This window comes from Pectinophora gossypiella, chromosome 20 (genome assembly GCF_024362695.1).
Source record: "Pectinophora gossypiella chromosome 20, ilPecGoss1.1, whole genome shotgun sequence".
Classification (NCBI taxonomy): domain Eukaryota; kingdom Metazoa; phylum Arthropoda; class Insecta; order Lepidoptera; family Gelechiidae; genus Pectinophora; species Pectinophora gossypiella.
Window position 1 is genome coordinate 9,760,080 of NC_065423.1, and position 144,179 is coordinate 9,904,258.

At 39.9% G+C, this 144,179-nt stretch overlaps 7 protein-coding genes and 1 non-coding gene across 20 annotated transcripts in view; 3 read left to right on the forward strand and 5 right to left on the reverse strand.

Annotated features, from left to right (window-relative positions):
- Positions 1–1,922: 1,922 nt before the first annotated feature.
- On the reverse strand, positions 1,923–38,589 carry LOC126376206 (two pore channel protein 1-like). 6 transcript variants are annotated; one of them, XM_050023452.1, is made up of 18 exons: positions 38,455–38,589; positions 22,387–22,428; positions 20,964–21,100; positions 19,862–20,026; positions 18,842–18,967; positions 18,043–18,223; positions 17,539–17,671; positions 11,354–11,453; positions 10,393–10,573; positions 9,722–9,934; positions 9,286–9,405; positions 8,118–8,286; positions 7,414–7,584; positions 6,093–6,288; positions 5,110–5,215; positions 3,846–3,952; positions 3,284–3,392; positions 1,923–2,952 (listed from the first exon to the last, which is right to left on the reverse strand). In XM_050023452.1, exons 1-18 carry the CDS (start codon positions 38,555–38,557, stop codon positions 2,843–2,845), a joined length of 2,469 nt encoding a protein of 822 aa, XP_049879409.1. In that variant the 5' UTR covers positions 38,558–38,589; the 3' UTR covers positions 1,923–2,842. The 6 variants fall into 6 exon arrangements, with proteins under 6 accessions (XP_049879409.1, XP_049879414.1, XP_049879411.1 ...); XM_050023457.1 differs by having other exon boundaries at positions 38,157–38,586; XM_050023454.1 differs by lacking the exon at positions 38,455–38,589 and adding an exon at positions 36,633–36,855.
- Positions 38,590–38,959: 370 nt separating this feature from the next.
- Positions 38,960–43,278, forward strand: LOC126376298 (60S ribosomal protein L6). Of its 2 annotated transcripts, none has more exons than XM_050023623.1 (6): positions 38,960–39,022; positions 39,390–39,543; positions 39,841–39,992; positions 41,226–41,397; positions 42,547–42,732; positions 43,080–43,278. In XM_050023623.1, the coding sequence occupies exons 2-6, from the start codon at positions 39,397–39,399 to the stop codon at positions 43,239–43,241; spliced, it is 819 nt and encodes a 272-aa protein (XP_049879580.1). In that variant the 5' UTR covers positions 38,960–39,022; positions 39,390–39,396; the 3' UTR covers positions 43,242–43,278. The 2 variants fall into 2 exon arrangements, with proteins under 2 accessions (XP_049879580.1, XP_049879579.1); XM_050023622.1 differs by lacking the exon at positions 38,960–39,022 and adding an exon at positions 39,058–39,076.
- A 246-nt stretch (positions 43,279–43,524) lies between these two features.
- On the reverse strand, positions 43,525–61,545 carry LOC126376205 (SANT and BTB domain regulator of class switch recombination). The gene is made up of 17 exons (XM_050023451.1): positions 61,087–61,545; positions 60,913–61,004; positions 60,657–60,801; positions 60,471–60,564; positions 60,012–60,171; positions 59,622–59,735; positions 58,977–59,083; positions 57,190–57,354; positions 56,106–56,207; positions 55,124–55,265; positions 54,495–54,626; positions 53,830–53,977; positions 52,985–53,116; positions 51,732–51,910; positions 47,106–47,260; positions 45,774–45,940; positions 43,525–43,646 (listed from the first exon to the last, which is right to left on the reverse strand). Exons 1-17 carry the CDS (start codon positions 61,502–61,504, stop codon positions 43,543–43,545), a joined length of 2,556 nt encoding a protein of 851 aa, XP_049879408.1. The 5' UTR covers positions 61,505–61,545; the 3' UTR covers positions 43,525–43,542.
- Trnae-cuc (transfer RNA glutamic acid (anticodon CUC)) lies at positions 60,205–60,276 on the reverse strand. The gene has a single exon. It is a non-coding gene; the product is annotated as a tRNA-Glu (tRNA).
- Positions 61,546–61,957: 412 nt separating the features above from the next.
- On the forward strand, positions 61,958–72,176 carry LOC126376253 (TBC1 domain family member 22B). The gene is made up of 4 exons (XM_050023552.1): positions 61,958–62,601; positions 64,472–64,684; positions 67,700–67,966; positions 70,606–72,176. Exons 1-4 carry the CDS (start codon positions 62,041–62,043, stop codon positions 71,011–71,013), a joined length of 1,449 nt encoding a protein of 482 aa, XP_049879509.1. The 5' UTR covers positions 61,958–62,040; the 3' UTR covers positions 71,014–72,176.
- A 20,002-nt stretch (positions 72,177–92,178) lies between these two features.
- Positions 92,179–98,797, forward strand: LOC126376308 (uncharacterized). The gene is made up of 2 exons (XM_050023637.1): positions 92,179–92,354; positions 97,668–98,797. Exons 1-2 carry the CDS (start codon positions 92,347–92,349, stop codon positions 98,338–98,340), a joined length of 681 nt encoding a protein of 226 aa, XP_049879594.1. The 5' UTR covers positions 92,179–92,346; the 3' UTR covers positions 98,341–98,797.
- Positions 98,798–103,373: 4,576 nt separating this feature from the next.
- Positions 103,374–116,609, reverse strand: LOC126376224 (uncharacterized). 3 transcript variants are annotated; one of them, XR_007567695.1, is made up of 14 exons: positions 116,304–116,607; positions 114,594–114,730; positions 113,775–113,865; positions 113,070–113,227; positions 111,467–111,839; positions 110,031–110,197; positions 109,386–109,529; positions 108,340–108,440; positions 106,994–107,152; positions 106,688–106,734; positions 106,109–106,217; positions 105,594–105,737; positions 104,397–104,495; positions 103,374–103,498 (listed from the first exon to the last, which is right to left on the reverse strand). XR_007567695.1 is itself a non-coding variant. In XM_050023487.1 (13 exons), the coding sequence occupies exons 1-13, from the start codon at positions 116,336–116,338 to the stop codon at positions 104,454–104,456; spliced, it is 1,689 nt and encodes a 562-aa protein (XP_049879444.1). In that variant the 5' UTR covers positions 116,339–116,609; the 3' UTR covers positions 103,374–104,453. The 3 variants fall into 3 exon arrangements, 2 of the variants coding, with proteins under 2 accessions (XP_049879444.1, XP_049879443.1); XM_050023487.1 differs by having other exon boundaries at positions 103,374–104,495; positions 106,994–107,134; positions 116,304–116,609; XM_050023486.1 differs by having other exon boundaries at positions 103,374–104,495.
- Positions 116,610–117,388: 779 nt separating this feature from the next.
- LOC126376262 (arginine/serine-rich coiled-coil protein 2) overlaps positions 117,389–144,179 on the reverse strand; it is a 30,335-nt gene continuing 3,544 nt past the window's right edge. For 2 of the 5 annotated variants that reach the window (XM_050023561.1, XM_050023565.1), the window contains exons 4-13: positions 143,228–143,354; positions 142,151–142,247; positions 141,135–141,223; positions 140,561–140,674; positions 139,391–139,471; positions 131,859–131,956; positions 131,004–131,143; positions 128,900–129,044; positions 128,066–128,095; positions 117,389–120,062 (exon numbers count right to left, since the gene is read on the reverse strand). In XM_050023561.1, coding sequence (XP_049879518.1) covers positions 119,908–120,062; positions 128,066–128,095; positions 128,900–129,044; positions 131,004–131,143; positions 131,859–131,956; positions 139,391–139,471; positions 140,561–140,674; positions 141,135–141,223; positions 142,151–142,247; positions 143,228–143,354 — 1,076 coding nt within the window. In that variant the 3' untranslated portion in view covers positions 117,389–119,907. The remainder of the gene's footprint in view (positions 120,063–128,065; positions 128,096–128,899; positions 129,045–131,003; positions 131,144–131,858; positions 131,957–139,390; positions 139,472–140,560; positions 140,675–141,134; positions 141,224–142,150; positions 142,248–143,227; positions 143,355–144,179) is intronic. The other 3 variants (XM_050023563.1, XM_050023562.1, XM_050023564.1) reach the window with 3 other exon arrangements.

Here is a 144,179-nt window from a genome sequence, read left to right on the forward strand (position 1 = left end):
TTGGAATATACCTAAACCCTATTTAACGTATAATCACGTAACGTATTCATGATTGAACTGGCATATCCCTCGTCTCTTTCGTACTAAGGTGATTTAGTGTAACAGACATCTTTCGTCTCTTTCGCACATGACGATTTACTATATCTCTGTCCTGTTGTCATTCTAATCATAGTTAAATAAGGTGTAACATGTGATTTCATTCAGTAAAAAACGGTCTCATTTTATACTAGCTTTTGCCCGCGACTTCGTCCGCGTGGCGTGTTATAAAAGAAAGTTCTTTGTGTGTGTGGGAGTGCATGCCAAATTTTAAGCGTCTAACTTAAGTGGTTTAGATTTTTCATACAAAAGGATTTTCCCGCTAATTCCCGTTCTCGTGGGAATTTCGGGAATTCCTTTCTTAGTGCATCTCTACGGTACCTAAGCTACGTCCCTTCCAAATTTCAAGTGCCTACGTTTAGCCGTTTAGGCTGTGCGTTGATATGTCAGTCAGTGAGTCAGTCAGTTTCTCCTTTTATATATTTAGATTTAGGTAAGTAAGTAGCCTTATTAACCACAGATTCAAATCTCATTACATTTTTCAAATAGTTTTGTGTCTTTCACCTACTTACACATGATACAATTTTTACAGATCAGTACCGTATAAGCAAAAGCACCATTGAATAAATTTGACTACTTATTGTTAATTATTTCATGTCGATTTTATACTCAAGACAAGTTTGAAAGGAATGGCGCGGTATGGTTTACAAATTACACTTTTATATCTGGCAACATTGATTTAAGATATCTTCTACAAGATGTCAAACACGATAAATGCTATGTTTTTCCCTTTGCATGATGTGTCTGACAAGTTTCGCTTCTGCCTACCCCAAATAGTTTCAGCGAGATGCTCTCAAAAATATCAATTCTACCAATGTTGCCATTTAACATATAAATAAATTCAACATTTATCAAAATCATAATTAAAATGTAAAAACGATGTAGATTAATAGAATGATACTAAAAGATTTTTAAAACAATTTTCATAAATAAAATTAATTCGAAAGTTAATACTGAGCTGCAATATAAAATCACAAAATATTTGGTTGGTTAATACAATTAAAAATTACATAAGTAACTCTTTTAAACTTGATGGTCCATTATTATGCTTATCACATTAAAATGACTATACTATACATCCTAAAATTCATTTTTACAGCTTATTTTAGAATTGGTCTCGTTCATTCTTTTTAATTTCATACATTTTACGTGCTAACGGTGACACTTTCAACATCAATCAAACAGGTTACCAAAAACTGGCAACACAGACTATTTTATAAGAGATGCCTACTCGAAAAATATAATCAGTGTTGCCACTGTAATGGTTACCGGTTCTGTAAAATTGCGTACTTTTGCCCACGACGCAATATAGTTATATAGAGACCAAAGGTTTACTTATAACTACAAAGGCAATTCTTTATCTACTCTACTCAAGTATTTAGAACACGATCCTTCACATTAAGAATCAGCCATTAATATCATATTTCCATAAGTGTCGCATAGTTAACCGACGCTATTAAATTACTTTGCATTATTTTTGGCAATAATGTTTCGCATTCTTTTAATTTATTCTTTCAAACTTGCTATACACAGAATCAGAAAAGCGGAAGAAACTAGCCAGGGACCTGGATTTAGCGCTGGCAAAATCCCGTGCCCTAGCTCGCATGGTTTGTTTATTCATTAGGGCTGCCATAAGAAAAAATATATAAAAAAAAATGAAAAAAGCTGAGAATTAAAAGCACAAGAGAATGACGAAATGGAACGTTAGGAGTAAATTATACATGTTTTTAAGTCATTCATACCGATTCTTGCAGTCACTATATCGCTATCTCTTTCTTGTCCTTATCATGAAGGACAGCATTATTTATAAATGACATCATTCAAGATTCTTACTCTTTACAATTTAATATTTCTTTAAGTTATCGTCACTTTGTAAAATTCGTTTTCAATGCTAGCTGCTAAAACAACTAACCTTAGGTACGCATTAAAACTAAATATAAAACTCAAATATATTACTTACTTATTAAATTAATGATTTAAATAATACAACCAAAGTATAATCTCGTATTTGAGACATTACAATGAATTTGACTAAATTATATTAAAACTGAACGTAGTGTGTCGAAGCTGAGAAGAAATATAAAACATAAAAAGATACTAGAGTATTTAGTTAGAATGTTGGCCTAATAAATATATTATTAAAAAAAAACTAGGGTAGCTTATGTTTTAAAATATAAAATTCTCAACACACCACGCCTTTGTTTAAAATACGACTTACGACTTGTACTTATTATTTTAATTTCATATTAATATGATTCCTTTAAATAAAAATTATAATAAAACAATTTTAAAAATAAATAAATATTCGAAGATTTTTCTTGTAACACTATCACAGTTTCTAATTAAAATACTTCAGTTACAATATTAGTGTAAATAAATGGGATAGTTCGGCAATACATCCAAAAAAAGTTAAATCGATATTAGCAAGTTATCAGAGACTATTACACCAACTTAATATCAAAAATAAAATTGTATAAGTAGTTACTATTTCTGATAGTAATTTCACTTTATTTTAAACTTGTACTTTCATAACTTCTTACTTTAAAACAACTTGCAATAAAAATCCTTGTTTAAAATAATTATTGGAAAAAACAGGGTACCTTAATATGGTAACACTTACTGTCACATGTCACTTACCAAATATTTTAGGTTATACGCCTAAAATCCCGCGCAAAGTTCATCATAACCAGGTGACCGCGTCCCATACCGCGGTCAGCCTATCATGTAGTGCTGTGTAGATTAAATTCTACAACTCGTATGCAGGTCTAAGCTGAGTGTTATCTCCATCGGGCTGTTGAATCAGCGGTGGTGATAGCGGGTCTTCGCTGGAAGTCAGTGTGGCTGAGGGAGGGAGGCCTGTAGACGATCAATGCAGAGTCAATCTCATGCGTCAATAAATGTATCAGGCTGTATAACTAAACAACCTCATACAGTATATAAATTGGAGGCAGAAATTATAACCGCCATTGTGCAAAATGGCTGACCCAAAGAGAATATAATCACTACGACATGAGTTCATGAAAAAATATATGTGTCTATGTCTATGGCAGACCAAAAAGTATGTCTATTTCTAAATTTAGTTTCATGAGTTCATGAAAAATATTTTTTTTTTATATGTCTATTTTGGTCAGCCATCTTGCATAATGGCGCCTATATTTTCCCCATTTTATATTGACTGTTGATTTACCTTCATTCTCATCCTCCTCGGCTAGCCACTTCTGTATTTCAGTCTGGTACATGCGTCGCTGGAGCACCTCCTTCGTGCGCGGCCGGGACCCGATGAACGTCACGTCAGCCTGAAATGCACATTTAAAAAATCCAACTTTACTACCCGTGGTAATGAAAACGGTATTTTATATCGTTTTAAAAATCCATAGACTTGCCCTTATGTAACCATAGATTAAAGAATAATACTACGTATAGAAGGGTAACTCTCCGCCTCGCACCAACTCGTATCGGACGCCGACCTCAAATAAAAAGACCGACACCTATTTTTATAAGAAATGGGAAAATTTATACTTTTTAACATCATTTGTGTGACACACTTTTCATATTCAAGTAGCGAGCAAGTGGACGCGTGAACGAGGCACACACGAGGAACCTTAACTCATCTGTCAGATTTGACAACTCGCGCTTTGACATTTACTCGTTCTATTCGCGCCGTTAGCGTGGTAGGGCTGCTAGGGCTGCAAGAGTGTCTGAGGTGTGATTTAACGCAACAAATGACGGAGGTTTAATGTTGTACTCACCCCTGGAGGCAAGTAAGGCCTCAGCTGGTCAGCGAGGTCCCCAACGGCTCCTAACCTCTGAGCTTCCTCCCAGTTCGTGTGCACTTCCTCGTGCAATAACTTCTCCTCTGAAAATATAGATTGCATTTCAATAAGCCTCGTCAAGTGTTAAAACTACTTATTTTCTTTGTTGACAACAGACATCACAACACTAAACACAGCTGAAACATAGCTGGCGAGGATTGGGTGTACGTACAGACATGAGCAATATAATGTGCCCATTTTAGGACTCTGTCGCACTAACATATTTGGCATTTAGTGAGACTTACAGTTCAATTTGTCAAAAAAGTTAATGTGACATGGTACCAAAGTGTATACATATTAATGCTCGTGACCGTATGTATATACTATACACCTCTGCCTACCGCCCAATGGGGTACAGGCGTGATGCTATGTTATGTTTCATAAAGAAAACAAATCGCGCGTCAAGTATATCAAATTATACGTTTATGTATAATTTAATTTTATGTCATCATCATCCTAGCATTATCCCGTTTTTCACAGGGTCCGCTTACCTGAAGATTTGTTAGGTCCGGTTTTTTAAAGCTACTGCCTGTCTGACCTTCCAACACGCGAAGGGAAAACCAGCCCAAAACAAGTTAGGTCACATACCTCCGAAAATGCATTTCTCGGCAATGTGGGTTTCCTCACGATGTTTTCCTTCACCGCTGAGCATGTGATAACCATTTATGATCCGAACAAGAATTCGACATGATTTCGCAAGGTAATATAGGCAAATAAGTAATCGACGATGGCGCCATCTATCTTTATTTTAGGGAACGTAGCCTGGAAAATCCTTCATTATTCTTTTTAATGACCTACCGTCTGGCTTTTTGGCGGGAACGGGAACGGGACAGTTACTTTCTTCATTGAATAATCTATTTAAAGTGGTGTTTTGTGGTTAATGATCGCATTAAGTTAGTCGGAAAACATTCGCGACAGTGTTATTTTATCTGAATATTCAATAAACAAATTGTATCTACTTATTTTCGCTTCGTGCCAACAAGCCGCTTCATAACTCGAAAGTTTATGCGGACTTTTGAATTAATTCGTTTGGGGTTCGGAGTAGGAGTCTGCTCCGATGGTGGGGGCTTAGGTTTCATCATCATCACCTTTCATCATTTCATTAATCATCAAGAAAAAAATACGTAAGACATGGCTGTATGGGCATAGTTCCCTTTGCCTTACCCTTCGGGGAAAACCAAAACAAAAAAAAATGACCTACCGTCTCTTTTAGTAGTACTGCGCTTGTACTGTATCCTGAACCTGAAGGCTTCGAGCACGCTGGCCACCACGATTGTCAGCACCACCATCGTGAACAGGTAGAATACCTGAAAACATTTCAAAACGAATTAAAATCGGTCAAATGCGAAAGTTACGTTTCATTCCTTGAAATTATTCAAACTTTGTAGGATGATCCGTGTTTTTTTACCTTTAATGAGTTTGCTCTTGGCCCCTGACTTGCCCGAAGGCATTGATGAGGCCTAAGAAGGAGCGAGCTCGCCCAGAAGGTTCCTGTTCACTCTGGCCTTGAAAGCACCCGGGTTATATGCATTCGGAAATACAGAAGACGGCAGAGAATTCCATTCCTTAGCAGTGCGCATAATGAAGGACGAAGTAAAGCGCTTTGTGCGAATAGTTGGGATATCCACCAAATAGGGATGGAACCCGGCCGTGCGTCTGGAAGTCCGAAGATGAAAGGGGGATGGTGGAATGAGCTCGTGTAGATCGCGGGCACACTCCCCGAAGTGCAGTCTGTAGAATACAGACATACTTACTGGGGACTTTTCGACGATGTGCTAAGGAGTGTAGCTTAGCCTTTTAGCTGGTAGCCACGTGTCTCTGATCATCCTCTTGGCTTGTTTTGCAAGCCGTTGGTCCCGGTTACTACTTACTGATGTTAATAACAGAGTAACATACATACATAAACCCACGCCTATTTCCCACCGGGGTAAGCAGAGACTATAGAATTCCACTTGCTTCGATCCTGACATACTTCTCTTGCTTACTCCACAGTCATCAATCGCTTTATACACAACATGGTTTGGTAACAGAGTGACAGTTATACGAAACATTGCAAGCGTCTCGCTGATCATCCTCTTGGCTTGTTTCAAGACACGTTAAGCCGTTGGCGTTGGTCCCGGTTACTACTTACTGATGTTAGTAACAGAGTGACAGTTATATGAAACATTATAAAGAACCTCTTACCATGAAGTAGACTCTGCTAAACTGACCAGCGACAGTGGCATACGCGTTCATTAGGATGAACCAGTTGTTGACGACGGTCAGTTCGAACAGGGTGACGCCGCTGGTGAGAATATTCTCGAAGTTGTTCAAGTAGTAGTAGCCCAGCGGCGTGGACGCGTTCTCCGACCACTTGTAGAAATCTTCTACTGTTGTATTTCTGGAATTAAATTGTAATGAGGGACTATCCTTCGCGCCTCAAAATCAAAGATAAAAAATGCACTATAATGTCTGTTATCCATGAAATTAGGAGTTTAGGTTACCCAGGTTTTCCGGCCAAGTAGTTAATGCCATCTGCGGCAAATCTAATAAGTCACGTCAAAAAAAAGTAACCCAGGGAAAATCTTTCCAGCGCCCTCTGTATTATTTTTGGAGAAATAATTAATCCACCCAAAAAAATAAAAATATCACCAAATCACCATTAATCACCATTTCGTTGTATATACCTACGTAATTTTAGATCACAATCTTAGATCTTATTTATAAATATTTTTATTCCGTTTTTTGTTTTATTTTTTGGAGTCATTTATTTATTGTAGGTTTGCCGCAAATGGCAATAACTACTTGGCCTGAGAATCTTTATTTAATGGGTAACAAAGTTACTTACTGGGTAAAGCTTTGAATAGTATTTTTTTATTACTGTCGAAGTCAGATAAATTGGGTAGTTTCCTAAGTCGAAGATAAATTATGAAATTCTGATTACTAAATACGTACGTTTGGAAAATTCCAAAAGATATCAACACAGAATCATGGCCTGAATCATCCCTCAAAGTTATCGTTACGATGTCACTCTCTCTCTTGGATCGATCCCTCATATCTGAGGATCGTGGCCAGCATCAGGGTTGCATCTGGAGCGGATGATCTGTCTCCACCGGTTTCTTTCTTATGACTGTGTAGAGCTTGGATGATGACGAGTCTTTCGCTTGATCGGTCCATCCAGTTGGTGAACCACGCGATCTTTTGCCTTCAGTGTTCCCAAGCACAATCAGTTTTTCTAAACCGTCATCGCCTCTGCGCATCGTGTGGCCGAAATAAAAAAGGATGCGTTGTTGTCACTAACACCCTGTATTATTTTTTTTAATTTGAATTTATGAGTTGTTACGTGTGTTGGCACGTTAAGCCGTTGGTCCCGGCTGCATTAGCAGTCGTTAATAACCATCAATCCGCACTGGGCCCACGTGATGGTTTAAGGCCCGATCTCCCTATCCATCCATAGGAAAGGCCCGTGCCCCAGCAGTGGGGACGTTAATGGGCTGATGATGATGAGTTGTTTGGAGTTACTTACACACAGCAGTTCCTGAGGTCGTAGGCGGCGAACAGCTCCATGCCGACGATGGCGAAGAAGTAATACATGACGAGCATCACGCAGCCGGCTGAGGACATGAGCGGCGACAGCAGCACCAGCGTGCCGAACACGTCGCGGTACCGCTTCTTTAACTTGTACAGCCTCATCAGTCTGGATAGAAAAAAAAAAAGAAAAAAACGTTTTTTTTTAATTCATTACTCTATGGCACACAAACACAACATAAAGGACAATAGGCTAATTTCCAAGTAGTCAAATCAGTTACTTTTTACTAAACGTGTTTTTTTGACGTGACTTATTGTAGATTTGCCGCAGATGGCATTAACTTCTTGGCCCACACTTGGCCGGACAAATGGGGAGCGGAATATTTGAAAGAATTAATCGACCCTAGCGGGTCGATAGCGATAAGTGCTGATTGAGGGAAGTTGTCGACCACGCCGGCGGCGGGGTCATTATCGGAGTTCTGAAGTGTTTGGTGTCGCGAGCTGATTGGCTGCATCTATGGCTAGAGTAATCGGGTCGTCGGGATCGTATATTACATCCTTCGGAAGCCGATACTTTTCATTACCGTCCCTAAGTGGGCTGTAAAAAATGCAAGGAATATTTATTTCATAGTTTCTTTTTTTCGTAACTTAAAGATTACGTGTAGACTTGCCGCATATGACATGAATTATTGAAGAACTAACCTAAGTGGTCGGAAGATGACCACGATGAACAGTTTGGGCGCGATGCTGAGCAGCACAGCGCCCATAAGGGCCAGTAAGGTCACGCTGAGGTCGAACACGTTCCAGCCGCTCTCCAGATACGCGTGCAGGCCCGACGCCATCATACGGAGACCAGCTTCTAGCAGGAACACTGGGGCACAATACAGGATGTTAAATATTATACCTAGTGTCACCCGGGCATAGTATAAATTATTAATTCTTGATAATTCTTGATTGTATTCCTAATTTTGATTTTCATTTCTCATATCTAATTTACTTATTTATTGAATAAACAGGTCACAATTTTATCATAATAATACAATTTGTCGCATAATCAGAAACATACGTACTTAACTAATTTAATTATATTATTTATTATATTATTAATTATTTTTATTTATTTTATACATAATTTAATATTAATTTTGTGTTTTTTTTTGATTATGATTTTCATTTTAATTTTATTTTTGATTGTGATGTTAATTTTAATCTTGATTTTTAATTTTAATTTCTAGTTTATAATTTTTATGTATTTGCACTTTTTATTTTTTAACAATTTTTGTTCTATTTATTGTTTATTATTTTTTATTGTTTTTTCTATGGACGTTATTATGGTCTGAAAATAAATTAATTATTTGAATAAAGAATAATACTACGTATGGAACGGTAACTCTCCGCCCCGCACTAATTCGTATCGGGCGCCGACCTCACCCCCTCTGGGTCTTACTGTAGTCTACATAGCCGTAAGTCGTTAAGGAGTAAAGAAGCGCGCGCAGCCTGTTTGTCCCGTTGGCACTCTCGCGGACTCGTCACACGTATAGTGCCCAGGGTGTGACCCCGAGGTAGCTTTCTTCCACCTCTGATACTGATGTGGCGGACCCAACTAGTTGGCCAACTAGTTCCGCCCACAAACAACAGATGGCGCCACATTCAATAATGCAGTCTTGAAGCAGTCGTGAAACGCGATATCGAAGTTTACACAGCAAGACGCATATATACAACTTCTAACATAACACCGTTGGATCGTCGATACCTAATCACTCTACCAACTTGTGACTAGCGGAATACTGTGCTCTGTTCGGTACTCCGGAAACATCCTTTGGCGGCAGCACATCCTCGCCACCAAACTTATAAAAAGTGCAATACTCACAAATCAGGAATAACCAGGTGTCCCAGGATGCACACAGCAACCTGGCGCTGTCCTGCAGGTCCCCCGCGGCCTCGCACACTCGCAGCACCATGGATATCCCGTTACCGATGATCAGCGCATCTGAAATAGGGTATTTGACCAGGTCAAAGATAAATCATAAAATCTAACATACAGGGTGTTAGCGAAATCGTAACGAAAACTTTGAGAGAACACATTTCTCAGGTAGGTATATGGGTTTCTTCACTGTTTTCCTTCACCTTCACGTGATAACCATATAAGATTCAAACAGGAATTCGAAAATCATTGGTATAGGCCATTATTGGGCTTCGAACCTGCGACTGCGACCTTACAGTGAGAGTCAAGGTCTTCCAACTGGGCGTCCACGTCTATCCATCAAAATAAGACTACCAATGAAGAATGTTCACATTAAACTCACATATCAGATACTCGAAGTAAGGCCAGCGCACGGCGGCGGCGGCGGCGCGGCCCACGGGCTCCAGCACCGACTCGGAATACCAGGGCGCGCGGGACTGCTGCGGAGCCCAGCGCAGTGCGAATACCTCGTACAGGTTGGCGAACTCTGGCCGAGACAGCCCGCCAGAGCCGGACTGGTTGAGCTGCTTGAACATCAGGTACACGTCCAGACCGCCTGTCCAAGACATTCAAGGTTTTATTTAAGGGTTTATTTAGGTTTTGGTTTTTTGGTTGTACTTATGGATATAGCGTACCCTTAGCGTGACCTTCTGACACAGGTGTTTCCCACTTACTAGGAGGTCGCAACTGCAAATATTATTATGTACCATCTCTGTTAAAGAAATATATTTTTTTTTTATTTAAACCGAAGCATATACCGAATACAACAATGCCCAACTGGGCACGCTCAGGCCTGTTGTCTTAAACGTTGTACCGGGTGAGAGCCTTCAGCGCTCCCCATTTGTCCGGCCAAATCTAAAATAAGTCACGTCAAAAAAAAGGAGTTATACCGCGAAGCCCTGTCCGGAAGCTGTACCATGTGTATAGTGAATAAATTCGTTTCTCCTTGGACTCAGTGAGTTTCCTTCCAATCCCGAAACCCACTTCCGTAACATTTGGGGTCACTGTACTTACTGTAATGCGGTGCGTAATGCCTCATGAGTCCGGCGAAGTGCCGCAGGCGCACCGCCAGCGGGGCCCGGCGCGACACGAGCAGCCTGAACGCGTGTCGCGTCGCGCGCCGCCGGTGTAGCAGCAACGCGCGACATTTCTCGCGCTCGATGCGTGTGAACGTCTCGTATACTACAGCTAACATCTGAGGGAGAAAACGACTATTCTCAATACAATAACAGGTGCCTACTACGTAATTTAAATAATTTAGAAAGAAAGTTATTTATTATTAACACGTTCCCTGTGTATGAACTATGAACCTCTTATGGGGCAATACATTTAAAACTCATACATGCATGGCCCATATGTGGGGCACAATTTTTCTTGCCATGTACATAAATTGTGTCAATGTACATAAATTCCAATGTGTTTATCGAGAAATAACATTGCACGTCGCCCAACTGGGCAGCCTCAGGCCTGTTGTCTTAAAATTTGTAGCGGGTGAGAGCCTTCAGCGCTCCCCATTTGTCCGGACAAGTTGTTAATACAATAAGTCACGTCAAAAAAAAAACATTGCACATGACGAGTTGATATCTAATTTTCAGTTACACAGTGAACGTGTTAAGAGGACGCCACAGTAACAAAACAAAAACGTCAACAAAAAGAAACTTAATGACTTTGATTTTAAAAAAGAACCCTAATCGCTGACTTTTTAAAGACTTGTAGCTATTAGTCCCGTCTGGATATCACGTTCGTTTAAGAATTAGAAAACATCTGTGCGTCTAGATATTATTTAAGTAACAATGAATACGACGTTTGACAGCTTCTATTGATGACGTTACAGGACATTATTTCCATACGAACTCTAAAGATAACTTTCGTTTTCACGTTTCAAAAAAAGAATCTCATTTGACTAGGTTGTCAAGTAGTCTATTATAAATATGTACCTATTAATTGTTAGGGAAACAATGCAGTAAAAACTTACCAAATTCATAAGAACGTAGAGAACAGTGATGATGTACAGTATGAAGAACAGCGCGTACCACTTGGACTTAGCGTACGAAGGCATCATCACATCTGGGAAACTGAAACATACGATATGCAAAAAAGCCTCGTATCAACTAGGCAACAATGAACGCGTAACATGTAACGCTCAACATGTACGGCAACGTTACACAACAGCGCGCGACGTTGCCAGCTGAAGCGCAACATCTAACGCTCAACATGTACGGCAACGTTGCACAACAGCGCGCGACGTTGCCAGCTGAAGCGCAACATCTAACGCTCAACATGTACGGCAACGTTGCACAACAGCGCGCGACGTTGCCAGCTGAAGCGCAACATCTAACGCTCAACATGTACGGCAACGTTGCACAACAGCGCGCGACGTTGCCAGCTGAAGCGCAACATCTAACGCTCAACATGTACGGCAAACGTATAAATAATCAATTATAAATAATCAATAAACGTATAAATAAGCAATTGTATAAATAATCACTAACTTTATAATAACCTTTTTTGTAAAGTTTTTGTTTAACTACTGTCTTAAAACAGTTGAAAGTTGTAAATACGAAATGGCAACGCGGGGTTGGATGACGTCAGCTGGGCTAACCTTGAAATTGCTAGCTGTCAGTTTTGAGCATAGCTGCGGGCTTAGCACCGTAAGCGCGCGACTCTTTCTCGCCGCGACAGAGATCATCTGTCTTTCTCTGTGCAGTACTGTGAGAGAGTGACAAGTGACGTATGTTGAGGCGAAAAATAGTCGCACGCTTACGGTGCTCAGCCCGCTGGTCTTCTTATACCATGCTCTAAACAAACAACAAGCCGCGTGACATGTTGCGCTTCAGCTGGCAACGTCGCGCGCTGTTGTGCAACGTATGCATGGGATTAACTGTCTGAGAACTGATATTGCACTGTGGGACGCCGGAGTTGTGGAATTAAATAAGAGACGTGTGTCTTCTAAGACGGTCGTTTATTGTCTGTCTGTTGGATCTGATATATAACACAGATATGTATATAACATAGGTGTGGAGGTACACACTACACCTCCCTCCTTTTAGAGAAAAAAAAAATACAAGTTAATTTTTTTTTTTACACATTCATACTTATGTAATGGCAAATGTTACTATGACTTACAAATTTAAGTTCAGTACAATATACTTATATTTTTTTATAATTTACCTTTTTTCTTTTTCTTTTATTTATAACCTCATTTGTATTATTGTCACCTAAATTTCATTTAACAAATCACAATATTATGCAGTATTACCTGTATATTATGAAAGTGTATTTTTATTCGTACATAATCAATTCTAATTCATTTTATAAAAATAATCCTTAGTAACGAAAACAATGATATATCGTTGATAAGATACATTTTTAAAAATTACACATACAAAGCAATTACTTAAAGCAATTTTAATAACTGAAAGGATAACTGTTTCTTATATAAATTGTATTATTATATATATTTCCATACGATACATTATACCTATACAGACTTTATCTATCATTAAGACCTGAATTCGTTTAAAGTAAAATTAACTGGTCTATCGGAAAAATAATGGAAATGTTACCGCCTTAAAATCTTAACACTATCATAATTATCTTAACATTTGATTACAATAATATTCTTACAATATAATAATAACAACAATGCATAGATATTTCCTTTTATTTTTATTTATTTTATTTCTAATGGAGTTTTTTATTTATTTATTTAATTACTATATTTTTATTCATATTTATAATATTGTTTTCATTTTAATGAATATATACTTATTAAGATTATAGTATTAGGATTACAAAAGACGTAGGTACGTACCGTTCATGATGTATTAATTTATTTTGTCAAATCTCAAATCAGATTGTACGCTTTTTCATTTTAAACAATTCTCTTATTCTGTCCTTTGCTGCTTATTCAACTTTTTTTTCTTTCATTTTTAATATTCATTATTTACTTAATACTTCTTTATCGCTACTTTATGCATTATCGCAACTTGCACAGCCTCTCCTTCTAATGCAGTATCCTACAACCAACTCACACAACAACCAACACACACAACTAACAAAAACAACTTCCAAATCCCTTTTAATGATTCCTATCAAAACATTTTGATGCAATATCTCCTCCTACCAAATTCTTTAATGCCATATCTATTCCTATCAAATACTTTAATGCAATATCTCCTCCTACCAAATCCTTTAATGCAATATCGTTACTTACAATACCTCTTTTGATGCAATATCGGTACACTTAATACCATCCCTTTGGTATTTTATTTTGAGTAGCCGGCTACTTACTCGTATTATATTTATTCATTCATTTATATTAATATATTTATATGAGGTACTCTTCTTTCATTTAATATAATTATTCATTCATTTATTGGCAACATAGTGCTCAATATGGATTGTGCGCACATCCTTATTTACAATTGTGGTCATTTTTAAGTCTCATTTGGACACCAACTTATCTCACGGAGAATACTCGATTACACCATGATCGAATGGAAGGATCTGACCCACAATGTATTATCTATAGGGTCAGAATTAAGACAACTACATAAAGGTCTCCAACAGTATTCTCAGAGGAAGCTCGTTCACACTGTGACAAACAGAAGGACCTGAACCCTATGTACCTCATACGTGTACCGCATATTGAATATTACTTACTTACTTTCTTTTTCGTTTTACTCTCATTCCTATTTTGAGCTTTCAATTTCATATCATAACTTTTTTCAATACATTCATTCCATTAATTTTAAATAACGCTTTGGCTAACAAAACATTCGTGTTGCACTTGGGTGATCAGTCCAGTTGCTTACGTAAGCTTATCTACCAAAGTGTTAATAACATTTTTAAGTCATTTCGCGAAGCTAACTAAAGCATTTTTTTTTATAATTCCACTTACTACATACATTTTCTTTTTCGCATGAAAATGATTATTTTGTTTAAAAACATCAACATTCCTAAATTGGAAACGCGTCTCTACTAATCGAAAGGACGAACGGTACCTACTAAATAAACACAATAAACATGAAAATCCAAAAAATATTTAAATATATATATTATCTACTGATCACGAATACACATCATGATTACGTTCCCAGTTACTTGAGCTGGAGCGAAGTAGAAATATTTGAGATCGTCAGCTAAAATCGCGACGTTACTAAGCTCTATCCTTTATACAGGTGAGTAATTGTACATATACAATACACACTAAACTGATATATTCTTACTTGTAGACCTTCTTGTCCTGACTTATGAATTTGATAATGCTGCTCAGTTCGAAGTGAGTACCATTTTTTACAGAATATTAATGGATAACTAAATCAACTAGTTAATTGAAATAATTCTTTGAGTGTAAACATTTAACTAGAAAAGTAACTGTTCTCAAAATGAATAGCTGAAAGATAAACGACACTGATCAAATATAATAATTATTGACTGTGAACAGGAATCGAACCTGTAACGTGTAGTCATTTGCAGGGCTATTTTAATCAACCAGCTATTCGAGCTTCTATGCAACTATCTTGCATACAACTGCAACGTAAGCGAATTGTTCTATTGCAATAACAAGTATCCAGTGACGCTTTAAGCAGAATGATAAACGATGATATATTTTTGTATCATTGTACCTAATTATCATGTTTTATTTCTAATTTTACGACTTTTACCTGCTTAATAGTTTTATTGTTTCCTAAAGTTCTTCATGTGTTTTATTGCTATACGTGTTTAATTAATAGATCAAGTTATCTACGTATGGTTTTCTGTAGTAAAAATAATAATGAATGAATAAGTTAATACCCAATAATCACGAACTAACGTTTATATTTATTGAATGTAATACCTATTTCAGTTATGTGAAATTGATTTTATCTATTCGTCATGTTTAAGTTTACTTAATAGATTTGTTTATATCTACAATGTTAACTGTGAATCAGAAAATGCTGGATAGCTCCCAATAGTAGTAGTTGTATGGAAAATTAAGAATGTTTTTGTATTGTTTCTATTAATATTCGTTACTAAAATAATAATCATTAAACATTGTATGAAATAACAACATTCAGTGGTATAAAAAATGTAATTGCATACTTATTGAAATTATTTACTTCATTACGAATTGAATGAAATCTATGTGTGCTAAAAAGTTATTTAGTCACATAAAATAGAATATGTTAATATATTTTGGATAACTTTTAATAATCGTCACGTTTTTTTAAACAAACATGCTAATTCTAAACAAAATGATGAGCTGCTGAATATCTACTGTTTACCTTACCTTTTCAGGAAATACTGTTAGCCTGTAACTTAAAACACAAGATTACACAAGCGATCAAATCAATGTGCCTAGACTGATAAAGCTCTTTCTTATATTACTTATTCCACTGCTAATTGGTACTTAATTGGTATTACTTCGTAAATTAACGAAATTGAGAGAGAGAGAGAGAGAAAAATAATACAGTCATAATTATGTTAAAATGTTCAATTCTGTAGTTTACGTTTTGAAAGTAATTCCGTACTACGTGTATATATTTATTAACGTTTAACGATTGTTAATTCTATATAAAATTTTCTTTATAACCGCCTACAAAAGCAAACAAATCCTCAAATCGTAAAGTATATATTCGAATTGAGTTTCCAATTTCTGAAAATAAAATGAGTTAAGACAAGAATAATACTTTTTCACTGAAAATACATATAAGTAAGTACAATTATTAACGAAATATAGTTTTATATTTAGATAGTAATAGCATAAAATTTTAATAACGTTATGAATTAAAACTATGCATTGTTATTATAAACGCTAAGCACGGAGGCTTATAGTACGTATTAGACTTATATTTAAAATAAGAAATTATATATGAATATATGCAAAATAGTCTCCAAATGCCTTTAATAGGGTCAGGTGCGCACCTTTTTAGATTAATTTGATAAATGCTTAAAAATAATTTGATTAACTTGATTCATAAACTAACGTTACATTATGTATGTATGTAAGTGAACTAAAGTAATGTTAGATGAGAGTCACTTTCATATCATATATTTTTAAAATACATCGTAAATAGTTAAATACCTCTTCTTCATTCTTGATAAAATTTAAAATAATGTGGTAGCCGCATCTGAACCGAATTTATAAAATGTTGTTAACCACCTTTCCGTAATGACAAACTCTCAAGCCGATGATTTCGCACAACTCCCGGCTGCCTCCTCATCAGACACCATCTACACCATCACCCGGCTGCCTGCATCTTATCTCCTCATAGGTACATCCGTCTCGAACAATACTCCGCTGGATGGCTCTCTGATCTTCCTTAATTCCATCTTCCATCACCATAAGTTGATTACCGCACCACATTTTTACTTATTTTATTTATTTAATTTTCGCCAGATGTCCAAATCTTCTTGTATTTATTTGGTATTTTAACGCTGATCATTATATTTATTTTCTTGATTAGTAGCTATGTTATTTTATTTTACGTAATTTAAAGTATTAATATCCTATATTATCTTACGTATTAAAACTTAATTTTATGTGCACTTTATATTTTAATTGTTCTTTGTGGGTCCCATATTTGTGTTTTTTTGTTTAATATTTAGTATTTACTATTTATGTTTTTTTTTTAAGTCCTTTTTACTTGCACAAATCACTTTTTTTCTAACTCGTGCGCAGCGCCGCCGTAAGGCAGCACTGGCAGGGTCGCCATGCACTGTGGGACGCCGGAGTTGTGGAATTAAATAAGAGACGTGTGTCTTCTAAGACGGTCGTTTATTGTCTGTCTGTTGGATCTGATATATAACACAGATATGTATATAACATAGGTGTGGAGGTACACACTACAATATTAGGCAGCTAAATTACTCAATTGTACTTATACCAACATTTTATGTTTATTTTTATTTTTTTAAAGAACGTTATGGGGCCTGTGCCGAGGTTTTTCTTGCAGCTTCTTTTCCCCTGCTATACAGGTTGTGAGAAGCTGCAGTAGTTTTAGGCGGATGAGACGTTCGTTATGTAAAATTGACGATTCAAAGTGTAACTATGTTACCTACTGAATAAAGATATTTTTGAATTAATAAAGATAAATTTGAATTGAACTGTTAGGTTAGATGATTGTTAGGTGGATTGCCAACCCCATCAACCCTTGCTACTAGAAGATGACTTACTTGGCAGTGGTAAGCAAGACGAACATGCTGACAAAGGAATCGCTGATAGTTTGGAAGTGTCCGTTGTCCACGTGTTCAGAGAATAAATAATATCCCAGCAACGAATACGTTACTACGAAGAACATTAGCAAACCTGAAACAAAGTAATATACAAATATGAAAAATAAACACACAAATAAAAAAAAAGAAAAACGTCCGACATTTCAGCTCGTTTTTCTATGACGTCACAGTGGGCTTCTTCATTCAAAATCCATAAAAAAAAATAAGAAAAAAAAAAACAAATAAAGAAATATTGGGTATATATTGTAACAGAGTACAAACTCTGCACATAATGGCATTTGTCTGGCCAAGTGTTAAAGTTACGTCAAAAAATAAATATATTCGCTATGACTACTCATCCTACTCTCTTGCTACTACTCTGCCTGCACGTCGGGACTCCATCGCCACCCATCGTGCCGCAATACCATGGACACAGCCACTGTCTCTCTCACAAATGATTCTTACCCAGCATATCAACGATAGGCGGCAATGACTGCAGTATCTGTCTTATGAACCGCCTGACGCCGCCGCAGTGCCTCGTGTCCACCAGGAAGATGGGGCGGAGCGCCCGGGTTACGCGGAAGTGAGATGACTGTCTGCACAGCACCACCACTGCCTCCAGCACCATTATGAGCAGGGTTATACCCTGGAAGAGAAAGCCAGGTTAGTAGCTTGTTGAATAAGAGATCTGTGTATGTCCATAGATGTGGATACAGAATTTCTGCCAACATAGAAATGTGGTGTTGCTGTACTTGTTTGTTGTAATTGTGTAGGGCGGTAAAGCCGCAGGGAGGGAGCGTTAGAATGGAAACGTTACTTCACATGATTACATAGATTTATTTTGATTGTAAAAACAATAGAAAATTAATGTGCCATGTCGAGTGCAGTAGACAAGAGAGAGAGAGGAAGGTCATTGGACGTTGACATTACTTGTCAGTGTTGCATAACGTAAAAATATGACATTGTTGACTGGAATTCTATTTTGTTGTGTCCGGTTGATTGGTTAAGGCATCTTTTGATAAATCAACTTTCTCGTTGTCCGAGACTTTTACTAGTATAAACCAAAGTTGGAACCGAAGTGGAATAGAATCGGTTCCTATTACGTCTCGCAGTGGTCCCATGAAGAAGTCGTTTGCATTCGTGATGATTTGATGTTGAACTGTAGCGATCCCTAGTCACACTACTAACTTGTGGCTAGCGGGGTACTATGCTCAGTTCGGTACCCCGAAAACATCCTTTAGGCGGCAGCAAAGAACCTCCATACCTTGATCATGGTCCTCTTATGCTTGAGGATGGTGCCCCAGCCGATCCATTTGAGCTTCAGATGCAGCTCTACACCGATCACCGTCAGAGCCATCAGCTCTATAGTACCGTGCGCCCATACTGGCAACTGCAATGGGATACAATTTCGTTCTATAAGCGATAGAAATAAAACGCGGGAATAATTTTGAAAAAGAAGCGAGGTCGGAGAGCCGCGGGTATACCGCTCTATACAGGGTGTTAGTGACATCGTAACGAAAACTTTGAGGGATGATTCAGGCCATGATTCTGAGTTGATATCAAATGGAATATTCCCTCGCAAAAGTATGGAACGGAAAATAAATTAAAAATACAAAAAAAAAACATTAATTTTGCGACGGAAAATTCTACGTGATATTAACTCAGAATCATGGTCTGAATCATCTCCCTAAGTATTCGTTACGATGTCTCTAACACCATGTATATCGAATGCGACAGTAACTGTGAGCCTTGCAAATGACGGTCAAATTAAGGATCGCAGACAGTTTATGAGCAACTCGTAAAATAAACCCTTAGTGTTTCTTTTAATCTCTGACAACCCAAATTATGCACTGCAGGCTAATCACCTGATTGTCCAGAAGTAAGATGATCCGTGCACAAAAAAAAATATGTTTTCATCTCGAGCTCCTCCGTGCTATCTCCTCCATTAACAGTCGTTAATAACCATCAATCCGCACTGGGCCCGCGTGATGGTTTAAGGCCCGATCTCCCTACCCATCCATAGGGAAGGCCCGTGCCCCAGCAGTGGGGACGTTAATGGGCTGATGATGAAGATGATCCGTGCTTCGGAAGGCACGTTAAGCCGTTGGTCCCGGTTACTACTTACTGATACGTACGTAGTCGTAACTTGAGTCACGTCAGGGGCCTTTGGCGGCTCAATAATAACCCTAGCTTGATGAGGTTGGTCATCCACCTCACAACCCACACGATAGAAGAACACAAATTATGAATATCGCTGGAAATCATGAATATTTATGCAACTGACCTCGAAAGCTGGTACAGCAGGGTCCTCGGTAAAGGCCAGGAGTATCAACACCAGTGACGCGAGCAGATCCAGCCCGTGGTACCAGGGGTTGTGCACGCGCAAGTATGCAGGCAGCTCCTCAGGACTCGACGGATGCGAGTCGAACTTCTCGTTGTTAAGGCCTTCCTGGGAGCAAGGGATGTTTGAAGTTGGAGATGGCGAAGGACAAGAGATAGGGGAATCTGTTTTACCAGTCGCCACTGGGGATACACGCCAATCAGAAGTAGACAATTCACAGTTATTCTTCTAAGACGGGTATGATGAATCTTATGTTGGCAATAAAGAGTTTGGTATTGCATTGTGATCAGGGGGGTTAAAAAGGCCTTCATCTAAAAAAGCAATATTGCAGTTTGACATTTGCGCGTATAAAAGTAAGTGCGCAATGAAAACAAAATGTCAAATTGCAATATTGGCCGCCTCTAGGTATGGCTAGGCTAGAGTAATCGGGTCGTCAGGATCGTATATACAGGCTCGTATATACAGGGTGTTAGTGACATCGTAACGAAAACTTTGAGGAATGATTCAGACCTTGATTCTGCGAAGATATCAAGTCGAATTTATTTGAAAATAATTAAAATAAAACACTAAAATTTTAATAAATTTTCCGACAGGAAATTCCACTTGAATCATCCCCCTCAGTATTCGTTACGGTGTCACTAACACTCATACGTACTTGTATACCTACCTGTATCTGTACGTACTTGTACATTCCACTTGATATTAACTCAGAATCATCCCCCTCAGTATTCGTTACGGTGTCACTAACACTCATACGTACTTTTATGGCATACCTATATCTGTACGTACTTGTAAATTCCACTTCATATTAACTCAGAATCATGGTCTGAATCATCCCCCTCAGTATTCGTTACGGTGTCACTAACACTCATACGTACTTTTATGGCTACCTATATCTGTACCTATACCGTCAATTTAGTAGCGATCGCCATCGACTCGCAAAGAAGAAGGTGGTCTGAATAACCCCCCATCAGCATTCGTTACGAAGCCACTAACACCATGTATAGGCTGTTTATATCATACACGATTATGCGAGACAAGTTACCTCCAAGTAGATGGCGGCTTCATGGTAGTTCATCTCCCAGTGCTCGTCCTCGGACATGTTGAGCCCCGTGTGGAGGGAGGAGCGGCTGCCCATGTCCAGCGTGCCGTCTCCAGCGCTATCTGTGCCGGTTCGAGTGTCTAGCGAGAAGGAAAAGAAGTTAAATACATAAGTATAGTACTGCGACTGTTTCTCGCCTCGACATTAGGGTTGAAAATCACAAGTAAAATACATGTAAGTAGGTTTCAATCGGACTTTGTATTTTTCTATAAATAAAATACAGAAACTCAATGACTTCTTACGATGTATCTTTCGGAAGATTCCGTTTTTTACATGTATTTTACATATGTATATTTAACATTGTATTTTAGGACTAATAATAATAAAATAACTTTATGGTGAAATCAGCATCCTACTTTACATAATCAAAAATAATTGAATTATTAATAACAAAGAATGTCGTGTTTTATATTTTTCGGCAATTCCATTTTCTTGATTTCAAGATTCAAAGTTGCGAAAAAAACAAATGAGTATCTTTCGCCATTTTCATCCCTACTCAACATACGTCACCCGTCACTCTCTTACAGTACTGCACAGAAAGAGACAGATGGTCTCTCTCGCGGCGAGAAAGAGTCGCGCGCTTACGGTGCTAAGCCCGCTGGTCGGGTAACATCGTTGCAACGGCGGGAGAATGAGGGACTTTCCAATCGACGTTCTACAAACACACGATAGATGGCGTTGTTCACTTTTAACGTGATAATTACCTATTTTTTCATTGCTGGGGTACATAATTATTGAAAAATGTAATGTAATGGCAGAAGCATATATAAAACTAACTGTTGCTTGATATGTGGATCACATTGCGCGTATGTTTATGTCCTTTATATATGTTGTTGTGCAATAAAGTATTATTGATTGTGCGATAAGGCCGCCATTTGCCATGTACTTAGTTAAGAGACTTTTTGTAATTATTTCTTTTTATTTTGGTGCAATAAAGTGTATTTGTATTGTATTGTATTGTGTATAGAATGATGTTGCTACTTATACATATTGCTTCTCTTTATTTTGATCAGAATAATAATAGGTGAAAGTTGTAATTGTACCTTGGTGTAATAAAAAAAGCCATCATTTATACCTAAAAATAAAGATAAAAGATGCATATTATGTCAATAATCCATGAAATTAGAAGTTTAAAAAACGAAGAAAAAACTTAACAACGCCATCTATCGTGTTTTTGTGGAATGCCGATTGGAAATTCATTCATTGAAAAATAATGGTCGAAAATGGAACTACGTACTGCTACTTTAGATGCTAGTATAAGTGAAAAGGCGCTATGGTTTTATATGCTGTTTCATTCGAAATCCCATATCCCGGCTCCCCGGCTCTATGTGTGGCTAGCTTAACGAGTCCACTACTGACAACTTACTTGGTAGCACAGTCGTGTCATCCGACCAGTCGGCATTGTTATCTAAAATCGTCAAAAAACATTACCTTTCATAGAAATAACTGCTTTATCCATTGCACAATTAAAAACATAGCAATTCACACAAAATGCACAAAACACTACAAGTGGAGTGAACTGAATGGTAAGGTACGAAATGATTTACAATGCTTCAGTGACTACACACATCCGGTCATTCACACAGGGCCGAAGTTGTAGGTTACGGACCTACACTACGGACCCGCGCTGTGGTCATTACTTTACAGTTCGCTCGGGTGCAATGGTGGGGAAAAAGTTAAATTATTTACGACATCACATTAAAAACCTCAAAAATAACAGTATTTCTCCACTATTTAATGGATGTTATTATACATATAAACCTTCCTCTTGAATCACTATCTATTAAAAAAACCGCATCAAAATCCGTTGCGTAGTTTTAAAGATATAAGCGTACATATGGATATAGGAACACAAAAGCGACTTTGTTTTATACTATGTAGTGATGCACACTTCATACAAACAACCTCGTTTTACACAGACACTACACATTGACGTTATCGTACACGCGTATCTGTGTGACGCCAAAATAAAATTTCCTTGTAAAAATTGTCATTTACAAGAATGTGTTTATCAAAACTACACATGTAAATTACAAGCGTCAATATTTATGTTACAAGTACATTTTACAATCCTTTACATTTTACTTTTCTTGATCAACGTAATTTACACGTATTACTTGTGAGTAACTTGTAGCTTGTGTGAAAGTGAAGACTTGTAAGTTTTGATAAACACGGTATTGTGCCTAAAAAAATGTAGAGAGATTGTAAAATATACTTGTGAAATAAATATTGACACTTGTAACGTGTAATTTACATGTGTAGTTAAATTGTTGTAGTGTTGTTTGTTGTTAAATGTTGTTGTTGTTGTGACAACTTGTTATTTGGCTTGTAAGTTTTGATAAACAGGGCACCTGTCAATAACTTTACTAAATAAGGGAAAAGTGGCAAAAAATACATAACAGAAGGTCTCAAATCTAAGAAAGAGAGACGTAGTTACGTAGTGCATCCCTAGTGGTAGCGACCTCGTTAAATAGGAAATCTTAAGCTTCCATTATTTAACTGTTTGTACCGACCGAGTTTGCGAATCACCTTATTCATGCATAATTATAATTAGTAATTAGATAATAGCCTGATAACACGTTTCCGTTTTATGTTATGCGATGCGATTTTCTATGGAAACTATGCCGAGGTTCGCACCCCGACGGCTTGGTCGACGATTTCCTTCATTCAGCGTTTATCGCTATCGACCGATTAAATCTTTCAAATATTTTCCTCTCAGACGACGTTTGAGTCAAGGTTCGCGCCCAACTGGGCGCAACTGACTCAGGGCGTCTGTTGGGTAACCGGGACCAACGGCTTAAAGTGCCTTCCGAAGCACGGATCCTCTATATTATACCTCTGCCTACCGCTTCGGGGACACAGGCGTGATGCTATGAAAGGGCATAGAAAAATAATAGATAAGATAAGTTAACTTACCGTCTTCCATCGTGTGGTTTGTGAGGTGGATTATCAACCTCCGATCCATGCTTCGGAAGGCATGTTAAGCCGTTGGTCCCGGTTAATACCTACTGATGAAGGTAATTAGTAGTTACATGAGTTACATCAGTTAAATTATAAGACAGTTGTTCACTCACCTTAGATTTTTTTTTTGACGTGACTTATTGTACATTTGCCGCAGATGGCATTAAATACTTGGCCGGACAAATGGGGAGCGCTGAAGGCTCTCACCTGGTACAACGTTTAAGACAACAGGCCTGAGGGTGCCCAGTTGGGCGCGAACCTCGGCTCAGGGCGTCGTCTGAGAGGAAAAATATTTGAAAGAATTAATCGACCCTAGGGGGTCGATAGCGATAAGCGCTGATTGAGGGAAATCGTCGACCAAACCAGCGGAGTCGGTATCGGGGTCCTGTGTTTGGTGTCGCGAGCTGATTGACTGCCTCTATGGCTAGAATAATCGGGTCGTCGGGATCGTATATTAGGTCCTTCGGACGCCGATAATGTTCACTCACCGATAACAATAAAATCCTTGAAGGTGGAGTAAAGTTTAACAGGCGCGCTCTTCACTTGATCCAAAAGTTTACTGAACTTTAAACTCATGATTATCTAAGTATTATTGTTTAGTTACTTATTGCACTGTACAATCTTAATATAATTATATATTAAATAATTATTTATTAAATTACATTCACTAAAATGGTTACTAACGATTATTATTATGTATGATTACTTATTCGTACTTATTTAACATAATATTTACTCAATGCGTATTAAATTGATCCTGACTGAATAATAAAAGTAATAATTAATAAAATACTTAATAAAGAGACAAGTTAATTGCTACCGGGGAAACGCTAAGACTTAATAAAGTGTGGACAAAAAAATTAGGACAAGATAACAGAAGATCGTCCGGTGGTAGAGACAGAAAAACAGGAGCCAAGGGGGTTTAAAATGGCCACATCGAAGCAATTGATCTAAGAAAGCAGTATTGCAATTTGACATTCGCGCATATAAAAGTAAGTGCGCAATGCAAACAAATGTCAAATAGCAATATTGCTTTCTTAGATGAATTGCTTCGATGTGGCCATTTTAACCCCCAAGTACTTTATTTATCCAAGAAAGGGCATACCCCGGACACTTCATACAACACCTCGTTTTACACAGACACTACACATTGACGTTATCGTACACGCGCATCTGTATGTGTGACGTCTGACGCCATGCGATTGAAGACTAAAGTAAGACCGAGGGGGGGGGGGGGGGGTATATATTTTTGTCTGATTACTAATAATCTAAAACTACGTCAAAAGAAGACATTAGTGCCTATTCGGACGCATACAAACGTAACCTATATAGTATTCTATGCCTACAGGCTAGTTTCCCGCCAGTCAAATCAGTTACTTTTTCCTAATGTCAAAACACGAAATTACTGTAGAATTCATTATGAAAAAGCAAGCACACTATGACGTCATAGAAAAATGTGGTTTTCGGACTTATTATTACGTTTTCCTTGATTAAAATTCATAAATAAGTTAAATAGAAAAAGAAAATGTTTTTCAATAGTTTTAGATCTGTCTTTATTTAGTACTTAATCAGAATTTAATATTTTTATATTAATGTATGTGTCTAAGTTACCGCCTTGGGCATATAGGCGTATGGTAACTTATAGTTGTAATTATTAGATAAATAAATAAATTTCATAATTTGTCTTGTAGGGTGAATCTCAAAATTTCAAGTTTGGTGGCGAAATTTCCCGAAAAGAGATGCAGCTAGATTTAGTCGTGTAAAACGAAGTTGTAGTTGTCCGAATCTTCTATTTTCGTTGCTACCCCTACATATTGCGCTATCATATCGCTATCATAGTAAACATTTACATTAATAGTTGTTTTACTTTTTACTGAAACGCCATGGTTAGTCTGAACTGAATAAAGAAAACAATGACGCAAATACTGCATACGTTACACAGCCAAGTAACTAGGTAAAAATCTTTTTTATTCTTTTTTGAGTAGGTTTTTTGGCCTTCTCTCACTGAGGTCCCAGATTCGAATTCTACACGAGCTTAAACTAATGATTTTAGAAATTGATTTCGAATTCACGTTTGGACCGTAAATGATTATCACGTGCTCAGCGACAAGGGAAAACATCGTGAGGAAACTCACATCCCCGAACGTTTCGAAAGTATTATGCTGGTTTTCCCATCGCGAGTTGGAAGGTCAGACAGCAGTCGCTTCTTTAAGAAAACCGGACCTGTAAAACCTTCTGGTTATATAAGGGACCTTGTGAAAAACGGGACAACGTTAGAGTGTGAGTAGAGAGGATAATAACCTGACGATACGCTTCACACATAAAATACCACCGAAGTTTCATCAAAGATTACGCTAGAGAGAGAAACTGAACAACGCCATCTATGGGATTTTCAAAGAATTTAATCTGAAAAGTATCTCATTACAATACAAAGCTCATTTTATCGACACCTGATAACCCCACTAACACAGTTGGCTCGACCATTATACGTTAGATGGCGATACGGCTCACCATCTATCGCGTTGGTCTAACAGAAAGTTCTTCTTATCGTGTCGATGGCAAACTAAATTGTATCGGCCCAACACTTGGCAACAAGTATGGCGCTATCTGCAGCGCTCATCAGATCCTCCTGCGTGCAGGTGTTCGGGCACGCAGGACACGATGTAAGATGTTCCATCGTTTGGGGAACAGTGCCGCACTTGCACTTTAAGCTTCCACGGCTAACAGAACGTTGATCACTTAATTGTCCGAAAGTAAAATGATCCGTGCTTCGGAAGGTACGTTAAGCCGTTAATCCTCGTTACTACTTACTGATGTAGGTAAGTAGTGACATGAGCCATGTCAGGGGCCTTTGGCGGCTCAATAGTAACACTGACACCAGGTTGGAAGAGAACAGAAAGTTCAGTGAGGTGTGGGTACTTAGTTCATCTTGCAATGGACCTTTGACTACCCCAATTGGGATATAGTTGTGAGCTTATGACAACCACAATCTAAGTTCCTTCTGTCTTCAGCTTACCAAAAGTGACGTCATCAATTACATCATAATTCAATCAGTGTCTGTCTGTAGGAGATTGCATTGTCTTATTCAATCGAGGCGGAATTTGTGCGGTATCTTGAATATAATTTGGTTACAACTGCCTTCCAATCTAACGAAAACCTAGGTATTTCTATTCTTCTTCTCCCGTGTGGGTTGTAATGAAGGGATCCTAAGAAGTTGAGGTTGTGATGAAGGGATCCTAAGCATAAAAAGCCGTTGGTCCCGGTTACTACTTACTGATGTAAGTAAGTAGTCGTTACGTGAGCCATGTCAGTGGCCTTTGGCGGCTCAATAGTAACCCTGGCACCAGGGTTGATGAGATTGGTATTGGTACATTCCACTTGATATTAACTCAGAATCATGGTCTGAATCATCCCCCTTAGTATTAGTTACGATGTCACTAACACCCTGTATATAAGGGCGTACGAACGTTAGCATTTGACAGGCACTTGATGAATTGAATGCAACCGAAAACCTTCCCTAGAAAACGCCTAGTCACTCTAGCCTTGACCAAGTCTATTGTCGAATATGTTGCCTGTTATTTTCAGCATATCAGCGCACCAACCATAGCGTAAAGAATTACAATAGAGATCAATGGAATATGAATGCTTTTCGTACACAGAACCTAAAAAGTACCTACGCTAAATTTTACGTGCGCTTTCATATAAAATCTCTCGCATCGATATGCTAAGACGCAAGATTGTATCTATCTACTACTTATAGAACGGTAAGGGTGGTATTTGCTAAAGTATGTGGTTTAATTAATTTCACCACTCGTAAACTGTAGTACACTGTGTACCGGAACCTGATAGAGGGCATCAGTAACTGTCGGTACTATTCAGAGGCGGAGGACAGGAGTCCTAGTATGGCTTTGTAATAGGCTACTCTGGGCGCCATCCCACTTGCGTCAGACAGAGTACCTACTGCGGGGCGAAAGGCAAGAGGGAAACCACTGCCCTATTTTTCCCTAAAAAAGTAGCATGGAGAGTTAGGAGAATGCTACACCGACAAGAGCGTGGCTCTTAGAGATGATGAAACTGTAGTAAAGAATCGCTGATTGTTTTGCCACTTCGCATATAATTCACTTTAAGTAATTACAAAGGTTACAAACACGTTCGACATTAAGAAATAGATCGATGAATATGAAATTAATTGAAAAGTAAAGAATTAATATTTTTTATAACCTTTTTTTAAAAGGTATTTTTATGTTGCAATTGTCAACAGAATTAATAAACTAATCTGTGGCGTTAAAATGGCCACATCGAAGCAATTCATCTAAGAAAGCAATATTGCAATTTGACATTTGCGCATATAAAAGTAAGTGCGCAATGCAAACAAATGTCAAATAGCTATATTGATTTCTTAGATAAATTGCTTCGATGTGGCTATTTTAACCCCCATGCAGTGTGTCAAAACGAGGTTTTTTGTTTGAAGTGTTCAGGGTGTGCTCAAACCTAACAACCATTGGCGATTCAACCACAACCGCCACACTTATAACTTAATGAGAGACCTAACAATAACCGGTCATTGACAATTACGCGTGGGAAAGACCTATTGTTAAAAAGACAAATTAATGTACCGTAGCCGTAGTTAATTGAAGTACTGAATGAAAACGACAACGCCTGACAACAAAAAAATTCAAAATTAGTGTTAATATTATTTAATGTTGCATTAAATAACTTTCAGGCGCTTTTCATCGTGTTGTTTTGGTGTTGTCAGTTTCCTTCGGGAATATACGCGTGATACTACGTTGTTATTAAGTTATTTGATACATTACACGTAATAAACCTATACAGATTTCGAACTTAGACGCACATCTAGGATAAAACGAAAGGATTTTAAAGTTTTTGAGGAACTAGGTACCTATAGAACTTCAGCAATAGCAAATTACATTTTATATTTAGATGCTAATTTCAGACAAAATTTCGGCCCAACGGCCTGCGTGGTCCAGTGGTTGAGCGTTGTGCTTACGATCCGGAGGTCCCGGGTTCAAATCCCGGTGGGGACATATCACAAAAATCACTTTGTGATCCCTAGTTTGGTTAGGACATTACAGGCTGATCACCTGATTGTCCGAAAGTAAGATGATCCGTGCTTCGGAATGCACGTTAAGCCGTTGGTCCCGGTTACTACTTACTGATGTAAGTAAGTAGTCGTTACATGAGCCATGTCAGGGGCCTTTGGCGGCTCAATAGTAACCCTGACACCAGGGTTGATGGGGTTGGCACTCCATCTCACAACCCACACGATAGAAGAAGACTGTGGGTTGGTTAGGTTAAGTAGGTCGGTCCAACGCATCGGCTTAACGCACCTTTTGAAGCACATTCGTCTTACTTTTTCGGAAATTTAGGTGATTCAGGGGGGTAAAATATGAATGGAGAAAATATACCTACAACTGAAGTTGTGAAATAGAGCAAGAGTTTTAGAATGACGATCGCGGCGACCTTGCTTCACGCGATTTTCTTTTGAAATGCACAATTTGCCACGCTCGCAATACGACTTACACAATTGAAACGAGAGCCGCATATTAATTACCTGCATGTTGATATGCCAATTAGAATTATTCCTTTTTAAGCAGAGTACTGCCCAGCCTGGGCCTGTGCCCAGCAGTGGGACGTATAAAGGCTGTTTATGTATGTAAGTAGAGTTTTTTGTAAATCAAATTATTGTAAATAATACTGATTGTGTTGGAAGAGCGAGGCATTCCCATCACAAGTGTCATGCGACTACTTTTAGGGAAGCCCCTGTAACTTGTTTGTTATAGATTTATAGAAATAAAACTCTTTTCATTATTTTTTTTATTTTTAGAGTACTTAGGCATAGGCACTTAAGCATGGGCAGAAGGCAAGAGGGAAACCACTGCTTCATTTTCCCTAAAAGTAGCATGGAGGATGCTACACGAACAAGAGCGTGGCTCTTAAATTAGTGATGACTTAGGCATAGCATAAATAATACTATACCTACTAAATTATGTATAGAACACTGACTCTTCGCCCCGCACCAATTAGTATAGGGCGCCGACCCTTTTGGGTTTTACTTTATTCCTAATTCTATGTTTTACTCGAAATTTAAATGGCCGTAAAACGCTAAAAAGTAATGGACGACCTCCATTATTACACTTCCCTTTCTCTTAATTTGCGTCTAATTCGGCATGTTATCGACAGCACTATGGTCCGAACCAGTTGTAAACGAGAACCTACCTATTATTAATATGTTCATAGGAAACAAACTTATTTATTTTATAAATATTAATATTTTGTAGGGTATTTGGAAATTTAAAATTATTATTGTACCCTTACTTTTAGTATGAGGGACTTGTCTTTGTTCCGTGTGAAGGAAATCTAGCTCTGGCTAAAAATTGTATATTAAAATTGTGTGACGAAGTAAAAGACGATATATAGTGAAAAGTGCTCATTTTATTAAAGTTCCGATGCGACCACTAGACGTGCGCAAAGATCCCTGTGCCTAAATTACATATTGTGTGGTCCTTCAAAATCGCCGGATCGTACGACTAGTGGAGGTTACGTAACGGAATTTTAACGGAAAAAAAAATGAGTACGGTGAAGACGAGAAGGCAGCGGCGTGTGGCCGATATGGATGCGAGACGATCTTTGGATGCGACTGTTGCCACTGATGGTGAAGAGCGTGTACTAGCGTCGTCCCCAGGGTATGTTGACCCGACAGAAGGAAGATGTAGCACCCCGGTGATGCCGGAGGATGATCACGTGGATCATAGCTACTGTGAGCCGCTGCGGGACCATGCAGGAGGAGATGCGAGTCGTGTCACGCCCAATACAGTGAGGAGGAAAGCGCAAAGCGTCAGGAGTAACGCATCCAGCCGAGAGTCACAACGGCGCTTAAAACAATGTGAAGCCGAGGTACAGTTAGCAGAGCTAGACGCGACAATTCAGCGAGCACAGGCTAAGAAGGTAGTATTAAAGAAAAAATTGGCTCATGACATGGCACGTATGGCGGCTGATGATGAAGGAGGTGATGAATCATCCACGAGGTCAAGGTTAGTGCAGATGGATAGAACCGAGGAATGGGTACGGCGCGGGGGTGGCACTGATGCGCTCCTTGCGCGTCCTCGGCCTCTAAATTCGCATGCACCTACCCACAAAAATAAAAATGAGAAGCCGCTCCTTCGAAATCAGCCGGAGTCAGGGACGTTGACAGGCTACCGCAATCTACCATCAAGACCGCCTACGTCTGAGGAATATATCGTACATATGAATCGACTCGTTGAGGCCGTAACTACGGGACGTTCTTCTAGACCAAGGCCAAAGCAAACGTATGAGCTACCGACCTTTACTGGTAACCCTGCAGACTGGTTGGCGTTTAGACGCACCTATTATAATTCGACGAAAATGTACAACTTTGAGGCATTTGAGAATATTGCGAGATTGCAGGCAGCGTTACAAGGGGTAGCTAAAATGGCGGTAGAAGATTTACTTAGAGCATGCGACGAGCCTGAAGAAATCATGAAGGTGCTGGAAGAGGAGTTTGGGCATCCTACCTTGCTGCTGGAGTGCGCGATGAACAAAGTTCGTGAACTGCCGCGTGTTACAGACAGTGGACGTGAGTTGCGCGGCTTCACCGCGGTCGTAAAGAACTGTGTGTCGTTGCTGAGGGCGGTGCGCGCGGACGGTTACTTAAATAACCCTCAGGTTGTATCGGACATTTTAAATAAATTGACTCCGTACCAGCGCGCTCAATATGGTGAGTTTATTATGAAAAAAGACATTTCCAGTGATGTGGACTTACGAGTGTCACCGAGTCTTGAACTTGTGGTGGAGTTTCTTGGACAGTTGTCTCGAGCTTCAGTGTACTATGCACCAGCAAACCCTTTTACTCTGCCGGTCCAGAACGTACCTGTGAGAGCAAGCCGAGAGCAGAAGAGGAGCGTGCGACCTGTACAGCACAAGGTGATGACGCAGGCTGAAGCGACTTCGTCTGTAGACCGCAAAGACAATGGCTCGAGTGCCCGTGCAGAGACCGTAGTGAAAGACTGTAAGTGTGTCTTGTGTAACTTACCTCATCAATTGCCACAGTGTGAACAGTTCCGAAAGATGACGACAAGAGACAGATGGAAGTTGGTAAAAGATCGTAAACTGTGCTTTAAGTGCCTTCTTGGGTCTCATTCCAGAAAATACTGTAAAGCCAAGCGATGTAGCAGGTGTCGATGGCCGCACCACACGCTGCTGCACGAGGACAGGCCGGCTGCGGGGAGCAGCGCGTCGGCCAACCCCGAGAGGACTGAAGAAGCAGTAACGACCATGGGCGGCGAGAGAACGCGCGCCCTGCTGAAGGTGCTGCCAGTCACCATCATCGACGACGACGGGCGTGAGACGCCCACTTACGCACTCCTTGATGACGGAGCCACCATATCCGTGGTTGACGAGTCGTGCGTTGAGGGTATTGGCGGGCCTGTTGCCCCGCTGCGCCTGGTGATCGCGGGCGGCAATATTGTTGAGGACAATCAGTCACGAAGAGTGAAGATCAAACTTCGGGGTACCAACGGAGAGTGCCATGTGGTAAGCGTACGAACGATGCACAACGCTGAACTGCCGGTGCACACTTTGCCGGCATGCGTGCTGGAAGCGAACCCCCACCTACGCGCCTTGGACTGCGTGGCGATGGAGGGCGTGCGACCCATGTTGCTCTTGGGCCAAGATAATTGGGAATTAATTGTGGGTACCGAAGTTAGAAAAGGTAAATCCGGTAAGCCAGTTGCCTCATTGACACAGTTAGGATGGGTGGTTCATGGTCCCGTGGGTACCGTTTCGGGTCCGATCGAGATGGTAAATTGCGTACAGGTGTCAGACGCATCCCTCCATAGCCTAGTGAAGGCGCAATTTGAGTTGGAGGCGATCGGGGTAAGTAAGGTCCCACGACGGAATGCCGAAAACGATCAAGCAATGAGGATTTTGGAGTCAACGGCGAGGCGAGTGGAAGGCGGATGGGAGGTAGGTCTTCTCTGGAATCGCGCAGCAGTGGAAATGCCGGATAACCACGCGTACGCGCGCCGACGACTGCTGGGTATCGAGCGAAAAATGGATGCCGATGCGGAGTATGCGTCCGCCTATTGTGCTCAGATTGACAGGTTGGTAAAGGAGGGCTATGCCCATAAAGTGACTGACGGCGTGAAGAACTCTCCCGTGTGGTATTTACCTCATTTTGGGGTAAAGAACCCAAATAAGCCGGGGAAGTTGCGACTGGTGTACGACGCAGCGGCGGAGTACCAGGGTACCAGTCTGAATGACAGGTTGTTTAGTGGACCTGATTTGCTCAACTCCCTCTTGGGAATTCTTTTTAGGTTTCGGTCGGGGCCGATCGCCTTCACCGGAGACATAATGGATATGTTTCTCCGAGTGAAGATCCGTGAAGCCGATAGGGGAGCGCAGTTGTTTTTGTGGCGAGGCATGGAGCGCAGTCGTGAGCCCGACGTCTACGTGATGACGTCGATGATCTTTGGCGCCACGTCCTCACCCTGCTCGGCAAACTACGTGCTACGACGAAACGCGGACGAGTTCAGGGATACTTATCCTGAGGGGGTAAGTGCCGTCCATGATAAACATTACATGGACGACTATCTGGACAGTGTATCAACGGTCGCGGAGGCACGGAAGTTGATCGAGGAAGTCAGCACGATCCATCGAGAAGGAGGCCTCAACATACGGGGGTGGGTATCTAACTCATCTGAACTGCGAAAACAGCTGCCAGAGGTTACGGCGGAACCGACGAGAATAGAAGAGGGGAAATTGAGCAGCGAGCAAGAGAGGACTCTGGGAATGATGTGGTCACCCGAGTCAGACACATTCTCTTTTGACCTGTCATTCAAGAGGCTGCCACCTGAGATAGTGGAGGGACATGTGACACCGACGAAGCGTCAGTTTCTAAGCTTTGTCATGAGTATTTTTGACCCACTCGGTTTGGCTAGTCCTTGTACCATACAGTCGCGAATCCTTATGCAAAGGATTTGGCGATCAGGCATTGGATGGGACGAGCAGTTAAAGGAATTAGAGAAAGAGCTGTGGGAAAAATGGCTGAAAGACCTGCAACTGCTGCGAGAGGTAAGCATCGCGCGATGGTATAGGATCACGGGAGATGAAGTGGAGCTCCATGTGTTCGCAGATGCGAGCGAGTTGGCCTACGCTGCTGTGGCGTACATCGTGGGCGCGGGAGAAGATGGACAGCGAACTGTCGCTATGGTGGCTGGTAAGGCAAGAGTTGCTCCCTTAAAGATAGTGTCCATTCCGCGGATGGAGCTGCAGGCAGCGGTGTTGGCGTGTCGACTAGCAAATACCGTGGTAAATGAGATAGGTAAGTCTATCAGTAGTACTACCTTATGGTCGGATTCGAGGACGGTGCTGGCGTGGATTGCGAACGACAATCGCGATTACCCGAAATTTGTTGCCCACCGGTTGGCTGAGATAGATCAATGTGTGTCTCGAGGCAATTGGCGCTGGGTTCCTTCCCAAAACAATCCAGCAGACGAAGCCACCAAGTTGGTTTGGCCGGGGGGTAAGAGTAACTGGGTTGCGGGTCCGCCTTTTCTACGTTGTCCACAGGAGCAGTGGCCGGGCGTGGGAACTGAAGGCATGCAGCCGGTGGAGGAGGACGAGGGCACGATCGCATTCGTAAATGTGGTTGATGAACCAAAATCACCCCTCATCGATGCGGCACGTCATTCATCGTGGAGTCGCGCGCTGCGAGTCGTAGCGCGGGTCATCTGCTTCACCAGAACCTGCCAAGGCCGACGGTGCGCCGGCATAACCGCTGAGGATCTCCGCGAGGCCGAGCTGCGGTTGTTGGTGCAATCGCAGGCGGCTTCATTTTCTAAGGAGCTTAGCGCGTTGCGAGCTGGCCGCGCGCTTCCGGCTGACAGTCGACTGCGCGCCCTGGACCCCATGATTTTTGACGACGGTCTGCTGCGTGTGCGGGGGCGCCTAAGCGCCGCGCCGGACCTCAGCTTCGACGAGAGACACCCAGTCATTCTGGACGGCCGTGATCATCTCACGCGGCTCCTGGTGCGCTCTTATCACGTGCGTGCGCTGCACAGTAACCATGAGGCTGTGCTCAACCAAATGAGGGAACGCTTCTGGATACTGCGAGGAAGAACTACCGTGCGTGCAGTGGTTGCGCGATGCCAGCTGTGTCGAATACGTCACGCCAAGCCTACTCAGCCAAAGATGGGAGATTTACCGGCCATTAGAACACTCAACACTCGCCGAGCCTTCGTTCATTGTGGCGTAGATTACTACGGTCCTATGCAGGTGGCCATTGGACGACGCCGAGAGAAAAGGTGGGGTGTATTATTCACTTGCATGGTTACTCGCGCCGTCCACCTGGACCTCGCAGCAACCCTGGATGCGAGCTCGGCGATAATGGCCTTGCGACGTCTGATAGCCCGTCGGGGGCAACCGGCGCGAATGTACAGCGACCGAGGAACCAACTTCGTGGGAGCGAACCGCGAACTTCGAGCAGCGCTGCAAACCCTGGACCATGACCGTGTGCGAGAGACAGCCGAGAATCGGGGAATCCAGTGGACCTTCAACCCTCCCGCGGCGCCACATATGGGTGGCTGCTGGGAGCGCCTGGTACGCTCGGTTAAGGAAGCGCTAAAGGTGACCCTAAGAGAGAGAGCACCACGAGAGGAGGTGTTACAAACACTGCTAGCGGAGGCGGAGTTGGTCGTCAATAGCCGTCCGCTAGCCTATGTAGCTGACGACCCGGACGAGCCAGTCGTGATCACCCCTAATCACCTGCTGCTGGGGACGGCAGCGGGAGATACTGGACTATGTGCCGCTGATCCCGCAGACCTCAACGCGCGCGCACAGTGGAAGCGCGCGAATGTGCTGGCAGACATGTTTTGGCGGCGGTGGCTGCGGCAATATTTGCCGACTTTGCAGAGACGTCAGAAATGGACAATGGACTCTCCGCCAGTGCGTATAGGTGATGTGGTAGTGATTAGTGATGGCAATTTGCCTCGCAATATGTGGCCTAAAGGCATTGTGAAAAAAGTGTACCCGGGTTCAGACGGTCATATAAGAGTGGTAGACGTAAGAACGTCAACGGGGGTGCTGCGTCGCCCCGTGGTTAAGATCATAGTGCTGCCTACCGATGGTATGTTGTTAGGCTGAAACCTCCAACAGGGGGTGCTATGTTATCGACAGCACTATGGTCCGAACCAGTTGTAAACGAGAACCTACCTATTATTAATATGTTCATAGGAAACAAACTTATTTATTTTATAAATATTAATATTTTGTAGGGTATTTGGAAATTTAAAATTATTATTGTACCCTTACTTTTAGTATGAGGGACTTGTCTTTGTTCCGTGTGAAGGAAATCTAGCTCTGGCTAAAAATTGTATATTAAAATTGTGTGACGAAGTAAAAGACGATATATAGTGAAAAGTGCTCATTTTATTAAAGTTCCGATGCGACCACTAGACGTGCGCAAAGATCCCTGTGCCTAAATTACACGGCACAAACAGTAAAGTCTCGTTAGATTGGATCCAAAAAAAGGAAACAAAAAGCGACATTCAGCTAGGTATTCTTGGTAAATGAAATAAAAAGTAGATATATCAAAATATAATAAATTAAACTCACATGATTTTAATCTATACCACTGATCCTTGAGGGAATACCTAATCATGTCCAAAGTAGTCATTCCTTTGGACATTTTGAAAATACAACACTAATACAACACAAAAAAGTACAAAAATGTCTTCTTTCTCACATTTTCTAGTTGTACTAAATGCGTCATCCTTCAGTCAGCCATAACCAGATGAAACAGGGGTTTAAAACCTTTCTTCTACACCATACTTATAAACATACCTACATAATCATCATTACATCAGCATGGTGGAGTATACTCCCTGTGGCCTCTGCCCAGCAGGGGGACGCACGTATATAGGCTATTTATGTATGTTATGTTATAATTAATTCTAAGAAAGTTTCAGCACAAAATTTCAGATTTAAAAGGAAATAAATGTTCAGCACTTCTGTTTGATAAGATAGTATATTCTATTTCTGAGATATTGATAACTAATGTATGAGGCATTGAAATTATTATCTCTAAGTCATATCATTCATAAGCAGATAAGAAATTTTACTTTTGTCTGGTGACAAAACAGTGCATGTCACCCACATATCACATAATTATATGGTACTTATACACTCTCAAGTTAGTTGAGTTACTGGTAATTTAAATTATTTCAAGACACACTGGACAACCAGCAACCTAGTCAAATGAGATACTATTTACAAAACATGTAAACAAATGTATTCTTTGGTGTTTAAGAGTAAAAGCGGTCAAACGTCATACACATTGTTACCTAATTCATAATTTAAATTCAAAAAACAAGTTGAAAAGTAAAAATGAGATTAATTTTTGGTCAACTTAGACTGGCTTCTATTTCTAGATTAGCATTTTATAATTTATCTTTGACTCAGTCAAATGTTTTGCCTAAACAGTAAAAACAAGAAAGGGTACAGTATCTACTAATATGTTTCATGAAATAAATAAAATAATAACAAGTATTACAACAGTCTATTGGCCACAGGCCTTATAAATTAAGTAAGAATCTCATCCAGCATTGAAAAGATATTTTAATAATTTTGTGTACCTATTATGAACCTTTTTTTTAAACAAAGTTCTAATATATTTTTGTATTCTCAAGAAACATTCTCTTGAGTCTTCAAAAAAAGATAAACTACACTCTCAATTCTTAATATAAGCCACGGGTTGTAGGATTGATGTGCAGTGGTGCAAATTGGTTTAAACTAGTTTATCTGTATCCTGACTGAACCAGATTAGTGTAATCACTTGAAGCATAGGGGATCTCTCTATTTAGGGCATTAGGAGTCACTTAAGTGAGATATATAGTCTTATGTTTATATGTGACAATTGTAGCCTAACCCTGGATGATATAATAAAAGAAAAAACTAAGTGAAATGGCTTGAATAACCATTTGATTTGAATTAAGGATAGCAATTATGACACAAAACATAAATGTTAATGCAGAAAATTCATTATTATATGGATGTTTTATGTAAATCTTAGTAACATGCATACAAAGCAGCTTCAGTTCTACTACTAGTCTAAGGCCATGCAGATATCAGGATACTTACAAGCCTGGCATTTGAATGGAATTAGGTCGAGCGTATGGCTATTGTTTATACACATAGGTTAGTGCTTTGCTTAGGCCTTCTATGACTCATCCTTTACGTCACAATGCATTTACGACATCATAAAATTATAGTTAATCGATCTCATGAGCACAGACATGAAATGAGAAATATCGTCAGAGCGTAACTAGTAGGTGAGAAGAATTAAAACAATTATTTTAAAATGCATAAAATGTACTGTTACAACAAAAGCGTGATTCTTGCGGCTACAGTGCATATAAAATCATATCTTCTGGTTTACTTGTAACATTTGAGCCGTAATTGTTGATGCTGGTGTTTGCGAAATCGTCACTGAACCTTTTGTAACCGTCAGATGGCGAAGACGGGCTTCGCAACGAAGCCATTTTTCGACACTAAAATTTTTTGACGAATTTATTTTTTGATTTTGACGTTTAGGTCAAATAGTTTTTTGTAAAGTTCAATCTAGCAAGGGATTTGGCCATACAGCCTCTGTTGTCAATTTTGAGTTTTTGGTTTAAAAATGTAAATATTTTATAAAGAAATAAATATTTGAATAACTATTTAAATCATTTTTCAACGTTTGAGTAGGAGTGCAATCAGTGCAATTAATTTTAATTTATTAATATGTAACGCTAAGTATAACGTTGTAATACAAAATATAATACGTTTTTAAAGCAACCCTTGAAATGAAACGTTATCGTCGCGTTCAAGATTATTTATTGCAGCCATAGACAAATGTCTTCTATATCGTAAAAACCGGTAAATAGATTTTATAGGCACATCACTAAGCAACCATAGGCTAAAAGTTTTGTCTATGACAATTTCTTTTTCTTGATCCCGGTTGGAATGTGAGTTGATGTTGTATTTATCGAAAAGAAATCCATTTAAATTCGTTTGAAATAGTAAGATTTATATTATTTAATGTGTAATGTTCTAAGTTCCTCCCATGAGCAAGTGATATTGTGTTATATTTTTGGAAATCCTGCCCTAAAAATATAAGTTTTGCGGGATAAAAGTTTGACATTTCTCTGTGATGGTGCATTTGCAGTGATAATTCGAGTTTATAAGTGCAATTACGGGTTGAAAGCCTTTTCGGTTTGGTCTGCTAGTTATATTGTGTCACTTGGTTGTGGGAAATAAGTTTCAAACAATTCTAACCTAAGTTGTGGAGGTCAGGTGGCAAGTTTGTTTTGAGGTTGTATTTGGTTTGTGCAGATCATAAATGGCTCCACCACAGCCCAAGGCGGCGGCCAAGCCCGCTGCAGCCCCCGCGGGCGGAGTCAAGAAGGCCAAAGTTGGCAAACCGAGGAATTATGACCTGGGTAATGGAGTTGTTCGTTTCTCCCAGTCGAAGATGTTCCACAAGAAGGTAAGCGTGATTCTTGAATCCTCCAGCTATAATTATTCTATTATCGCAGAAGTTGTTCCATTTATATCAACAACACAGGTAGTTCAATAATAGTGTTTGACTACCAATGCCATGTGTACCTACCTAAGTAGGTATATCTATCATGATAATATGGTTGTAAAGTACTACTTATTTATTACTATACAAAAACTGTATTTAGATCTCTTCTGTATAATATTCTAAATGAAATAACAATTAATCTCACATGCTATCTCTAGAAATCGCTACTGTATTAAACATGTTGTATAATTTTTTCAGGCTAAGTACAAGTTTGTGGGCAAAAAGAACCCGAAGGCTGAGAAACCCAAGAAGCCCACCACAGTGGTGAAGCAGATTGGTGGTGAGAAGAATGGAGGCACCCGTACCGTCCTTCTCCGTCGCAGAAGGTCTTTCTACCCTACCCAAGACAAGTGAGTGTTAATTATTTTGATTTTGAAAGATCATTACGGAACTCTTTATAATTATCACAATAGTTAGTTGTACATATACCTATCAAGTACAATCCTTTTTTGAGGATCTTTCTAAATAAATGCAGTACCTACAGATACTAGAAAAGAATGAATGAGTATAATAGCTGTAATTTAGATAAAATATATTTTTAACATTATACCTATAATAGAGATTTAGGGTGGTATTAATAAACTAATCTCAGCTGAGACTGCCCTCAAGATCATGCTCAAGTCCCTGTATCTAGAAGTGTCACATTGACATGATCTTGAGGGCAGTCTCAGCTGAGATTAGTTTATTAATACCACCCTTAGACCCCTGCTAAAAGTGAAATCTATGTATCCGTAAACTTGGACTGTCTATAGAATTTTAGTAGAATAAATTGTTCACAAACAGTAGAAATTATCTAATTTTTGCTTGCTTTAGTCATAGATATAAAGTTTTGGACATTTGATTATTAAGTAATTAATTTTGCATTTTCTGTAAATTTTGGTTATAGATATGATTTTTAATGAATTATAAAAGTAAAATACAAATAGGTAAATGATTGTACTTTATTTATCAGTCATTTTATGTCATAAATGTAAAATTGTACTGAGTAAACCTACAATGACTGCTTAGTTACAAAGCGGTACACAAATAAATGCTACAGAGATTACTGTGTTGGTTCTCTTTTAGACTACCAATAGAAATTATCTAAAACTTATAAATTGGTTATGGATAGTTTTTTAGGACATCTAATAGTTTAGGTTATGGAGCTCCATAACATCCACAAAATATAATAAATAAATATATGATGGGATCCTATCCCATATATTTATTATGCACACATTCCACAAATCTACGCATTCCATAAGCATTTCTCTTCTGATTGAACCAATTAAGGTCTTCATATTTTTTTTATATTTTCCTCTAATCAATCTTTCCACCAGCCCAATTTATTCCACACCCCAAAAACATGAAACTCACGATAATCCTCCACGATAGATGGTGATACGGCTCACCACCTATCACATGGTCTAATAGGTACTTAGATTATCTGTCTGTCTGTCTGAATAACCCGATTGGGATCTTGCGATGATGTACATTTGACTTGGGATATAGTTGTGAGCTTATTCTACTAACAATCTGAACTGACAGTTGTTCAAAATAAATTTATCTTGTTTATTTTATGAAACTCTTGTATCCGATTCCAGGATCCGCACCAGCTCGCACCACAAGACGTTCAGCAAGCACGTGCGCCGGACGAGGCCCCACCTGACCCCCGGCACAGTGTGCATCCTGCTGGCCGGCCGCCACGCCGGCAAGCGCGTTGTGCTCGTCGGAGTGCTGCCCAGCGGTCTACTGCTTGTCACCGGACCTTTTGCTGTGAGCCTTTTTACTTAATTTTACATAACTGACCATAACGCTCATATCATCTAGAATAAACTAATTTTATTCTATAAAAAAAATATATATGGTGTTACTGACATCGTGACGAAAACTAAGAGGGATGATGATTCAAACCATGATTCTAAGTTGTTATCAAGTGGAATTTACCGTCGCAAAAGAATAGAACCGAAAATTATTTAAATAAATACTAATATTTTCTTGACTTTTCCGACACGAAATTCCACTTGATATCAACTCAGAATCGTGGTTTGAATCATGCCTCTTAGTATTTGTTATGATGTCACTAACACCCTGTACATTGCCCAGGGAGAGATGAGCATGGAATATTGTCACAATGGTACTGATTCTTAATTTGAATGTAGTTCCAAAAGTAGCTCCATCTCTTTCTTGTACTTATTGCAAGTATAGGACAGCGCTATTCTTCAAACAGTCAAGCTAAATTAAGTTGATGTCTGCAGGAAACATCCCCATTATAAATCTGATGGGGTTTGATGAATCTTAACTAATACTACATATCATAAATACTGTTCAATGGCACATAAACAGAAATAGCATACACCTGACTGACAATACTTTGGGGCTTCCTTAGGGGCCTTTGGCGGCGCAATAGTAACCCTGACCACCACGGTTGATGGGGTTGGTAGTCCACCTCACAACCCACATGATAGAAGAAGAGAAGAACTGACAGTAATAGGCTTGCACTTGTGGTTTTTTGATTTGGATAGGTATTTTTAAGGTGTTATGGTCCTTTATGTATGTTTAGTATGTTTACAGTCCTTTTCAACAAAGAAAATTATGTCTAATCTTGCAATGTAATCTATATCTCATTGTTTTCTCCTGTGTACAATAATCTGTTAATAAACAAATAAGACAAACCCCATAAACCAAATAACTTATATTGGCTACCCTAGCACGCATAATGGGCCATCTTAGGGTGGTATTAATAAACTAATCTCAGCTTCGGGACTGCCCTCAAGATCATGTCAATGTGACAGTTCTCATATAAAAACAGAGACTTGAGCATGATCTTGAAGGCAGTCTCAGTTGAGTCGTTTATTCATACCACCCTTAAAGTATAAATGCGTAAAACAGAGCCCACTAACTATTGGCTACCCTACTTTCCAGTTCAACTCATGCCCCCTGCGCCGCGTGCCCCAGCGCTACGTCATCGGCACCTCCACCAAGGTGGACCTGGGCGACTTCAAGCTGCCCGCGCACCTCGACGACACTTACTTCAAGAAGAACAAGAAGAGTGTCAAGCGCAGCGTCAAACGCAAGCAGGGTGAAGACATCTTCGCCACCAAGAAAGAGGTCAGCAGACATTTTTTATTACATACTATCGGCGGTTTTATTACATAACTTCCTGCGTGGTCCAGTGGTTGAGCATTGTACTCACGATCCGGAGGTTCCGGGTTCGAATCCCGGTGGGGACAAATCACAAAAATCACTTTGTGATCCCTAGTTACATTACAGGATCACCTGATTGTCCAAAAAGTAAGATGCTCTGTGCTTCGGCACGTTACGCCGTTGGTCCCGGTAACTGCTTATTGGTGTAAATAAGTAGTCACTACATGAGCCATTTCAGGGGCTTTTGGCGGCTCAATAATAACCTTGACGCCAGGGTTGAGAGTTGATGAGACTTATCATTCTTTCCCCAGAAATACGTGCCAAGCGAGCAGCGCAAGGCAGACCAGAAGTCAGTGGACGAGGCGGTGATTAAGGCCATCGGCAAGCGCACGGACAAGAAGCTGCTGCGAGGCTACCTCAAGTCGGCCTTCGGACTGCGCTCGAGCCAGTACCCGCACCGCCTGCGGTTCTAGTTGTAAGACGACAATATAACATCTAAATACTACCAAAGTCTTTTATTTTTATGTCTGTCGTGTTAAAATTGATCACGTTGGCTGGCGTATATTAGAACGCGGTAACGAACGTCATTTGAGATTCTAAGAAGGATACGCTACGCTTTCTAGTACTATGACGATACGGAGTGTTTCTCACTTTATTGAACGCTCGCCTGACTATTAATGCTGATGGGAGCGCTAAATGAGGTGGAATACTTTAGGATATAAGGTAAATAAATAAAAGTGTTATATTTCGGCAGTACAGAGCAGTTTATTGCAGTCACTTGTACTTGGCGGGGTGTCGCGGCCGCGCCGACGACGCGTTGCGCGGCCGCTGGCCGTGGCGCTCGCGCCACTCCGCCTCCAGCCGCGCGTAGATACCGCCTGAAATGACAACGTAATTACTCGTAGGATGTACGGTCACAAGCATTAACCCAGTTACTCCTAAAACTATTTATGGTCTCCGGATTTCGTAATTTTTCAATAAGTGTTTTATTGTGGTGCCAAAGTCTTCGGAAAAATAGTGAATAAAATCTATCTCTTCTGGGAAAGCGGGAAAATCATGGCCGTTTAAACGCCCAGTAGGAATATCCACTACTAACATACACAAGGAAATATAGCTGTATTAAAATACAATTTAAGTTTTCTTGCGCACTTTTATTTGCAACATAAACATTTTAACTGTAATATGATAATATTTCTACTATTCGGCAGTGTGATATGTAAGAAAACATGCTTTGGGGAGCAGAGAAACAGTACATTTTTTACAAAAATAATTATTTTTTTTCTTGCATACAGCACACCTCAGCTGATTTTCTTTATATTCCACCAGATGCTCCATTCTGTCATAACGGGACGTTTCACGATAGCTTCTTGACGTTGGACGTGGACCACGCTTTTCCGTTTTTTGATACGTCTCCAGAGTTCTCCAGTAAGCTTCTTGCTACCGCCCTGCGATAAGTCAGATGATAATATTCGCCACTATCAGCCTTGTACAACTGCCAAGCATTGTGAACAGCCATGTCGAGGCAATGACACAGCAATGGAAAATACCATTTTCCCCCCTGATGCTGGTTAAAATATAGGTATTTTGGTCAGCTCAATCTCGATTTTTTGCCCCTCTGGGAATCTATGTGCATTGTGACGGTTCCTTCACTGATATTTTTGATTACGTGGCACTGTCACGGCTATAAGAGATGTATCACATTCGGTAGGTGCAGTGACATTTGATATAATCTGTTTCGGGGGATCCGCAGCTTCATCAATAGATACAATGCCTGTACATCTTCTTTAGGCTATCGTAGACAAAGGCAATTCATGTTCAATGTCAAAAAATTCGTCGTCTGAATAAATCAGGTCCGCTTGAGCTTTCAGCTGAGATCCTGAAAAACCCAACAATTTGAATCAATATATAAAAACTAATAAATAACTGTGTAATGGTAATAAATGTATTATGAACAAATGTATAACTATTTCGCTTACTAGCTTACCTAGAAGATTATGCCAAGTTACAACTTCTTCGCCTCCAGAATCCTCATCAGTTATATCAGCGTTCGCATTTTCAGGTGGTAAAATAGCTACGCCCTTGGCAATTGATCGTTATCGTCAATACACTCCAGATCTTCGATAATTTCAATCAATCTCAACGGTTTCATATAGCGCGGCCTGGAAAACATAACAGACGTTGATTCTCCTACTGGGCGTTTAAACGACCATAAACTTTCAAGATCAAAATTGATATAAAAAACTCTTGTAAGATACTTTATTTTCCATTTCTTGACTAATATGTACTTACGTCTCAATAAAGCTATAAGTAATAAACAATAATATCTCGAAAAACTAATAAAAACTTACCTCTTAGAAGCCATATTTCGACATATTTTATTAACTGTCACTTAAAACCGCAAAATTAATTGAAAATAGGCACACAAATAGCATAAACAAGTTACTGTCATGAAGTTTAATTAACACTAAGGAGAATAACGCAGAGATAACTAGTGTAGAAAACATTAATTCTACAAATAATCGAGGGTAGATTTGATAAGTATTGGCGGGCGTTTAAAAGGCCAGTAGGGGAATCTGGGTTAATATGTATACACTTTGATACCACGTCACATTAACTTTTTTGACAAATTGAACCGTAAGTCTCACTAAATGTCAAATATGTTAGTGCGACAGGGTTCTAAAGTGGGTACATGATATTGCTCATGACTGTACCCTGTGGGGTACTGTGGCCTAACGCCACGTCCCGGACATTATATAAAAAGCCTCGTTTTACACAGACACTACACTAAATATATGTATAGAAGACTAAATTAAGACTGAGGAGGGGTCTGGTTAACCGAGCTCATCCTCTCGTGGGAAGCAGAGAGCTGCTGTTCTATGCGTAGTATTATTCCTTATTATTATAGCACGCTTCGGTACACTAAAATTTTTAGGACAATCAGATGATCAGCCTTTGAAGTGCTAACCAAACTAGGGATCAGATATTGGTACAGTGTTAAGAGTCACCTGGTGGGGTCTTGATCTTGGTGGGCGGCAGGGCGGCGCGGCGGGCGAGCGCGGCCCGCATCTGCCGCGCGGCGCGCTCCTCGAAGCGCCTCTGGCCGTCCTGGTTGCTGCGGGCCGACAGCGACGCCACCCACTGGCGGCCCACCACGCGGGACCGCTTGCTGCTGCTGTGCAGAGAATACAATCCTTGTGGTAAAGGTTGCAGAGAAAGGTACCTAATCAGAGAACGCGTGCCGTACATGGTAGTACATACATACATAAACTCACGCCTATTTCCCACCGGAATAAGCAGACTATAGAATTTCTTTGCTTTGATCCTGACACACTTCTCTTGCTTCCTCCACATTCATCAATCGCTTCATACACGCACGCCGGTTCAGAGTAGATGGTACTAAACCTTTTCTAGGAACATCTCCAATTTGGTCAGTGTAAGTCCCACATGGTATATAGTCGTACATGATAGTACGGATTATTATCCTGGCTCAAGCTCCGAATTCGACTTTATGAGTTTGAATTCATCATAATTCATCATAGATAAATTGATACCGCGTGATTTCCAGGATTTGTCATAATCATTTACTCGCAATAAAAATGGTATTACAGTTTGCAGTTGGTCAGCATTTAAAATTTGGTTTACATTTTTAGTTATTTATTAGATTATAACATGCAAATAGTAAAACAAAATTGATAATTGATTTTTTGTGCCCGGTTAATGGCTATAAACTCGCCTCTAACACGTGGGACTTAAACATAATAGCTAACGAGGAGTGGGTGTAGTAGGAGTTAGTGACATCGTAACGAAAACTTTGAGGGATGATTCAAACCATGACTCTTGAATTGATATCAAGTGGAGTTATGTAATAATAGATTAAAATAACAGTGAATAGTCAGTAAATACTTAGTAGTAGGGGGTTGAGGAGCTCGGTGGCGCAGCGGTAAACGCGCTCTATCTGCGATTGTTGAAGTTACGCAACTTTCACAAAGGCCGGTCATAAGATGGGTGACCACAAAAAAAAAATTCATCTCGAGCTCCTCCGTGCTTCGGAAAGCACGTTAAGCCATTGGTCCCGGCTGCATTAGCAGTCGTTAATAACCATCAATCCGCACTGGGCCCGCGTGATGGTTTAAGGGCCGATCTCCCTATCCATACACAGGGAAGGCCCGTGCCCCAGCAGTGGGGACGTTAATGGCCTGATGATGATGATGAGTAGGGGGTTTAAGGATTGAGATATCGGCACCGCAGTGAAATAGTACGGCACCCGGTTCTTGGCAGTTTGTCACTGTTCACCGTTGGAGGCTTTCAAACATAACAAGCAGGTCGAGCAGACTTACTTATTCCGCGCATGCGGCGGCGGCGGGCGCGGAGCCCGTCGCGGCGGGGCGTCTTCATCGCTCCTGCCCGACCCGGCGCTCTGCTCACTCTCGTCAGAAGAGCTCTCCTGCTCGTCGCCGCAGTCGCCGGAGTCTCCGCCCCCGCACGCGCCTTTCTTTGTATACATAACGCGTGATCACTTTCGTACAAAAATCTCGACTAGGATGGATTTCCACCAAAGCGGAGAGGGGAGAAGCGGAGACTAATTAACGCCAGGGAAAACGACTGATTGTGATGTGCAAGAATCGACCAATCAACGCGGGGACAGAGCGTCTTCTCTCTCACTTCCGTTCCGCTTTGTTGACAATCTTTCTATATCTCCCTCGCATTGATAGGTCGATTGTTGCACATCTCCGCTGCACTCCTCTCCGCTTTGGCGGAAATCCTCCCCAATGTTTGCTGCACATAGAGCCGGGAAAGCGGGAGAAGCGTTTTTTTCTATTTTAGATAAAACTCACGCCCGTTGTCCTGACTGAGGCGGCCAGAGTTTTGTTTTGTTTGTTTGCCAAAGAGTGACGTCATTCAAGACGCCATGACAGTCTTGAGTGTTTTTGAGCGAAATTTACACTTCTCATCAAAAAAATCGAAACACTTCCGTTTTCATTGTTTCTGTCCGAATTTAACACAAAAAAGAATTCATACGATGAAAAAAAATACATAAATGTATAGCTGGCAGTTTGGTCATTACAGTAATAAGCGAAAATTCTAAATTCAAAATTAGAATTTCATTTGTTTATCTTATAAACGAAGTGAATCACTGTTTTGAGACAAATGTGTGTTTAGGGTTGGAGTACATTTAGCGTTTAAAAACTAAAAATTGGCGCCTATCCTTAAACTTTTTGTTTTTTATTTCAATACTGTGACTTTGGGACGTCTGAAAAAAGGTTTTTTTTCTAAAACGTATGGATACTTCGCCCACAGAAGCCGCCCAAGTTGTGGCATTGCTGGATTCTGGCCTTAGTCAGCGTGTTGTGGCTGCAAGACTGCATCTAAGCCTGTCATCTGTTCATAGAGTCTATAAACGTTATCGGGAGACTGGTTTGTTCACGCGCCGTTCAGGATCTGGCAGGAATCGGGTCACTTCTGAGCGAGATGATCGATTTATTGTAACAACTTCTTTAAGAAATCGACGCCTTAACGCTTTTCAACTGCAGCAGCGGCTTCGTGTTGTACGAAGGGTGGCTTTAAGTGACTCTACAATTAGAAGAAGGTTGAAGGATCGTGGACTGGTACCGCATAAGCCAGCAAATGGGCCGAAATTAACTGCAGACCATCGAAGAGCGCGCCTTAACTTTGCACGTGAGCACCTAAATTGGTCATACCTACAGTGGAGCAAAGTTCTCTTTTCTGATGAGTGTAAAATTATGCTGTATGGTAACGACGGAAGGAACAAGGTCTACAGAAGAGACGGAGAACGCTATGCACAATGCTGCATTGAAGAAAAGGTCAGCTATGGTGGCGGTTCTGTAGGTATGACCAATTTAGGTGCTCACGTGCAAAGTTAAGGCGCGCTCTTCGATGGTCTGCAGTTAATTTCGGCCCATTTGCTGGCTTATGCGGTACCAGTCCACGATCCTTCAACCTTCTTCTAATTGTAGAGTCACTTACAGCCACCCTTCGTACAACACGAAGCCGCTGCTGCAGTTGAAAAGCGTTAAGGCGTCGATTTCTTAAAGAAGTTGTTACAATAAATCGATCATCTCGCTCAGAAGTGACCCGATTCCTGCCAGATCCTGAACGGCGCGTGAACAAACCAGTCTCCCGATAACGTTTATAGACTCTATGAACAGATGACAGGCTTAGATGCAGTCTTGCAGCCACAACACGCTGACTAAGGCCAGAATCCAGCAATGCCACAACTTGGGCGGCTTCTGTGGGCGAAGTATCCATACGTTTTAGAAAAAAAACCTTTTTTCAGACGTCCCAAAGTCACAGTATTGAAATAAAAAACAAAAAGTTTAAGGATAGGCGCCAATTTTTAGTTTTTAAACGCTAAATGTACTCCAACCCTAAACACACATTTGTCTCAAAACAGTGATTCATTTCGTTTATAAGATAAACAAATGAAATTCTAATTTTGAATTTAGAATTTTCGCTTATTACTGTAATGGCCAAACTGCCAGCTATACATTTATGTATTTTTTTTCATCGTATGAATTCTTTTTTGTGTTAAATTCGGACAGAAACAATGAAAACGGAAGTGTTTCGATTTTTTTGATGAGAAGTGTATTATGAAATTCTTCTTGAAAATATAATTTATTTTGATAAATAATACGTTTTTGGGATACAATGCGTATTAAGGTATATTATTAACCAATATTTGAAATTTAGTCAACTAGCCTATTATAATGAGGTGTTTAAGTACACTTCTCATCAAAAAAATCGAAACACTTCCGTTTTCATTGTTTCTGTCCGAATTTAACACAAAAAAGAATTCATACGAAGAAAAAAAATACATAAATGTATAGCTGGCAGTTTGGCCATTACAGTAATAAGCGAAAATTCTAAATTCAAAATTAGAATTTCATTTGTTTATCTTATAAACGAAATGAATCACTGTTTTGAGACAAATGTGTGTTTAGGGTTGGAGTACATTTAGCGTTTAAAAACTAAAAATTGGCGCCTATCCTTAAACTTTTTGTTTTTTATTTCAATACTGTGACTTTGGGACGTCTGAAAAAAGGTTTTTTTTCTAAAACGTATGGATACTTCGCCCACAGAAGCCGCCCAAGTTGTGGCATTGCTGGATTCTGGCCTTAGTCAGCGTGTTGTGGCTGCAAGACTGCATCTAAGCCTGTCATCTGTTCATAGAGTCTATAAACGTTATCGGGAGACTGGTTTGTTCACGCGCCGTTCAGGATCTAGCAGGAATCGGGTCACTTCTGAGCGAGATGATCGATTTATTGTAACAACTTCTTTAAGAAATCGACGCCTTAACGCTTTTCAACTGCAGCAGCGGCTTCGTGTTGTACGAAGGGTGGCTGTAAGTGACTCTACAATTAGAAGAAGGTTGAAGGATCGTGGACTGGTACCGCATAAGCCAGCAAATGGGCCGAAATTAACTGCAGACCATCGAAGAGCGCGCCTTAACTTTGCACGTGAGCACCTAAATTGGTCATACCTACAGTGGAGCAAAGTTCTCTTTTCTGATGAGTGTAAAATTATGTTGTATGGTAACGACGGAAGGAACAAGGTCTACAGAAGAGACGGAGAACGCTATGCACAATGCTGCATTGAAGAAAAGGTCAGCTATGGTGGCGGTTCGTGGACGGTTTGGGGAGGAATCAGCGCCGACGGTAAGACAGAGCTTGCTTTCGTGTCTGGGCCACGTCTGCCTGCACTAAACTGTCATCGGTACGTCGAAGAGTGTCTCGAGCCTCATGTAATGCCCTATGCACATTTTATTGGCAACGGCTTCATATTCATGCACGACAATGCTAGGGCTCACACCGCGGGCGTCGTACGAGATTATCTTAACGAAGTCGATATCTCTATTATGGAATGGCCAGCAAGAAGCCCGGACATGAATCCCATTGAACATCTGTGGGATGAATTAAAGAGACGAATTCGAGCAAGAGATCCTGCCCCAGAAACACTTAGCCAGCTGCAAGATGCAATCCAAGAGGAATGGGACAATATACCACAGCATGTGATCGTGACTCTCATCCGATCGATGAAGAACCGTATGGAAGCAGTAATTAGAGCTCGGGGAGGGAATACAAGTTATTAAATAAACGTTTTTTAGCTTTTTTTTCATTTACGTGTGTTGTTTTATCCATTTCCTTTATACTCCATACGGAATAAAAATGACTCATTTAACAAAATACGAAACCTATGAAAAATTCATTTAAATTTAGAACATTAACATTAAGATTTGATAAGCTCATATTACTCACTATTAAACGACATTTAACATTTATTCCTAAATGTACACATTTTTCTGATAATCCTGACAAAACGTAAACTTGCAAGGTGTTTCGATTTTTTTGATGAGAAGTGTATATTTGCAGTTTATTTCTACAAAAAGTAGCACCTGTTCCATTGCCAGTAGGTAAGTAACGAACCGCACTAATTAGGCTGGTTACCTACTGGCTTGTATACAAGTAAAGATAGGCTGTCTTATAAGAACTTATTTGGTTAGCTACCCCCTTGCGATTTTATCTACGTGTGCTGTGCCGACAAAGTTGTTTTGTCCATTAGTCTACATATAAATATCATGGTTAAAGCAGTCAATTAATACATCATGTGTATAGAACATGTTTTTCCCAACTACCCACCTAAGTATACTATCTAAGACATCGATAAAAACTACTTACAAATCTACATGTCACACCAATATATCTACACGATAAAATATTACTTGCTAACATCGAATTACTGGAGTGCAAAACTCTACTTATTTACAATTTTATTTAATATAGGTCAGTACTAGTCTAATGAGTAAATGAATATGAAATAGCTTTGTTTTTTATTGTCTATGGTTTAACTGTAAGTAGTTATTAAAAATGGCGCGTCTGCTTAGACTAGACATTCAAATACCATTGCTCGAAGTGGCCGGCCACTGCGGTGTTGCTCCGAGTCCTTACCTTGGTTTTGGAGCCTTCAGGCCTGGGTGGGGACTTGAGACGTGGCTCCTTGATCGCACTGGGGTTGTTGACGTTTTCGGTCGGGGAGGTCGTGCTCGAACAGTTTCCAGCCAGTGAGTGGCACGAATGACACGACGCTCTCGCCACGGCCAGAGAGGGTGACTCGGGCCGCGCACATGCTAGCGATGCGGTTACGTTTTTAAGAAAAATAAAAGGGCGGGAAACCCTTTCGCAAATTCAACTGTCAAGCTACTTGTCAAAAAAGTTGGGTACCTATTGCGATTTCTTAGAAGTTGTTACTGATGTGTTGTTAACCATATTTAATATACCATTAGTTGAAAATAATTTGTTTGAAATAGGTAGGTAGGTATCAATTCAGTTTTGTAGGTTAGGTTCAAAATGTAAGGAGTAAGTATGTAGTAATGCAAATCTTTGGGTACTTACTTCAAAGTGTCTACCTACCGAAGTAAACTTATACATGTTAATACAAACGTCAGCATAAACTACTAAAAACTTGGAAATGCCACAGAAACATTGTGTATTTACATGATTTGCCAATTGCACAAACGAAATTTTGTTTTGAAGCGTCGGTAAACATGGCCGCTACATGTATTGCCAATCAGCGTATTTACAGCGGATCTCCGTCGTCAATACATAATATTTCGAGGGTGCGACGACGTACGGTTATTTAAAAAAAACGAAAATCTTAAAGGAACGTAGCACAAAAGTCGGTTAATTAATAGTTTCCTATTTTGAAATACCCGCATAAAAAAAATTAAATCCGTCTATAACTGACGAAAATATCATAAAAAACATACATACTAATTATACATACAGCCAAATTGAAAACCTCCTCCTTTTTTGAAGTCTGTTAATAAGCCATTAAATAGAATCAATACGAAGTAGATAGGTAAGTTCGTTTAAATCAAATGATGTGATAAAGTTTTGATAATGATTTTACTGTAGGTAAGTTTTACTTCCAAATGTTTAGCCGGGTGAGAGCCCACAGCGCTCCCCATTTGTCCGGCCAAGTGGTTAGTTATTTAGTTGGGCCAAATCTACAATAAAGTCACGTTAAAAAACATCCAAATATTTTACTAAAATTGGTTAGCTACGCCGCCTAAGCGCCATTTTAATCTAGGCGCATATTCGTGGGTTGCCTCAAATCTTTTTAAATACAGTTCGAATAAAGAACTCGTACGGCGTCGCACCAAAGTTTGTCCTACACACAATAAGCAAAGCGTGGGTCTCACGGTTGAACTTGTTATTGCTGGTGTACAGCTTGCCGAGTAGACCGAGGGAGGGTCTAGAGGGCACCAGTTGGATGCCCTCCCACCAGAAGACCTCCTTGCATTGCAGGCGGCCGTTGCTGTCCTCTCCCGGATCTGCGGGCACATTTGTAATCCCTAACGTTTCTAGGTGAATAAAGAGAAAGGATCAGGAATGAAAAACTAATAGAAAAGTAGGTACAAAACGTAACTATAAATACTTAATATACTTACGGGCAATCCACATCTGGTTTAAACCCGATGCTTGGATAAAAGTATAGAATAAGGAATAATGGTACTAATTCCTGTAGACACCATCTAATTTTAAGTTATACCTATCTGTCATTTTCTTATCCGCCGAAAAGGACGGGTAATCGTAAAGTAAGTATAAAATTTATGGAACACACGTCAATTTTAAGCATAAATCTAAAACAACTCTATAAGTAAACAATTTGTATTGGCTAATAACCCGACAGAATCAAATTGACAGCACACGTCAAACGGTTTGCAACCAGCGAGATACCGGTTCCACCAGAGAGACATTGGTTCGCCCGGGTTATTCATTCTTTACTCATTCTTCCTAAAATTAAGAGCTGTCAATCATCCGTCCCTTTCTTTTTCGGTGGATAAGAAAATGACAGGTACTTATAACTTAAAATAAAATTAGGAGGTGTCTGCGGGAATCGGGGCCAGTATGCGTACGCATGGGTAACTCTTTACCCCGCACCAATTAATATCTGGCGCCGATCTCATTCCCTCTGAGCCTTACTTTTGCCGCTAATGAGGAAGTGCGTGCTCCATGCATCTAGGTATGACTGTTTAGCACCAACCTCTAGCAACCAGTCGGGTGAGCCGGTCGGGGAACATGAGCTGCGGCGGGCGCATGGCGATGATATCGCGGAACTTGCCGTAGATCTCCATCACAGCCGCGTCTGACGCCAGTCGCTCGTCCGTCATGTGCTCGCGGAACTGGCAACCCTGTGGAGACATACCAAAATACATTTTCTGAACTGAAACGTGCGAGTCGTCTGTGACATTCTTGTTAGCGTTCGTGATTCTAATAAGACACCTCTTACTAATGAAGGCCTGTCTTTAAAATAAAGGATCAGAGTGGACCATACTCTAATACGTCACGTTGTTTCATTGCGAGTTGGTGACAGTCTGGACTACGCCAAGTTGGTTGCCAATAAGTTTTCAGATTCCCCGAACGAAGGCCCTGCAACATGCCAGAAATCAAACACCTGAACTCGCAGTGTTCCTGGTGATCATCTCGAAGCGATAGGCTAACCATCCACCACCCACTCCACCCACGCCTGCCTTTAGCCACTCTATCTGATGAGAGCGATATCGTGGCTTGAACTCAGTGTTCCTGGTGAAGGTCTCGAAGAAGTAGAGGTTACACGGCTGGCTGACAGCAGGCCTTCCGACACTCCCATCTGATGGATACAGCAGGGGAATAGCAGCACGAGCTGACGGAACCGTGTCTCGAACTCACAGTGTTCCTGGTAATGGTCTCGAAGCGGTAGGCACGCTCGCCGCAGCAGGGGTAGCGGCCGGCTGGCAGCGGGGAGCGGCCCTCCAAAGCAAACATGTGAGGCGGCTGCTCGTGGTGGCTGCACCACTCCATCTGATGGATATAGCAGGGACACAGATCAGCAAGGGTTTAACTTAGAGATAATATGTAACAATAGTGAAATTCCCACGACCTGTCAGCTAATGAGGAACGGTTGCTGGCTTGTATCAGCCTTCACATGGTTTAGTGAGACGTTATACAAGTTCTAAAGTCCAAAATATTTTAATTTGGGATGCTTAACGTCGACACTTGACACACAACCATAAACCAATAAAAGAAAAACCGGAATGGTAGGTAAACGAGTTTCTTTGCAAGAAATTGATTCGTCTTTTGTAGCTTATAGTTTTCTGAACAGTACCTAACAGACAAACTTTTCGTATCTTGATGTAGGTAAGTAAATATATTAATATTAAAGGGGGGCCTGTTCTCGGGAAATGGACTTATACAGGCAGATTATGCGCGTACGTTGTTATTTTCCTCGGACAGACTGCTTGACCTACTTCTACAGCTTCAAAACCTGACTGTGAGTTAACAAAAGACAAAGACATCACCTGATAAGCAGGGAAGAAGCTGTCGCAGAGCTGGCAGCGCAGGAAGTGGCAGTCGGCCCACAACCGCCAGTAGACGCGCCGCCACGACCGCAGCTCACCGTACAACCACGTTATATACTCGTTCAGGCTCCACGTTGGATCCCTACGAGGGAGAAAGAATATCACTGGCACGACAAGGGCCTTTGGTAGCTCAATTTTCTCCTATCGTGTGGGTTGTGAGGCTGATTACCACCCTCATGTCAACCCTAACGTCGTAGTAACGACTAACTTACATCAGTACCTAAGTAAGCTTGACCAACGGCTTAATGTGCCTTCCGAAGCACTGATAATTTTGCTTTCGGACTATTGGGTGATCAGCTTGTGAATATTATATACCCCACCGCCATATCACGAATCACAAACCGAGGACTTTTAACGTAAGACCACGGTGGCTAAATAATATATCCTGACAATACTAAAATCCAGGGTTTATGAGGTCGGTTATAACAAGAGAAGTATCTCAAAAGATACGAGAGAATTCGAAAGTGTGGTTAAACTAAGACCCTCCAGTTTAGGCCCCATTCTCATGAAATTTTATCATTATCAGCAGCAGCCTACGCTCGTCCACTGCTAGAGATACGCTTCTTCTATGGCACTAAGATCTATCCACGGGTTTTCTCCTCCAGCCGCTGACAACTTTTCGGATGTTGTCACTTCATTTAACCCAAGGGCGCACCGTTTTCCAAGACGCGGTCTCCTTTCGAGAATCTCCGAACACTGGTGGTCAATCTCATTAACTTTAACCCAAAAATATCCAGGAAACTGGTCTTTTTTCAAAGATCCAGTTAAAATTTACGCAAGTTGGCGACATACATAAGTTCCAACTGAATGTTTCCAAAAAGACCAAAGATTCTTGGATATTTTTGCGTGCACGGTAATTTTATTGGCTTCCGATGTTCAAAGAACTGCCCCCGTCTTCCCCAACAGTAGTCGGTTGACTGACTTTGTGTGTACGGAGATGACGTTTCCACGGCGGTCGACGCGCATACTGGCCGGCTGGCATGGCACCTGCTCCGCCACGTGTCGCCCCAGCAGCTTGTTGCATCTGTCAAAAAATAATTGGGTAGTGTCCAGGTCAAAGATAAATTATGAAATTCTCTCATCATCAGCCCATTAACGTCCCCACTGCTGGGGCACAGGCCTTCCCTATGGATGAATAGAGAGATCGGGCCTTAAACCATCATGCGGGCCCAGTGCGGATTGATGGTTATTAACGACTGCTAATGCAACCGGAACCAACGGCTTATCGTGCCTTCCGAAGCAAGGAGGAGCTCGAGATGATTTTTTTTTGTGGTCACCCATCCTATGACCGGCCTTTGCGAAAGTTGCTTAACTTCAACAATCGCAGACCGAGCGCGTTTACCGCTGCGCCACCGAGCTCCTCTGATTACGAAATAAAGACAGATCTAAAACTATCCAAAAAAAAAATATTTCATTTCAGTGATTAATTTGTCAATAATAACCCTGATGAGACCCAGGGCCGATGAAGTTGGTAATGCACCTCACAACCCACACGATAAGAAGAAGATTTAATAAATTAAGTACGAATTTATTCAAGAAAAACGTAATAATTCCGACATATTTTTATCACTTTGTTCTATGACGTCAGTGTGCTTTTTTATAGAAATTCTATAGCAATTTGGTGTTTTGACGTTAAACGTTACGAGCGGTAGATTACCTAAGTATAATATAAGATGTAAGTAAGTGACATTGTACCGAATGCTGAGGGGAATTTTGCAACGGAAAATTCCGCTTGATATTAACTCAGAATCATGGTCTGAATCACCCATCAAGGTTTTCGTTACGATGTCACTAACACCCTGTATATTTAACCCCCGATATATATTGTCTTTTGTATGTTTGTTTAACCCTTTCACGGACCATGGGCCATTGATGGTTCATAAATAGGTAATATGACACTTTGGAATCGGAACGTCATTAGGCGTTCTGTCCTTGAAAGTGTTAATTTGTATTCCTGTGTTATATTATGTTCCTTTTGTGCAATAAAGAATTGTGTTTTGTATTACTTGCTGCATTTGAACAGCGTGGCGAGGGTGGCATAGTGGCCGCGCAGTGTCTCCGGCACTGGTTCAGCTAGTGACAGGATCATCTTGCAATACAGCCGGGACTGGATTTTGTCCTTCCTGTCCCGGATCGCCTCCAGCTCTTCGTTCGTGTACATTGCTGCTAGTCTGTAGAACAAACGTGACATCCTAACTTAACTCTCTCTCTTTATTTACCTGAGAGCTGCGCTCTTGTCGGTGGAGTAATCGCCTTCAATACTCCATAGATAGGGTGTGTAGAACGGTGGTTGCCCCAACCGCCTTCCGTTCCGCAGTACACCGACCAATTTCTCAATCGGTGATGTTCTAGCTAGAGCCCAACCAGAATCCATTTCCTCGGCCTCCAACCAGTACTGATACCGCTGCTGCCCGGCATCAGGGGTGCGCTTTTGAAGTAGCGTCGCTACGTCATAAGATCGTCATAGAACCTAAGTAGCATTTTATAGGCCTAACTTAACTAGGCCTTTGCTCAGCAGTGGGATCATATAGGCTAATAATAATAATAATAACTTAACTAGGCGAGTATATTTTTAAACGTATTTAGGTACTTAATGCAACTTTGAAGTTTGTCACAGAAGGACCATCCATTTCACTTTATCATCAGCCGTAAGTTTTATCTATTCGTATAGTATTTGTGCGGTGTTAAATTGAGTGATAGAGTGAGAAACAGTGTGATAAGAGAGAGATGTGGTGTAAAAGACAATATAGTGATTAAGATTGAGAAGGTATTGTTAAGTTGGTTCGGACACGTAGAGCGGATGAAGGATAATAGGCTTACGAAAGCAGTCTATAAAGCGAAGGCTGGTGGTAGGGCTGGCAGAGGACCTAGAAGAACGTACACTGACCAAATCGGAGATGTCCTTAGGCTAACACGGACGGATTTGCAGCCATCATGCGAAAGCGGTGCGCTTCCATCCTGCGCCGCACGCGCGACAGTCCCAACACCATCCTGCGCGCGCTAGTTGACCGGTGGGACTCTCCGATGCTGGCTCGCTGGATTCGACTGCACGCAGTCGTATGATTGGCCGCCAGCGTCGGGGAGTCCATCCGGACTTGCCATTTTAATATATTTGTATGTTACTAACACTAGTTTTGTAAGCTTGCAATTTTACTAACAAATATGGATGTAATCAATGTGGATGAGTCCGAAATAAATGATTATTATTATTATATTATTATTAGAAAAGGTTTAGTACGATCTACTATGGCGTGCGTGTGTGAAGCGATTGATGAAGGTGGAGGAAACAAGTGGATTTCAGGATCGAAGCAAATGGAATTTCATAGTCACTGCCTACCCCGGTGGGAAATAGCCGTGAGTTTATGTACGTTGTATGTATGTTTTGTCTAACAAAAACTCGGTGAGGTGTGCGTACTTAGTTCATCTTGCGATGGATATGTACCTCTGACTACCCCATTGGATTATAGTCGCGAGCTTATGTTATGTTGTTATGAATGCAACTTATGCATAGCGTCGCTAATAGCCGTGGTAGCTCAGTTGGTAGAACGTTTGCCTCTCACTTTGAGGTCGCAGCGCAGACAAAATCTCTAGACACGCCAATTTGTTAAGTACTAATTTACATATAATTTACTAGTTACAAATAAAGCTGAAAAAAAATATCTATATAAAACGTTTTTTTTATTTTAAATCTCTATTTTCTATAGTTTAGAAAGATAAAATAAAAGTGTAGTATTTAGTTTGTCAGGCCAATGTAGGTAGGTATACAGATATGCAGATTTGTTGAGTAACCAACCTGTTTAGCAAGGCATCGCTGAGGCAAGCGAGGTTGGTCGATGTCTTGACGATCTCGTTCAAGTGCGCGTGGCAGTAGATGAAGCAGTCGTGGAGTAGTGGCTCCATCTGCACGGGAAAACTGGGTTCATACCCATACCCCATTCACTGCACTAAAGTAAAACCCAAAGGGGATTATCGGCTATACTTTACATAGCCCACGTAGTATTATTCCTTAATCTATGGTAGTAATACCACAGAATAAATAATAGTAAACTACTAGGTAAGAGCCTTCAGCGCTCCCCATTTGTCCGGCCAAGAAATTAATGCCATCTGCGGCAAATCTACAATAAGTCACGTCAGAAAAAAAATAGTACTACGTACATTGTTTTAAGTTTACGCGATTATTATCATAATTAAAACACATAATAACGGGTTCTTACTGCGTGGCACTTGCAACAGTGTCGAAATATCGGGAGTCTCATAACCCTGCTTTAAACGCAGTAAGAACGCGTTATTGTTTTAATTAGTACTACGTAGTATAAAACTCCTTTCACCACGAAATAGCAAATCAAATTATTACACGCAGAAGATCAACAAAGTGGCAGGCGCGACGCGGCAGTCGAAGCAAGCATGTTTGCCTACCATAAGTTTGCTGATTCGTTACCTGTAAGAAAGATGCGGAGACGAGTATAGGCACCACGTTGTGAGGGTCGAGCAGCGGCCAGTCTGCCACCAAAATCGTGTCTCTCTTAACCCATCGCATCAGCCAGTCAAAAATCTACAACACGCAAAAGCATTAAAAACTAGGTTTCCTCATCTACAAAACAGCTGTTTGTTTCGCTACGCTAGAGGTTCACAAAAATCCGAAAGTAAGATGACGGAACCTTCATCAAATATTTTACATTTTATTAAACGACATAATTATCAAATGATAACAAATAAACGTGTTATGCGTGTACAATAGACTAGTATTTTGTATTTGTGAAAATTAAAAATAAATCGGTAATGTCGCGATCTGGAGGTCGCGGGTCTCTAGTCTATTATAAAAATATACCTGTATATCACAATGCACCGATATATCCATGTCTTCCAATCTTTGACCGGCCGTCACGTCAGCAAAGTACCCCATTTTGGACACCAAAAGTTTCTGAGGACATCTGAAGTCTTTTTTCAGGCCTTTCACTTCGTCACACACATGAATCTCGACATCGCCTCTAAAAATATAATTATAAAAAGTCAAAAAGATATTCCGATACCGGGAATCGAACCCGAGCCTCCTGGGTGAGAGCCAGGTATCCTAGCCACTAGACCATATCGGATGTTGTTAATAGCAATGAAAATATTGTTTACGTCTTATTGAAAAGAGATTTGTTTTAAAATAATTTATAATTTCGTTTTCAATATAATTACAAAAATAATTATAATATTGAGTAAATTAAAATAATACCTAAGACCATAATACTATCCGATTAATTTTTAACAGCGCCATCTGACGAAAATTTAAAGGACTTACTCTTGTTTATGGCTGTTGACGCGTTGTTCTTGCGCGGCTATCACTGATTTTCGTCTTCCAAGACGATCTCTAGAATCTTTTTCGTTTACAAAACCTGAATAAAATAATATAAAAAAGCAATTTATGAAAACCAATGAAATAAATAAAATTTTTAAAAAAAATTCTGGCCTAGTTCTACTTACTTACCTCCAAAACTGGCAGGTTTTTTAACTTCCGTTGAAGTAGTAGAAGACTTTTTGATAATAGGCGCATAGGCACTTGTCGTCTTTGTGGGTTTTTTGTATCCTACAAGGTAAGGGAGAATGGAATCCAATATTCCTTCATTTATAACCTGAAATTCAGAATAGCGCCATCTATCGATTAAGTTTGGTAACAAACAATTTTAACTTGACAAGTATTTTTTTATTATTAATAGTCGAGTATAATCCAAGAAGTGTCTTACATCGTTAAGTTTACAGTTTAAATTGGCTTCAGTCCATACTCCCAACATTTCTACCTTAGCATCCGGTGGCAAAGACCTCCTCCTTACTTTATCTGCAAAGTTTATATTGTGGAAATAGTAACACGATAGGTTGTAAGGGGTTAAAAACTATCTACACATCTGAATTTGCCTTACCCTCTATTTCACTGCAGCTGTACCGCTTTCCTAATTGCTCTATTTCGTTGTTTTTTCTTGCGAGTGCAGTATCGCTTTTGCTTATAACTGGCTTTTGCTCCGTATATGCAGTTTGATACAGTAAATCCCGTTCCCCTTGTTCAATCACGTGGTTGATAACAGTTAGTTTCGTCAGCTCTTCCCAGTCAATCTTGGTTCCTTCGTCTCCTTCCCCTTCCAAATGCTCGTAAACTTGATAAGCAGTCTTCATAAAATCAAAGAAATCCTTTACGGTGATGATTTCGGGTGGAATATTAGTTTTTATAGCGGAATTTCTTCTAGAACTCATCTCTGATCGCGTAGGACTTTTGACTTTCCTACTATCTCCTTTTTGCATAAACATCGATGTTGTTTCCGCCTCAAGATTCGGACTAGCCATTTTTTCACCTTCAACTTATCCACCGAAAAGAAATTGAAAATTGTGTATCGATTTAACAAGCCTCCTAGAAACAAATCTTTCAACTCTAACTATAAAACGAAATGGTTTCAAACGATGTAAAAAAACATAATTTAATAAAACTAAAGTAATTTGGTTAATATATTGTTTAGAATCAGCTGTAAACAATTTTGAACAAAATCGTGGCATGTAACTCAAAAATACATTTTCATTTATTTACAAAATAAAGTGACGTACTGTAGCAACTGATAGAAATCTCTGACAAACATCAAATAAAACTGCAAAAGTTATATTTTATGGCTTTTCAGCGGATCTATACATATTTTTTTGGATTTTTCATTTTTATATTGTAAAAACAAGTTTACAAAATGTCAACTCTGTGCTCTTTGCCTGCCTACCGTGTTCGAAAAAAAAAATGTCTATGGTTAGGTGATATGTCATATCAACAAGATAGATTTTCTCTGTAGTATTTTGTTGTTCAACAAAGTTATTTATAATGTTTCTGGCTACATTTGATTATGGAAAGTCACCAAACCGAATATGACAAGGACGGTTTCTTGTCTGACACGTTCTGGAGGAGACCACAGCGCGCGATTCCGGGCAGACCTTGTCAGCGAGTCGGAGGCGGCGAGGTTATGTCTGGCTCATCGTACCAGCAGTTCCAGGCGTCGGTGAACGACGCTTGGGACCTCGGCGACGACGACATCATCTCGGGGATCGCCGACACCAAGATATCACGGGCCATATCGCAGACTGCCGCTTTAAACGTGATCAATTCTCATAGGAATAGTAGTAAGAACGTAAACAATAGTGACGTCAAAGTGGAGACTGAGAATGTGAAAAGTGAGAATTCTACGAGTGGTGTGAAGAAGAATGAGAGTAGGAGAAGTGTGGGGGCGGGGGCGAGCTCAGGGCCGATGCGGTACCCGGGGCGGCCGCGGCCGGTGCGGCTGTCAGCGCTGAGCTCGCGCGAGGAGAGCAGCGAGTCCAAGCTGGAGCGCTTCCAGCAGCTGCATGAGAACGCTGTGGTGGACCTGAACGAGCTGAAGCAGCTGAGCTGGTCTGGTATTCCTGTAAAGGTCAGTTAACTGCAAGTAGCACAGTGATGAGTCACTGACTTAATTACTTGTACAAACCACTGTTAATTGGTCACACTTGACTGAGTGTATGGGACTTGAGTGATGTACAACTTAGCTTGATTCACTGATTTTATAAAAGTGTATTTGATGCTTTGTAATGTGTAACCTTAAAGATTTAAGTAGTCATAGATACATAACCAGGAGGATCAAATTGCTGCATCCCATCATAGCATGATAACATGAAAATACCCAATCTGATAGAATCATACATTACTATATCCTTAGCTTAGCTTAGCTTAGTTACCAATATTTATAAGCTGAATTAGGATTATTATTTTAGTTTCATGTAACTTATGTTTGTAGAGGAACCAAAAGAAGTGTCAGGATCGAAGCAAATGGTATTCCATAGTCTCCGCTTACCCCAGTGGGAAATAGGCGTGAGTTTATGTATGTGTATGTTCATGTAATTTTTAATAGTACCTCTTAAAGCCATAGTTATGTTGACATGTTGTTTATTGTATGTTTTGTTGACTTTAATAAATTAATCTCAGCTTCGAGACTGCCCTCAAGATCATGTCAATGTGACAGTTCTCATATAATAAAAACAGGGACTTGAGCAAGATCTTGAGGGCAGTCTCAGCTGAGATTAGTTTATTAATACCACCCTAAAACCAAAATATGTTAACTTAACCTAGGTACTTTCTTGGTTTAGCTTCTGTACTTTATTGTTTCTTATCTTGACTATGTTTACATAGTTACATAAGAAACAGTGAGGGGTAAAGTTTGTTTGCAATGCCTAATTGGAACTTAGGTGTGCATGTCCTTGCTTATAATAAATCAATAAAATAAAAAGCATTTATATCAGGCCATAAAAAGTTACACAAATTACACACAGACTACACAATTACATTACACACAGAGAAATAGAAGCATATCACAAGAAAATTAATAAAAAATCATTATAAATTATACCATTTATTGTTAAATAAATAATAAAAGGTACGCATATTAAAAGGTTAGGTATGTGGAATTTCTCTTCCAACTTTATATTTCAAATCAAATCAAACACTTTATTGCACAGAACTTAATTTTAACAATCAGACATAACACACTGATGCAGTACAACTCGGTTGGCCTTATTGCTCTAGAGCAATTTCTTCCAGGCAACCACTACCAGGAAACAAACATTTGACTAGATTTGGATGCTTGTTTATAGGTATTTCCCGGTAAGTGAGTTAAGTTTAAGTTTATTTATTTCACACACATACATGTTCACAAGCTTTTTACTTAATGCTACATAGAATAATCATTCAGTGATGTAAACAGAATTGGTTTATGGTGTAAAATTAACAATTCAGCTTTAAGGTTATTACCCTGCCTCTTAAACTAGGATGAACCTGTATCTTAAGAGACAGTGTTATTCAGTCACCCAGCATAAAAATAGTGGACATGTTGTTTTTTTGTAATTTATAGCTTCATATAATGGGATGAATAGATTAAATAAAACTCCAATATTTATATATATATATAAATAACAAAAAAATATTATTGTTATTTTTCTTGGTTTAAAATACAATCAATCCACGTCTCGGACGGGACTTGAACCCGCGCCTCTTGTCAAACCGGGACGAGTGTGTTAACCAATACACCACCAGGTCCTCTTGTCCATGTCCTGTCCAGGGGCCTGTTTAATAAAACTTACAATGATAATTTGATGTACATTGCGGAGTGTGTGATCACGAATATTTTGCAGTTTCATATTAGCGACGTAATGTACATCAAATTGTCATTGTAATTTACAATTGTAAGTTTTATTAAACAGGCCCCTGGCCGTTTTATGTGTAGTATTATTCCTTATTCTGCGCACCAGGCTCGAGCTGTAACCTGGCGCTTGCTTGCCGGCTACCTGCCCGCCAACTCGGAGCGGCGTGCAGAGACGCTACAGCGCAAGCGCGCCGACTACCAGCACCTCGTGCGCCAGTACTATGACGCGGAGAGGGATGATGATACCTACAGGCAGATACATATCGATATACCGCGCATGAGCCCGCTTGTCGCGCTCTTTCAGCAGATCACTGTTCAGGTACATCCATCTATTAATGTACCCTTGTTAAGGGCAAATAAAGTATTTCTATTTCAGGTTTGTTACCATCTCATTTTATTTTAAGTTATATCTGTCATTTTCTTATCCGCCGAAAAGGAAAGGGACGGGTAATCGACAAGCATAAAATTTATGGAACACACATCAATTTTAAGCACAAATCTAAAACAACCGTCTAAAAATTTTACATTGGCCAATAACCCGACAATAATGTTGATAGCACACGTCAAAAGGTTTGCATACATTTTTAATTCGCCCAGGTTATTCATTCATTTACTCATTCTTCCTAAAATTAAGAGTTGACAATACAATACAAAACAAATACACTTTATTGCACTAAAATAAAAATAAATAATGTCAATCATCCATCCCTTTCCTTTTCGGTGGATAAGAAAATGACAGGTATAACTTAAAGTAAAATTAGGAGTTGTCCGCAGGAATCGGGGCCATTATTACCTATAAGCTAATTTAGGGCCTGCGCAAACGCCGGGCGGCGTCGTGTGCACCGGTGGCGGCCCTAGCAAAATACTTGTGATGCGGGACCTCACAGTGGCATCCTTCAACCCCTTAAAATACAATTTTTTTCGATTAATTTACGGCCGATAAATTTACTTACTTATTTAATTTTTTTTTAAATGTTTTGCAAGAGAAGTGTGTCAGGATCGAAGCAAATGGAATTCTATAGTATTCTCTTACCCTGGTGGGAAATAGGCGTGAGTTTATGTATGTATGTATGTTTAAAAATGTTGTTTATAACCATACTTAAAGAAGCATTTATTATTTTAGTAATGTAAGAGTAATCGTGATGTGACTCATGCCAGGGGCCTTAGGCGGATGTGTGCGTTACCCCAACAAGAAAGTATCTCCTAGAGTTATATGAGTAGAACGTATAGTTGGTGCCTTATCTGCTGTAAATGTGCCCCCACATAAAAAATGTGTGCCCCCTGTCGTTTCGAAAAAAAATCGAAAAAACGATTCTTGCTGGGGTAACGTTTTTCTAGCAGGAAAATTCTAAACGAATGATCGGAGAGAGAAAAACTGTGCATGGCCAGATAGCTTATATGTGTGCCAAAATGTGCCCCCAAAAATAAAATCTGTGCCCCTTAAGATTTTCGAGATATTGCATTTCCTGCTGGAGTAATGTTTTGATGAATAGTATATCTCTAAAACCATTGCATGTGCCCCTGTAGAATAAACATACGCGAGTAGCTCTTAATGTGTGCCCCTTTGTGCCCCAATTAGATTTTAGAAAATATTTATAGTTTTCAAGTTATCGCGGTTTTATGAAAACCCGAAAAAACATCGCAGCGCCTAAATGAGACAAGGCATAACTTCGCTGAAAACTGTATTCGGTCTTTCTTGACGCTAATAATAACCATACAAAGTTTCAAAAATGTTCATGCATGCGTTTTTGAATAATCTTGCTAAAAGTAAAAACGATGGTGTCATAACTTTGACGGCAAAATACAAGGAACTGGCACAATCCCAGATGTGTAGGTGTAAACCAAAATCTTGTGCCTTTAGTCAAAAATATATGGTGAAAATATTGAGCTTCAAATGTTACGCATTAAGTAAATATAAACAAAAAACCAAAATATGTAAACAACGGCTGGTTATCCGACCAAATCTGAATGACTACTAAAAAGCGACGGATTCATACATATCGATGACCTTCTTTACTTTACTCACTAACCGGTTCACACGTGTTGTGCTGAGTACACTGAAGTAGAAAAGTAATAACTAATAAAATAAAGTTGTTATTGGATTATATTTTAATAGCTGTTTCTATGACCTTACACATGATTAAGTACATTTATAAGAGCCATTTTCAAATAAAATGTACATGTGACTAACATGCTCAAAATCGTGACCAAACTGTTTTGTGACATACCTGTATTTTTATACTAATGTAAATAATAATTTCCACATCAACAAGCTGTTTCATTTATATAATCACAAGGTGCATTTAATATATTTTTTAATTAGCCCACAAAACTTTTGAACGCGACTGTAAGGACAACAGCTTAGGTATAATACGTCCAATAAAGAAGGTCCTCGTTAAGTATGAATCCGTCGCTTTTTAGTAGTCATTCAGATTTGGTCGGATAACCAGCCGTTGTTTACATATTTTGGTTTTTTGTTTATATTTACTTAATGCGTAACATTTGAAGCTCAATATTTTCACCATATATTTTTGACTAAAGGCACAAGATTTTGGTTTACACCTACACATCTGGGATTGTGCCAGTTCCTTGTATTTTGCCGTCAAAGTTATGACACCATCGTTTTTACTTTTAGCAAGATTATTCAAAAACGCATGCATGAACATTTTTGAAACTTTGTATGGTTATTATTAGCGTCAAGAAAGACCGAATACAGTTTTCAGCGAAGTTATGCCTTGTCTCATTTAGGCGCTGCGATGTTTTTTCGGGTTTTCATAAAACCGCGATAACTTGAAAACTATAAATATTTTCTAAAATCTAATTGGGGCACAAAGGGGCACACATTAAGAGCTACTCGCGTATGTTTATTCTACAGGGGCACATGCAATGGTTTTAGAGATATACTATTCATCAAAACGTTACTCCAGCAGGAAATGCAATATCTCGAAAATCTGAAGGGGCACAGATTTTATTTTTGGGGGCACATTTTGGCACACATATAAGCTATCTGGCCATGCACAGTTTTTCTCTCTCCGATCATTCGTTTAGAATTTTCCTGCTAGAAAAACGTTACCCCAGCAAGAATCGTTTTTTCGATTTTTTTTCGAAACGACAGGGGGCACACATTTTTTATGTGGGGGCACATTTACAGCAGATAAGGCACCAACTATACGTTCTACTCATATAACTCTAGGAGATACTTTCTTGTTGGGGTAACGCACACTAGGCGGATCATTAATAACCCCGAAGCCAGGGTTTATGAGGTTGGTAATCCACCTTACAACCCATACGATAGAAGTATTGTATGATGAACTAATCAGCGTTGCCTTCACAGGTGATGTTCGAAAGAATCTTGTACATCTGGGCAATCCGTCACCCCGCGTCAGGCTACGTCCAGGGCATCAACGACCTGGTCACACCCTTCTTCATGGTCTTCCTGCAAGAAGCCGCCCCGGGCGAAGAGCTGGACAACTTCCCCCTCGACAAACTCTCCGAGGAACAGAGGAATGTGATTGAGGCAGACTCCTTCTGGTGTTTGTCCAAGTTTCTCGACAGCATACAGGATAATTACATATTTGCGCAGCTTGGGATTCAGTATAAGGTGAGTATTTGTCTATTTTATTGGGGCCAGGCCAAGAGTGCTTTGAAACCAGGACCTGTCAAATCTGCAGCTTTGGTTAGCGGACCCTGTGAAAACTGGATAACGCTAGAGAAATGATGAGATCAAGAGTACTCCAAACTGCCGAGGATGCTTATCCATGCCTCTTCCACTCTTATCAAAGTCTTAAAGTATATTCATTAATTCCTTTTTTTTTCGTCGTGACTTATTGTAGATTTAGGCCCTCACTAAATGCAATCCCGACTCGAGATCCCGCGAGATTGGAAATATCAATCCCGCAAAATCCCCAAATTTTCGAGATCTCGTCTAGTTCATAAAAAAATGAAAAGTAAATGGCTGAAAACGATGAAAACTGTCTCTTTGTGATAGCGAGGTTAATTATAACAAAATATTTTTTTTAAAGAAAACAAAAACTTTTGTTCATAAATATTACTAATTAAATAATTAAGTTTTCTTTGGAAATAGCATAATCAAAACAAAAAGTATAACAAGGAGATTCGCCCAATCCCGTCATTCTCGAATGGGATCTCGTCATATTATGGTTCGGGATTGATCCCGGAGAATGACACGAGATCTCGCCCGGGGATTGCATTCTCTAGCTCTCACTCGGTACAAAATTTAAGACAACAGGCCTAACGGTGTCCAGTGGGCGCGAACCTCGGCTCAGGGCGTCGTCTGAGAGGATAATATTTGAAATAATTATTCGACCGTAGAGGGACGATAGCGATAAGCACTGAATGAGAGAAATAGATGGACTTGGACTGAAGTACAACATTAGAATTGATTTTTTTGTTTTATAGCACTCTACCGTGCTCACAAAACTCACAAAGAGAAAATTCGAAAAAAAATCTGCCTCGAACGGGCCTTGAACCCGCAGCTCTTGTCAAGCAGAGACGAGCGTGTTAACCATTACACCACCGGGTCTTCCTCCTGTCAATTCTTTCGATCTATGTATCGTCATTAAGCTGACGAATTTTATCGATTTAATTTTCTCTTTGCGAGTTTAAACAAAAATCATTGAAAAACCTATTATGTTCCCGTACAATAGTACTTATAATATTTACCGTTAAATTACGGTGTTAGTTAAAACAAATCTCATTAAATGCTAACCACAAATGGGAAATAACAACATTATAAGGTAAATATAGGCGTGACTTGCTTCTGTCCATTTGATTACAATATTTTGGTATTTTTTCCCTATTGCTTGAATGTACTTACACGAGGGTATAGGAATAACATTATCACTAATTTAAGAGCCATGCTCTTGTCGGTGTAGCATTCTCCATGCTACTTTTTTAGGGAAAAATAGGGCAGCGGTTTCCCTCTTGGCTTCCGCCCCGCAGTACTCTGTCTGACGCGATTTGGATGGCGCCTAGAGTAGTATATTCAGAGGTGCAGGACAGGAGTCCTAGTACGGCTTTGAAATAGACTACTCTAGGAATAACATAACAAACATAAATATTTGTTGCTTATGTATGTATTGCGTTTTTTTTTTTTGACGGTTTGTAGGTTTTCCTCAAATAGCATTAACTATTAAGGGAAGTATTCAAACTCATAAAGTCGATTCGAGTGTCCGTTCTATGTGTTCGTTATCTCAGAACGTCCACCACCACCTTAAGAACATTCTAATGAACATCCTCTATGGTTTTTGTAATTGTTTTGCAAAAAAATTAAGTAATGTTATTGTCTTGTTTTTGTGTGAGGCGTCCTTTTATAATTAAAAATTTCTATTCAATTTATCACATGTAGGTTTTTCTTTATTCTCTGTTAGGGGGCCAAAGCGAGCGATTTTGTGTGAAATCGCAAACAAACCCTCACTGTATTTCCGTAGGGGTAGGCAGAAGTGTATAGTATATACACCCAGTCCTCGCCAGCTGTTGCAGTCCCATATAAGATGGGGCGCGCCTGAATCATATTGGGTTTGGACTTCATCACATTACCAATAACACACCGGCTGGATTACAACTGGAATATAATCGCAGGTGGAAGGCAAAAGCATCTGAGGCGATTGAAATTGCCGCAATCGGGGCCCTAGGAATCTGAACATTTTATGATTTCATGTGTGTGGAGCTGTGGTAGTCCAGCTGGTAGAATGCTTGCCTCTCACTTTGAGGTCGCAGGTTCGAATCCAGCACAGGCCTAAACCAATAATAAAAGTTAATTTCGGACTTATAAAAACATCCATATTTGTTAGTAACATTACAAATTTATATCTAGTATTAGTAACAAAGAAGTAATCGAGGCCGGTTGGACCCCCCATGGCGACTGTCGAATTGGTTTTCGAATTCATGGTTGGATCATAAATGACTATCACGTGCTCGGCGAAGGAAACCATCGTGAGGAAACTTACATTCCCAGGAAAAGAAAAGCATTTTCGGAGGTGACATAACCTGTATTGGGCTGGTTATCCCTTCGCGGGTTGGAATGTCAGACAGGCAGTCGCTTCTGTAAAAAACTGGACCTGTTAAATCATCAGGTTAGGCAAGCGGACCCTGTGACGCGGGATAATGCTAGGGAGATGACGACGTGTGTGGTTGCCTAGAAGAAATAGCTGCATGATCTGATGTCCATTGTGCTCAATAAAATATCTATCGATCTGAAGCACTCATATTTCCTTACAGGTAAACCAATTGAAAGAGCTGATCCGCCGCATAGACCTGCCTCTCCACGAGCACCTGCAGAGCCACGGCGTCGACTACCTGCAGTTCTCCTTCCGATGGATGAACAACCTGCTGACGCGGGAGATCCCCCTGCCCTGCACCATCCGCCTCTGGGACACCTACCTCGCCGAATCGGACGGGTTCGCCATATTCCAACTGTACGTCTGCGCCGCCTTCCTCCTACACTGGAGGGAGAGGCTCATGCTGGAAAGAGACTTCCAAGGACTCATGATATTACTACAAAACGTCCCCACACAGAATTGGACAGACTCAAACATTAGCATGTTAGTCGCCGAAGCGTACAGGCTCAAATTCGCCTTCGCCGACGCCCCTAACCATCTGCACAACGCAGGCAAGTCGGACAGATGACATGGGTTGTCCCCCTGATATGGCTCCTTTACAAATCGTCACGACTGGATTTGGCAGGGTAATGTCTCCGCTACGCAAAGGATTCTGCTAACGAAGTGAAACGGCCTAATTTAAGTTATTGTTACGATGCCTTGAGAATGTTAAATGGAGTTTGTTATGATTATAGTGGAAAAAAAATGGCGGTAAACGAAGATGTTCGATTTTCAAAAATACGCCGGCAATTCTGCATTGTGTTCGGTTTTACGTTGTATCAGTTTTGGCTATCAGTGATTTGATCCATTATCTAACCCTATCTTAATTTAATTCAATAATCACTATAGCGTTGTCAATGTTAAGGCTTTATTATGTTGCCATCGTGTTAAAGATACTACAAATATACAATAATTGATAATACATATGATACATTAGCATAGGATATTCAAACAACTAATAGGTACAGTCATGAGCAATATCATGTACACACTTTAGAACCCTGTCGCACTATCATATTTGACATTTAATGAGGGAACGGTTTAAATTGTCAAAAAATTTAATGTGACATGGTTGCAAAGTGTATACATATTAGTACTCGTGACCGTATGTGATTGTCGCGTTCGCCCTTAAGCTGAGTGTCCACTTGAGCAGAATTGGAGGAACATATTTTTGGAGACTGTCCTAGAAGTCAGAGGAGAGATAATAGTTTACCATTAAAAAAAGATAAACAAATGACGGATTGGCTGATTTAGTGAACGATCTATACCGCTTAATTGGACTCACAGCTTTATACTTCAACCCTCACTAAAATAATACTACGAAGAAGGCAGCTACACGCGAAAATTCTAAATAATTACGTCCCATTATTTATCCACGTTTTGACTTCCGTTTATGTACTATTGAATTTTATTTCTATGTTATTTTACTTAATAATATATTATAGTTAAATTCTAGTTTATTTTTTTGTTTGTGGCGGAAAATGAAACCACTATTGTCAAATCTCCCATATCATAGGGCAGGGAAATTTATAGCATATTATACATTGCTAAAGGTATATTATTAGCTAGAGATAGGTACACAAAAATGAAATTTTAAACCGCACATGCCGATTGTACATAAAATGTAAAATTTGTGTGCTATATGGAAACTTTTGTATGTATGGTCATATATCACAATAAAAATATATCTTATATCTGTATTTTTATTCATGATTTCTACCATCACCCATCTCTATATTGAAATATTTAGACGAGCGTCTATTATTTTCGTCCCTAAACGCCTACAACTTAAAAATAGCAAGCGCAGCGTAACATCGCTGATGTGAGAAAATTCGTTGCTCTCCACAAAATATCTGGCGCTTTTACACAAAATTGGCCGGTGAGGCGGCGACTTTGACCCTGGACCTGCGCAGTAGACTCCGACGTGGCCTTGACCTAGTACCGGCAGTAGCCCTGTGACCTCCAGTCTGGAAGTAACCATTTTCATGGTCGAGGAAGAAGAAAATTGCCCTCTAAATATGAATCAAGTCTCATAGTTTGCTGATTATTACTGAAAAGAATCGAAAATACTAAATGTGCTGTGTGACGGGGAAGACAGCTTAACATGGAACTGTAAGGTTAGTGATAGAGGTTTAAGTAGTATCTGGTATCAAAACATTTGTAATTTGCGTAGGTAGACACACGCTTCAGGAACTTTATCAAATTAAACTTTCGATAACAGCCTTTTTCTTTACGTCGGCCTTTTTCAGAATTCCGCTGCACAAAGTGCTGTAGCTGTATTCAAAATGTTAAAATTGGCTCATTATATCGAAATTGAACAGTTTTATAAGAACAGTATTATAAAAAAATAGCAGCCTTAAGTGGACTTTGCTTTTTCATTGCTTTTCTTAACACAAACTTCCACACAATTGAACAGGATTTTATTAGATAATTATTTGGGGTTGGATGAAAGACTAGTTTTCGATAATACTGTGGTAGTGGTAGTTAATGGAATCTCAAGATATAACGAATTTTACCTATAGTAAATAAAAGACCAAAAAGATAACAAAGCTTTTCGTTTTCATGTAGGTACCTAAGTACCGCATAAGTACGTACATGCATGAGAGCTTTTATATAAAAAAAAACTTATTCTAACGTAGGGGAAGGTCTTATCGTTAAGAGCGATCTCATCCAGACAACCGGTAGATGAATTAGTACACAATACAACGACAGTGTAGCGCGCAAATGTAATTGAATTTGGGTACAGAAGCGACTGCCTGTCTGACCAAAGAGGTATCTGAGCAAGCCCAATACAGGTTAGCTCAGGATGTTTTTCTTCATCGCTGAGCACGTGATAATGTTTTGTTGGCCCGTGCTGGAATCGAACCTGCGATCTTACAATGAGAGTCAAGCGTTTTTCCAACTGGCCTACCACGGCGCCAATTTATTTTTTCTTATTCACTAAATTTTTTTTTTAACTTGCTGTTTTTCTTACTCAACGCCTGTTAATAATAGCGTGATTAAACGCGTAAATATGTTTATGAAAAAAGTACCTACCTTAAATATTTATTTCAGTTATTTAGAGTTACCTACTTAGTAGGACCACAAAATTCTTCGTAAGTAAACCGAAAAAATTAAAATGTGGTTTTCCTGATGTGATTGTAGGGAATTGTCTATAAATAAATAGTTGACCGTATTCAGGATACTTACATGATGTGTATTATGAAATACATATAGGAATATACCTACCTAACTATCTATATCTGAATTAAAACACATAATAACGGGTTCTTACCGCGTTTAAATAAGAGATATGAGACTCCCAATCCCGTTCCGTTCCGTTTTCCTGAAGAACCCGTTATTGTGTGTTTTAATTATGATAATAACCGCGTAAACCTAAAACAATGTATCTATATCTGATCTGCTTCATAGTGTTACAGGGAGTGCCACTCTATTAAGTAAGTAAATACTAAAACAAGTATAACTTTATTTACTTAACATGAGAAATTATGAACATTCTGTTGTGTGTCTATGCATAATACTTAGTTATTAGTACTTAAGTAATATTGAAGAATAAAGGTAATTGTTTTCTCTCAAAGTAAATTGTGGTAATTAACCTCACTATCATAAACAAGCAGTTTTCATCGTTTTCAACCATCCTAACTTTACATTTTTTTTATGAACTAGATGAGATTCCGAAATTTTCGGGACGATCTCGCGGGATTAATATTTCCAATCCCGTGGGATCTCGAATTTGCTATTTAGATTCTTCTATTGTGTGGGTTACCAACCCCATCAACTCTGGTGTCAGGGTTACTATTGAGCCGCCAAAGGCCCCTGACGTGGCTCATGTCACGACTACTAACTCACATCAGTAAGTAAGTAGTAACCGGGACCAACGGCTTAACGTGCCTTCCGAAGCACGGATCATTTTTCTTTCGGACAATCAGGTGATCAGCCTGTAATGTTAGCCTGTGATTTTAATTTATTATTACATACCATAAAGTACAGTCATTTGTAATATAATGTACCCACTTTAGGACTCTGTCGCACTAACATATTTGACATTTAGTGAGACTTACTTACAGTTCAATTTGTCAATAAAATTAATGTGATGGGTGAATTTCAACAAGTCTCATTTTTTTATCATTTCGGTGAGATTTTTTATTTTAATACTTTTCTTCACATATTTGACGACAAATAAAACTTTAACCTATTTTGAATTATGTGCGTGAGTGGGCATCAAATACGATCGAAACTTACTGAGATATTTAAAATTGAATTTTTATGAGTCCACTGAAATGATAAGTACCCACTGAAATGATATAAATATACACCGAAATGATATAAATGTACACTGAAATGATAATGAGTCCACTGAAATGAAAGTAACCCACGGAAATGATACAGTCAAGAAAAATTGTGCTGCTTAGCTAGGGTTCCGTACAAAGTGAAGTTCGATTTATACATAAATAGCCTATATACGTCCCACTGCTGGGCACAGGCCTACTCTCAATTAACCGGGGGAGAGGAGGGTATGGAGCATACTCCATCACGCTGCTCCACTGCGGGTTGGTGGAGATCGATTTATACATTCTTAGATAAATAGTTCAATACTTGCTAAATAAAAAATAGTTTAATACTATTTACTAATAGTAATAGATTGTTGTTCGTTTCTTTCATCGAGCAATAAAAAATGCATTTAGTTGTTGTCAATATGTGGAGCCGTGGTAGCTAATGGGTGGGTGGTAAGGTAATTCATGTTTAGATCAGAAATGATTGTCACATGCTCAGCGGTGAAGAAAAACATCGTGAGGAAACACCCACATTCCCGAAAATTCCATTTTCGGTATGTGACCTAATGTGTATTGGGTCACACACGATTCACAAGATCCTCTCTGAGAGCACTATCATCTCTGGTGCTTACGCGTGCATTGGACATGTATCTCTTTGTCACTGTGCTATCGTCTGCATGCCTAAAGATACCGGGCATAATCAGCAGATCATTGATAGGAAAAACGTGGCGGAGAGAACAGATCCCTGAGGGAGGCCGGCATTAATAGCATGTAGATCAGACAAGCACCCATCAACTACTACCCGAATCAATCTATCCCTATCTATCCAATTACATAGCCTAGAAGGGATCCTGAATATATCAAGGGACATAGCAAGATCCTCGCCTTGATTCTAGATTGCCTCACTCCATAAGCGTGTAGCATACACAAGAAGAACATCAGTTGACCTATCTCTAAGTAAATTGTTGGCTTCAAGGTACGCCAGGAGGCGGTTGTTCAGGATTAGCGGCGGTTGTACCGAGATGGGGCGGTAGTTAGCAGGGTTGGTACGAGTGCTTTTTTTGGGCATACACTGCACATTGGCAAGGTTCCATGGTTTCGGGAATTGTCCTGAACCCAGAGAGAGCAGGTAGAGGCGTGTCAGTAGGAGACTATTCAGGTGCACAGTTCCGCAGTACTATTGCTGGGATATCATCAGGACTACTGACCTTATTCACGTCTAGAGTGCGAAGCATTTTTATACGGCAGAAGTTTGCTTCGACCGATTTGACTAGCGGCTAAAAGGTTTTACTACCAGCTCAGTCAGTTTGGCATCAATTTGGCCAATATTGTCGAAACGTGCCCTGCGCATTGTCTTCTTGCAAGACTTTGCAGCGGTATTCAGGGAATTTTTCAGAGCCCGCATGTTAGGAGGCATATTAGAGCTTCTGCACTAGCATACTCCGCGATGTACCATGAGCGAGCCTTATCGTCAGATGATATGTCAGAAAATGGGATAGAGTATTCCATTGCCTGACAACTAATATGGCATCTCCGCAGCTCGTCGAGTCTTCTGAAGAAAAGCAAACCTCACGCCAAGGATAGGTTTGCGAAGAAGTGCCGCATCTCATCCCAATCTGCTAGCGTGTGTCACCATATTTGCCTCGATCCTCTGGGGCTAGAATCAGGTGGGGAATAGACAGACACATATCTCACCAGACAATGGTCGGATGTTCCCAAGGGGGAAGGCACTGATAGAGATTGATATTGGTCCGGATCAGTTATCAGCAAAAGGTCCAAGCAGTTGGCGCTATAGTTAGCAACGTCAGGTATCTTTGTAACGCAATTCACCAGATGTAAGAGATTTTGCCACACATGGCAAAAGCTTGCGCCTCTTTGCCAGCATGGTTGGTCTTCTGGAATGGGAACAACCACTCTTGCTGGTGGGCGTTGGAGTCCCGGAGAAGAACAAGTTGCGCTGAGAGATACCTCCGCCGTGCCAACTCCACTGTCCTACTGAGGTAGGTGAATAACCTACTTGTCTCAGAGTTACCGCTGTGCGATCGGTAGACACTGGTGTAAACTATTTTATCCAGGCCAGTGTCCACCAGGATCTAAAGAATGGATAAGTCTGGGTATTCAAGGTTACCGAGAAAAGCAGAAAGAGGAGTTTGATAGAAGGTTATATGACGTTTTCCAATCACCCAAAATGGTTTTGGAAAACCATGAGATCATCTCGAGGAAAAATAAAATAGCTCCACAGAACTGTTAAAAAGGCCCTTAAAACAATACCTAATTCGAAACTAAAATTTAACACACGGATCTCTAAAACTTAACGGTTTTATCATTTCAGTGTTACTTATCATTCCCATGGACTGTTATTGGCATTTCAGTCCACCGAATCCACCGGAATGATAACACCGAGATGATAAAAAACAGGTTATTTTTGTATAAACTGTGAATTTAAATAACTATCGAAAAATCGACACTTCTCAAACAAAACAGTACTTGCAGCCGATTTAACACATCAATATGAAATAAATTGAACTAATCTAACACGAGTTATAATGGCTACCGAAATGATTTTTTACTGATTTTTTTTTGTCCCCCTATCACCGAAATGATAAATTTCTTTTTTTGGCGGGAAACCATTACACGCTGTGACGGGTATGTTCACATCTAGCGGTCGAGCAGAACCAATGCGAGGTGTTGGCTGGTAAGGAGGCATCATAGACGCAATGTTGACGGAGTTATTCTACCAAAACTTACCGTCCTCTGAAATGATAACTTTTTTTCGGACAAAATTTAACTGCCTGTCAAATGTATGAGAAGGAAGGTAAACAGACAGAAATAGTTTTTGTTGTTAGATTATTTAATAATTTAACGAAATTCTATCAATTTAAATCCCAATAATAGAAAATAATTGTAGAGCAAGACATTTTATAAGCGATAATGGGTTACGGACAAGCTACCGAAATGATAAAATGACACTTTAAAAAAATTTTTCAGCGTGTTACAGTTGCTGAAACTGAATGATTTTTTTTGCCAAGGTAGAGGACTACTTACTTTACCCAGAAAAAATATTCAAAATCATTTAGCAGAACTTTGCACTACCGTTCTCAGCCAAGACAACTTTTTTTTTCGCTTTTGCAATTCACCCTGATATGGTACCAAAGTGTATACATATTAATGCTCGTGACGTGACCGCAAGATGAACTAAGTAGGTATCAACACCTCACCGAGCTTTCTGTTAGACCAACACCGTATCGCCGTCTGTTAAAGTTTATTTAACAACTAATCTAAATAAATGCGTCATAATAATGGCTGACGGGTGATGTAGAAAAGTCGCCATATCACACTCGGTCCATATTCTTCCTGCCTCGTTTCCTGCCATTTCGATAACGAATCAAATTTCGAACGGCTAGTGATGTCCATTTTGGTGAATTACGGGACAGTACCAGTTATTTCTGTAAGTACCCATCGATGCCGATATGCATTGAATGTAGGGACGAGATTGCAAATTGGAGATCCAGCAGGATTGGAAATATCAATCCGCGAGATTCCGAAATTTTCAGGATCAGGGGGGTTAAAATGGCCACATCGAAGCAATTCATCTAAGAAAGCAATGTTGCAATTTGACATTTGCGCATATAAAAGTAAGTGCGCACTGCAAACAAATGTCAAATATAGCAATATTGCTTTCTTAGATGAATTGCTTCGATGTGGCCATTTTAACCCCCCTGGTCTAAGTATTTCACAAAAAAATTTAAAGTTAGGATGGCTGAAAACGATGAAAAATGCTTGTTTGTGATAGTGAAGTTAATTAAAACAAAACATTTTTTGAAAAAAAAACGAAAACATCTATCCTTCAATATTACTAAAAATAAACTAGTAAGTACTTACTAAGTAATTAAGTTTTATTTGGAAATCAGCACAATCAAAACAAAAAGTATAACTCAAGGAGATTCGCCCGATCTTGTCAATCTAGGAATGAAATCTCGTCATGGTAAACAGTAAAGAATCATATCTTGTCTGAAACAATAATTTCGGTACCGAAACATAAACAATTAAATCCCGTTATTTGTCATCCCTACAATAGCCTCAAATGGACGTAACTCCGCAGTTTAACATATTATTGTTGGCAGTCTCTAATTAACTGTGGTTCGCGGCTTTCCTCATGATAACCCGGGTTTATAACACCAACCAGCGCTAGTTGGAGTATCATTCTAACTCGCTACTCCTCGTGGGCTCACGTGGTAAGTCGCATTTTAGTTTTAAAGCTGATTTGTTCGATTTTTACTGTGTATTCGTGACGTATTCATTGCTAGTTGGGGATTCTACTTTAAGTACTTAATTTGTAAGTAACTATAAGACGCTACCTACTTAGGTACACCGATGTGAGTTAGTAGTCGTTACATGAGCCACGTCAGGGGCCTTTAGAGGCTCAATAGTAACCCTGAGACCAGATTATTTCTGAATAATCATAAGAATAGTCAGGGTACAGCTTAAATAATAACTATAAGTACATCGATTAGACATTTGTTAGGCACCTAAACGTCAAAGAAAAGAAGCAAGAAGACTAGAAGAAAATAAGAAGAAAGAAGAAGATAACTCGAGTCAGTTGCGGCTCATCGTATGGCAGTTTGCTTGAGTGTATTGCCAGCTGCCTAGCGAAGGGCAACAAAAGACAGAGTTGTTCGACAGTAGAAGATTCTAGAAGGCAACAGAAGAACGCAGAAGATAATAAGAGTCATCGAAAGAGACAACCGCCTCATAGAAGGTATTTGTGAAGGAGGTACCCACATTTTCTTGGTAGGTAAGTAGATACGTCTCTTTCCCACTAAACCCGTTTTCTAATATGTTAACTCGACTCTTTCTCCACTCGACTCGTCCTCAGCTGAGCATTTTGGTATTTTAAGTTGCCTTCGAGTTGAGGACTTTACTCACTGGAGTGGAGAACATCATACTTCCAATATAATAATACTTAGTAACGAATGACATCATGACTCACTAGAGTAAACTCAAGTTAAGGTTGAGGCGCTGTATAAGAATACCGATTTTGAGCTGATTTCGAGGAAGACCTTGTGGTCGCGTCGCCGGAGGAGGCATTCGAGGCAGGTTGGAGTTAACATCTTAAAAAAATAAGGGTGTAAAAAAATGTACTTACTTAGATATCTTTCTGATTTTCTGTTCTACCACACGCAAAAGCTACAGATAATAAATCGTAACACCTTAGAATTCGGTTCTATTGAACTGGATTTTTTTACCAAAGGAGAGCTCTAATACCCTATTTGTCTGGTCAAATAATCATTGCCTGAGGAAAATCTACAATTACTTACTTAATTAGTCACAAAAAATGCCTCGTGTAGGTACAATATATGTATATCTACCTCTAGGTATAATTTTAACCGGGTGAGAGCCTTCAGTGCTGCCCATTGGTCTGGCCAAGTACTTAATGTCATTTGCTGCAAATATACAACAAGTCACGTCAAAAAAAAAAAAAAGAAAATAGGTATATGTAATTTGTAAGTGTCACCGTAAAATTGTAAATAACGTTAGATTATAATGTATCTCGCGAGATTGTGAACTGTCGAATAATTATGAATCGTATCATATTGCTTACAATTTAACGTATTATTTTTCGGTATATTATAATTTATCGAAGTGAAACCGACAAGCATTCCTTTGCTATTATAGGAAATTGCTGCAGTAAATCACCCCATAACAGTTGGGCCATAGAATAAGGAATAATACTACGTAGGCCCCAAGATTTCTCATAATTTCAAGCGATATTCTCTATTTTCTTATTGTAAACTGCTTATTTAATTATTTATAGCTCGGTTTAATGATTATTTATTTATTCGTAAAGGTCATCAGTGTTATGGGTGGAGATGCTATCAGAAAGAATTAAGGCGGACCTGCTAATTTTACTTTATTGCCCGGGGCGGTATTATGGTACCTCGGTAATCAGACACGTTTAAAAAAAACAATGGCCTATGTAGATCTCCCCTCATTGATTGGACAGGGTACGAAACGTTCTTCACCGCGCTGCTCCACTGCGGTGGATAAGAAAGGCCTGACTTGGGATCTAATCCGTAACTTTTCATGACAGCTTTTAACACTTTTCTTTATCCCCGGTACCGGACTTGCAACATAAACAGTCTATATACGTCCCACTGCTGGGCACAGGCCTCCCCTCGATCAATCGGAGGGGGTATGGAGCGTACTCCACCACGATGCTTCACTGTGAGTTGCAACAATGAGCTCGGTGTGGGGGTGTTCAGTTCACTTTGCGATGGATGAACCTCTGACTACTCCAATAGTCTTGAGTTTATAGTTATTCCCAGTAGTCCCCTCTAGCCCTGTCCCCCAGAGAGACAGTTGGGAATTGTCTTCCCAGTTGTCACCGGGGTGACAATTCGTGCCGACTGTTCCCTTTGAAAGCTGAATAGAATGGGAAAGGCAAATGGGAAAGGTAAAAAAAAATAATAAGAAATCATTTTGGAATTTCCCTCTGTTCGGTCACATTTCCCATACCGTTCGAACAGTAACGGTCTAGGAACGCGTTCTTAGAATAACAATAATGAACGGTCAATTTTATCCTTATTCACCCTTGAGGAAAACAAAATGATTAACCACTCATTTTGTCACTTTTAAACATCATTATGGCTTTTTATGTGACTTATGTAGCTTAGCCTTAGACGGCATTAAGTACTTGGCCGGACAAATGGGGAGCGTTGAGTTACCAGTTATTAACGCAGATCTTCTCTTCTTCTTTCGAGTGGGTTGTGAGGTTGATTACCAACCTCATCGACCCTGGTGTCAGGGTTGTTATTGAGCCGCCAAAGGCCCCTGACTTGACTCATGTAACAACTACTTACTTATATCAGTAAGTAGTAACCGGGACCAACGGCTTAACGTGCCTTCCGAAGGATCTCCTTACTTTTAGACAATCAGGTAATGTCGTAAGTAAATTAGGGTGATATGTCAACACCGGGATTCGAACCCGGGACCTCCGGATCGAAAGCCCAACGCCCAACCACTGGACCACAGAAGCCGTTAGTAGTAACACAGACGATATGATGTTGATAGTGATGTTTTATATACATTAAAGAAGCGATAATCAAGTATGAGCAAAATAATTAAAACAGATTCCACCTAGTTACATGTTCAGCAACAACAGTTTTTATCGTCAAAATCCTTGAGAACCTGTACCTGGCCCTGGGTTTTTATGACGCGCTGGTACTTATATGTTGAAGGATAATTTCTCTGGATCGCATTGAGGTGTAATTACTGTCGGAACTCGTCAGGTATCTGCCCTCGCAAGGACAGCGATTGATCGGGCGTTTTTCACTTGACCGTAATGTGTCGGAAATAGGTACTTAGTCGGAATACGTTTCGTACAAGGTTTTAAATTACTTAATTTTAAATTTGACCCACGCAATGGTTATTTATCTACTTACCTACTTTCATAGAATAAGATTTGTTTGTTGTAGACGGCAACTCTCCGCTCCCCACCAGCGTCTGAGCTATGTTTACCTCACCCCGGAACATAGTTTAGACATGAATCGTATAGCGTCAGACGTCACACACACACACACAGATGTGCGTGTACGATAGCGTCAATGTGTACTGTCTGTGTAAAACGAGGTTGTTTGTTTGAAGTGTCCGGGGTGTGCTACTTTTTAACTTATACTTTACGTTTTTATAATAGAGATTTGTATTCAGTATACTTTTCTACGCTTGAAGTTTTGGAGTGAGGAAGAAGAGGTTAAGTCGGCAATTTACTTAGATGGACAATCTATTCCAATATTTTTCGAGAAAATTCTCAAATCGGATATATACTGTCCAAAAGCCGTGGTAGAACGCTTGCCTCTCAATTGAGGTCGCAGGTTCACAGCACAGGCCTAAACCAATGATTGTCGAATTTGTTTTTGAATTCATGTTTAGATCATAAATAATTATCACGTGCTCAGCGGTGAAGGAAAACATTTTCGGAGGTATGTGACCTAACCTGTATTGGACTGGTTTTCCCTATGCGGGTTGGAATGTACAGGCAGTCGCTTCTGTAAAATGCCTGTCAAAATATTCATGTTAGGTAAGCGGACCCTTTGAAGAACGGGATGATGATGGTGTCCATATCTATATAGAGGGGCAGGAAGTGTAAATAAATGGGTGTTGAGGACTTCAGGCTCTCGTCCCCTTTTCTTTTGGGTGTGTGCAGGCGCTCTTCAATGAGTAGCTTTATTACGTTGTTAACAAAATTTATTTTCTTGTAACAAAGGTAGGTAAGTAAGTATATTTAAATAGATTTTTAATTTTGTTTTTTTTAATTTATTTGTTTTTTTTTTTGGTGAAGTATATTTGTATTGTATTGTAAGTCTACAATAAAACAAATGATGTGCGTATTAGATGACGTTAGATGACGAAAAAAGTATGAAACGAATATAGTGGCTGCTACAGGAACCGGAAGACCGTCGTCGCATAATAAGTCGATAGATGGCGCCACGCGATGTGGATGCGTTGGTTTGCGTTTCGTTTGTGCGTCAACAATGGGTAAAAATGGAAATTTACCCAAAATACTGGGTCGATTGTCTTGTAGTCGGCACCAATGGAAAAGCGCCGCGCGATATGTAGTGCAGTAGCACATTGGATGCCTCCCGCGATGAAGATGTCCATGACACTTGTCCGGTTCCTGGCTTCGACTGAACAATAGCCATAACCAGTAGGGCTGACATGCGCAACGTGATAAAATTTTGTCACGATCATTTTATCGATTCTGACGTGTTAGGATTGGGATGTAAAGTTCCTAGTGGCTGTGAGGGCTGGTTATATCTAAGGCTAAGGCTGAGATGAAAACGTCCAGAAGTTTGCAGAGACAAAAAGTTGTCACAGTAATGAAAATATAAAAATGTTGAGGTTGCCAACATACGATATAATTGTGTCGTTTTGTCGATTTATGATAATATGCGAACCCAAATAAGTCATGTCGTCGTTCTGTCAAAATACGAACAAAATCACGTAGCCCGCATGTTAGGAATAAACAAACTTATCGATTTCGACAAAATCTATTGAATCAATCGATTCCTTCGGAGGGCACGTTAAGCCGTTGGTCCCGGCTATTAGCCGTAAAAACACCTCCACCAACTCGCATTGGAGCAGCGTGGTGGAGTATGCTCCAAACCCCCTCCGGTTGATTGAGGGGAGGCCTCTGCCCAGCAGTAGGACGTATATAGGCTGTTTATGTTATGTATGTATTAAATTAATGTTGGGTCTAATTATAGAACAATTTAATTATGTAAGGCACCTACCCAGTTATTTATTCCTATTATTTTAAGTTAAGTAAGTACATTGACCTTTTACTTTATTAGTTTACACACCGGCAAAAAAAATATTATTTTAAAAATAGATACAATATCCTTACTTAGGTATAATATGATATTCTTTGATTTTTATTTCTATATTCTTATATCAAAAGATATCCCGTCAACCGAACCATCATTAATTATTAATATATTTATATGTACCTATTAATAATCATATTAAATATTTTATTCAATTCGATGACAGCCACCACAATATGAGCATATTATAATAGGCTCATAGCGTCAATAACCTGAGCTTATTTAATGTTCTGCCTGGCCATGTATGGACAAAAACCTCATTTACGACCGCAGACGGCAGAGATGTGTCGGTAATGTTCCTAAAGCGGGAATTTTCTCGTTGTAAAATCTCTTTAATAGCTTCTTTTCTTTTTCAAATTGTTCTTTCTTGTACTCTGGTCTTATCTGCCTAAAGGTTAGGTCATAAAGCTCTTTTTATTACATAAGGTCAACAACGCATCCTTTCTTATTTTGGCCACACGATGCGCAGAGGTGATGACAGTTTAGAGAAACTGATTGTGGTTGGGAACACTGAAGGCACAAGATCGCGTGGTCGTTCACCGACTAGATGGACTGATCAAGTGAAAGACTCGTCGTCATCCAAGTTCTGCACAGTAGTAAGGGAAGCGCTGGACAGGAACCGGTGGAGGCAGATCATACGCTCCAGGTGCAACTCTGATGCTGACCACGATCCTCAGATATGAGGGACCGACCAAGAGAGAGTTTACATAAGGTTGGCGCCTTTTTATTTTCGGGAATGTTCCCAAAATGGGAATATTCTCGGGAACGGCACCTCACTGGCAGACGGGCGTTGTGTTGACTGAAAACTTTGCAGGGAAGACAGGATCGTTGAGCACGTACATTTTACGAATAAGTTTTAAAATTGACACATAGGTTATACAGATTTTTTATGTCCCCACTACTGGTAAAGAATAATACCTACTACGTGTAGAAAGGTAACTCTCCCCGCCCCGCCCCGCACCAATTCGTTGGGGCGCCGACCGCACCCCCTCTCTCTGGGTCTTGAATGGCCGTAAACCGCTAAGAAGTTCTAATCGCTAATAAAATCAATATGTACGGTATTGACATAGGTACAGTCATGAGCAATATAATGTGCCCACTTTAGGACTCTGTCGCACTAACATATTTGACATTTAGTGAGACTTACAGTTCATTTTGTCAAAAAAAATAATGTGACATGGTACCAAAGTGTATACATATTAATGCTCGTGACTGTACCTATAGTTTAAAAAATAATAGTGACATTTCCTATCCCATTCTTTTTTTTATTCGTTAGCGTTTAGCGTAAGTACTTAGTTAATTTTAACAAAACGTACCTAAAGCTAGCTAGCTATTAAAGCTGGCTCTTAGACCATGCACTGAACGGATTTTTCTACCTACCACTAGGTCTAGTTTGAATAACTCGTTATCGATTAAGTATATCACGGAATAGAAGAAAGAGGATGGAAATTTAAGGCCCTAACACGTATTTTGTATGGAACCGCTGTCGCGGGTTCAACCCCGCTCTTTTTTACTACTACCCCTGCAAACAGATAACTACGATAGCTCTGCTTTTCAAAATTCAAACTTCTTTACCGGCGATGTATATTTTATGTGATAGGCAGCAATTTAGTCATTACTTTTCGTAAGATACTGCTTACAAAAGTACTTTTTTGATAAATAGCCGATCATACTAAGGTTTTTAGCTTTCCTGTGATACAGAGGGATCTCCTTGCATGATTTGTTTTTTTGCCTTGCAGGTTATAATGCGCAAGACGACCTTTACTATCGCAGAGGTCCGTGTGTCGTAAAGTTTGCGAACTAGTAGAGCAAAGTGAACTGTTTGCTCATACTTGTATGGAGCGCGTTTCAGGCTCACTTGGCCTTTCCAACCGCTTTCTTTTATTCCGTGAATTAAATAATACTAAAAATGTAGAAAATTACGAGTATTTCCTGTTGTGACCGCTCAATATAATATACGATAAATTGCTGTTTAATTATTGTAAATACCTTATTTATAATGACATAAAAATGCAGTTACAATCATAATGTAATGTAAGTAATGCAAAGTTGTCATGATTGGAATTCAGTATGTGGATTCCAAAGCAGAGGAACTGATACAGTGATGTCAACATATGGAGTAGTACCTATGTAGTTCTTTTTTTGACGTGTCTTTTTTATGGCAATCGTCCAGAAATAAAGAAAGAAAGAAAGAAACATTTATTACTTCCAGACACCACAGGCACAGACAGACAGGTACATTACATTTAACACAGGACAGAAACCACACGGAAATCAATAAGTACAAAGACAAAAAAAAAATTTGAAAAATTAAAAAAAAATAAAAAATTTTGGAAATCTTTATATATTTTAAAAATTTTGAATAAGTATTTGAAATGACATTTTTGCCAGCGTCACGTCGATTATTATGTGACAAAATGACGTGTCTTATTGTAGATTTGCCGCAGACGGCATTAACTACTTGGCCGGACAAATAGTAGTATGGAGTGGGTAGGTCTCGTTTTTATTACATAACGGCCTCCGTGGTCCAGTGGTTGAGCATTGTGCTCACGATCTGGAGGTTCCGGGTTCGAATCATCATGGAGGACCATGGATGTGGACTCGTACGTACTTGAGGAGCACATGAGATGATGTTTTAGATTCTGTTATCTGCTATCGTCTTCTCACATGTGATATTTCATCAAATCAAATCAAATAAGTATACTTTATTGCACAGAACTAAATTTCAACAATCAGACATAACACATGAATACAGTACAATTTGGACGGCTTTATTGCTCTAGAGCAATTTCTTCCAAGCAAACACCAAAAGGTAAAGGTATTTTTATGTTGCAATTGGTGCTGATTCCAGTACACACCATCCACCGCCAATTTTATTTTAAGTTATACCTGTCATTTTCTTAACCGCCGAAAAGGAAAAGGGCGGGTAATCGACAGATAAAAAGTTTATGGAACACACGTCAAATTTAAGCGCAAATCTAAAACAACCGTCTAAAGATTTTACATTGGCTAATACCCGACAGAATTAAGTTAAGAGCACACGTCAAACGGTTTGCATACCAGCGAGATACCTTTTTGATTCGCCCGGGTTGTTCATCTATTTACTCATTTTTCCTAAAATTAAGAGCTGTCTATCAACCATCCCTTTCCTTTTCGGCGGATAAGAAAATGACAGGTATAACTTTTAGTAAAATTAGGAGGTGTCGGGTGTGTGCAGGAATCGGGGCCATTATATGACTATAGCCATAGAATAAGGAATAACACTACGCTATAGGGAAGGTAAATTAGTAACGTAATTGTATATCTAGACCGCAGACCGTTACGAGCTGGCTGGCTAGAACAATGCAGTCCCGTTGGTGGAGCCGGCCCAACAAGTAACTGTCCACATTTACGTCACCTAAATTAAACATCTCGACTCTCTACTTTATGACCACTAATTCTGTACAAATAAGTTACTAGCACCGTATAAGGGCCGGCTCCTAATAAGAACCATGAGCGAAAACTCACACTTCCATACATACATACATAAACTCACGCCTATTTCCCACCGGGGTAAACAGAGACTATAGAATTCCATTTGCTTCGATCCTGACACACTTCTCTTGCTTCCTCCACATTCATCTATTCTAATATTGTACTTCAGTCCAAGTCCATCTATTTCCCTCATTCAGTGCTTATCGCTATCGACCCACTAGGGTCGATTAATTCCTTCAAATATTTTTCCTCTCAGACGACGCCCTGAGCCGAGGTTCGCGCCCAACTGGGCACCCTCAGGCCTGTTGTCTTAAACGTTGTACCGGGTGAGAGCCTTCAGCGCTCCCCATTTGTCCGGCCAAGTAGTTAATGCCATCTGCGGCAAATCTACAATAAGTCACGTCCAAAACAAAACAACTTGGCTAAGGCCCCTGGCCAGTAAATAAAAAACGCCCACTATCGCACGTCGTTAGTGGACACATGGGGGTTATTTTAGGAGCGAGATAGCAACACGATAAGAAAGTAGGTACTGCCATTAGTTATACGTGTGGGAGTACAAACTCTGCATGCTAGTTTTATTGTTTGGCTTATTTCCATTAGAGAAACTTGTTGTAAAATAATTAGAACATGTTCTTTTATATACCTAGTAAGTACAGTCACGAGCATTGATATGTATACACTTTGGTACCACGTCACATTAACTTTTTTAACAAATTGAACTGTAAGTCTCAATAACTGTCAAATATGTTAGTGCGACAGAGTCCTAAAGTGGGTACATGATATTGCTCATGACTGTACCTATAGACTTCTTCTATCGTGTGGGTTGTGAGGTGGATTACCAACCTTATCAACCCTAGTTACCATTATTATACTGCTTAGCTCTGGCCGTGCCTTCTAATTTTGAATTTGGATCTTATATCTAAGCATCGTTATAATTTGTTTGTGAAGTGTTGTTAATAAACTGGATATTCCTGTTGAATTTATAACGTTATTTATCGGCGTTATTACCATTCATCGCACTACTCTGCCGGCACGTCGGGACTCCATCGCCGAAGACCCCTAACATGTCTCATGTAACGATTATTCACTTACATCAGTAAGTAGTAACCGGGACCAACGGCTTAACGTGCCTTCCGAAGCACGGATCAGGTGATCAGCCTGTAATGTCCCAACCAAACTAACACGTCAAACGGGTTGTATACTATTGAGATGCCTATTTTATCCGCACGGGATATTCATTCATTTTAAAATTAACAGCTGTTGTCAATCATTCGTCCAAAGACCATCCGTCTCTTTCCTTTTCGATGGATAAGAAAATGACGGGTATAATTTAAAATAAAATTAGGAGGTGTCTGCAGGAATCGGGGCCATTGTATTGTAAGTTAATAACTCACAGGTACCAAGGTACGAACCGGTGCTCCTCGTTTGAAAAGCAAGCTGGTATAGTCATGAGCAATATCATATACCCACTTTAGAATCCTGTCGCACAAACATATTTGACATTCAATGACACTTACGGTTTAATTTGTCAAAAAAGTTAATGTGACATGGTATCAAAATGTACACATATTAGTACTCGTGACCGTACAGACCATAGTGACTTCTCCACATTACTTAGGTATATCTACATTAGGTAAGTAGATATATGATAGTTATTAGCATATACTTTTTTGGTACAATTAAAATAAAACTTAAATATAAAATGTGATAGCTAGATGACCATTCTCTTTTGCATTACATTACATTAAAATTACGCATTAAGTACATTAAAATGTGGTGGGTAGGTATAATAATATGCCATTCACTCTCTGTGCGCGGAAAGTGACATAAATATTTATAATATATCTCAAGATAATCATTCATATTACTTACATACTTAATAGGTAACTATTTAACTTTTTTTTACATTATGTTTGTTATTCATTACCTACAGTCATGAGCAATATAATGTACCCACTTTAGGACTCTGTCGCACTAACATATTTGACATTTAGTGAGACTTACAGTTCAATTTGTCAAAAAGTTACTGTGACATGGTACCAAAGTGCACATATTAATGCTCGTGACCGTATATTCATCCCATAAGTACTTCATGAGAAATAAAAAACAAAATTTTCTGCACATATGCTTATCAAAATTCGTCTTTATAACTTTTTATTAATCAAATCTTTATCAGACAGGCATTTGGTGATTGCGCAAATGTTAAATACACGGTTGTCTTACATTTAATACATTCAACTATGGAATTTGTTCCATGCACTATGAGATGAATTGAAAACTTAAAATCCTCCTCTTAAAATAGCTCTTTCCAAGCTCTTTGCATATAAACATACTTAAACAACATTTTTTTTCCGCACTTATTCAAACTCCTTTCTCCATAAAACGTTTCCTAAGTTTTTGCTCCCTTCGATTTTGGCAAATATGCAAGTCACATGACGACGCCAGATAAAGAAAAAAAAAATTATGCGAGTTATTTCCAAAGTACGTTTCCGCCATAATATCATCCTACTTATATTGTAAACAGAAGTCGACTAAAGGCTGATTTCGCATAACGTTATGGAGTTCTTGACATGCTGCACACAATCAAGAAAGCGAGATAAGCAGATTCGCGGGATTTTGTACTTATAAAACTTCAAGCAAATTTCCGCGCCCAAACTTATTCTTTAAGTATTTATTTATTTTAATTTTATTTTATACAAAACAACATACAGTATCATTACCAATATTCTAATACATAAACATAATATAAAAGTAACACAATTTTTTTTTTTATTATTTTTTTTTTATTTATTTCGCGAATGTGGTTATCCCGCTTTTTCGGTTGTATGTGTGAAATAGTTGCGTTGCCGCAGCACGGCTGTCGCACGACGGTAGCACACATTGTAAGTACGATTTTCTCAAAACGCGCGACAATCATGCGACATTGCTACAACAATGCGACTAAAGTACTGAAAAGTATCGGCGTCCGAAGGACGTAATATATGATCCCGACGACCCGATTACTCTAGCCATAGAGGCAGCCAATCAGCTCGCGACACCAAACGCTTCAGGACCCCGATACCGACCCCGCCGGCGTGGTCGACGATTTCCCTCATTCAGCGCTTATCGCTATCGACCCACTAGGGTCGATTAATTCTTTCAAATATTTTTCCTTTCAGACGACGCCCTGAGCCGAGGTTCGCGCCCAACTGGGCACCCTCAGGCCTGTTGTCTTAAACGTTGTACCGGGTGAGAGCCTTCAGCGCTCCCCATTTGTCCGACCAAGTAGTTAATGCCATCTGCGGCAAATCTACAACAAGTCACGTCAAAAAAAAAGCTTATCCCGCTGCTTTCTCGGTTGTATGTGTCAAATCAGTTGCGTTGCCGCAGAGCGGCTGTCGCACGACGGTAGCACACGTTGTAAGTACTTACGGATTTCTCAAAACGCGCGACAGTCATGCGACATTGCTACAGCAACGCGATTTAAGTAGATACTTACCTACTTTATCACGAAAAAATTCATCATAACTATGTTATAGGTATGTTTAGACGTCGATTCCAAAACTGACTGCAAGTCTTTTGTCACAGTAAGCATTACGGGTAAGTACGTGTGAGTTTTTGGATAAGATCATTCAAAATACGTTTACGTTACGTGACATTGGCTTTGTCATTCAGTGTTACGTGTGGGTTATTATTTAATACAACTTTGTAAAACATTGTGTAGGTACTTACATACAATATTAACTAAGATAAGTGGTAAGTACTTGAATTTTTTTTAGCTAGTTTCCGGTCAAATTAGTGGTTACAATGAACAATGAACCTAATGAGAAACTCAACATCAGATGCAACGCTCGTGAAGTAGGAATTATGCGCTTAATCGGCGAATCTAATCTCTTTTTGGATTCGCATAAAACCCCGCCAAATAAGTTTGATTAGGGAAGAGTGATTAGCAAGTCACCAGGCGAATTAAGATGGGACACACATTCCCTTTCCTTGGAACGTGGATTGCAAGTAGACTGCTGTACATTTGTTTTCGAACGTACTGTGAATACAAGTTTAGCTTGCAGATGTAAGTATACAGTAGCTGGCATGCAAGCTACTGCTTAGTCTTACTCTACATAAACTGTCTGCTGGTATGGGTATACCAGCAGAGAGTTAATAGGGATTTAAAGTTAGACATGGGGACGAATTCCATCTGACAACATGGAATTCATGGACTATTACAGGTGATATAAATGGGCAAGGTTTTAATCACCACCTGTCACCGCACTGTCCATCATAATTAGGTAGGTATTAAAATTGTCTGCAAAGCTGTCGTATGTGTGTGGAAAACGAATATAATTATTTATTACTTCATATAAGTACCTAAATATATAATTATGTTTAACACATGTTGAACGTAGATTTTGCCTAACACAACGGTCGAGTTCCATTTTTATAACTTTTATACTATTAGCTATTATTATTATATAGGTATTTTATTTAAGAACTCGATTTAAAATTAATTAATTCACCGCAGTCTGTCATATTTCTTTTTTCATTTTCTTTTCCCCACCATCCGCGATTTCCGCGCAATGCGCATTCATTCAAACAGCCAAGCCAGTCGGTTTCCGTTTGGCGCGAAAAGCGATCCTGCCATCTTGGAATTTATTTTTTAATTTGTCTATTTTTAAATCATCGTGTTTATAAGCAGTGGTTGCGTGGTGCGTGAGGCTATAGTGTGTGGGCAGTTTGCTGGGGAACACTGGAGCCATGTACCGGTTAGTTAACAGTTTTTACCACTTACTAGTTCAAGTTCAGGGCGTTTTGGCGGTTATGTGCAAGGTGGCAAGGTTGATAAAGTACATAAGTATATTTATACGTTAAGTGTAATAAAAAGTTTATTGAACTGTATGGGTAACATCAATCATCAAAGCGCTCTAAGTATGAGTATTTTATTCCAGTGTAATTTTATATAAGTAAGTAGAATTAGTTATGTTTTTTACGTTTAAATATGTTTTTAAAATTGTAACAATTCAATAAGTTGGTAACATGCCACTAAAGTGTATATATCTTTTGTGACACGTTGTGGTACTGCCCACCCTAATAAGCGCGATCACTCGCTTAATTATAAACAACCTTTATAAGGTCCTTTGTAAGGACATAAACGTTCGGGATGAGTCGATTACTCTAGCCATAAAGGCACCAACCTCGCCATAACAAACACTTCAGGACCCCGATACTGACTTGCTTGACTGGGTAGCTGAGGTTGCCGACGTTTACCCTCCCCCTTCATCGCTATCAGCCCATTAGGGACCGTCAGTCTCAAATATAATCCACTCAGACGACGTCCTGAACCTAGGGAACCTTAGGGTTTTTGTTTAAATTTTGAACCGGGTGAAAGAAAGCCGTTCCCCATTTATCCGGGCCATCTGAGGCAAATCTACAATAAGTAAGTCACGTCAAAAAAAAAAAAACAATCTTCAGGACACAGGCTTTTCTACAACCAACTGAAGGGAGTATCATACTCCACCATGCTGCCCACAATCTATAGCGGGTTCATGGAGGTATTCTGTCTACTTATCTACAGCAAAAAAAAGAAAAACTTCGATCCGACCGATATTTTCCGATCTTAAACCATGTAGAATGTTAAGATTGTTAGATAGGATGCGAATAAGCGTATCTCCCTTGTCATCGTGGCCGCAAAAACCGTAAAAAATGCGTTTGTGTTAACTTAATTACTTTGTGCAATTATTCGCATGTAAGCTGGTAAGCAAAGGTAATGATTATTTCATCCTTCTTATGGTATTGGACATGCGACATACATAGACATTGCATTGTTTAGATCACAATGAACAGTTTTTTGGTGAGATTGCGTTTGTCTAAATCACAGGTCATGTCTACACGCATAATAGGCTAGTTTTCAACTAGTCAAATCAATTACTTTTCCTAAACGTCAAAACACGAAATTACTATGGCATTTGTATAAAGAGTAACCTGTGACGTGATAGAAAAGGGTGACAAAATGTCGCAATTATTATTAGAAAAAAGAAAACTTTTTGTCACCTTTAGATCTGTCTTTATTTAGTACTTAGGTACTTAAAACTTACTTAAATAATCAGAATTTCATAATTTATCTTTGACCTAGGAAACTACCCTTTATTAAATAAGTAGCAATTTTATTCATATTACTTACTTACTTATTTATTTTTTTACTTCTTTGGACAACGACTTGTTTCGATAAGAAACGACCAAAATGATATGTTGCTGCATGCATTCTACTACTTCTCTAGAATAGTACCTACCTATTTTGAGAAGTTATGATGGTAAAGTAAACCACATCGTTTTCTATTAAAATGACATCATTACTGAAGGGTAAATAAACGGAAAATGTTTTGTAATCTGAAGAAATCTATTGAAATTATTCAAGCCCGCATAATACAAGGACATTATGCGCTATCTCTACAAAAATAATATTAGTAGGTAAGTAGGTACTGAAATTGCAAATCACTAATTAATTAATTACTTACAGTAATTTACAGTAACTAGTTAAGTACCTACTTACAGTAAGTAAGTACCTACTTAATATAGATTTCAAAACTAAGTATTTATTTGGCGGAAAGCTATTTTTTGTTGAGTTGAAACTTTTCAACAGTTTTCAACGATTACCTACGATCTAAAGACAAACACAAGAAAAGAGAAAGCGAAATCGGTTGAGACAAGGTTGAAGAAAATTCGCATCGGAATGTGATTTTTCAAAAAGGCGCTTACTTTCCAGAGTACGTTCGTCAAAAACAATATAGATGGCGCTGTACTGTTCCTTCGTTTAACCTTCTAATTTCATGAATAACAGACATAATGCATCTTTTATCTTTGTTTTTGGGTATAAATGATGACCCTTTTTATTACACCAGGCACAATTACATCTTCCACCCATTAATTATTCTAATCAAAATAAAGAGAAGCAATATAGGTGACATCATAATTCTACATAATATGATCGAAATATCAAGCAACAATTATTTATATTAAGTACTTATATATTATGCTTCTGCCAGAATACTTATGTGCCGGTGGAGTAATGGGAAAAAAAAGTAGGTAGGTAATTATCACGTTAAAGCTGTCCCTCCCATATTGTATACATTGATGCAAGTAGAGAGTAGTATAGATACAATTAACAAAACTATCACCCGTGTTATTTTTAAGTAAGATTTTTTACATTATTCTTGTAAGTAGGCACAAGGTTGCCACTCTGTGGTTTACGACTGACAATTACAAGCAACTGGCATTGTCTTGTCGGCTGATGAACAGATATAAATAGGTATTTTTTAATAACTCCAAATTGCACATTGTGTAAATTATGTTTACGTGTTTTCAGTCACACGGAAGAAGGATTTTCTCTTTAAAAACCTCGTATTTATATACCTAATAAGTACTAACTACAAACATAGATACGATTACAAAAATATTGTCGCTTCTGCGATTATGCGAGTCTGTGGTAGAGACCAAATTGCACATTATAACTCCAAATTGCACATTGTGTAAATTATGTTTACGTGTTTTCAGTCACACGGAAGAAATATCTCGTATTTTTATATAGGTACCTAATAGGTACTAACTACTAACATTGCTACTAATATTGTCGCTTCTGCGATTATGCGAGTCTATGGTAGAGACCTGTACACCGCGGAGGTCCGTGTTGCTCTACGGTAACACAGCCCGGACACATCATACAAACAACCCTGTTTTACTCTATCTAAGTGATCGGATATTCCAACAGATATATGGAAGCAGCTTCATAAATTGTTTTATGAAGCTGCTTTCATACATAACTAGCTTTTGCCCGCGACTTCGTCTTCGTGGACGGATTTTCCTGCTAATTCCCGTTCCCGTGGGAATTTCGGGAATTCCTTTCTTAGTGCACCTCTACGGTACCTAAGCTACGTCCCTTCCAAATTTCAAGTGCCTACGTTAAGCCGTTTAGGCTGTGCGTTGATATGTCAGTCAGTCAGTTTCTCCTTTTATATATTTAGATTTTGGTAAATAAGTCGCGGAATCGAATAGAACGCTACGATGATTTAAAATGTAGGTTTTCTTAAAACAAATTAGATCTTGTCAACATTCAATTAAGTACTCGTAATTATCCGCCCGTACAACCGATTCTAAGTACCCACTACTATTTAGGTATTATATTGGTACGTACCTATTACTGTCCATAAAGTATATAATACAAAATCTTGGTTACTAAATATCGTAACGCTACGTCTTGTTAGGTAAATATCGGCATATTTAAAAAACCTTCACAAAATTAAGACTGTGAAAACAAACAAAACTAGCCTTAGGTAAATGATTTAAGACAAGCGACGTAAAAAACCTAGTTTAAACCAAGTTTAAACAATGTGATGGTGTAATTTACATGTGCTCAAATAGTCACGGGTCAGGGTTCGTCAATATTGACAGTAGATGAGTGTGGTCACTGCATTATATAAGTGAGCATAACTATGGCCTCTAACATTACTATGTGAGAAATATTTACTACGTTTGATATTACAATCTCACGACTTTCATATAAGACCATTCAAAATTATATTCTGAGTTAATATCAAGTGTAATTTTCCATCGCAAAAGTACAGAATTGAAAAAATAACTAAAAAAAACATTAATTATGCGACGGAAAAATCCACTTGATATTAACCCTGAATCATGGTCTGAATCATCCCCCTGAGAATTCGTTACGATGTCACTAACACCCTGTAGGTATATAAATTACTAGATACAGAAGATAGTCTGCCTCATTACACATGCAAATAGGACAGGACTCGGACTACTAGAGGAATATTTTAATAGGTCAAAGACTTACGCGTTTAATATTAATTAGCTAAGATACATATTTAAACACAAAGCGAAAATAACTCTTAAAACTAGTTTATAGGCAGCTGAGTTTTAATTCGTCGCATTAAACACCAAACACGCAAAAATTATACTGTACGAGTCTGTAGATAACATCACGCCCCTATCCCCAAAGGGGTAGGCAGAGGTTTATAGTATATTGCTGTAAGTTCGATTTACTGGTAAATCCTAGTATTTCAGGCTTTTGTTTATTTATGGTCACCAACAGATTTAACAAATTACTTATATGTAAACAAGAGTGATTGTTACCCTAATTATAGGTGTTTTAAATTAACTACAGCAAAGATAGCTTAAATGAGAAAAAAGAAAAAAAGAAGGCTAAAAGCGCACCACGCTTGCACAGTTTAGGCCATTTACACTTAAAAACAGACACATGTGTTGTTATTCATAAATAATTGAGTACAAGTTACTTCTGTATGCATTGGGCTTACTTACTCGAAATTTCCAATTCAGTTTTATTTAAAACTGTTATTACATCCTTGTTAATCTGTTTAGTGGTGAATTGTATCCCAAGTTGCTTCTACCAATGGTCTCAGAAAAAAGCCTGTAACTTAGTAACTTTTACAGTAGCTTAAACACCTATTCCTCGCCATATATGATCAGAATGCCAGTCGTGCGGCCGCTACTGTCGCTCTCGCATCGGACTTTACAGCCATTTTAAAAGCTGCCACAGAAACGCTGTTTGAATCCTCTGATGAAGATGTAAAGGCCTGAGATGATGATCAGAATTCAAACTCCTAAATCGCATTGAGCGGTGTAGACCCCGACGCAGGATTCTAACCTGTCACACTACGATGTAAGCCACGCGTTCTTCGAACAAGGCTATCACGGATTTCATCACATCATCACTAATTTAAGAGCCACGTTCTTGTCGGTGTAGCATTCTCCATTACTCCATGCTACTTTTTTAGGGAAAAATAGGGCAGTGGTTTCCCCTCTTGCCTTCCGCCCCGCAGTACTCTGTCTGACGCGAGTGGGATAGCGCCCAGAGTAGTCTATTTCAAAGGCGTATTGTCCGCCGTTTCTGAATAGTACTGACAGGTACTGCTGCCCTCTGTCAGTTTCCAGGTTACAGTGCCTGTGACTCGCCTCTTTCTACAGATCACGGAATCACGGATTCGGTTTTCCTCACGGATTTATGACGGATAAAAAACAGAGCATTAAAATATTTCTTTTTTTTTCAGATCATTATTCCCCGTGTTGCTGTGCACGGTAGCAGTCACCTCCGCGCCACAGGAGGGCAAGAATAACGACATCACTTACCTGAAGATCCAACCCGTCACTACAGAACCAAAGTCACCCAACAGAGAGTCTAGAATCGAGAACCTTCCACTAACCATAACCGGAAATGGCAATGTTAACGTTAAAACTGTACCTGAAGACGAAACGACAGCAAGAACAGACTTTACTGTAAGCAGGATACACAATGACCCAGATGAAGTAAAAAAAGAAAATGAATATGATGAAAAATCTATTGAAGATGAAGAAATACCAGCGAGAGAAGTTACAGAAGAAAGAAAACCTGTTGAGAATCAACGTCGGGCAAGAAGTGAGGATACTACAACGAGTTATGAAGTGGACACGGTAGAACCAACAGGAGTGACAGAGAGCGAACTAGTCCAGCCGACAGAAGCATATGAAACCAGAACTAAAGCTCCATCTCCAAGGTTTATATCTAAACTAAGTTATTTCCAGAAGAACAATGACGTAAGAAGTTCTATCACGACGAATCTGCTAGAGAGAGCGGGGAAGAGGAAATTCAGGTCAAAGTGCAGATGTGAGAAGATTTGGAACTGTCCTAAACTGCAGATAACAGTGCCGCGGTGTCCTGACGAATATTTTTTGTGTTGCGGCTAAACAAAAACTGTGTTGTGGAAACTTAAAAAATTGTCAATGAAAAGGCCAGTTTTTGTTAAATTATCACTGTATAATTGTTATCATCATCTCAGACTTACCAAACTTCCATTCATACCTATATAAGGTCTAAAAACAAGGTTAACTTATGTACTTAATGAGATATTTTCATTATGATTTTCTAACGAAAAATACAAATTATATTCATATATTTCTAGAAGTACTTACCGTCATCATAATTATCATCCCACCGAACGACAGGACACTGCCCAACTTAGGGAGACTTCAAAATGGCCAATGGCCAACTTAGGCAGACTTCAAACTGCCCAATTTAGGAAAAAGAACATCTTTGGAAGAATCCTCACTAGAAAATAAATATCCAAACTATTTATAAATATAAATTGTTTTGTGATTCCAAAATTAATTTAGTAATCTAAGTCACAAATTAAGTTTAAGTATTATTTATAAGTACTTAAGTGAAATAATAAACTATTAAAACAAAATGTTTGGTCTTATTATGTTCATGAAACATTATCCCCCTAGCATTATCCCGTTTTTCACAGGGTCCGCTTACCTAACCTGAAGATTTGACAGGTCCGGTTTTTTACAGAAGCGACTGCCTGGCTGACCTTCCAACCCGCGAAGGAAAACCAACCCAATATAGGTTAGGTCACATACCCCCGAAAAAGCATTTCTCGGGAATGTGGGTTTCCTCACGATATTTTTCCTTCACCGCATAATAATTTATGATCCAAAAATGAATTCGAAAACATCATTGGTTTAGGCCCAGCTGGATTCGAACCTGCCACCTCAAAGTGAGAGGCAAACGTTCTATCAACTGGGCTACCCCGGTTATTTTTATGCATTAACAATTTTACTATAAGTTTTCTAAGTCACGCTTCGATTTTTTATTGTTCCTTTACAAACACTTGTAAATGGTCAAAGTAATAAGAAAAACTATGAGTACAATAATGAAAAGATATAATTAATTTGGTAATTGGCACATAAGAACATAACATGGCTTTGATTACAAAAATATAACATGGATATACACAGGCAGTCATTTTCATACATTATAAAGATAAAATAATTTCTTACTAGAACTTTGTGTTCGATTGAGAACGATTTTATACCACTCGCAAAGTCTTATAGACGACGAATTAATAAAATTATGGAGTTATAAAAAGCTTAAAGCGTGAATATAGGTATCCACTTTTGGGATCGTCTTAGTTTGGCACAGTTGATAGAATTTCTATATTTTTTATTCTCACTTAAAGATAAAAATGGTATTAGACCGCATTGAACAACAACTTTTTGGGATGTTATTAGAATAGAAACTAGTGACGTAACATCAGGCAGTTTCTAAAGACTTATGCTAACTGCACAGTGCTTGGAAAACCCCGAATTGTATTCAAGTTTTGGCTTTCATTTTAAAGTAAATTAATTTGCAAGAGAAAGCAACCGAAGTTTGAAATATTTATTAACATACTCGTACATACATAAATACGTAAGCTCACAACTATATCCCAATTGAACTATGTACCCACACCTCACCGAGCTTTCTGTTCGACCAACGTGATAGGTGGTGAGCCGTATCGCCGTCTATAATGGTCGAGCCAAATGTGTTAGTGAAACCTGCACTTAAGGCAAATTAATAACTCATTGGTGCAATTGTTTTAAGTTTACGCGGTTATTATCATAATTAAAACACATAATAACGGGTTCTTACCGCGTTTAAATGGGGATATGAGACTCCCGATATTTCGACACTGTTGCAAGTGCCATGATCACGGGATGACTGATGAGATTGGAGTTGAGTAGGTAGATCCATAATTTTCTACGGGCAGACATATCTGTCTACCCTCTTTCTTTGCCGCTTGTTTATTATAGAGTTCAGATGGTTCCGAACATTCCGATATCAAAAACATAAACAAGCGGCAAAGAAAGAGGGTAGACAGATATGTCTGCCCGTAGAAAATTATGGATCTACCTACTCCACTCCAATCTCATCAGTCATCCCGTGATCATGGCACTTGCAACAGTGTCGAAATATCGGGAGTCTCATATCCCCATTTAAACGCGGTAAGAACCCGTTATTATGTATTTTAATCATTGGTGCTAGTCCGTTACCGGGGTTCGAGAAGCAAAAAGTTTTTAAGCTAGGAAAGAAATAGAATAGGTAATTTTGGCGGAACACTGAGCGAATCCTTCGCTCTCTACTAGTTTTTTTAAATCCAATTCATCTCAACGAACACAAAGCATTAACTAAATACAATAATTAACATTAATAACATTTGATGTCATATTTTCGTATAACTATAATTAAAATATCACACTTAAACATAATTATATTTGAATCGATTAAACATAACAGCTACGTGTCTATAAATTATAAAATTTCTAAACAAAACAATGGTTCGATCAAATGCTTAGGTACAGTCATGAGCAATATCGTGTACCCACTTTAGAACCCTGTCGCATTATCATATTTGACATTTAATGAGACTTACGGTTTCATTTGTCAAAAAAGTTAATATGACATGGTTTCAAAGTGTATATTAGTGCTCGTGACCGTATATATAACTATAGTCTGTACAACAAGTTATCATCACCCCGTTTTATCACAAGGTCAGCTTATTTTTATTGGTTTGATTATGTCCCGCGATCGACACGAGCTCATTCCACCATCCCCCTTTTATCTTCGGACTTCCAGACGTACGGCCGGGTTCCATCTCTATTTGGTGGATATCCCAACTATTCGCACAAAGCGCTTCGCATCGTCCTTCATTATGCGCACTTAATCGTCTTCTGTATTTCCAAATGCATATAACCCGGGTGCTTTCAAGGCCAGAGTGAACATGCACCTTCTTCTTAGGCCTCGTCAATGTGCCAATAGCAAACCAATCAAAGGTAAAAACAAAATGTCAAAAAAATAATTCGTTTTGTTTGCAGCAATCACTAAACGTATCGATGCATTATATGAACCTAGCTGGATAGTATACCGATGAACCAAGCTGCATAGGTAATGAGGGTGGTTCTTCGAACACCGGAACACAATATCGTAACCGTAAACGCATAAATATTTCTTCAAAACTCCAATCTTACGCTTACTCATTGAACAGACTATATATAAAATAAAAGCATTGTCCAAATTAACGAAATACCTTTTACAAATATTGTTTCCGTTAACAATAAGCAATATTTTCAAATAACACATAAGGGTGCGTCCACAGCTAATGTGGACTCATCCTTATATCACAACAAGTTAACAGAGAGCATTATGAGAGATCTATGAATGATATAGTGATGAATTGGCTCCTCGTGAAACATTTGTTCATGTCAATTTAGGGAAATTAATAAATAGTCATTTACTTACCACGATTGACGTATAATTAAAACGCATATTTGTGCTGATTCCTGCAGACACCTCCTAATTTTATTTTAGGTTATACCCGTCATTTTATTATCCGCCAAATTAAAGTGACGTACGATTGACAACTACGATTGACAATTTTAAAATGAACGAGTGAATGAATGAATAATGCGGAAGCATAAAATAGGCATCTAGCTGATATGCAACCCGTTAAACGTGTGCTGTTAACTTAATTCTTCATAATTAAATTTCGGGAGGCTTTATTTTTTAATTTCTGCCTAAAATTGGCGTGTGTTCTATAAATTTTATGCCTGTCGAGTGCCCGTCTCACTCATTTTCGGCGGATAATAAAATGAGAGGTGTAATTTAGAATAAACTTAGATGGTGTATACTGGAACCATAACCAATATTTGTGAAATCCTCAATGTATAGTTTCTGAGATGTAGATGACAGTCAGACAGGCCTAAATCAAATCAAATAGGTACCAATAATACCCAGGATACTTTTTTAGGTTTTTTCTTTCGTGATTCGTTTGTCTCAGATGCAGCTGGTATTATGTTTTGTGATGACATATACGGCTGATTGTAAATATCTAAGTACTATTTGGCTACAGCCGCATAAAAATGTATTAAACAGTTTACCCCGCCAGCAGGGTCCATATCAAAAGATGCAGCCAACTTTCAGCTTATTAAAGGCCCAAGTTTTGAAACAATAGTTAAACAATGGTATTTGGATTTGAACGTTTCCTTTTCACATCTCCGTTCGCTTACTTATACTGAAGATTTGACAGGTCCGGTTTTTTACAGAAGCGACTGCCTGTCTGACCTTCCAACCCGCGAAGGGAAAACCAGCCCAATACAGGTTAGGTCACATACCTCCGAAAATGCATTTCTCGGGAATATGGGTTTCTTCACCGTGTGTTCCTTCACCGAGATAATCATTTATGATCCACACATGAATTCGAAAATAATTTCAACAATCATTGGTTTAGGCCTGTGCTGGATTCGAACCTGCAAGTGGGAGGCAAGCGTTTTACCAACTGGGCTACCACTACCACGGCTACCACGGGTGCTGAGAGATACATCGTTACCATTAAAAGATACCCAACAGATAAATAGTAAATAATGACATGATCAAATAAGTTCCTACCATAATACAATATTTTTACAAAAAGCTACATTGTACACCTACCTTTACTTGGCTCCATCTAAGGGTGGTATTAATAAACTAATCTCAGCTTTGAGACTGCCCACAATATCATGTCAATGTGACAGTTCTTATATAAAAACAGGGACTTGAGCATGATCTTGAGGGCAGTCTCAGCTGAGATTAGTTTATTAAAACCACACTTAAATCCCATATTAAACTAACACTTATAATATTACAATGAGGACAAAAACTAGCAGCTCAAATGTAATGTAGACGACAGGTCGACATGGCAATTCTCTAGTGACGTGACGTTTTCAATATCGATATATTTTTATTATGTATGTAACAAAATGTGAATAAAATAATACCACGTTTTCATTTAAGTTAATATTTATTCATCTGAATCATCTAACGTATCGCTACAAAAACTTAAAGAATCTTCGTCACTGGTATCTCCGACTTTTATAATAAAATCTTCCATTTCATTTTCCATTCCCATGTCTTTTTCCCAATATTCATTTTCAAGGTTCTGGACAGGTTTTTCGCTCATGCCCCGATTGCCATGTCGACCTGTCGTCAATAGTAGGTGGCAGCACTGTTGAGTGTTCCTAAATTTTGACAGTTCTCCATACTGTCCAGCTAAAATTCGTGATAAATTGATATAAAATGTGAAGCAACGTGGAGTGTATCCCGTATGAAGGATGAGTAACGAAAAATAAAAGCAGACAGTTGGAAAAAGGCAGTTTGGATTGAAAATAAGTTTTACTAAGTTTTCTTCTTTCCGATCTTTAGGGAATACATATAACACTATGATTTTGCAGTTAAACGCTGCGCAAAGGGTTATAGTGTAAAAATATAACCAAATCAATATGTTTGTTTACTCAAATAGTATAGGGAACTGTCAAAGAACACTCAACAGTAGCGACACCTGATGAGAGAGATAAGTAGTTTTTACCCTCATTGATGAAAAACGATTTGAGCGTTCATTGCTAGAGAAACTGTCGTAGATTTGAATCACATTCGAGCCTATATTTTGTTAAAATTTATCTAACATGCATAACCCATTTAGAGATAGCGAAGAAGATACAATAATATTTTATCTTAAACCTAGCGATATATAACCCGGCTTCGCGTTATCTCACTCTAGCGAATGACGGTTTTGAGTGACAGAAATGGATAGATGCATATGAAAGTGCGGTTCAACCAAATGGGACAATTCTTGAAATTTTAAATTTTTGTGGTGAAGTGTGTCATCTTGCTGAATTTTATTGAAAACCTTTATATTGCAATTAAATTATTTTAATTTTGATTTGATTTGAACCCTAAGCGTAAAGCGTTTAGTCCCGGCTCCTTTCAGCGTTTTTTTATAAACTCCGAACATATCATTGACCGCGGAAGTCAGAAGAAAACAAAAATGCTACGGAACATTTTCGCATCCCATTTTGTGTATTTTTTTTACTTCAGCGTTATCTTAAGACAAAACATTATAGTATCTTCGCTCGTATGGTACGGGGCTCAATAATTATCAACTACAGACCATTGGATATAGGTTACTACGTCTGAGGATAGTTCAGTAAACACGAAGGAAGACTGTTCAGTCTGGATACAGTAAGTTCGCGTCTCGGCCGCAGCGTTCCTGAAAATATTCATCTTGTTAAGTTTCTTTACATACATTTTTACAGACATGCAAGAATTTTTGATTTCAAAACACAACTGCTTAACGTGCCCTCCGAAGCACGATTTAAATCAATCAATAATTCTTTATTGCACAAACACATAAGTAAAGGACATGTACAGACGAATAAAATAAGCACAAATTGCTAAACAGCAATTTCTTACAGGCAACCTTAGGGTGAAAGAAGTTTATGTATTTCATCTTACTTTGTAGGACAATGAAGTGATTCAAGCCTGCTACGTCCTTAAAAAGGACAGTGTCACAAAGTGATTTCGACAATGTCCTCATCGGGAGTCGAACCCGGACCTCCAGATCGTTGGTCCCGGGTATTAGCCGTAAAAACACCACCAACTCGTAACGGAGCAGCGGGGTGGAGTACGCTCCATACCCCCCTCCAGTTGATCGAGAGGCCTGTGCGCAGCAGTGGGACCCATGTAGGCTATTTATGTTAATTTGTGTATGTTGAAAACGCAAGAAACAGTGTCGGCTGTTACCTTAGTTATAAATTAATACGAAACTTGATGGACACGGTAAAGTACCGCTTATTTACAAAAAAATGTAGTATATTTGTTCATATACGAACATTACATACGTATGTACCTAAATATTACAATCAATCATCACCAGCCCATTAACGTCCCCACTGCTGGGGCACGGGCCTTCCCTATGGATGGATAGGGAGATCGGGCCTTAAATCACCACGCGGGCCCAGTGCGGATTGGTGGTTATTGACGACTGCTAACGCAGCCGGGACCAACGGCTTAACGTGCCTTCCGAAGCACGGAGGAGCTCAAGATGAAAACTTTTTTTTTTTGGTCACCCATCCTATAATCGGCATTTGCGAAAGTTGCTTAACTTCAACAATCGCAGACCGAGCGCGTTAACCGCTGCGCCACCGAACTCCTCGGTAAATATTACAATATTAAAAGTAATTTATTGTCAATCGGGTGTGCAAATTAATAACCCTAGCAAACAAATAGTCTACGTATTTTTAAAAACTATCAAATATGTATGTTATGTATGTGTGTATGTATGTATATATGTCAATGGCTATCTCACCTGATGTTCGCTAATCAAGTAGACGGGCAGCGACTCGGTACAGAACTCGCACGGGATGACGGGATCCTCGTAGTTGGCGGGCGAAGCGCTTCGCGGGGAAGGGCTGTGAGGCCGGTACTGCGCCAGGTCGGGCCGGCAGCCCGTCTGGGAAAACAGTTTTTTTAAAATTCTAGTTTTTAAACGAGACGAACCCAGGGACACGGAGTGGCGTGTTTATCCCGGAAATTGACCATTCCAATACAGGATAGGTCACATACCTCCCAAAATGCATTTCTCGAAAATGTGGGTTTCCTTACGATGATTTCGTTCATCGCTGAGCAAGTGATGTGTGATCCGAACATGAATTCGAAAACAAATTCGACAATCATTGGTTTAGGCCTATGCTGGATTCGAACCTGCGACCTGAAAGTGAGAGGCAAGCGTTCTACCAACTGGGCTACCACGGCTCAGACTGTTGCGTCAAATAATAGATACATATTTTAGAGTTAGAATTTACATTGAGTATACCAGTATACCTGATGCTGCACCAGGGTGCTGGCGGGCACGGGTGCTCCGCAGAACTCGCACGGCAGGGGCACGTCCTCCTCGTCGGGGGGCAGGGGGGAGGCGCGCGCCCTCCTTTCACTGCAACCACACAATAAACAATTATACTACATAATTACACATAGGACAGTAACTCTGGGACGGGTGAGAGCCTTCAGCGTCCGGGTGAGAGCCCTCAGCGTCCGGGTGAGAGCCCTCATTGTCGTGGTGAGAGCCCTCAGCGTCCGGATGAGAGCTCGCAGCGTCTTGATGAGAGCCCTCAGCGTCCGAGTAAGAGCCATCAGCGTCTTGGTGAGAACCATCAGCGTCTTGGTGAGATACCTCAGCGTCCATGTGAGAGCCCTCAGTGTCCGGGTAAGAGCCTTCAGGGTCCTGGTGAGAGCCCTCAGCGTCCTGGTATGAAGTGTCCGGGGCGACTAAAGTGACCCCATCGAGCGGGTGACGTAAATCAAACTTGTATCGGAACTGCGCGGAGGACGTCCCTTCTTTATGTAATATTTATTATTGTTCATTATATGACATAATTATTATAACTAACAGTAAGTACTTGCCCGTTATTTGCGACATTCGCATTGTTAGCGTTGTAAGGTGCTGTAACCTGAAAAAAAAAATTGTTCGCTTGAGTCATTTTATTATTTTTACTTACCTTTTATATACACGGTGTTAGTGACATCGTAACGAAAATTTTGAGGGATAATTCAGACCATAATTCTTAGTTAATATCTTACGTAGCTTAAACACAGCTGACGAGGACTGGGTGTACTGTAGTCTATACACCTCTGCCTACCCCTTCGGAGATACAGGCGTGATGCTGTTATCTTGACTACATTCAATTTGTGTATAGTTACATTAGTTACCTCATTCAGTCCTCTTCTCAACTCCCTGAGAGAGGACTTGATCTCGCTGAACCTGTCGGCGCCCTCATTACGGTCCTCCCTCCGCAGCTGCAGCTCCTTGAACCGGTCCATGAACTGTTCAGGGGTCATCGGCTTCAGGTCCTGCAAGTCGTTCCGCACCTGATACACACAATAGGGTAAATGTCCATTGCCTAGACCTGCCGTTCCCAAAGTTGTCTGGGATGCGGGTTCTGGGACCCATCTAATAACGGATTGGTTTTAATACTTATGTAACGTCTTAAACCTAAATAAAGATTTTATCTGCTTATCTAAACTCGGGACCCAGTCCTAGAAAATTTTACCGCTACCAATATGAATAAAGAACTTTTTTAAATAAGCAGTTACCGGCCGTTGGCTCGGTCGGTTACACAATATTAAAAACAAAATACTATTAGAAAAAATACTCCTATTGGTACTCCACCTCACAATAAACACGATAGAAGAGAAGAAGAAGAATATTAGAAAGCTCTAAGGTCGGCTAGTATGTGACCAGTGAGTAAGTAAGTAAAATGTGTGTTGTGTGTGTATGTGTTATTTTTATAAAGAAACAATATTTTTTTGATACATTAAAAACCCCACAAAACCAATTCCTCGGTTTGTTCCAATGAAATCAGTTTAAAATATTATGTATAAAAAAAACATAAAAAAGTTTAAAATTAACTTAAAAAAATTCCCAATTGAGAAAAGTTTTTACACACTGCAAAAGTTTTTCTTACATGATAAATAGACTGTAAGTGATGTAGATTTTGTTGTTATTAATAGTTTTTAAGATTTTCATAGTTATTTTTAGATTAAGTTTGTTTAATGTTAAGTACTTATTATTATTTATTTTTTTTGTATTTCTGGCCTAATGTGATTTCTTGATATTTTTGTTTGTTTTTGCTATACCCTCCCGGGTCCATATGTGGTACTATAATATTTATAACAACTGTTTACCATATGGTGTGCAATAAATACTTTGACTTTGACTTTGTATTAAAACACAAGCTTATAGCTAAGAGATCTTTTATTTAAATAGCCCATAATTTGAGAAACCCTGGCGTAGACAATTGGCAACACCATCGCGCGTGCGCGTGGCCAGCCAATCAGAGAAAGGGGGAGCAAGTGCTTCAACCAATCAGAACACAGAATATTCAGAGAAGCGTCGCGGCGCCGCGGCAAGGGACACTTCTAGACCGACTCAGACGATGGTCATGATGTGGTGGTTGATGACTGTTGTATGAGGACTCCTTCGACGATCGTCTGTACTTAAAAGCATGAAGTTCCTTAAGAGCAAATAAGCGATAGTGCAAGAGTGACTTCCCTACCTCATTCACGTTCCTCGGGTTGGCCCTGTTGCGGCGGCGGTCCACTTCTAAATGCGTGTTTTCATGGTCGTCATGTAAACTTGAAGCGCCTAACATTTGACCTGCGGATAAAGATTTTTAACATTTTCAATCCCTCGGTCTCCTAACAAGGCTATCACATATGTTCACGGCTATATCCCAACTGGGGTAAACAGAGCACATCCCGGACACTTCATACAAAACACCACTTTTAAACAGACACTACACATTGACGTTATCGTACACGCGCATCTGTGTATGTGACGTCTGACGCCCATAAGATTTAAACCTAAAGTAAGACCGAGGGGGTGAGGTAAACCTAGCGCAGCTGCTGGTGGGGCGAAGAGTTGCCGTTCTATTATTCCTTATTTTTTGGTTACGGTGTAAATGGCCCTGAATCCTGCAAACGCATCCTAATTTTACTTTAAGTTATACCCGTCATTTTCTTATCCGCCGAAAAGGAAAAGGATGGATGATTGACAGCCGTTAATTTTAGGAAGAATGAGTAAATAAACGAATAACCCGGGCGAATCTAATAGGTATCTCGCTGGTATGCAAACCGTTTGACGTGTCTGTCAACTTAATTCTGTCGGGTTATATGCCAATGTAAAATGTTTAGGTTCTATTAAATTTGTGCTTAAAATTGACGTGTGTTCCGTAAATTTTATGCTTGTCGATTACCCGTCACTTTCCTTTTCGGCGGATAAGAAAATGACAGGTATAACTTAAAATAAAATTAGATGGTGTCAACAGGAATTAGCACCAATAACAACGTGTATCTAAAAAAATATAATACTAATCTCTAAGTCTAACCGGCGTACCGGTGTAGTACTATTCAGAGGCGGAGGACAGGAGTCCTAGTACGGCTTTGAAATAGACTACTCTGGGCGCCATCACAATTGCGTCAGACAGAGTAGTGCGGGGCGGAAGGCAAGAGGGAAACCACTGCTCTATTTTTCCCTTTAAAGTAGCATGGAGAATACTGCACCGACAAGAGCGTGGCTCTAAAATTAGTGATAAAGTCTAACCCGCAGGTGCAGCAGTACGGTCCATCCACACCCGTCCCTGTAGTCGGTTCTTGTAGTCGACTTCCTCCACCGGCCTGTTCTGTAAAGCGTCCATCTTGCGGAGTTTCTCTATCTTTTCGGCGGCTGTTAGTACTGGCGGCAGACCTAGAACAAGACAACATGAAAAAAACATAATATAAACAGCCTATATACGTCCCACTGCAGGGCACAGGCCTCCCATCAATCAACTAGTCGAAGTATGGAGCATACTCCACCACGCTGATCCACTGCGGGTCGGTGGAGCGTTGGGCTCACGACCCGGAGGTCCCGGGTTCGAATCCCGGTGGGGACATGTCACAAAAATCACTTTGTGATCTCTAGTTTGGTTAGGCCATTAGAGGCTGATCACCTGATTGTCCAAAAAGTAAGATGATCCATGCTTCGGAAGGCACGTTAAGCCGTTGGTCCCGGTTACTACTTACTTATAATTAAGTAGTCGTTACATGAGCCATGTCAGCGACTCATTAATAACCCTGACACCAGGGTTGATGAGGTTGGCAATTCACCCCACAACCCACACGATAGATGAAGAACCTCACATTGAGAGTCAAGTGTTTTTCCTATTGGGCAACCACGGATGTTTGTACTTAAGTAACTTGTACTGACCGTGAGCCGCGTTGTAGGCGTTCTGCTCGTGCCTCTGGGCCTCCTCGAGGCGGTGCCGCTGCAGCGCGCTGTGGTAGGGCAGGTCGCGGCGGGGCTCCGCCGTGGGCGGCTCGCGCGCCGGGGGCTTCGGCGCCGGACGCTTCTTCACCGCGCCACGGGACACAGCCCTAGTGTTACATGTCCAGAGATTATCACTAACATACACACATAACATAAGCTCTAACATACCCTAATAGGGTATTTTACTGGGTCATCATCATCATCTCCCTAGCATTATCCCGTTTTTCACAGGGTCCGCTTACCCATGGTATAACAAAAACAGGTATGCAAATGTGTTCACGCAAATAAACGATTTATCTATCTATCTATCTATTACAAGCCGCCGTTGCTAGCCCTTTGATGACGACTGAAAATAGCCTTAGCCGTTAGGTATTTTAGTATAGAATTTCAAATTCAAAAATATCTTTATTCAGTAGGTAACATAGTTACACTTTGAATCGTCAATTTTTACATAACGAACGTCTCATCCGCCTAAAACTACTGCAGCTTCTCACAACCTGTATAGCCGGGGAAAAGAAGCTGCAAGAAAAACCTCGGCACAGGGCCCTAGACGTTCTTTAAAAAAAATAAAAATAAACATAAAATATTGATATACAATTGAGTAATTTAGCTGCCTAATATCAGTTCTCAGACAGTTAATCCCATGCATTCATATCTTCTAAATAATCACTAACTTTATAATAACCTTTTTTGTAAAGTTTTTGTTTAACTACTGTCTTAAAGCAGTTGAAAGGCAAATTCTGAATGTCAATGGGAATCTTATTGTAAAAACGTATACATTGCCCCTTAAAAGATTTAGTAATCTTATGTAATCGACTGACTTGTAAAGCAAGTTTATTTTTATTCCGGGTATTAACAATGTGCCGATCGCTATTTTTTGCAAATAATCCTATATGTTTTTTTTACATATATTAAGTTTTCAAAGATATATTGTGATGCCAAAGTTAAAATATTAATTTCTTTAAATTTATTTCTAAGTGACATCTTGGGTCCCAATTTGTAAATCGCCCGAATGGCCCGCTTTTGCAGAACAAAAATGCTGTTCACATCTGCAGCATGACCCCACAGCAAGATGCCGTACGACATTAGACTGTGGAAGTAGGCAAAATAATTAAGAATAATACTACGTATAGAACGGCAACTCTTCGCTCCCCACCCGCGGCTGAGCTAGGTTACCTCACCCCCGCTCGGTCTTACTTTAGTCTTGAATGGTACGGGCGTCAGATGTCACACACACAGATTCGCATGTACGATGACGTGAATATATAGTGTCTGTGTAAAATGATGGTTTTTTGTATGATGTGTGCAGTGTGGCCCCAGTCAGTCGCCGTAAAATCAAAATACGTAAACAACAAAAGATTGGAAATAAAACTTACAATTCCTTATCGATTTTGTTAACTGCCGCGACAGCCGTGTTGATCTGGGGCTGGTCATTCGTCCTCTTCAATGGAGCTTTATTTATATTGTTACCATTTCCATTCAACACATTATGTGTCTGAGCTCTAGATACATTGGCCACTGTAGTCTCTGCCAAACCACTGGACGTAGAAGGACCAGCGTTAGATGAGCCGAGATATCTGATCTGCGTCTTCGGTTGATCTTGTAAAATGTTTGTGTTCTTAACAAAGTTTGCAGGTCGAGTCACACCGTTGCTAGTGGATGGTAATGGGATATTTGTAGGTTTTGGAACGTTCATAGGTTTTATGTTGGTCGCTTTAGGAAGTTCCCTCTTCGGTTGGGGTACAGGATCTGTAAACAACCATTTTCAGCCTTATTACATAGTACTGGTCTTCTTACACCATGATCTATCCAACAATCGTCAATCATGATACAGGATTAAAACAAAATTGACCTTATTATTACTACATTGCGATCGTTATTTGTAGGGTCGTATGCTGATTTACGGAATGCCGTGGGAATACCAAGGTAAAACCACGATCATACCATAGGATAGATGTAATGGTGCTAATTCCTGTAAACACCATCTAATTTTATTTTAAGTTATATCTGTCATTGTCTTATCCGCCGAAAAGGAAAGGGACGGGTAATCTTTTTTTTTGACGTGACTTATTGTAGATTTGCCGCAGATGGCATTAACTACTTGGCCGGACAAATGGGGAGCGCTGAAGGCTCTCACCTGGTACAACGTTTAAGACAACAGGCCTGAGGGTGCCCAGTTGGGCGCGAACCTCGGCTCAGGGCGTCGTCTGAGAGGAAAAATATTTGAAAGAATTAATCGACCCTAGTGGGTCGATAGCGATAAGCGCTGAATGAGGGAAATCGTCGACCACGCCGGCGGGGTCGGTATCGGGGACCTGAAGTGTTTGGTGTCGCGTAATCGTCGGTCGGCTCTATGGCTAGAGTAATCGGGTCGTCGGGATCGTATATTACGTCCTTCGGACGCCGATATTTTTCAGTACCGTCCCTAAGCGGAATGTACTCGGAAGCCGCAACTACCAGGGGATTTGGGTGGTGCGGAGCAGAATCGAAAAAACGTTTGATCGACGGGTAATCGACAAGCATAAAATTTATGGAACACACGTCAATTTTAAGCACATATCTAAAACAACCGTCTAAAATTTTTACATTGGCCAATAACCCGACAGAATTATATTCGCAAGCACACGTCAAACGGTTTGCATACCAGCGAGATACCTTTTTGATTCGCCCGGGTTATTCATTCATTTACTCATTCTTCCTAAAATTTAGAGCTGTGAATCATCCGTCTCTTTCCTTCTCGGCGGATAAGAAAATGACAGGTATAACTTAAAGTAAAATTAGGTGTCTGCAGGAATCGGAGCCACTATCTCTCTAAGGGTGGTATTAATAAACTAATCTCATCTTCGAGACTGCCCTCAAGATCATGTCAATGTGACTGTTCTCATATAAAAACAGAGACTTGAGCATGATCTTGAGGGCAGTCTCAGCTGAGATTAGTTTATTAATACCACCCTTAATTCCACTACATAACAATCTCACCATCGTCGAGTCTCAAGAACCCGTGGTTGGAGTCGAGGTGCAGCTGGCGGTACTTGATCATGACCCACTCGCGGCACTCCGGGCACTGCTCCGTGCGCACCCCGCAATAGCTCTCGTGCGCTGGGAGCTCGCGCCGAGGGAGCTCCAGCTCGCAGAACCTTCATGACATAAACAGCATATATACGGTCACGAGCATTAATATGTATACACTTTGGTACCATGTCACATTAACTTTTTTGACAAATTGAACTGCAAGTCTCACTAAATGTCAAATATGTTAGTGCAACAGAGTCCTAAAGTGGATACATTATATTGCTCATGACTGTACATTCGTCCCACTGCTGGGCACAGGCCTCCCCTCAATCAACCGGAGGGGGGCGTATATTCCTACTTTGGAAACATTCCCGGAAATAAAAAGGCGTAGTTATGTAAAAGGAGCTTAGAAGGTCAAAATATGCCTATAGCAATGCTATGCAATTTATAGGTAGTGCTAATCGCCTCCCATTAAAATGTTTTTTACTTTCGTTAAGATTTACTAACCTTAGTGTGCAAGTGTGAAAGACCAAGTATTACTTGGTCCTTGGTAATTGTGGTTTTGCATTACTAACAATTGGGCCTGAGTTGCCAAAATAAACATTTTAATTATTATTTTTACCGGAAGTATCTCGACAAATTCGGCCGTTTGGAGAAAATGATTAAGGTTACCTGCAAGACTTGATGGTATGTGCACATGAGTCCCTGATGTGGTCTTCCAGGTCTGTTCCACAGACCTTCTCCCCACACTGCTTGCATGGCACTGAAAAATGATTAATTAGACTTGATACCACGACTAGATGAGTTTTTTGACAAGTAAATGATTTTGATACTACCCACTTAAAAGTTCTCAATTTTTTGCACTATCAAAAAGCGTGCGCACTTCGATTATACGTGCGTCTTATATATCCGAACATATTATAATTAAAAAAAATTACATACAAAGAGAGGTTCACACAGATTTTATAGCAATTTTTTTAAACCCACTAAATGTACGGGAATGTCTTTGTATTTATTATATCTCAAAGAATTGGGTAGCTTCCTAGGTCAAAGATAAATTATGAAATTCTGAGTACTAAATAAAGACAGATTTGCAGACTTTCTGCTATTTATATAAGAAGTATTTATATTATAGTATTTATAGTTTTTTATAGTATTTTTATTATTGTATTTATTTATTTTTTGTATTTTTATTTTTTTTATTGTTTTTATTTTTTATTTTTTTTAGTGTTTATATTAGTATTTATTTTATTGTAATCTGTTCTCATGTAAGTGACTTATTTCATGTCTTAATGAGAATAAAGAATCTTTGAACCTAAGTTGTATCTGGAATACTCGGCCTTAGATTATCAAGCTATGAATCCCTCTTCTACGTTTTTCTTCTGATAATTAGAACTGTGACCGAAGGCCAAAGGTTACATGACTCAGGTAAAAAATTACCTTATACTACGTAATAAAAGTTAGGCATCCCTCTAAATATAAAAATCTTACATAATTTATGCAACTTCTCATGATGCTCCTCAAGCTCATTCTGAGGCACAGGCTCCTTGCACACCGGGCACACGCGGATGTTACGTGCACAATGAACCGTGTGGATCGTGAAGTTCACCGCTGGGATCTCTCGCTTGCTGAAAACAAGATGTTCTGTATAACAAAAATGCAAAATGGTCTGTGTTCTGTATGTTGTGTGTGTTCTGTGTGTGTGTGTGTGTGTGTGTGTTCTGTGTGTGTGTGTGTGTGTGTGTGTGTTCTGTGTGTGTGTGTGTGTGTGTGTGTGTGTGTGTGTGTGTGTGTGTGTGTGTGTGTGTGTTCTGTGTGTGTGTGTTGTGTGTGTGTGTTCTGTGTGTGTGTGTGTGTGTTCTGTGTGTGTTCTGTAAATGTTGTGTCTCAGGTTTTGACTGGAAAGGAAAACAATTTACAATACAATTTATTTTATACATAATATTTTATTTATATTACATTATGTTAAAGATCAATTGCTTTTTAGCTTTTAGGCTAGATTGTAATATTATGAAGGATATATTCTATTCTAATGCTTTATTTAAATAAAAAAAATATAAGTATTTAATTCTATCTTAATATTGCCTGATAGTGTAAACCACATCTTTTTGAACAATCACATTGGAATATGATTGTTGTTAACGAAAGTTGAAAGAAATCAAATTTTTGTTAAAGAATTTCAGATCAGAATGTGATATTTCAAAAAGGCACTACATGGTTTTTACTATAAACTGACTGAAAACTGATTCAGTAGGAGCTATGTTATATGTATTACTTTGTTCTCTACCCACTGCTGGATATAGGCCTCCTCTATTTCACGCCATCCTATCCGATCCTGTGCAAGTCTCATCCATTATTTTCCGGCAAACCTCACAATGTCATCCGACCACCTTCTTTGTTAGCTGGGTCATATTAATACTTGTTAGTAACAATGATTAACTGTTTTACTCTAATAAAACTTGACTGTGCTGGTTTGATAAGGGTTATTTGTATATTTCCATATCTCGGGTTTATGGAGTCCCAGGCAAAGTAAAGCAAACATGTAGAGGCCCTTTGAGACGATTTAATGTTGTGTGACATTATAATAATTTAAGTACCTATACTAGCAATATAAACCGATGCATGTACGTCACTGCACTTGTGTTCTTGTTTTTTTTTTATAATGTTCATCAAGTCTTGTGTTAGTGTTAGTTGGAGTGTCTATATAAATGTTTATTACTAAGTAAAATATCTCGTTAAAAGATTCCCACTGAAGGCTATGAATGCATGTCACATTCTTTTGTTTATCAAGTTACCATTGACTTTCTGATATTTCATTTAACTACACTGGTTACTGCTACAAACCTTGTCAAATAGCACACACATTACTATTCTTACAAAGTGTTGCAAGCCTAGCCTAGAAACTACGTTATCAAGGTTTTTCATTACATGTCTTCACTTCCCTTGTGAATGAAAAGAATGAATTAATCTGTCTATAATATACTTTCATCAGCCTGTTTTTGTTGCCAATGACGCAAAAACTGAAGTTTTTCATCAAACAATTTGTCCGTTGAAAGGTAAACAACCGAGAAAACGAATTACAACAGCTGTACGTTACTTTTGCTCCATATAATATCTAAAAATAAACTTTACTAACGCGTGTAGATATAAATAGGATAAATATTGACAAGAGCTCAGAGACGGGTTGCGATCAAAACTCACCAGTTAGGACATACTTTCTGCTCCTCATCTTCCATTCTGCACTCAGTTACGAAGTTTTACGAAGAAACTTGAAACCAAAATGGTCTTCAGCACTTTACAACCAATTTCCACAGTGTTAATCCAATCTGTAGCCTCCAGACCACAGCACAAGTTGAAATACTCTTTCCCGTAATCAGGTATCGTTATCCATTCACAACCTACCCTATATTTAAATATGAAATAAACGAATTCATTTTATTTGTCGGTGAATCCCGAAAATTGTTTTTAAACTTTTGACATTTCTAGTGATGTCCCATTGACGGACATAATAAAAAAATAACGTTACAGTACAGTTAGACATATCGTTGTAACTTTGTATGTTAACGTCAAAATGTAGTTGTGTCGATGCCGTCACCAGCATTGAGGGACTTTCCCAACTTTCCAGGCTACGTGCCCCAAAAACAATATAGATGGCGCTGTAATGATTTTCCTTTGTTTGCCTTTTAAATTCATGGATAACAGATATAATGCATATTTTATCTTGTTTTTGGGTATGAATGATGACCCTTTTTATTACACCCAGGCACAATTACATCTTCCACCCATTATTATTCTAATCAAAACAAAGAGAAGCAGTATAGCTAACAACATAATTCTAGACATAACGTGATTCAAAAATATTTATTTTGTATTTTTGAATAATTATGTATTACCAAAGTAATGAGAAAATACATAATTATCACATTAAATACCGGCGTGCGTGTATGAAGCGATTGATGAATGTGGAGGAAGCAAGAGAAGTGTGTCAGGATCGAAGCAAATGGAATTCTATAGTCTCTGCTTACCCCGGTGGGAAATAGGCGTGAGTTTATGTATGTATGTATGTATCACATTAAATCGAGTCGTCCCTGCTATCTATTATTTAAAAAAAAGATTATCCTTCCTACTCCTTCCTTGTCGTTACTGAAACCTCAAATCTGATATTTGGCGACAAATTCTCGTAATTTTTGTGTAGTAAGTGCAACGGATAAGAGACAGGGTGTTCGGAGATTATGTATTTTATTTGAAAACTAATGGAAAGGGCTAGTAAAATAAAAAACCAAAAGTACCTATATTATTATTTATTTATATTTATTACCTTATCTATCTCACAACTGATCACCACTGCATTGATTCATTAATATGTCAAATCTGAGTGAGGCTTACGGCTAATTTAACACTAGGAGAACATAGGAAGATCATTATTAATTATAAATGCAGTGGCCATCAGTTTTTCATTTAAATTAAATAGCGTTATTATATCACACATAGCCGCTGAACTATTCCTTAGCAAAAAGTAATCTATGTATAATCGGGCACAATAGGGTAGCTTCCAACAAATCAGTTACTTTTTACTTAACGTCAAAACACGAAATTACAACGGAATTTGTATGAAAAAGCGACCTGTGACGTCATAGAAAAATGTGACAAAATGTAGCACTTATTATTACATTTTTCTTTATTTAAATTAATAAATAAGTTAAATAGAAAAAAGAAAACGTTTTTTGTCACCTTTAGATCTGTGTTTATTTAGTAATAGAGCTAGGAAACTACCCAATTGCCCGAGATATAATGCATAAAACTGTATCTGTATTTTATTTACTTATATTTTTTGTACGGAAAAATATGGTGGCGGATTCTTATCAGTATAAAATGTATAAATATAAATTAAAATCACAACATTATGTACATTATCGCTCGAAAATCGAGACCGCAGGGGAAGAAATATATTTTTTCATTTCTATGAATGTAGCCTGTCTATTTTTGCTTTATACAGGGGCCCTAAGCTTACAAGATTTTACAAAATGTTTCATAAGATTTCGCTTCTCTACTTCTGACTACAATGCTCGTAATTTTTACAGAAGCTGTACATCCACGCTGAGATCTTAGTAGATTCCATTATAACTAATTTGGCTTGCAAAATATCTATGACTTTGAAAATTGCAGATTCATACATTTTCTATTGATTACATTCGCGTAGTTTGGCAACACCAAATTATGCAGTAATGTTGGCAATAAGATCTATAGTGAAAACGGTGACATCATCTACAACAAACACCTATTATTTAACGTATATAGACCGAACATCACTACTTTGCTCTATAAGGCCGGTCACATACATTCGGAATTCCGTTTCGGAATTTCGATTCGAAATATCGATTCGAAATATCGAACGCATTAAATCCATACAACATCTATGAATCAACCACATACTTAGTTTTTTTCCGTTCGAAATTTAATCTGATTGGGAATTCCGTATGATGGCCTATGTATTCGGAATTACGCATTTCGTATTTTTTTTTTCCTTGATAGGTATAGGAACAGTGCTATCGCGATAAGAAAATCGTCGTCCATAATGCCAAATGTCTGAACTCAAGTTCTAGAGTCGCTCAACTGAGCCTTGTTATTCCGAACGGAAATAAACGTATGTGTGTGATATATTAACGGAATCCCGAAACAGTATTTCGAATCGAAATTCCGAAACGGAATTCCGAATGTATGTGACCGGCCTAACAGTGGTTCCCAACGGTATTCGTAACACTCGGGATACGGAAAGATGCTTAAAGTACGCAGAATAGTCAGTCGAACCGACATTCTCATTCTTTAATGTTCTTAGACTTTTATTATTACTGTACTACCTCTTTGGGGATACAGGCGTGATGCTAAGTCAGGGACGCGAGATTGTACTCTCTTTAAGAAGTACGCATGAAATATATATATATATATTTAAATAAATATATATAAATATATATTTGGCGGTTATTATCATAATTAAAACACATAATACCGAGTTCGTACCGCCTTAAAATCAGGGATATGAGACCCCATGGGTATGTGTGAGTATATCCCTGATTTTAAAGCGGTAAGAACCTGGTGTTATATGTTTTAATTAAGCTATTTGGGATCCACTGCTGTACGCAAATGATGTTCATATCATCATGGTGTATTGTGCAATTCTAAACTCGTTAACAAATGGGTTCACAACTAAGAAAATTACGCATACATAATTTCCAGACAATAATACACATGTAAGAATTGTCAACATACAAAAAAATACAACCAAACTTATAGCCAAACTTCGATAAAAAAGACTCCCATGCTTTTGACTGGATTAGCTATAAAATAGATTTAAAGCATACCATAGCCATTTTTATAGATTTTTAAATAAAGAATAGACTGACACGAGAGAGGAACCAATTACATTTACCTAACTTGGCTGAGATAAATATATCCACAGTTAAAAAATATAGGTCCATCACTAATTTTTTGGCTGTTAGGTAGCTCTTCGAACACCGGAACTCAATATCATTACCGTAAACGCAAAAATATCCAGTTATAGCTTATGTACGCTCACGAGTACTAATATGTATACACTTTGATACCATGTCACATTAACTTTTTTGACAAATTAAACCGTAAGGCTCATTAAATGTCAAATATGATAGTGCGACAGGGTTCTAAAGTGGCTACGTGACTTACGTGAGTTCTGAATGGATGTTTGCAAAAAGATCTATTTTTTTTATGACTTCTGGTGTTCGAAGACCTACCCTGTCACGTCATCTGATCACAATCACTTCACTGTGGCCTAGTACTGTCCTCTTTGAAAGCCGAGGCCTACGCCGCGCATGGTGTGCGTCGTGGCTCGGGCCACTTCGTACTGAGCTTGCATCGCTTGAAACAGTTCTTCTTGCTTCTTGATCGGGTCTGCCGTTTTGTCTGTTGATTCGGGTTTCACTGCACCTGAAGACAAGAAGATAACAGGGATAAAGCGAATCATCATCATCAGCCCATTGACGTCCCCACTGCTGGGGCCTTCCCTATGGATGGATAGGGAGATCGGGCCTTAAACCATCACGCGGGCCCAGTGCGGTTTGATGGTTATTAACGATTGCTAATGCAGCCGGGACCAACGGCTTAACGTACCTTCCGAAGCACGGAGGAGCTCGAGATAAAAACTTTTTTTTTGTGGTCACCCATCCTATGACCGGTCTTTGCGAAAGTTGCTTTACTTCAACTATCGCAGACCGTGCCCGTTTACCGCTGCGCCACCGAGCTCCTCAAAATAAAGCGAATAAGATAATAATAATGAACCCTTTCTCCCTGCTAGTTTATAAGTAATTATGTAGTTTCCAAGGTCAAAGATAAATTATGAAATTCTGATTACTAAATCTTCTTCTTCTTATAGTGCCTGTCCATTACTGGACGTTGGCCGTCAGCTTTGAGAACTCTTCTCTGTCAGAAGCAAGACGAAACAGCTGTTCTACGGTTGTAACGCCGGTCCATTCGCGGATGTTCCGCAGCCATGACTTCTTCCTCCTCCCTCGACGTCTTTTTTATTTATGAATGTTAATAAAGAAAAATGTAATAAGTGCAACAGTTTGTTACGTTTTTCTATGACGTCACAGGTTGCTTTGATACAAATTCCATAGTAATTTCGTGTTTTGACGTTTAGTAAAATGTAACTGATTTGACTAGTTGGAAACTACCCTATTCCATGTGACATCTACTCAGAATCCTGGTCTGAATCATCCCTCAAAGTTTTCGTTACGATGTCACTAACACCCTGTATAATATACACCCACTCATAGTAATTTCCGGTTTTGACGTTTAGTAAAAAGTAACTGATTTGACCTACCCTATTCATTATATGGTGTTCCGTACTTCTTTTAAAACCAATTGTCACAAGCACAAGACGGTTATTTCTAGTTCGTAATTTATGTATTTCTATTCATCCAAATCGATAGCTAATTTGAATTTTGGATATGATCAAAACGCTTTGCAAAGTGCACTAATGAAACGCACACGACAGTGCTGCCAACGTGAAGAGACTGAACTACGTCTCTTTCTCATTGCATTCTCAAGATTTTTCAAGTCGAATCACAACGGCTCAACGAGCTCATACGCCTTCTAGGCTTTTCTATTTCCCAAAAGTGCTCAATTACTCCAAATTATCGACACAAGACAAGTGCAATCTTACACACAAGGACTATATACACTGCCTGTGGTGAACGAGACCGGGGCGCCCCGAAATCCAGCAGACGAGGAGCTTCAGGTCAGTCCAATTTTCTCTCTTTAGCTATCGAAGTCAAACTCCCTAACATTTATTCGAGCCGGATATATCGTTGTGTATCTTGGTTCTAGTGTGTTAATTTACGCGTAAACAACTTGTCTTGTGCTAGCGACTTGCAATAGTTATGTGCGCAGCGTCGGGTTCTACCGCCAGCCATAATTATTAATATCGAGTTTCCGACCACTAAGCGTGTTATTTTGCGATAATACCGGTGTGCATAGTTAGATCTCAACGAGACCTTTCTAATTATATATAGTTTCATGGGGTTTTGAGCTTTTTTCCAAAGTTTACTTCAATTTATTTCCCGCACCGCGGGTAGGTAGGTAACAAACGCCGCGCGCCACGGCAGCAGCTCGCGCAGCGCGTAACAATAGCCGCCATTACTTGGCCGGTTTAATATTGGTATTACATACTAATAATTTTCTACTTGTATTTAGTACGTATTGCTACTACTAATTACAACAGTACTTAGCGGTTTAGGTATTCCTATATACCAGACCCAATCTAGCGGTCATTGTATTTTCGTACATGATCAGTTTTTCTTTGGTTTAAGTATTTACGTACTTATTCATACATTTTACATATTTAACATTGCGTGTTAAATCTTATTAAAACCACTAAACAAAACGTGACGTACTTACGTTTTAATTTGGGACAAAACATTTTATTTTCCGACTTATAACTTTTATTTAAATTTACATAGATACTCGTACCTATATACATTTACGTTATACACTTTATACCTAAACTTTACAACTTTTACAAATTTGTTTTACTTCATGGTAACAATGGAACTTGAACAATTATCATTTGAGCGTGATTTAGCTATTAACAATATTCAACGTATTGTAGATTGTTCCAACAATCCTGCTGAGTTCAGAGTTCGCGTTAAAGAATTAAATTCCATAAAGAAAACATTCTTACAAGTTCAAGCAAAAATCGAAAAACTTTCTGCGAAACAAGGTGAATTCAGTAAAGATCAACACTTGGCGATAAGAAACCAGTTTGATTCTTTATATTATGAAACGCAAATCATTTTAGATGCTTTGAAAGAAACGCGTAGGCAAAGTATAGCTAACGGGTCAATGTCCTGCGGACATGATTCGAACGAACTTAACAAAATGCATGTTAAATTACCTACTTTAGCATTGCAATCTTTTGATGGTCAACTGACCGAATGGAACGCTTTTTATGATTTGTTCAAATCACTTGTTCACGATAACAACTCATTAACAAACGTTGAACGTTTTCGTTACTTATTATTGTCATTGAAAAGTGAACCTTATAACTTAATTAAATCCATACCTGTTACCGAGTCTAACTATGAAAACGCCTTGCAGGTGTTGATAAATCGTTATGACAACAAACGTATTATTGCAACTAAACATTTAGATAACATTCTGGACGTGGAATCAGTTATTGATAAAAACTTTGAGTCGAGTTTACGTAACTTATTAAATACCTATCACGAAAACATCACGGCCTTATTGTCTTTGGGGTTTCCAGTGTCGGACTGGACTTTTCTACTTCTGAACATTTTGCTGCGCAAAATTACCCCTAACATTCGAAGACGTTTCGAACTGTCGTTACAGTCGTCACGTGACATACCTAATGTTAAGGAATTGATAGTTTTCCTTAACAAGGAGCTATCGACGTCTGAGGTGATGTCGGCTCGCTTCTCAAGCGCGGCCCGGCCGCCGCCGCCGGCGCCGCTCGGCTCGCCGCCGCCGCCGCCGCGCCCTTCTCCCGCGCACGCCTCTCGCCGCGCGCTGTCGATTAATCGCTCGCACTCCGACGCGCATCAATCTAAGCACAACGTGCCGCGCTCATCGGAATCTTTTACTCGTTCCGCGCGAACTATGAGTTTTCATACTGTTACTTCAACGGATTATTTAAATAAAATTAAATGCGCGTACTGTAAACTCAATTCTCATCCTTTATACAAGTGCGATAAATTTCAAAAACTTAATTTAGCCGAACGTAAACGTTTTATAACAGAAAACAAAATTTGTTATAACTGCTTGTTTATCGGTCATGAAACAAAGGACTGTAGCTCGCGCCACAGTTGCCGCGTTTGCTCTCAGCGGCACCACTCCTTATTACATGAGGATATGCCCGTTCCAAATGTCACACTGACTGCGGAATATTATTCTAAGCTTCCCGAGTTACACTCGCCAAGCAATAATTTAGCTTCACCCACTTCATTACATGGGGGTTCGGTTCCTACACACAACAATAACTGTACGGTTCTTCTAACCACCGCGCTCGTTAACATTCGTTCTCTTGACGACGCCCGCCGTCCGGCGCGCCCCGTGCGCGCGCTCGTAGACCAAGGCTCGCAAGCCACGCTCATCACGGAGTCCTGTGTGCAGCGGCTCGGCCTGCCGCGACGTCCCGCACACACCAGCATGACTGTCTCTGGTATCGGCGACAGCAACGAACGACCGCGTGGATACGTCTTATGCGAAGTTACGCCTCGTGATAAAACAGAACCTAAGTTGTTCATTGAAGCGCTTATTTTACCTAAAATTACTAGTTACATTCCAAACGTGCCAAGCTCGTTTGAGCAAATTACTCACCTTCAAGGTGATCATCACCTCATCTGGCAGACCCAGAACTGCGTTCTGCGCGTCCTGTTGAGCTCCTACTGGGGTCTGACTATAGTGATAGCTTACTGCTTCATGATAATATCATAGGCCCACAAGGCACTCCTGTGGCTATGAATAGCATCTTTGGCTACCTACTCAATGGTAGAATTTCTCATACACGTCAAGGTCGTGTCAGTACGAACCTTAGCACTAGTTCTTTGGACACCCAACTCCAACGGTTTTGGGAATTGGAATCCATTCCAGAAGAGACTCAGCTCTCAAAAGACGACGCTTTATGCGAATCAATTTTCGTGAATACTCATACACGTGACCCACTGGGTAAATACACTGTTTGTCTTCCCTTTAAGGAAAATGCGCCTCCTCTAGGCGATTCTCGTGATGTCGCTCTTTCTCGCTTACACAAAATTGAAGCTCGACTGTCGCGTGATCCTGCTTTACGAGCTGAATACAATAAATGTCTTCAGGAGTACCTAGACATGGGACATATGGAGACTGTCAAGGACTCTGTCAACACTGACATATCTCCTTACTACATACCTCATCACTTCGTGCTTCGACAAAAGGCTGTCACTACGCAGCTGCGTGTTGTTTTCGATGCCTCGTGCAAAACGACATCAGGTCGTTCTCTCAACGACAATCTCCTTACAGGACAGAAGCTTCAACAAGACATATCGGAAGTTCTTCTAAAATATAGACTTCACAAAATCGTATTCACAGCTGACATCAAAATGATGTATCGCTTCATTAACATTTGTAAAGAACATCGCCACTTTCATCGTATTCTCTGGAGATTCTCTCCTCTTGATCCTGTACAGGAATACCGCCTGTGCACGGTGACTTTCGGCGTTGCCTCTGCGCCATTCTTGGCCTTACGGACACTTCGTCAATTAGCGATTGATGAAGCCAACGCATTCCCACTTGCTTCGCAGGTGCTTCTCAACGATGTCTTCGTTGACGATGTCGTTACCGGTTCTGACAACCTAGATGATGCTCTCGCTCTTCAGCGTCAACTTACGTCTATTTGCAAAGCGGGAACGTTCGAACTCCGCAAATGGACTAGCAATAGCTCCGATTTCTTATCGCATGTTTTTAACAATGACGAGACTTATGACGACTCTCTCATACTTTCAGCTCTTGACACTGACAAGTCTGTCAAGGTACTTGGACTCAAGTGGAATCCTAAATCGGATAGTTTTACCTACCAGACAGATACGCCTTCGCGTAAATGTACAAAGCGTATCATGCTTGCAGAAATTGCTAAGATTTACGATCCTCTAGGTTTTCTTAGTCCTATAACTCTGTTTGCTAAACATTTAATTCAACTTCTGTGGGTATCCGGTGTAGGATGGGACGACGCTCCTCCACAAGGAATCTGCGATTTGTGGTATCAGTTTCTTGATGAACTTCCACTGCTACAAAACATAGCGTTACCTCGTCATGTACTTCCAAGCACGCACAACGTGCAGCTTCACGGCTTTTCCGACGCCTCAGAAAAGGCGTACTCAGCCTGCGTCTACATTCGCGTCATAGATGCTGATGGTTGCATCACGTCTCATCTTCTTCTTGGCAAGACAAAGGTTGCGCCTTTGAAACGCCTTTCAATCCCACGCTTAGAATTATGTGGTGCTCTGCTTTTATCAAAACTGATAAAAAAGGTAATTACGGCTTACAGCTCATATTTAACTTTCGACGAAATCTTCGCTTGGTGCGATTCGTCAATCACACTTGCTTGGTTGCGCTCATCTCCTGACAAGTGGCGAACTTACGTTTGTAACCGCATCGCGGAAACTACGAATAACGTACCTGCTGCACAGTGGCACCATGTACGCTCTGCTGACAACCCGGCGGACCCCGCGTCCCGAGGTGTTCTACCGTCTCGCTTGGACCACCAACAATGGTTCCATGGACCCTCCTGGCTCTCTAAACCGCAGCCCGAATGGCCTATATCTCACGTCAATTGTCATACTGACGAAGAACGTCGCAAACACACTCTCGTCACTCAGAAGAGTGAACCCACTCTCGAGTTCATCGAGCGATTCTCTTCGCTGCCCAAGATGCTGCGCATCGTGGCACTAATCTTTCGATTTTACAATAAATGTCGTAAAACAGAATCATATGCTTCTCAGCACGTAACGGTTCCAGAGACCAAACAGGCTCTCAACCGCATTATTTCACTGGTTCAATCCGAACATTTCTCAGAAGACATCTCTCGTCTTAAGGACGATGACAGATGTACTCAACGTCTTCAAAGACTTAAACCTTTTATTGATGACGTCGGACTCCTCAGGGTCGGCGGCAGAATAAGTCATGCCAACATTCCTTACGATGCAAGACATCAGATTATTTTACCAAAACGACATCATTTTACAAATTTACTCATAGATTTTTATCATACGACAAACTTACACGTTGGCCCTCAGACTTTACAGTGCATACTTGCACAAACTTACTGGATTCTCTGCGCTCGCGACGCTGTCCGTATGCGCACACGCCGCTGCGTGCGTTGCTTCCGCGCGCGACCGGTCGCTCGACAGCCGCCGATGGCTCCACTACCGGCCGCCCGAGTTCGTAATTTACGTCCATTTCTCCACGTCGGGATTGATTTTGCTGGACATTTCAATCTTAAATCTAATAAATATCGAAATGCGAAAATATTCAAATCATATGTTTGCGTCTTTATTTGCATGTCAACTAAAGCTATTCATCTCGAACTCGTTCCAGAATTGTCAACTGAGGCATTCCTAAATGCATTACGCCGTTTCATATCACGTCGAGGGTTATGTACGGACATTTATTCCGACAACGGAAAAAACTTTGTAGGTTGTAATCGTTACCTCTCAGAACTTTACTCATTCTTACAGAATGAAGCGAACAACGCTGTCATTCAAAATCATTTAACTGCCATGTCCATAACTTGGCATTTTAATCCGCCTTACGGAAGCCACTTTGGTGGAATATATGAATCCGCGGTCAAATCACTCAAGGTTCATTTGCATCGCGTCATAGGTTCTCTTGCACTTACACAAGACGAATTTAACACACTAATTTGTCAGATTGAAGCTGTTCTGAATTCAAGGCCACTCAGCAGCCTCAGTAACGATCCTTCCGATCCGTTACCACTAACACCCGGACACTTCCTTATCGGGGAACCTTTAAATGCACTCCCCGAGTTTAACCTAACTCACGACAATCCTAACCGCCTCGTCAGGTGGCAAGTGATTCAACAAGCTGTACAACATTTTTGGAAGCGCTGGAGTGTCGAATACCTCCACCAGCTTCAACAGCGTGGTAAATGGTTTCACGATGACCCTAACACACCCCTCCGTGAGGGATCTGTAGTTGTGTTGATCGACAACACGCTGCCGCCGCTGCAGTGGCGCCTGGCGCGCGTGCAGCAGCTGCACCCGGGCTCTGACGGTGTTACTCGCGTCGTGACTGTGCGCACCGGTAATACCGTAACCAAGCGACCTGTCGTTAAGGTCTGCCCGTTGCCTATTGATTAGGTATTTCTTTTACTATTTCATTGCATGTTGTAGTATTCTAAGTTTAGCATAGTTTCTTAATAAAATAAGCATTATTTTATGGTCGGCGGCATGTTCCGTACTTCTTTTAAAACCAATTGTCACAAGCACAAGACGGTTATTTCTAGTTCGTAATTTATGTATTTCTATTCATCCAAATCGATAGCTAATTTGAATTTTGGATATGATCAAAACGCTTTGCAAAGTGCACTAATGAAACGCACACGACAGTGCTGCCAACGTGAAGAGACTGAACTACGTCTCTTTCTCATTGCATTCTCAAGATTTTTCAAGTCGAATCACAACGGCTCAACGAGCTCATACGCCTTCTAGGCCTTTCTATTTCCCAAAAGTGCTCAATTACTCCAAATTATCGACACAAGACAAGTGCAATCTTACACACAAGGACTATATACACTGCCTGTGGTGAACGAGACCGGGGCGCCCCGAAATCCAGCAGACGAGGAGCTTCAGGTCAGTCCAATTTTCTCTCTTTAGCTATCGAAGTCAAACTCCCTAACATATGGCTTAATCTCCACTTACCCTCAGAAGAGATTGTTGTCATACTTGAACCTATTTTGAATAAATGAAAAAAACTAAATTGTAAAAAGAGTTTGAAAATGATATTTAGGATAAGCGCAAGGAAGATTTAGAACTGGGGTGTTAAAATGGCCACATCGAAGCAATTCATATAAGAAAGAATGTTGCATTTTAACATTTTTGCGCATATAAAAGTAAGTGCGCAATGCAAACAAATATCAAGTAGCAATATTGCTTTCTTAGATGAATTGCTTCGATGTGGCCATTTTAACCCCCCTGGACTCTTAACCTAGCTTGAACTAAAATACACAACATAGCAAAGTACACGCCTGTATCCCCGTAGAGGTAGGCAGAGGTGTATAGTAATATTTATTTAGTATTAAGATTAAATACATCCCAACAGGGGATAAAAGGATTAGAAGAAGAGATTAAGGTGCTAATTCCTGTAAAAACCATCTAATTTTATTTTAAGTTATATCTGTCATTTTCTTATCCGCCGAAAAGGAGAGGGACGGGTAATCGACAAGCATAAAATTATACACACGTCAATTTTAAGTACAAATCTAAAACAACCGTCTACAAATCTTACACTGGCCAATAACCCGACAGAATTATGTTGACAGCACACGTCAAACGGTTTGCATACCAGCGAGATACATTTTTGCGGATTATCCATTCATTTACTCATTCTTCTTAAAATTAAGAGCGGTCAATCATCCGTCCCTTTCCTTTTCGGTGGATAAGAAAATGACAGGTATAACTTAAAGTAAAATTAGGAGGCGTCTGCAGGAATCGGGGCCTAAGATTAGATAAATAAAATAAACATGGTGCGTGTACCTGGTTCCTTAATCCCCATGAGCCTCATGAACTTGGAGACCTGCTTGCCGTCGTTGTCCTGCGCGAACCGCGTGCCGCTCCACTTGGCCGCCTCCTCCGCCTCCTTGCCAGCCTTGCTCGACCACAGCAGCTTGCGTTTGTTTACCTAAATAAATAAATAAAATAAAATAAGCCTTTATTGCTGTTACTTATGTTACTTAACAGCCTCCGTGGTCTAGTGTTTAGAGCGTTAGGCTCACGATCTGGAGGTCCGGGTTCGATTCCCGATGGGGACATTGTCGAAATCACTTTGTGAGACTATCCTTTGTTTGGTAAGGACTTTTCAGGCTTGAATCACCTGATTGTCCGAAAAAGTAAGATGATTCCGTGCTTCGGAGGGCACGTTAAGCCGTTGGTCCCGGCTATTAGCCGTAAAAACACCTCCACCAACCCGCAGTGGAGCAGCGTGGTGGAGTATGCTCCATACCCCCTCCGGTTGATTGAGGGGAGGTCTGTGCCCAGCAGTGGGACGTATATAGGCAGTTTATGTTATGTTACTTACATTGTACATCTAATTGCCAATACTTTATAAAAATAAACTAAATCTGTTGTTTAATTAACTGTATCGGCGAACGGTCGATGATTTGCGACAGCTTGTTTTTCGACAAAGGCCTCCTCTAAAGATTTCCATCTGGTTCTATCCTTTGCTATTCGGGTCCATAATGGTCCCGCCACTTTTTTGATGTCGTCTTCCCACTTTGTCATCTGTCTACCTCTACTTCTTTTAGCATTTCTTGGGTACCATTCTGTTATTAATTTGGTCCATTTCTCTTTTTTACCTAAATATATGACAACAAAACACGATCAACTTTAGTATCTCTCTCTCTCTCTATTTAAGAGCCGCGTTCTTGTCGGTGGAGTAATCGCCATTCCTCTCTTCTTCCCGCCAAAACCTTCACCTCCCGATACGACACCCGATATGACCTTTAGTATATCGAGTGTATATCGAGTGCGGGGAGCGGGAATAGTGTCCTAAGGATGCTTGGGGATAGATGGGACTCTTCTCGGCTCTGTAGGTTCATCAAACTACATGTCACTAAAAGTCCGTGAGGCTACCGAGTGGTGCCGGTCCCACTAACCTAAATATTTATTTTGTACATTTTTTTACATATCTAGTATAATAAGAATTACTAACATAGTTTTAAGGCCACTGTTACTAACACTCTATGGACTTAAGTTGTCGGGAAATAAACAATTTTTATTTTATTATTTATTTTAGTACCATTGGCTGGTTTTTTGTACTACATGGAATGCAATAAATAATTGAGTATCGTCACACCCCCAGTAGTCCTAACACGCTGCGGCGCGAGTAGAGCGAGTAAATGTCAAAGTGCGAATTGTCAAATCTGACAGACGAGTTAGGCCAGGCGCGCACTACGAGTTTTTCGCCGCGAGGCAGAAAAAAGCAGCGGCATAATGTCGCACTGTAATACTGTACCAAACAGTTTTAAATTGTATTGCGCGCACTTGACGGCAGAGCCGCCGCAGCGGCGCAGTATTACAGTGCGACATTATGCCGCTGCTCTTTTCTGCCGCGTGGCGAAAAACTCGTAGTGCGCGCCTGGCCTTAAGGTTCCCGGGCGACTTGCCCGCGACTTGAATATGAAAAGTGTGTCACACAAATTATGTTAAAAACTATCAATTTTTTTATTTCTTATGAAAATAGGTGTCTGGTTTTCATTTTTTTGGCTCTTCTATAAACAATATACAATAATAAGGTTTTATGTCGCACTCCTTTGGAGTGTTTGACAGTGCGACCTTTGGAGTGCGACATCTTGAAAAATCGCGGATGTCTCGGTAGACGCGTGCACCAAGGACCTTATCTCGAGCCGCGTCGCGGCGCGCTTACATAGCGTGATAGGCCTGCTGATGTGTCAAGTGTTTTTCTTGTTGGAAATGTTGAAAGCACAATATGAATGAAACCATCAACTCTGGTGTCAGGGTTACTATTGAGCCGCCAAAGGCCCAAAAGAACATAGTGATACGACAGCTGTCAGAATAAACTACCTTCATAAGAAGGTCTGATTCGCAACAAGCTGGTTAAAGAGAATATGAGTGCAGTTACCTGATCCATTATCTTGTTAGTGTTGACGGCGGTAGGGTTGTAGTAAGAGGGTAGGCCGCCGGGCGCGGGCGCATCCCCGGCCGCGGCCCGCAGCTGCTGGGCCGTGGCCATTGACCCGTCCGGGGTCTTGATCTGCAGACCTGTGAAGCCCAACGGGATTCTTCAGAAAGGCGCATGCGCGATTTTCAGGCTGTTGCTGTTCGATGTTAGACCATCGATGTCGAATGCTTTATATGAGGCATACCTTCGATACTACGCACGTTCGCTGTAGTGACCTTTCGATGCAGTGTTCGATGTTACGACCATCGATGTTTTTACTTACGATTTTATAACCCGGACCCGTTAGTGACACCATACCGAATACCGAGTAAACTCATGGTAGTGCTTTTTTTAATTATTTTCAGTTCCATACTTTTGCGACCGAAAATTGGGTAGTTTTCTAGGTCAAAGGTAAATTATGAAATTCTGATTACTAAATAGAAACAGTACTAAAGGTGACAAAAAGGTTTTATTGATAGGTTTTAGTCTATTTTACTTATTTATGAATTTTAATAAATAAACATGTAATAATGAGTACGACATTTTGACACGTTTTTCTATAACAACAGGTTGCTTTTTGATACAAATTCCATAGTAATTTCATGTTTTGACGTTTAGTAAAATGTAACTGATTTGACTAGTTGGAAACTACCCTATTCCATTTGACATCAACTCAAAATTCTCTGTCTGAATCATCCCTTAAAATTTCGTTACGATGACACTAACACCCTACACACCCACACACACACACACCCACTCATCGCCAATTATATTTAATGCCACAAGTTTACGTAGGTTTCATTATCTACCACTTACCCATTTTCTCCATGACTTCGAGCTTTCTATTGACTTTGTATGATGAAGGCCGGTAGTCGCTTGAAGGCGGGGAAACGCGTCTGTCGTTTGAGGTTGAGCTGGAATACAATAATAATAATAAAGACAATACAATCCAAGGTGTTAGTAATTACAATATTAAACGGCCTCTGTGGTCCAGTGGTTGAGCGTTGCACTCACGATGGAGGCCCCGGGATCGAATCCCGGTGGGGAGATATCACAAAAAACACTTTGTGATCCCTAGTTTGGTTAGGACATTACAGGCTGATTGATCACCTTGTTTAACCGCATCATACGCGTATACGCGGTGCAATGTATTGTTTTTAAAATCCGCTAGATGTCGCTGTACCGATTACTACATTTTCTGCATCGCGGTGTCAAGATTTACCGGCAATATTATGACCTTCCGTTTCCATTGTATTTTTTTTGTACCATTTGTAAGAAATACACGCTAATAAGACATTGCGGTTGTATTATTTTTGGGATCAGCTTGTTCATTGGTCCTTCGGAGTCGGAAGTATACGGCCCATAGGATTTTTTGACGGCTTGTGTCCACACGGCGGCGCCGACACAGTGACGGTTTGTTGCTGATGGTGTCTTCATCCCTGGCGGGAAGGAGCTGAGGAAGCAAACTACAGGAGGACCAGCATCATCAACCGAGGATCACCAGTGCGCTGAAGTGGACATTGGATGCGGTATCAAAGTGACAACTTTTATTAGTGTGAGTGAGTGACATAAAACTGTGAGTACATTTTACCTTTTATAACGTAGTGAATCAATCAAGAAATAACTTAGTGCAATTTATCGTAAAATTTGGAACTTAGAAAAAATTCAGTTAACTTTGCATGGACTTAGAATAATTTACAAAAAAACGACGAGACGGGGAATCCATGCCCGATTTTACATAGACTGTGAACGTTCTTCAAACACTTAGAAAATTTCGATGATAAAATTTGTGGACTTGTAATATTTTTCAATACTGAAAGTTTACTTACTCCGGAACTTGTGTGCTGTGGTGTGAAACAAACGATTCTTATAGAAAACATATTTTTTAAACATAACTAAGATGGAGTCACGTATCTGTGTTCAAAGCGACCTATTTGACAGAATAAAAAAAGCTAGATCAAACTTTAAAAAATCACCGAAAGAGCGACTAATTTCACAGTCGTATCTTAAGACGAGATTAGAGACTTTGAACGAACTATGGAGCCAATTTACTTTAACACACACCCAACTTGTACAAGATTCGGATAGAGAGGAACTAAAGGCTTCCGAGTATATGACGTCTGATGCTTACCAAAACTGTGAGGAGTTATACACGGAGTACAAATATGAGCTGAGGGAAAGAATTGCTGTTCTTGAAGGAAAAGCGGATGGCTGTAAACAAAAACAGTCTGGTCAGAGTGTCACTGCGAAAGAACAGAGTTTGAAGTTGCCCAAAATATCCATACCTTCGTTCTCAGGAAAGTACGCCGAATGGACAAGTTTCAAAGACCTATTTGTATCTTTAGTAGACAATAACAAGGCACTAGAGGACGTACAAAAGTTACACTATTTAAAGAGCCTTCTAACTGGTGAAGCCGAACAACTTTTGCGTCATATACCAATTACAAATGAAAATTATGAACAGTGTTGGAAACAATTAAAAGAGAGATATGACAATAAACGTTACCTGTCAAACTGTATTTTGAAGAAGTTCATGAGTCAGAAAAACATTACAGTAGAGTCTGCAGCAGCACTAAGGGAACTATTGGACAACACAAACGAATGTCTTCATGCGTTAAATAATCTAGGCATAGATGTAAGCACATGGGATGTAATTGTAATTTATATTCTTTGTTTAAAGTTGGACAATGAATCTAGGAAGCAATGGGAATTAAAAATCAGTGAGTCTACTAATGACTTACCCACACTTAAGACATTCAAAACTTTTTTGAATGTAAGATCTCGCGCCCTAGAATTCATGGATCCAAAGATGTCAAGAAACACTGTACCTCAAAAACAAAATGTTACTCAAATGAATCCAAAAGTTCATCATGTCACCACTACATTAACTTGTGTTTATTGTACTGAAAACCATCGTCTGTTCAATTGTAAAAAGTTTGCGAAAGACGATACTGATGTTCGACGTAATTTCGTGCAATCCAACAATTTATGTTTCAATTGTTTAACTCTTGGTCACTCTGCTTTTTCATGCCGTCAATCCACTAGGTGTCGTATATGCAAAAAGAAACATCACTCACTGCTGCACCCCAAAAACGAAGTTCACTCAACTGATTCTTCTGAGTCAGCTGAGCACGGTGTTGTAGTAGCAACATCGTCAGTGTCAGACACACCGCAAGAAGCTACAAACCAAGTCACAACTTGTTTTGCGACTACAAGCGAGCAAGTATTACTCGCTACAGCATTAGTTAATGCTAAAGACAAAACGAATAGTTTTGTTACTCTGAGATGCTTGGTCGATCAGGGATCTCAAGCATCACTCATCACGGAATCTGCCGTACAACTTCTCGGGCTAAAGAAAGTACAACACAAAAGTTGTATCATGGGATTGGGAAGTGAACAGGATCACTCTATTGCCTCCAAAGCGAGGGTTTCTCTTCAGATCCAGTCACTTCACAATAACTTTAGTTGTAGCATTCAAGCATTTGTGCTGCCCAAGCTCACCTCAGTTCTCCCTGAAAAAAAGGTCGTGATTGAGTTATGGTCCGAGTTTGCAGATATTACTTTGGCAGATCCGTCGTTTGGGAATCCAAATAAAATTGATTTGCTCCTCGGAGCAGACGTATACGGCCAGATTTTAATGGAAGGTATAATCAAGGGTCCACCCGGTGCACCAGTTGCCCAAAATACCAAACTGGGTTGGATTCTATCTGGACCTATACAAACATCCAAGTCGTCAGCCAGTACCAATAGGTGCAATCACGTTCACTACAGCAATGACAACGATTTCCTGAAGAAGTTTTGGGAGTTGGAGTCAGATCCAGTAGTTGCTGATGCTAAACCTGCATTCAGTGAAGAAGAAGAAAGATGTGAACAGATATTCACAGCGACTACCAGAAGAGACAGAGCTGGACGCTATATTGTTAGTTTACCATTCAAAACCGAAGATCCTCGTTGTAAAGATGGCGATACAAAGGCTATAGCCCAAAAAAGATTTCATCAGCTTGAGAAGAGATTCGCCAACGATAGTAATCTGAAACAACAATACACGAATGTTATAAACGAATACCTCGAATTGGGACACATGGAGATCATACCCGAAAATCAGCGTAATAAATCAGAAGTTGTTTACTTACCTCACCATCCTGTAGTTCGGGAGGACAAAGATACCACCAAACTCCGTGTTGTCTTCGATGCTTCGTCGCGTGGGTCCAATGGCGTGTCGTTGAACGACGACTTATTCGTTGGCCCAACTCTTCAAAATGATCTACGTCATATCATCATGCGTTGGCGTGATTATCCTATCTGCTTAGTAGCAGATATTGTCAAGATGTATCGACAGATACTTGTAGATCACAAAGACGTCGACTTCCAACGTCTGCTGTGGCGTAAAAATCCCCATGAAGAAATGCAACATCTGAGATTATTGCGGGTTACCTTCGGTACAGCTTCGGCGCCATACTTGGCAGTTCGAAGTCTACATCAACTGGCATATGACGATGGTAAAGATTATCCGCTGGCTACTGAAAGAGTTCTAAAGGAATTCTACATGGATGATCTAATGACGGGTTGCAAATCTGTAGAAGAAGGAAGACAAATTTATACAGAACTGACAGAATTACTGAAGGGAGGAGGATTAGAACTTCAAAAATGGAGTAGTAATAATGAGGAATTATTAAAAGAAATAAACATGGAAGATCAAACAATCAAAGGGAAACTAAAACTAGATACGGTGATGAAAATACTGGGACTTACCTGGAACCGACGAACCGACGAGTTTGAGTACGCAGTGCAGCTTCCACCCCTGAAGACACCTGTAACTAAAAGAAGAGTGTTATCGGATATATCACGGTTGTTTGATCCTCTTGGATGGTTAGCGCCAGTAATAATCTCAGCCAAGATTTTCATACAGAAATTGTGGCTATCGGGAATTGAGTGGGATGATGAGCTTCCACCTCAATTACTGAAGGACTGGTTAACTTACCGAAATAACTTGAATCAACTTACCACCTTTAGACTTCCACGATGGATCCATACTAGCGACGATGATGTTGTTCGCGAACTGCACGGATTTAGCGACGCATCTAATGATGCCTATGCTGCGGTTGTCTTTTTACGAGTTGTAGATAATTATGGCCACGTACATGTCACACTGATCACTTCGAAAACCAAAGTGGCCCCAATTAAGCAAATATCGATTCCAAGATTGGAATTATGTGGAGCAGTCCTGTTAACGCGATTGCTAATTGAAGTTGCCAAGGTAATGGGATTGGATAAATCAGAAGCTCGCGCTTGGACGGACTCGTCTGTAGTTCTTGCCTGGCTGAACAGTCGACCCAACAGATGGAAGACTTATGTTGCAAACCGTGTGTCTGAAATTGTAACATCATTAGATCCTGGACAGTGGTCACATGTATCGACGAAAGATAATCCTGCAGATTGCGCGTCCCGTGAGTCAAAAGATCTTGAAGGTGAAACACTATGGAGAGAAGGTCCATCCTGGCTGAAAGAAAAGGAAATCAAGTATAAAAAGGGAGTTGTGAAAGAAACACAATTGGAAGCAAAGGAAAGTAAGGTTTGTTTAGTAAATACTTACACCAGTGAAGATAAAAATTCACTTGAAGAGCTCGTAGAAAGGTGCTCATCATTTAGAAAACTCATCCGTGTTGTGGCTCTCTGCAAAAGATTTGGAAAATTAATTAGAAAAGAAAAGGTTAGTCCTTGGGTAGAAAGTTTAGAAATTCAAGAAAGTTTAAAGATATGTATAAAGATAAATCAAGATAAATACTTCCACGAAGAGCTGCAAAACCTGAAAGAAAAAAGAAACATTAGTAAAAAAAGTATACTTACCTCGTTGAATCCTTTCGTTGACGAAGACGGAATCTTGAGAGTCGGCGGCAGGCTGATGCATGCTCAAATCAGTGAAGAGATGAAGCATCCCGTAGTTATCCCGAAGAAATCTCATTTCACTGATTTGCTTGTCGCTAACGCTCATGAAAGGACTTTGCATGGCGGTCCCCAGTTGATGCTTAACTATTTACGTACCAAGTTTTGGATAGTTGGAGCGAAACAGTTGGTCAAAACTTATGTTAAGAAATGCATCCACTGTATTCGTTATTCTGCTCGCGTTAAGCATCAGCTCATGGGACAACTGCCATCATCAAGGGTTACTGTTTGTCGACCTTTCTTCAAGAGTGGGGTTGACTATGCAGGACCCATCCAGATTAGAACGTCCAAAGGACGAGGTAACCGCTCTTATAAAGGATATATATGCCTCTTCATATGTATGACCACGCGTGCCATTCACCTGGAGCTTGTAAGCGACCTAACAGTGCAAGGCTTCATGGCCGCCTTTAGACGTTTTGTTGCTCGTCGTGGTCACTGTGCAGAGCTATGGAGCGACAATGGCACAAACTTTGTGGGTTCTGCACGCGAATTAAAATCGCTGTTCAATGAGGAGAAGTCGAGTTTGGCCACGGAGATTGCCTCAATACTTGCCAACAACAACACCAACTGGCATTTCATTCCGCCCCGCGCTCCAAACTTTGGAGGATTATGGGAGGCCGGCGTGAAATCCACCAAATATCACCTCAAGCGTGTAATCGGCAATTCCACCTTGACCTTCGAAGAACTGACAACCATTTTGTCTCAAATTGAGGCTTGCCTTAACTCGAGACCGATATCAAAAATTAGTGAAACGCCAGGTGATCCGGCTCCACTCACACCAGGCCATTTTCTGGTTGGAGAACCTCTGGTGTTGGCGCCAGATGTTAGCTATCAGGACTCTAATATTAGTAGTCTCCGAAGGTGGCAACTTACCCAGAGAATGACACAGGACTTTTGGCGACGCTGGTCGCGTGAATACCTAACCCAATTTCACCATCGCTACAAGTGGAATCATAAAAGCCCTGATGAACCACAAATAGGAGATATAGTATTAGTCATGGAAGATGATTTGCCGCCTTCTAAGTGGTTGTACGGAATAATAATTGAGAAACATGTTGGATTGGACGGAATTACGCGAGTAGTTTCTCTGAGAAGCAAGGGGCACCTTTTTAAACGACCCGTTTCAAAACTGTGCTTTTTGCCTGTCACTTGATAGTTAAGTTTTTATTTTTTATCTTTATCTAGTTACCTAAGTGTTGGATGCAACTAAATGTTTTAACATTGGTTTATATTATTGGAATTGTTTTATGTTTGTTTTTAGAATTAGTGAAAAATTCACTATTTTTCGTTCTGTTTCATTTCGTAATAACATTGTCCACATTGTTAGTAAAGTCTATATTGTTCTTTATATTATTTATGAAGGTCATATCTTTCTCACCAAGTAATTAGTGACTCTTGTTGTGTTTTCATGTTTTAAAGTTTTATCATGGTGGGCGGAATTAAGGAAAATTTATGATTTGTCCTTGGTGGGCGGAATGTTTAACCGCATCATACGCGTATACGCGGTGCAATGTATTGTTTTTAAAATCCGCTAGATGTCGCTGTACCGATTACTACATTTTCTGCATCGCGGTGTCAAGATTTACCGGCAATATTATGACCTTCCGTTTCCATTGTATTTTTTTTGTACCATTTGTAAGAAATACACGCTAATAAGACATTGCGGTTGTATTATTTTTGGGATCAGCTTGTTCACACCTGATTGTCCGAAAGTAAGATAATCCGTGCTTCGGAAGGCACGTTAAGCCGTTGGTCCCGGTTACTATTTACTGATGTAAGTGAGTAATCGTTACATTAGCCATGTCAGTAGCCTTTGGCGGCTCAATCATAACCCTGACATCAGGGTTGATGAGGCTGGTATTCCACCTCACAACCCACACGATAAGAAGATTACAATCTTATTCCATTCAATTCTGTGTTACGAACTTAATTAAGTTTGAGTTTAGTCAGAGCCCAGACACTCCATGCAAAAATCTTGTTGTTACCGTGTGCTGCCTAGCGCGTAAGTGCGAGCGAGACAAGCAGTCCGCGCGCTACCTTATTTCTTAACGGCTTATGACTATAGTGCAGCACCGCGGGGGGTGAGGTAAATCTAGCTCGGCATCGATACGAATTGGTGCGGGCGGACTGTCGGTTCTGTACGTAGTATTTACTTTATTCTATGGTTTAGTACAGAAAAAATAGACTAGACAAAATATAGAAAATTGTACTTCTGAACCGATCGGAAACCCATTTGGTTTTTGGGGTGTCAGAGAGCAAATTGTAAAACACATGATATCTCCATATTGTCTTACTGAGACAAAATAGATTTCTCTTTAAAGCAAACAAAATGGAAAATCGAATTCTATAGTCTCTGCTTACTCCGGTGGGAAACAGAATATGTATAAAAAAAAACAGCATGGTACCTGGAGGTGGAGGCCCCGGGCGGCGGGAAGGCGGCGCCGCGCGACCGCGACCTGCGTTCGCCGTGTCTACTGCCCGCCCTGCTGGCAAACACACGCTATCACACATATGTCATGCATGCATGAGGCTATAATTGATACACATAGGTATAAGTACCACGGAAAAAGCGCGTCAGGGTTGATGAGGCTGGTATTCTACCTCACAATACACACGATAAGAAAAAGAAGATAACTTGATTTGAACAAAACATAGCTGGCGCGGAGTGGGTGTGTTGTATATTGGCCGCCCTGCTGGCAAACACACGCTATCACACATATGTCACGCATGCATGAGGCTATAATTGATACACATAGGTATAGGTATAAGTACCACAGAAAAAGCGCGTCGTACAAAAATACGACGAAAACTTTACGCTAACTTTCTATACATTCATACACAGCGGTATACAGGGTGTTAGTGACATCGTAACGAATACTGAGGGGGATGATGATGGTCTGAATCATCCCTCAAAGTTTTCGTTACGACGTCACTAACACCGTGTATACCAATGGGCTATACTTATATTTGATCATAATAATTTGTAGATCAGCTCATGTCGAAGAGTACAATTATTTTTTCAAATTGATTTAATTGGATTACTATTTTTTAATACAATGGGAATAAAAACTGCCTATTTCTTCCGTCAGGTGTCGCTACTGTCGAGTGTTCTTAAATTTTGACAGTTCCCCGTACTATTTGAGTAAAAATTGCAAAATCATAGTATTATATCTATCCGATACAATAACACTATCGCGAATGTTTTCCGACTAACTTAATGCGATCTTTAACCACAAAACACCGCTTCGTATTAATTATTTAGATTATTCAATGAAGAAAGCAACTGTCCTGTTGCCATTCCCGCCAAAAAGTCCTTCATTTTAGATGGACAAAATGGCGAACTGTCAAAATGTAGGAACACGCAGCAGTGCTGCCAACCTACATTTGAGCTTCTAGTTTTTATCCTCATTTGTACAGTCATGAGCAATATAATGTACCCACTTTAGGACTCTGTCGCACTGACATATTTGACATTTGGTGAGACTTACAGTTCAATTTGTCTAAAAAGTTAATGGGACATGGTACCAAAGTGTATACATATTAAAGCTCGTGACCGTACAACGACCCCAACTCACCAGCGTTCCTGTGAGCGGCGGCTGTGTCGCTCGCGGTCCCGTTCCCGCTCGCGGTCTCGCTCCCTGTCGCCGCGTTCTCTGTCTCGCCCACCCCTCTCAGCGCGCTCTGTGAACCTGAACACGAAATTATAGCTATATTTTTTTTTTGTTGACCGGACAACGGGCGCGCCAGGATTACTCTGATAACTTCATACATTTCACGCACTGAATAATTGCCACTAGTAAGTTAATAGGGCTGTCCATGCTACTTTTTAGGGAAAAATAGGGAAGTGGTTACCCTCTTGCCTTCCGCGCATAGGTGATAAATATTGCGAATACGGGCAAAAGGAAATGGCTCAGATTGTGCTGTGATGGATGATATGGCACCTTCTATAGGACATTAAATATAAATGTATAGCAGCTTTAGGTAAAATCAACAGACAATAAAAGTATGTGTACGAGCGCGCGCGCGTGGCGATTTTACGTGCACACTAAAACCACCGTGCACCGTGTTTGTAGGGTTTGTTTGCGCGTGTGAAAGGTGCGACTACTGAGATGACGACATACAGTGATGGATGATAACTGTCTTTGTTACCTGGGTGACACGGCGTCGCGAGCATCCCTGCTGAAGCTTGGCGGGGCCTCGCCTCCGAACGGCCTGAGATCCATTAGTGCTGGCACCTGCTAATAGTAACAACTTTCAAATAAGCTCCAGAATAGTCTACAACAATACTTTATTTTTCACTCAATATGACTGAACAACAACTTCACTGTACAAAGGAAGGTAACAACACTCGCGAGCACGTGTGGTTTCTTCACGTCGCGGGCGAAGCAACTGACTGTCGTCCGTTTATGCACTTAACCCCACCACTCACCCCCGTACCCTGCATTCAAGATGGCGGGGTTGTACGGTGTTGCCAGATATTAAACTAAAAGTACCACATTTTAAACAATTTAATTAAAAATCATGACAAAACATTATATAAAAACCTTCCTAAGTAACGTAGCACTTCATACAAAAATCTCGTTGTTACACAAACACTACATACACATAAGCTCAGGACTATAACCTAATGGTCTAGTCAGAGGTACATCTATTGCAAGATGAACTAAGTGTGGGTACTTAGTCGAGACCTCACCGAGAATTCTGTGAGACCAACGTGATAGGTGATAGACACCATACAGGGCAAGGGAGCGCACGCAGACTATACGTCTCACTCGCACGCACAAGATAAGATGGCACACGGTAAGAAAAATACGAAATTTTTGTATATACTATCCATGGTGTGAGCTAATGTTATTTTATATGCATCACATTCACACAATCATTCGCAAATTCATACGACCACGTACGAGTACATACTTATGTGCACATGCACATAAGTACTACTGGTGACTAAATAGCAATTTATCACAGGCAACTTTTTGTCAAGGGAAGAGAGGAAGGGGTAGACCTAAGAGAACATTTATGAAACAAATAAAAGAGAAGGTGCAGGTCGTGTCGTATCAGGAGGTGAAGGATTTGGCGGGAAGAAGAGAGGAGTGGCGATTACTCCACCGACAAGAGAGCAGCTGTTAAATAAAGAGAACTTTATGACATTAAGTACGTACCCTGTCTGCATTTCTATCATCAGGTCTGTCGCCGAGCAGGCCGCGTCGGGAGCCGCCCTCGTAGCCGCGCCCGCGGTCTGCGCGCTCCCTCTCAGATCTATACGGAGCACAACATTATCTCTTTATTTCATGATAATTAATAAAATATTCCAATAGAATTTTCCCAAAACTGAGAGTAGAGAGAAAACATAGAACGCTGTCAGCTGCTTATCGTCCAAAGTCATGTAATAAAATGTTGACTAACGCAGGTTGTCATGTCATATTATAAAAGTCGACTAACGTAAATTGTCATGTCATGTTATAAAAGTAGACTAATGTAGATTGTCATGTCATGTTGTAAAGGTAGACTAACGTAGAATGTCATATCATAAAAGTCGTCTAAAGTAGAATGTCACGTAATGTCGTAAAAGTCCACTAACGTAGATTATCATGTCATGTTATAAAAGTCGGCTAACGTAGATTGTCATGTCATGTTGTAAAAGACGAATAACGTAGGTTGTCATATCATGTTATAAAAGTCGACTAACATAGATTGTCATGTCATGTTATAAAAATCGATTAACATACATTGTTGGGACAGTGGTCCTTTTGGGAAGTAGACGTTTTGGACCTAAACGGCCATGTCATATTATAAAAGTCGACTAACGTAGATTTTCGTGTCATTTTATAAAAGTAGACTAACGTAGATTGTCTGTCATGTTATAAAAGTCGACGAACATAGATTGTCATGTTGTAAAAGTCGACTGACGTAGGTTGTCATGTTGTAACGTGAAAATCGGCCCCGAAGCCGTCCTGGCCACCCAAAGACGTCTTCGGACGGCTTGAAAATGTTGGCGAATGAATCTGCAATATAGCCCGGGGATTGTGTGCTCTGTATCACATCCAGTTAATTAAGAGGAAACCTGTGCCCAGTGGGGTCGTAACGACTACAGGTGAGTCATGTCAGGGGCCTTTGGCGGCTCAATAATAACCCTGACACCAGGGTTGATGAGGTTGGTATTCACCTCACAACCCACACGATAAAAAGAAGTGGGTCGTATATAGGCTGTTTATTTTGTGTAGTGCATATAAATGAACCTGTATTTGTCATCCCGATGTGGTGATCGCCGGTCCGAGCGGCGAGGGGACTCACGTCGCTTGTCCCTCCGCCCCTCTTCACGGTCGCGGTCCCGGTCACGCCCGCGGTCACGCTCGCGACTGTCGTCTGTGGATACACAAGTTGAATGTTAAGATTAGATACGTATAACAAACATTTTTGTTCTAAATATCAGCCATCTTTTCTTTTCATAAACTGCCTATATACGTCCCACTGCTGGGCACAGGCCTCCCCTCAATCAACCAGAGGGGGTATGGAGCATACCCCACCACGCTGCTCCACTGCGGGTTGGTGGAGGTGTTCTTACGGCTAATAGCCGGGACCGACGGCTTAACGTGCCCTCCGAAGCACGAAATCATCTTACTTTTTCGGACAATCAGGTGATTCAAGCCTGAAAAGCCAAACAAAGGACAGTCTCACAAAGTGATTTCGACAATGTGCCCATCGGGAATCGAACCCGAACCTCCAGATCGTGAGCCTAACACTCTAACCACTACACCACGGAGGCTGTTATTATCTTTTCTTTATGGAACTCTATTGACAAGTCATAATTTTTGCACCCAAATCTGGAAGAAGTTGCTACCTTAGCAGTAAGGCCACCTTTTCTATGTTTGTTTATTTTGTATTCGTGTGTTATGTTCCTTTTGTGCAATAAAGAATAAGAATAAAAAAAAAATTGCCAGTAAGTTTACATTTTTCTTTTAAACTAGGTAATTATGAATATTGTGAATATGGGCAAAAGGAAATGGCTCAGCTTGTGCTGTGATGGAGCCATGCTATGGCGTCAACTAGTGCTGGTTTTCAATCATTTCCTCTTCCTGGGATATTGTTATAAAAAATGTGTATTGTATTTCTTGTCCCTAACAGGAATTGAAAGCGTTAGTACATAATATACATAACATGTCATCCCGTTTTTCACGGGGTCCGCTTACC

What these genes read in the sequence shown, in the direction of transcription:
- LOC126376206 (XM_050023452.1), bottom strand. Translation starts at nt 38,557, where the DNA reads ATGGCTTCGTTGCGAAGCCCGTCTTCGCCATCTGACGGTTACAAAAGG. An exon ending in TTACGGCTCAAATGTTACAA is followed by an intron (nt 22,429 to 38,454) that starts GTAAACCAGAAG and finishes TGACGATTTTAG; the next exon opens with ATAACAATGCCGACTGGTCG. An exon ending in ATAAGAGGACCATGATCAAG is followed by an intron (nt 18,224 to 18,841) that starts GTATGGAGGTTC and finishes TTTCTCTTCCAG; the next exon opens with GGTATAACCCTGCTCATAAT.
- LOC126376298 (XM_050023623.1), top strand. Translation starts at nt 39,397, where the DNA reads ATGGCTCCACCACAGCCCAAGGCGGCGGCCAAGCCCGCTGCAGCCCCC. An exon ending in TTCTACCCTACCCAAGACAA is followed by an intron (nt 39,993 to 41,225) that starts GTGAGTGTTAAT and finishes ATCCGATTCCAG; the next exon opens with GATCCGCACCAGCTCGCACC. An exon ending in TCTTCGCCACCAAGAAAGAG is followed by an intron (nt 42,733 to 43,079) that starts GTCAGCAGACAT and finishes TTCTTTCCCCAG; the next exon opens with AAATACGTGCCAAGCGAGCA.
- LOC126376205 (XM_050023451.1), bottom strand. Translation starts at nt 61,504, where the DNA reads ATGGCTAGTCCGAATCTTGAGGCGGAAACAACATCGATGTTTATGCAA. An exon ending in AAAACCTGCCAGTTTTGGAG is followed by an intron (nt 60,565 to 60,656) that starts GTAAGTAAGTAG and finishes TATTTTATTCAG; the next exon opens with GTTTTGTAAACGAAAAAGAT. An exon ending in CAAGATCAAGACCCCACCAG is followed by an intron (nt 43,647 to 45,773) that starts GTGACTCTTAAC and finishes TTGTCATTTCAG; the next exon opens with GCGGTATCTACGCGCGGCTG.
- LOC126376253 (XM_050023552.1), top strand. Translation starts at nt 62,041, where the DNA reads ATGGAAAGTCACCAAACCGAATATGACAAGGACGGTTTCTTGTCTGAC. An exon ending in GGTCTGGTATTCCTGTAAAG is followed by an intron (nt 62,602 to 64,471) that starts GTCAGTTAACTG and finishes TCTGCGCACCAG; the next exon opens with GCTCGAGCTGTAACCTGGCG. An exon ending in AGCTTGGGATTCAGTATAAG is followed by an intron (nt 67,967 to 70,605) that starts GTGAGTATTTGT and finishes ATTTCCTTACAG; the next exon opens with GTAAACCAATTGAAAGAGCT.
- LOC126376224 (XM_050023486.1), bottom strand. Translation starts at nt 116,338, where the DNA reads ATGGAAGATGAGGAGCAGAAAGTATGTCCTAACTG. An exon ending in CAGAAAGTATGTCCTAACTG is followed by an intron (nt 114,731 to 116,303) that starts GTGAGTTTTGAT and finishes TCTTGTTTTCAG; the next exon opens with CAAGCGAGAGATCCCAGCGG. An exon ending in GCGAATGTCGCAAATAACGG is followed by an intron (nt 106,218 to 106,687) that starts GCAAGTACTTAC and finishes GTGTGGTTGCAG; the next exon opens with TGAAAGGAGGGCGCGCGCCT.